The sequence below is a fragment of the Coregonus lavaretus genome (genome assembly GCF_964263955.1).
Source record: "Coregonus lavaretus genome assembly, chromosome: 27".
In the NCBI taxonomy this organism is placed as follows: Eukaryota; Metazoa; Chordata; class Actinopteri; order Salmoniformes; family Salmonidae; genus Coregonus; species Coregonus lavaretus.
Window position 1 is genome coordinate 25,590,182 of NC_140014.1, and position 143,574 is coordinate 25,733,755.

The following is a 143,574-nucleotide window of genomic DNA, read 5'->3' on the forward strand; positions in this document are numbered from 1 at the left end:
CTAGAGTGCGCCAGATAACAGGCCCCGCAGACACTCAATGACCCTGTCAACGTCCTGAGAGAGAGAGAGTGTGTGTGTGTGTGTGTGTGTGTGGGGGGGGGGGGGGGGGGGTTTAAGCTTGGTGTCGCTATGAGGATTGCATAATTATGTTGCACTAACGTGAAAACACGGCAAGCGTTTCGGTGCCTCACAACATGGATCACTGCTGCTACAGGTGAACACTGTGTGCAACCTATTAATGACAACGTTTACATAAGATGTTTACATCTTGGCCCTCACTACATATTCGTCGTCAAACCCACTGGCTCCAGGCCATCTATAAATCACTGCTAGGCAAATCCCCGCCTTATCTTAGCTCATTGGTCACCATAGCAACACCCACCCGTAGTATGCACTCCCGCAGGTATATGTCACTGGTCATCCCCAAAGCCAACACCTCCTTTTGGCGCCATTCCTTCCAGTTCTCTGCTGCCAATGACTGGAATGAACTGCAAAAATCTCTGAAGCTGGAGACTCTTATCTCCCTCACTAACTTCAAGCATCAGTTGTCAGAGCAGCTTACCGATCACTGCACCTGTACACAGCCCATCTGTAATTAGCCCACCCAACTACCTCATCCCCATATTGTTATTTATTTTTGCTCATTTGCACCCCAGTATCTCTATTTGCACATCATCTGCTAATCAAACAATAGTGCTAGGTGCCTGCACACTTGAATTAAAGGGTAACTACTCTAAAAAATCTAAATTTCTTAGATTTTTCCAAGAGCTCAAAAGTGGTCTCCTGGTGTGGTTTAAGCATTGTTATGGACTTAAAACATACAATGTTGTTGTTTTTCTGTAGAAAAAAGTGTGACTTTGAGACCAAAAACCTGAAAACATTTGAGGAAAATCTGAAACCTGTGTATTTCTGACTCATTTTATTTGTTTCAATAGTAGGCCTACTATTAGCCTACTGCACAGTACAGCTTGGGGCGGCCTGACTGTGAAAGACCAATATGGGATTTATCATTTTAGATCATTCAGAGTGTATGTCACTGTTTCTCATAAAACAATTCACACAGGGCACCTTTCCTTTGCTGGGCGGGCCGTTTGGAAGACATTTCTCCAGGCACCACTACACCACTGCCTGTACCATGAATAAACATAATATTCCTCATTTAAGTTCATATGGGTTAAATGGAATAGTAACTGAAATATGGAAACTGAGCCTGCGTAGACCGCAAAAACAACAGTAAATGGGATAAGATGTTTACATGCCACAGTATCCCGTCTCAGATCATCATATCCCAGGCATCTTATACGGGTTTCTCATAACCGGGATACAAGCTTTTCGGGTTATTGTAAACGGGATATGATGTTTATATGGGTCAACTCAAAAACAGAATACTTGAGTATCCCGATTAATAACATGATATTGGTGTGCATGTAAACGTGGCCAGTGATGAGGCTACTGACTCCACAGTCCAGGACACATGGGTTGACTGTCTGATTTAACCTATGTCCTAGCCTCAGCGCCCAAGGCAGCTATCTGCTTAGTCTAATCAATCCCTGTCTCCCTCCCTCTGCCCCATCCCTCCAACCCCTCCCCAGGGTCAATGCTCTCCTAGTGGTGGGCTCTTTGTAGGAAGGCCAGGTTACATACAATTCTTCCCTTCTGCACCATTACTCCTGCTTACATAGAGACCCTGCTGGATGACATAACCATCCACACATAAACAGATTGTCCTTCCCCCTTCATCACTGTTTGTCTCAGCTCTTCTTCTCTCCATCTTTTTCTATTCAACTTGGATGGATAGTGTAGTGTATGGGTGCTCTATGTTTACTTGCTCTCTGTGTTTATAAACAGATAGAGAAAGGCTATTGGCTAGCTATATAGATACAATGTATTATAGATACAGAGAGCCGGGGAGGTCCCAGGGTAACAAGGTTCCATGATCGTCCAGTGGATTCTCTTCATTGGCCCGGGTCCAAGCCGCATCTGTCTGTAAGTAGGTAATGGCGAGTTGAATTTGCATCCTAACCTCGCCAAATAAACACATACAGTGGGGAAAAAAGTATTTAGTCAGCCACCAATTGTGCAAGTTCTCCCACTTAAAAAGATGAGAGAGGCCTGTGATTTTCATCATAGGTACACGTCAACTATGACAGACAAATTGAGGAAAAAAAATCCTGAAAATCACATTGTAGGATTTTTTATGAATTTATTTACAAATTATGGTGGAAAATAAGTATTTGGTCACCTACAAACAAGCAAGATTTCTGGCTCTCACAGACCTGTAACTTCTTCTTTACGAGGCTCCTCTGTCCTCCACTCGTTACCTGTATTAATGACACCTGTTTGAACTTGTTATCAGTATAAAAGACACCTGTCCACAACCTCAAACAGTCACACTCCAAACTCCACTATGGCCAAGACCAAAGAGCTGTCAAAGGACACCAGAAACAAAATTGTAGACCTGCACCAGGCTGGGAAGACTGAATCTGCAATAGGTAAGCAGCTTGGTTTGAAGAAATCAACTGTGGGAGCAATGTATTAGGAAATGGAAGACATACAAGACCACTGATAATCTCCCTCGATCTGGGGCTCCACGCAAGATCTCACCCCGTGGGGTCAAAATGATCACAAGAACGGTGAGCAAAAATCCCAGAACCACACGGGGGGACCTAGTGAATGACCTGCAGAGAGCTGGGACCAAAGTAACAAAGCCTACCATCAGTAACACACTACGCCGCCAGGGACTCAAATCCTGCAGTGCCAGATGTGTCCCCCTGCTTAAGCCAGTACATGTCCAGGCCCGTCTGAAGTTTGCTAGAGTGCATTTGGATGATCCAGAAGAGCATTGGGAGAATGTCATATGGTCAGATGAAACCAAAATATAACTTTTTGGTAAAAACTCAACTCGTCGTGTTTGGAGGACAAAGAATGCTGAGTTGCATCCAAAGAACACCATACCTACTGTGAAGCATGGGGGTGGAAACATCATGCTTTGGGGCTGTTTTTCTGCAAAGGGACCAGGACGACTGATCCATGTAAAGGAAAGAATGAATGGGGCCATGTATCGTGAGATTTTGAGTGAAAACCTCCTTCCATCAGCAAGGGCATTGAAGATTAAACGTGGCTGGGTCTTTCAGCATGACAATGATCCCAAACACACCGCCCGGGCAACGAAGGAGTGGCTTCGTGAGAAGCATTTCAAGGTCCTGGAGTGGCCTAGCCAGTCTCCAGATCTCAACCCCATAGAAAATCTTTGGAGGGAGTTGAAAGTCTGTGTTGCCCAGCGACAGCCCCAAAACATCACTGCTCTAGAGGAGATCTGCATGGAGGAATGGGCCAAAATACCAGCAACAGTGTGTGAAAACCTTGTGAAGACTTACAGAAAACGTTTGACCTGTGTCATTGCCAACAAAGGGTATATAACAAAGTATTGAGAAACTTTTGTTATTGACCAAATACTTATTTTCCACCATAATTTGCAAATAAATTCATAAAAAATCCTACAATGTGATTTTCTGGATTTTTTTCTTCTCATTTTGTCTGTCATAGTTGACGTGTACCTATGATGAAAATTACAGGCCTCTCTCATCTTTTTAAGTGGGAGAACTTGCACAATTGGTGGCTGACTAAATAATTTTTTTCCCCACTGTAACTCAAGGACGACAGCTGTGAAATTCATTCACCCCCCACATGGTCCCTGTGAGAAATCCTGTGGGTTTCCAGAGATGATTACACCACCTGCGGTGAGGTCACAGCGAACAGACTGGAGGAGAGTGGGGGAGCTGGAGGGAGACAGTGGGAGGAGAGTCAGCCAGTCAAAGGGAAGAAATTCTGCTCTGATTTAAAATTAAATGTACATAACCCATCCAGCAGCAGGGCAGCCAGACACTATCTGGAGCAACTGGGACAGCTGATTTCTGTTGTATCCCGGTTCAATTCACTGATCGGAGTAATCTCCGGACAGAACTGCAAGTCCCTTAAATGATGGGAGTGCAGCAGTTGGCTGGTTGCCACAGCAACGAGAATTACTCACTCCTCCATGGAAGCTGGACCTTGTTTGCACTGTGGATGTGGTTCTGTTCTTCCACTCCCACAAATGTACTGCTGCCCATCCCTCGATCACCCCTACTTCAGGGAATCAAATTACACACATCATTACAAACATCATTAAATCCCCCTTCAAAACAGAGCAAGCATGAACTATGCATTCCATTTGACAAAAGAGCTTGGCATTATCTACTACAGCATAACGGTCTTCTAAGGTAATAGGGTAGTGAATGGACTAAACACTTATCTTCAGTGGCTCTACACAGCCTGTCTTTGTTTCTACTGCATGGTTTGCTGTGTTTACACTCTGGTGAGCATCAATCTATGTTTGAAACATTTGTAAATAGACCTTCCCCTGGTTTTAGCAGCAAGCCTAAAACCAAGTCCTTTAAAAGACATGCTCAAGGCTGAGAGCACATACAAGACATGTGACACCTATTTACACTAACTGGCATTTGGGCAGTGTCTTATCTTCATTCATGCTCTAGGTGGCAGTCAATCATCGTGGCATCCCTGTGACTGCCAGGCCAGGGCAACCCTTTCACCTTGGACAGAGAGTGCTTTGGAATGGAGAAAGCAACAGTGTCTTGATGTGTTAGCTACTGTATGTCAGGGGCCATTGTTCCCCCAACCTGAAATGTTCTCATTCGTCTCAAAAGATCTGGCCAGGTTTCAGATCCTCTTCCCTTTCTCTACTGTGTCCGCCTGCCCTCCGGCACATTCTGCTGGACACTGTCATAGCCTACTGTCTGTCTAGGAATACTAAGAGGAATGTGACACACCTTGCTCTCTGTTCAAATGGAGAAATGCCAAAATGGAGTAGAAAATAGAATCCTACAGCCCAACCCTCATGCTAGACAAATTGTGGTTCTATTCTTAGCAGGGGGTTAGCTTTCCAGTATGGAATCTGTCAGAGTTTGTCTCTGTGGTTCCCTTTTCTGAGAACAGAAAAGTGGCTGGTGCTCTAAGTTCCCCTTGACTCAGTGACTTACACATTCATTCCTACATAGCTGTCTCAGATGAGATATGTAAGGCTGGATGGACCACACTGATTACCTGACTTATTGTATAAAGCAGTTTTTAGAACAGTTACGTGTAGTTTGCTGATGCCCTTCAGACTTCACCTTGGTAGACTTTCTCATAAATACAGTAGCAAGGGAGGAGCTGCCTGGAGCGAATGCTATATTAAAACAGCAGGTTAAAGTCCACCAACCACTGCCTTATCATATCAACAGAACTTGTGACAGCCTGGAGTTGTAGGTAGGTGGGGACAAGGGTCATTGTATGGAGGACGACCCGGGCCGGCTCCAGGCATAAGCGACATAAGCGGTCGCTTAGGGCCCCTGGCCGTTAGGGGGCCCCCAACCAATTATATACTGAATATATTTATTTATTTATTTTGGGGGGGTTTGTGGGGACTCAGTAAAGTCTCAACTTACTGTTGAGAGGTATAATAGTAGAATACACAAGGTGCAATTTTTAGATTTGGTTGTGCATCAGCAGTTTTTGTCACTGAAAGTCACTCAATTAGCCATGTCAGCTAAACATTTTTAGATTGGTAAGTTAGTCTAGCCAGCTATCTAAACTTGTGGTAATCATGGCCAAATACCGACCGGGCATGCAGGGCATGTACCCAGGGGCCCTGACCTTCAGGGGGCCCCCATTGATTTTGTTAGTCACTCTCACTCAGATATCATTAACATGCCATAAATCTTGGCGAAATGTGTAGAATTGCAGGAAATGAGCTTTAAAACTGCAAAATAATTCTCTACAGCCAATGTAAAAATCGGTAGAATTTGAGGAAATTAGCTGTAAAACTGCAAATCTTTTCTCTCTGCCCCATGGCAAAATGAATAGAATTACATGAAATTTGTTATACAATTGCTCAACTTCTCTCCGCCCCATGGGAAAATGTGGAGAATTGCAGAAAGCTTGCTTTAAACTGCTCCCCAACCAAATCTAGCTTAGGGCCCCCAAAAGGCTAGGGCCGGCCTTGAGGACGACAAACAGGTCCCTGGGCAAAAATGCTACTTTGTAATCCACTAATATCCATATCACCTCACGAAACCTTATTCCCCAATGTAAGTATATGTATTTTCCTCAGGGGTTGGACACAGATGTTTGAGAGAGTATGAGACTCTGTCCAGCACTGAAACAGGCACACAGTAAACAGAGTGCACAACATCCATCAGAAAGGAATGGGCTTCCACAGCCACAGGCTAGCTGTAGGGATGCAGTACCAACGTCCTTGCATATGAATAATCATACACCTTACATGCAATGAGTCCCTTCTTTTCGTAAAACTAAAGCGCTAAACCCATCAGAAGTTATGAGGGCAAACGCAAATGCCCTTTTATAAGGACCAGTGGTGCCACAGTAGTGCTCACGAGGTTGGTCACATTCAAACAAAGCATTTAAAACCTGTTGATTAAGCTGATAGTGAGCAGGTGTGTGTGAAACAAGGCTCATGTTTGATATGAGCTTCATGACTTTTCCTCCTGAAGAGTATAACGTCCAACCATAATTCCTATGACATAATTGGCAAGCTATTTGCCTGGCATGAGGCCTTTATAACGTACCAGAAATGGTGTTGCATTTTTTGGGGCATTGTATTCATGTAAGGAATATGTGGCAAGACATCAGTAGATTTAGAATTGAATACATTTATATAATAATAATATAATATGCCATTTAGCAGACGCTTTTATCCAAAGCGACTTACATGTGTGCATACATTTTTACGTATGGGTGGTCCCGGGGATTTATGAAGATTTCACACTATTATGGAGAGATGTACAGCTTGGATTCTTAACCTACAATATAAATAAGTTGAAACAATTTTATGTAATGAATTTCATTATTCTTTTGGCCAAATTTCATATTCAGAAATGTAAATTTACAAACAAAACACCACATTTTCTTACCTTAAAATGTTTTATTGAACTATATTTTAAGACAATTAAATACTCTACCAACAAACAAGCTGTTAGAATACATGTGTGAATGTCCCTTAAGGTCCTTGGGTAATGTGATATTGTACCCCCTAGCCCAACTGTCCTTTGTATATTGTGACGAGTACTGATATACGAAGACGCAGACGCAGGAATTAACAAGGTCAAGGTTTACTTAATAATGAGAAAGAGAATAACAAAGAGAGAGTAAACGACACGATGCTCAACAATCACACACAACACAATACAGAACAGTCCAGGGCTAAAAAGGGGTGGTGATGAGATGATGAGGTGCAGGTGCGCTGGAGGTGATTAGGGTGCGTTGGGTTTCCATTCCGGTGTTGCCGAGGTGGTGCGCTCAGACCAGTGGCTCAGTAGATCGGTGAATCAGAGCGCCGGAGGGGAGCAACGGGAGGAGACGTGACATTTATATATACTTGTGTTCCCCCATGTACTTTTTGTATTAATTTGTTGTTAATATGTTTTTTTTTTTTTTTTAAGTTACAAAAAAAAAAGAGGCCTTTATAACAACAAATTTTTTCTGTTTATGTGTGATAGTCAAATCTGTCATGTAAAACACTGACCTAGGAACCAAAGGAAAAATACACTGGTAATATCTTATCTTTCCAAACTGTATGACAGGGTAGCCTGTACGTCCAGGCAGCCAGAGTACATATAGCAACAGATATGGTTGTCCAACACAGGGCACCATCATCTTTTATAGGCACATAAGCATTTTGCTGCACCTTTTATACCTACTGTAAACTGTGTATGTGACAAATACAATTTGAGATATGGCTGTCCAACACAGGGCACCATAATCTTTTATAGGCCTACTCAATTACAACATTACTCTCTACAACATTCGGAGAGTGCGACCCTGCCTTACACAGGAAGCGGCGCAGGTCCTGGTCCAGGCACTTGTCATCTCCCGTCTGGACTACTGCAACTCGCTGTTGGCTGGGCTCCCTGCCTGTGCCATTAAACCCCTACAACTCATCCAGAATGCCGCAGCCCGTCTGGTGTTCAATCTTCCCAAGTTCTCTCACGTCACCCCCCTCCTCCGCACACTCCACTGGCTTCCAATTGAAGCTCGCATCCGCTACAAGACCATGGTGCTTGCCTTTGGAGCAGTGAGGGGAACGGCACCCCTGTACCTTCAGGCTCTGATCAGTCCCTACACCCAAACGAGGACATTGCGTTCATCCACCTCTGGCCTGCTGGCTCCCCTTCCTCTGCGGAAGCACAGCTCCCCCTCAGCCCAGTCAAAACTGTTCGCTGCTCTGGCACCCCAATGGTGGAACAAGCTCCCTCACGACGCCAGGACAGCGGAGTCACTCACCACCTTCCGGAGACATTTGAAACCCCACCTCTTTAAGGAATACCTGGGATAGGCTAAAGTATTCCTTCTAACCCCCCCCCCCCCCCCCCCCCCAAATTGTAAAGTGGTTATCCCACTGGCTATAGGGTGAACGCACCAATTTGTGAGTCGCTCTGGCTAAGAGCGTCTGCTAAATGACGTTAATGTGCCCTTGAGCAAGGCACTTAACCCTAATTGCTCCTGTAAGTCGCTCTGGTTAAGAGCGTCTGCTAAATGACTAAAATGTAATGTAAATGTAATTAGCTATTTTCATTAGCACTCATTGAGATTATGACTGCCCACAAGTCCTCTGTAGAAGAGCTCCTCTGTGTCTTGTTTATACTTCAAATCTGTCACATTATTTCCAAAATGGTTGCGGACAAATGTTCCGTACGACCCATGGCTAATAAGTCATATGGCTTTCTATTCTTGTGGTGAGGAACAGGCAGCATGTGGACGTTTTGTGGAGTGCTCCTGGAAACAAAAGTAAAATGGTGGACCATGATGGTCAGTTCAGTTGTTTTCAGTTGTTACAGTAACATAGGGATCGTTTGAATAAAAATAAAATGTTTGGTGCTATTCTTGATCCGCAGTAAACATATACTGTATATTACACTGGGCACAGTTGGGTAACGTTCCAGTTGTGGAGAATAAAGTGACATTTCTAAAGTAGAAAACAGACTCAGCACCATCCTGCTCAGCTGACAGGCTAGCCATGACTTCTGTGCCGGAGAGAACAAAGCATCGACTCTGACCCCGAGAAAAACTGACAACCCTTGAGAAGTGACTACTGATAATACACACAGACAACCCAGTCGCCATTTCCCCTCTCAAATATGTGTGTGCATGTGTGAGCTCCCCATCATTATAGAGCAATAAGAATGTAGTGAAATCTAACTGCAGTTCTCTGCAGAATCAGGACCACCACCTTGCCAGTCCTCCCCTTCAGCTTTGTCACCAGGTAACTTTCACTGTCACTAGATCACAGGGATCAACCAGGCCAGGAGTCACAGATCACACCACCACCCCTGTCCCCCCTGCTGCAGAGCCACGATCTTATCACATTTCAGCCCAGCAGGTGCCCCTCCCTGATCACTGAGCTAATATAATGCAGCCCTGCATATTAACCCAGTGTATTATCACTGCCCTGCTTGGACCTGTGTCCTGGAGGCCTCAGAGCCCTCAGCTGGAAGAGGGCCCATAAGATCTGAGAGGACTATCAGCGTTCAGTTGCATGAGATCATACCATGGCATCTCTCTCGCTTTCGTTATATCAGCAGGTCACCAGCAGCACCTGACCCTGATGTCCTGCTGTGTGTGCAGCTGTGTTCTAAGTGGAGGAGCTGAGTTGTTTTACAATGGCTGTATAATGATGTTATTGAACTGATAATGTGTTAGGGAATCGGTACGGGACACTCGTTGTAGCTGCAAAAATCTATTTTCTATTACAGCTCTTATGCAGGCAGCCATAACTCAACATGGATGGAACTTCAGTCTGGGAAAGGGGTAGGAATACACTTTGTGTACACTTACTGGTAAGAGAAAAACAAAGATAATGGGGATTGAAAGAGAAATGGCAACAAGGTTGGCTGACAGCGGATGTTTTTACAACACAGATACAGCAATAGTTTCTACTGTACCTGTTTGGCTATCATCCTTGGTGAATGGTTAAGAATCATCTCATCACAGCCTGTGTGAAGTGTGTGCCCTAGCCTTTGGGCAGGGGCAAACAGTCATTGGCTTTTCATCACAAAACCAATCAATTCTAATTTACAGAGGGCTTGAAAATCTATCTCTTTCAGAACAAAAATTCCTAAAACCTTGCATACAAAATATGGATGTACGGAGGCCACACGTTTGCCTGTTGGGAGAACCAATCAGCAGGAAGAACACTGCAGCACTGTTGGAGTCAGGCTTATCTAATCACGTGACCACGTGTTTGACGTCCTCAACCAGAGAGACCACTCACAAATCACCTCTGATTTAGTTTAAAATATGCAATTGAGTGAGAAATTTAAGATAGGAATTAATAAATCAATCATACTTCACATTTATAAATAATGTGGCTAATGATCTGTAGATTAGACAGGCACTCACGGTAAGTAAGTAGTAGTAAGATGGTTTTATGACACTTACTAATTGCCTTGTGAGATGAGTGACCAAGCAGTTCCCTCTTTTATATTTTGTTTGGAACGTCCCTATGACCAATGATCCGATGTCTGTATCTACTATTTGGACCGTATTTATACCAATGTAAACGCAACATGTAAAGTGTTGGTCCCATGTTTCATGAGCAGAAATAAAAGATCCCCAACATTTTCCATACGCACAAAAAGCTTATTTCTCTCAAATGTTGTACATCCCTGTTAGTGATAATTTCTCCTTTGTCAAGACAATCCATCATGCACCTGAAAGGTGTGGCTTATCAAGAAGCTGATTAAAGGTGTGGCATATCAAGAAGCTGATCACTTGTGTCATATTGAAGTGCTTTGAGAGGCTAGTTAAGGATCATATCACCTCCACCTTACCTGACAGCCAAGAACCACTTCATTTGCATACCGCCCCAATAGATCAACAGATTATGCAATCGCCATCGCGCTGCACACTGCTCTGTCCCATCTGGACAAGAGGAATACCTATGTAAGAATGCTGTTCATTGACTACAGCTCAGCCTTCAAAACCCCAGTACCCTCCAAGACACAACAGTAGTAGACCTGATTACCAACAATGACGAGACAGCCTACAGGGAGGAGGTGAGGGCCCTGGCGGAGTGGTGCCAGGAAAATAACCTCTCCCTCACCGTCAACAAAACGAAGGAGCTGATCGTGGACTTCAGGAGACAGCAGAGGGAGCACGCCCCCATTGAGACCGCAGTGGAGAAGGTGAAAAGCTTCAAGTTCCTCTGCGTACACATCACTGACAGTCTGAAATGGTCCACCCACACAGACCGTGTGGTGAAGAAGGCACAACAGCACCTCTTCAAACTCAGGAGGCTGAAGAAATTTGGCTCCTAAAACCCTCACAAACTTTAACAGATGCACCATTGAGAGCATCCTGTCAGGCAGTATCACCACCTGGTACGGCAACTGCACTGCCCGAAAAGCAGGGCTCTCCAGAGGGTGGTGCGGTCAGCCCAATGCATCACCGGGGGCACACTGCCTGCCCTCCAGGACACCTACAGCACCCGATGTCACAAGAAGGCCAAAAAGGTCATCAAGGATATCAACCACCCGAGCCACGGCCTGTTCACCCCACTATCATCCAGAAGGCGAGGTCAGTACAGGCGCATCAAAGCTGGGACCGAGCCTGAACTTAGTTACTGTCACTAGCGGGCTACCACCCGATTACTCAACCCTGCACCTTAGAAATGGAATCACTGTTCACTTTAATAATGTTTACATACTGTTTTACTTATTTCATATGTATATAGTGTATTCTACTGTATACTAGTCAATGCCACTCCGACATTGCTCATCCTTATATTTAATTCCATTCTTTTACTTTGAGATTTGCGTGTATTGTTGTGAATTGTTAGATACTACTGCACTGTTGGAGCTAGGAACACCAGCATTTCACTACACCCGCAATAACATCTGCTAAATATGTGTATGTGACCAATACAATTTCATTTAATTTTATTTGAAACAACATGATCATTACACATGTGCACCTTGTGCTGAGGACAATAAAGCCACTCTAAAATGTGCAGTTTTGTCACACAACACAATGCCACAGATGTCTCAAGTTTTGAGGGAGTGTGCAATTGGCATACTGACTGCAAGAATGTCCACCAGAGCTGTTGCCAGATAATTCAATGTTCATTTCTCTACCATAAGCCGCCTCCAACGTCATTTTAGAGAATTTGCCAGTATGTCCAACCGGCCTCACAACCGCAGACCATGTGTAACCACGCCAGCCCAGGACCTCCACATCAGGCTTCTTCACCTGCGGGATGGTCTGAGACCAGCCACCCAGATAGCTGATGAAACTGTGGGTCTACACAACCCAAACATTTCTGAACAAACTGTCAGAAACTGTCTCAGGGAAGCTCATCTGCGTGCTCGTTGTCCTCACCAGGGTCTTGACCTGACTGCAGTTCGGCGTCGTAACCGACTTCAGTGGGAAAATGCTCATCTTCGATGGCCACTGGCACGCTGGAGAAGTGTTCTTTTCACAGATGAATCCCGGTATGACGTTGTGTGGGCGAGCAGTTTGCTGATGTCAACGTTGTGAACAGAGTGCCCCATGGTGGCGGTGGAGTTATGGTATGGGCAGGCATAACCTACGGACAACGAACACAATTGCATTTTATTGATGGCAATTTGAATGCACAGAGATACTGTGACGAGATCCCGAGGCCGATTTTCATGCCATTCATCCGCCGCCATCATCTCATGTTTCCGCATGATAATGCACATCCCCATGTCGCAAGGATCTGTACACAATTCCTGGAAGCTGAAAATGTCCCAGTTCTTCCATGGCCTGCATATTCACAAGACATGTCACCCATTGAGCATGTTTGAGATGCTCTGGATCGACATGTACGACATCGTGTTCCAGTTCCCGCCAATATCCAGCAACTTCGCACAGCCATTGAAGAGGAGTGGGACAACATTCCGCTGGCCACAATCAACTGCCTGATCAACTCTATGCAAAGGAGATGTGTTGCGCTGCATGAGGCAAATGGTAGTCACACCAGATACTGACTGGTTTTCTGAACCATGCCCCTACCTTTTTTTTAAGGTACTCTACATGGCCAAAAGTATGTGGACACCTGCTCTTCAAACATCTCGTTCCAGAATCATGGGCATTAATATGGAGTTGGTCCCCTTTTGCTGCTATAACAGCCTCCACTCTTCTAGGAAGGCTTTCCACTAGATGTTGGAGGTCAGGGCTCTGTGCAGGCCAGTCAAGTTCTTCCACACCGATCTCAACAAACTATTTCTGTATGGACCTCGCTTTGTGCACAGGGGCATTGTCATGCTGAAACAGGAAAGGGCCTTCCCCAAACTGTTGCCACAAAGTTGGAAGCACAGAATCGTCTAGAATGTCATGGTAAGATTTCCCTTCACTGGAACTAAGGGGCCTCACCCAAACCATGAAAAACAGCCGCAGACCATTATTCCTCCTCCACCAAATTTTACAGTTGGCACTTGCATTGGGGCAGGTAGCGTTGTCCTGGCATCCGCCAAACCCAGATTAGTCCGTCGGACTGCCAGATGGTGAAGTGTTACTCAACACTCCAGAGAACACGTTTCCACTGCTCCAGAGTCCAATGGCGGCGAGCTTTACACCACTCCAGCCGACGCTTGGCATTGCGCATGGTGATCTTAGGCTTGTGTGCAGCTGATCGGCCTTGGAAAACATTTCATGAAGCTCATGAGCTGTTGTTGTTCCTAGACGTTTCCACTTCACAATAACAGCACTTAACAGTTGACCGGGGCAGCTCTAGCAGGGCAGAAATTTGACAAACTGACTTGTTGGAAAGGTGGCATCCTATGACGGTGCCACGTTGAATATCACTGAGCTCTTCATTAAGGCCATTCTACTGCCAATGTTTGTCTATGGAGATTGCATGGCGGTGTGCTCGATTTTATACACCTGTCAACGGGTTAATTAATTAATTAATTGAATTCATTTGATTAATTTGAAGGGGTGCCCACATACTTTTGTATATATAGTGTATCTGTGATCAACAGATTTACAGTGCATTCAGAAAGTATTCAGACCAATTGACTTTTTCCACATTTTTGTTATGTTACAGCCTCATTCTAAAATGTATTACATTGTTTTCCCCCCTCATCAATCTACACACAATACCCCATAATGACAACGCAAAAACAGGTTTTTAGAGATTTTTGCAAATGTATTAAAAATAACAAACGGAAATATCACATTTACATAAGTATTCAGACCCTTTACTCAGTACTTTGTTGAAGCACCTTTGGCAGCAAATACAGCCTTGAGTCTTCTTGGGTATGACGCTATAAGCTTGGCACACCTGTATTTGGGGAGTTTCTCCCAAAATTCTCTGCAGATCCTCTCAAGCTCTGTCAGGTTGGATAGGGAGCGTCACTGCACAGCTATTTTCAGGTCGCTCCAGAGATGTTCGATCAGGTTCAAGTCTGAGCTCTGGCTAGGCCACTTAAGGAAATTCAGAGACTTGTCCCGAAGCCACTCCTGCATTGTCTTGGCTGTGTGCTTAGGATCGTTGTCCTGTTGGAAGGTGAACCGTCGCCCCAGTCTGAGGTCCTGAGCGCTCTGGAGCAGGTTTTCATCAAGGATCTCTCTGTACTTTGCTCCGTCATCTTTCAATCGATCCTGACTACTCTCCCAGTCCCTGCCACTGAAAAACATCCCCACAGCGTGATGCTGCCACCACCATGCTTCACCGTAGGGACGGTGCCAGGTTCCCTCCAGACGGGACGCTTTGCATTCAGGCCAAAGAGTTCAATCTTGGTTTCATCAGACCAGAGAATCTTGTTTCTCATAGTCTGAGAGTCTTCAGGTGCCTTTTGGCAAACTCCAAGAGGGCTGTCATGTGCCTTTTACCATAAAGGCCTGATTGGTGGAGTGCTGCAGAGAAGGTTATCCTTCTGGAACGTTCTCCCAGCTCCACAGAGGAACTCTGGATCTCTGTCAGAGTGACCATCAGGTTCTTGGTCACCTCCCTGACCAAGGTCCTTCTCCCCCGATTGCTCAGTTTGGCCGGGCGGCCAGCTCTAGGAAGAGTCTTGGTGGTTCCAAACGCCTTCCATTTAAGAATGATGGAGGCCACTGTGTTCTTGTGTACCTTCAATGCTGCAGACATTTTTTGGTACCCTTCCCCAGATCTGTGCCTCGACACAATCCTGAATTTGTTGGACTCCAATCAAGTTGTAGAAACATCTCAAGGATGATCAATGGAAACAGGATGCACCTGAGCTCAATTTCGAGTCTCATAGCAAAGTGTCTGAATACTTATGTAATAAGGTATTTCTGTTTTTAATTGTAATAGATTAGCAAAAATGTCTAAAAACCTGTTTTCGCTTCGTCATTATTGGGTATTGTGTGTAGATTGATGAGGGGAAAAAATTATGTAATCATTTTTAGAATAAGGCTGTGACGTAACAAAATGTGGAAAAAAAGGGAAGGGGTCTGAATACTTTCTGAATGCACTGTATATCTATATTCCCAGTTATGTGAAATCCATAGATTAGGGCCTAATGAATTTATTTCAATTGACTGATTTCCTTATATGAACTGTTAAATGTTGCGTTTATATTTTCGTTCAGTGTAATTTGCAGCTCAGTTCACAGGAGATTGATAACTATGTGTGACACAAAGAAACGTGACTGGACTCTACTGGCATTGTTTGAGTTGAAGATGCAAACGCTGTGACAGACAAAAAGTTACTTAGTGTCACTGATATGGGAGGGATATCCTAACCCGGAGCAGAGAGGCTTGTGCATATGCAACTTATTTCTATGTGAAAACTGAAATGGTCTATTCATTCCTTTTCAGTATACGCTCATCCAGAGCAACTTACAGTAGTGAGTGCTTACATTTTCATACTGGTCCCCCGTGGCAAATCGAACCCACAACCATAGCATTGTAAGCGCCATGCTCTACCAACTGTGCCACATCATCACATGCCACTTGATGTCTCAATGTACTCAATTACTATATTGTGCAGTGTTTTTCTTCACGGTGATGGAAAGTCTACAGGTACAAACCTAGATGACAAGCCTATGTACAATACAGTAATAAACATTTACATTAAGTGGTTTGTAAGAATGGCAAATTAATACTGCACAAAAAGTGGTTGTTTTCCATGTTATTTGATCAAGAAAAATATTTAATTTGATGTGGATGTTTTGTGTCTTTGCTCATAACTTTACACCTTTTGATGTAAATGTTTGAGGACCGGGTTTTGTTCTTTCTGGATTCCAATCTCAGAGAAAGGGACAGGGCATATTGATTCTTTGTATTAATATATATTCTTTATTCAGATTTTTCAGGGGGTGCCGCAGCACCCTCAGCACCCCTACTTCCCGCGGCTCTGGACGTGTGCATGGTTGGGTAGGTTACTTTCCAAATGTAATCCGTTAGTTACTAGTTACCTGTCCAAAATTGTCATCAATAATTTAACTTTTGGATTACCCAAACTCAGTAACATAATCTGATTATTTTTAACTATTAGAAGAAGAAAAAAAGGATCCATCAAACGCATTTGGTGTCATCATAGTGGTCTCTGACTTGTGGTCAGAGTTGCTAAGGTGGAACTAACTTAAACTTGCACCATTTTTCAAATGTCATTGAGAAAAGAGTAAGGAGTGATAATGTATTTTTTCGCAAACATCCTTTCTGAATTTAAAAGTAATCCAAGAAGTAATGTAGTTTTTCAAAAGTATCTGTAATCTGTAATTTAGCTGGTAACGTAACTGATTAGTTAGTACCACAGCTCAGCTCAGTAGGGCAAATTACAAGCTGATTAGGAGCGGGATTTCCAGGGGCTCAGAGCTGCTATTCCCAGCCTCTGTCCTCCAGATTAGACCCTCTCTAGCTGCGGACAGGCTGATGACACCGGACTACAGGGGAGACAACTCTCTTATTTGGATTGACAATGATTTATCGTTCACAGGGTTGGTTAACACAGGGTTGGTTAACTCCTTTGGTGTCACAAACCTTTAAGTGTTACATAGCCTCTAGGTTCTCCCATTATGAAAACATTGAAACAAACCTGTACAAACTCATTGGTCATGCGTGAGGACAATGTACTAAATCTACAGTCAAATAGTGAGAGGTTCACAGTCCCTCACAAAGAGAAAGAGAGCAGTGGAGAACATCTGCTCCTCCAAGCCTGGAACGGCTGCCATTCCTCTGCCTTTTTTGGTATGGAGCCACCGGCCATCCAGCAATGATGAGAATAGCGGACCATAGTTAAAGAAAATATCACAAGCAGAGGCAGTTGGAAGGATGGTAAGGTGTTTATTTAGCCTTGTTACAGCATCCACCTCAGCTGAGACAAAACACAATTTCTCCCACCATTCTATTAAATCCAAATCCAAAACAAATGTAAAAATTGCAACAAAAAAGATGTCCTCCAAAGAGAGAGAAACGGGGTAACAATGGGGGATAAGATACTATTATTTAAATCCTGAATGATGCAAGAACATATCAGTGGCATGATTAGAGCGATTGTACATGAGACTAAGAGCGAACCTCTCAGACAGCTCTTCACAGCCCTGTGTAGAGACCCTCAGCAATCAGCAGCCTATTTATAGAATGCCACTTAGCCCTCTCTTCCCTCCCTCTGTTAGTGTATTAGGGATGTGTGGGTGCGTGTGTATACATTCTTCAAAGTCTACGAAATACATTGGAAATAGCCTAAAACAGAAGCAATTTCTCAATCATGTCTCTCTCCAAGAGCATGTCAACTGTCAACTGAAATGTAGAGTTTTAGCTGATCAATGGAGAGGAACGGAAAGTAGAGTAAATCAGTCTGAGCAGGTTTTCCACCCGGGTCAGGTTAGGTCCCAAGTCATCAGCACTGCATTTAGACATTTTGGAGTTCCCCAGCCATAGCCTCCTAGAGAAGTCTCTGCCCACTCCAACCTCCAGCAGTCAGTCTACACAGAGGGTTTGGTGGCGAAGGTAAGGTAGCCAGTATGCCCTGCCATGTCCCTGGGCGGCGTGGTTGTCTTACAGAGAACAGAAGCATTGCTAGGGACTGGGGTGTCAGTCGGGGTCTCCAAGGGCCGGTCGGACCCAAAGTCCGGCAGGGGGAGTGTGATGGAGCGCACGTCATGCACCCTCAGCAGAACCTCCAGAGTGCTGATCTCCTCGAAACCCTCATCAGCCAGCGCCTCACATGTCTTCTGCACCTGCTCAATACACGGGGAGAAGGAGCACACACGTCCCCCTGCAGAGAGATAGAAAGGGATGGGGAGATAACAGGATGGAGACAGAGAGATAGAAAGGGGTGGGGACAGAAGGAGATGGGAAGATAACAGGATGGAGACAGAGAGAGAAAGGGGTGGGGACAGAAGGAGATGGGGAGATAACAGGATGGAGACAGAGAGAGAAAGGGGTGGGGACAGAAGGAGATGGGGAGATAACAGGATGGAGACAGAGAGAAAGGGGTGGGGACAGAAGGAGATGGGGAGATAACAGGATGGAGACAGAGAGAGGGAAAGGGGTGGGGACAGAAGGAGATGGGGAGATAACAGGATGGAGACAGAGAGAGGGAAAGGGGTGGGGACAGAAGGAGAGGGGGAGATAACAGGATGGAGACAGAGAGAGAGAAAGGGGTGGGGACAGAAGGAGATGGGGAGATAACAGGATGGAGACAGAGAGAGAGAAAGGGGTGGGGACAGAAGGAGATGGGGAGATAACAGGATGGAGACAGAGAGAGAAAGGGGTGGGGACAGAAGGAGATGATGAGATAACAGGATGGAGACAGAGAGAGAGAAAGGGGTGGGGACAGAAGGAGATGGGGAGATAACAGGATGGAGACAGAGAGAGAAAGGGGTGGGGACAGAAGGAGATGGGGAGATAACAGGATGGAGACAGAAGGAGATGGGGAGATAACAGGATGGACACAGAGAGAGGGAAAGGGGTGGGGACAGAAGGAGATGGGGAGATAACAGGATGGAGACAGAGAGAGGGAAAGGGGTGGGCACAGAAGGAGATGGGGAGATAACAGGATGGAGACAGAGAGAGGGAAAGGGGTGGGGACAGAAGGAGATGGGGAGATAACAGGATGGAGACAGAAGGAGATGGGGAGATAACAGGATGGACACAGAGAGAGGGAAAGGGGTGGGGACAGAAGGAGATGGGGAGATAACAGGATGGAGACAGAGAGAGGGAAAGGGGTGGGGACAGAAGGAGATGGGGAGATAACAGGATGGAGACAGAGAGAGGGAAAGGGGTGGGGACAGAAGGAGATGGGGAGATATCAGGATGGAGACAGAGAGAGAAAGGGGTGGGGACAGAAGGAGATGGGGAGATAACAGGATGGAGACAGAGAGAGAGAAAGGGGTGGGGACAGAAGGAGATGGGGAGATAACAGGATGGAGACAGAGAGAAGGAAAATAAGGGCAGAAAAGGACAGCAAACATGAGTCAGTTATTCTGTTTGAATCTCACACACTTTACTTTTGGCAGTTTCTATGTAAACTTCCAGAGTTTGGTTTATTCATCCCTAATGGAGATTTTGGAGACTCCTCTAGCCACCTTTAAGAGGCAGATTATGATTCAGAAGACAGGTTTAGACAGACTTGGCTGGTGAATTGGATTCCAATGCTGAGATCAAACACGTCATGAGATTTACAAAGCCAAAGATTTTTGGACATCCACAACAATGAGATATTGGCTTAATCATAAACATCTCATTGTTAGTGTGTTATGTTGAACACCGAAGAAGCAAGTCAACCATTTTAAAAGCAAGGAGTAAAATGCTATACACATGACCAGTGTTTAGTAAAAGAAGAACACATGGAAATGTTCCACTGGTTGCCAAGAGTCATTGTAGTTGCTATGGTGATGACCCTTGTTGACCAGTGGTTGATTGAGAGAAACAGAAGATGTGGAGCTAGTGGTGATCAGGTTGTCGACAACACGAATCCAGAGAGTGTGTGAGAGCTATTGTTCAAGGCATTCGACAACTAGCTAGTCAAAACATCTCTGGGGCCAGGCAGCCTTGCACACTGACCAAGGCAGAGGTCAGTAACACAAAAATAATTTCAAAGTGCATTAAATAATATATTCCATTTTATCTCATAAAAGCAACAAAGTCTTCAAGGAAGGGTAGGCCAGCCGATAGAGATGAGTTAAAGGTTGCTAAAATTCTAATAGTTTGCCTAATTTCAGTTTATGTGACAAAACAAGCACCCAGAGTGTAGAGAATCAGCGCACAAAGAACAGTCTGAGCAGCCCTGAGATTATCAGGAAGTCAATTGTCAAGTGTCCTCATCATAAAACAGGGACGTTGTGTGTTCTGCATGGCAAGGCCTAATCAGGTTAACAGAGGGTTGTGTAGGGACAGACGGAGTAAAGGGGTTGGAGCAGGACTAGAACGGGGTGCAGTGGGAGAGAGGGACAGCCCTGCCACTCATTAGTTTAGTTTACCAGGATCACAGCAGATCCACTTAACCCAGGATCGTCTCCTCCTCCTCTTCCTGCTCTCTAGTCTACCTCCTCCTCCTCCTGCTCTCTAGTCTACCTCCTCCTCCTCTCTAGTCTACCTCCTCCTCCTGCTCTCTAGTCTACCTCCTCCTCCTGCTCTCTAGTCTACCTCCTCCTCCTGCTCTCTAGTCTACCTCCTCCTCCTCCTGCTCTCTAGTCTACCTCCTCCTCCTCCTGCTCTCTAGTCTACCTCCTCCTCCCCTCTAGTCTACCTCCTCCTGCTCTCTAGTCTACCTCCTCCTGCTCTCTAGTCTACTACCTCCTCCTCCTCCTGCTCTCTAGTCTACCTCCTCCTCCTCTCTAGTCTACCTCCTCCTCTCTAGTCTACCTCCTTTTCCTCCTGCTCTCTAGTCTACCTCCTCCTCCTGTTGCTCTCTAGTCTACCTCCTCCTCCTCTCTAGTCTACCTCCTCCTCCTCCTCCTCTCTAGTCTACCTCCTCCTCCTCCTGCTCTCTAGTCTACCTCCTCCTCCCCTCTAGTCTACCTCCTCCTCCTCCTCTCTAGTCTACCTCCTCCTCCTCTCTAGTCTACCTCCTCCTCCTCTCTAGTCTACCTCCTCCTCCTCTCTAGTCTACCTCCTCCTACTGCTGCTCCCTAGTCTACCTCCTCCTCTGCTGCTCCCTAGTCTACCTCCTCCTCCTGCTGCTGCTCTCTAGTCTACCTCCTCCTGCTCTCTAGTCTACCTCCTCCTGCTCTCTAGTCTACCTCCTCCTCCTCTCTAGTCTACCTCCTCCTCCTCTCTAGTCTACCTCCTCCTCCTCTCTAGTCTACCTCCTCCTCCTCTCTAGTCTACCTCCTCCTCCTCTCTAGTCTACCTCCTCCTCCTGCTGCTCTCTAGTCTACCTCCTCCTCTGCTGCTCCCTAGTCTACCTCCTCCTCCTGCTGCTGCTCTCTAGTCTACCTCCTCCTCCTGCTGCTGCTCTCTAGTCTACCTCCTCCTCCTGCTGCTGCTCTCTAGTCTACCTCCTCCTCCTGCTGCTGCTCTCTAGTCTACCTCCTCCTCCTGCTGCTGCTCTCTAGTATACCTCCTCTTCCTGCTGCTCTCTAGTATACCTCCTCCTCCTGCTGCTCTCTAGTATACCTCCTCCTCCTGCTGCTCTCTAGTATACCTCCTCCTCCTCCTCCTGCTGCTGCTCTCTAGTCTACCTCCTCCTCCTCCTGCTGCTGCTCTCTAGTATACCTCCTCCTCCTCCTCCTCTGCTGCTCCCTAGTCTACCTCCTCCTCCTCCTGCTGCTGCTCTCTAGTCTACCTCCTCCTCCTGCTGCTGCTCTCTAGTCTACCTCCTCCTCCTGCTGCTGCTCTCTAGTATACCTCCTCCTCCTGCTGCTCTCTAGTATACCTCCTCCTCCTCCTCCTGCTCTCTAGTATACCTCCTCCTCCTCTCTAGTCTACCTCCTCCTGCTCTCTAGTCTACCTCCTCCTGCTCTCTAGTCTACCTCCTCCTGCTCTCTAGTCTACCTCCTCCTCCTCCTCCTCTCTAGTCTACCTCCTCCTGCTCTCTAGTCTACCTCCTCCTCCTCTCTAGTCTACCTCCTCCTCCTGCTGCTCTCTAGTCTACCTCCTCCTCCTCCCCTCTAGTCTACCTCCTCCTCCTCCTCCTCCTGCTGCTGCTCTCTAGTATACCTCCTCCTCCTGCTGCTCTCTAGTCTACCTCCTCCTCCTGCTGCTCTCTAGTATACCTCCTCCTCCTGCTGCTCTCTAGTCTACCTCCTCCTCCTCCTCCTCCCCTCTAGTCTACCTCCTCCTCCTCCTCCTCCTGCTGCTCTCTAGTATACCTCCTCCTCTTGCTGCTCTCTAGTCTACCTCCTCCTCCTGCTGCTCTCTAGTATACCTCCTCCTCCTGCTGCTCTCTAGTCTACCTCCTCCTGCTCTCTAGTCTACCTCCTCCTGCTCTCTAGTCTACCTCCTCCTGCTCTCTAGTCTACCTCCTCCTCCTCTCTAGTCTACCTCCTCCTCCTCTCTAGTCTACCTCCTCCTCCTCTCTAGTCTACCTCCTCCTCCTGCTGCTCTCTAGTCTACCTCCTCCTCTGCTGCTCTCTAGTCTACCTCCTCCTCCTGCTGCTGCTCTCTAGTCTACCTCCTCCTCCTGCTGCTGCTCTCTAGTCTACCTCCTCCTCCTGCTGCTGCTCTCTAGTCTACCTCCTCCTCCTGCTGCTGCTCTCTAGTCTACCTCCTCCTCCTGCTGCTGCTCTCTAGTATACCTCTTCCTCCTGCTGCTCTCTAGTATACCTCCTCCTCCTGCTGCTCTCTAGTATACCTCCTCCTGCTGCTGCTCTCTAGTCTACCTCCTCCTCCTCCTCCTGCTGCTGCTCTCTAGTCTACCTCCTCCTCGTCCTCCTGCTGCTGCTCTCTAGTATACCTCCTCCTCCTCCTCCTCTGCTGCTCCCTAGTCTACCTCCTCCTCCTCCTCCTGCTGCTGCTCTCTAGTCTACCTCCTCCTCCTGCTGCTGCTCTCTAGTCTACCTCCTCCTCCTGCTGCTGCTCTCTAGTCTACCTCCTCCTCCTGCTGCTGCTCTCTAGTCTACCTCCTCCTCCTGCTGCTGCTCTCTAGTATACCTCCTCCTCCTGCTGCTCTCTAGTATACCTCCTCCTCCTCCTGCTCTCTAGTATACCTCCTCCTCCTCTCTAGTCTACCTCCTCCTGCTCTCTAGTCTACCTCCTCCTGCTCTCTAGTCTACCTCCTCCTGCTCTCTAGTCTACCTCCTCCTGCTCTCTAGTCTACCTCCTCCTCCTCCTCCTCTCTAGTCTACCTCCTCCTGCTCTCTAGTCTACCTCCTCCTCCTCTCTAGTCTACCTCCTCCTGCTGCTGCTCTCTAGTCTACCTCCTCCTCCTCCTCCCCTCTAGTCTACCTCCTCCTCCTCCTCCTCCTGCTGCTGCTGCTCTCTAGTATACCTCCTCCTCCTGCTGCTCTCTAGTATACCTCCTCCTCCTGCTGCTCTCTAGTATACCTCCTCCTCCTCCTGCTCTCTAGTATACCTCCTCCTCCTCTCTAGTCTACCTCCTCCTGCTCTCTAGTCTACCTCCTCCTGCTCTCTAGTCTACCTCCTCCTGCTCTCTAGTCTACCTCCTCCTGCTCTCTAGTCTACCTCCTCCTCCTCCTCCTCTCTAGTCTACCTCCTCCTGCTCTCTAGTCTACCTCCTCCTCCTCTCTAGTCTACCTCCTCCTGCTGCTGCTCTCTAGTCTACCTCCTCCTCCTCCTCCCCTCTAGTCTACCTCCTCCTCCTCCTCCTCCTGCTGCTGCTCTCTAGTATACCTCCTCCTCCTGCTGCTCTCTAGTCTACCTCCTCCTCCTGCTGCTCTCTAGTATACCTCCTCCTCCTGCTGCTCTCTAGTCTACCTCCTCCTCCTCCCCTCTAGTCTACCTCCTCCTCCTCCTGCTGCTCTCTAGTATACCTCCTCCTCCTGCTGCTCTCTAGTCTACCTCCTCCTCCTGCTGCTCTCTAGTCTACCTCCTCCTCCTGCTGCTCTCTAGTATACCTCCTCCTCCTGCTGCTCTCTAGTCTACCTCCTCCTCCTCCCCTCTAGTCTACCTCCTCCTCCTCGTCCTCCTGCTGCTCTCTAGTATACCTCCTCCTCCTGCTGCTCTCTAGTCTACCTCCTCCTCCTGCTGCTCTCTAGTCTACCTCCTCCTCCTGCTGCTCTCTAGTATACCTCCTCCTCCTGCTGCTCTCTAGTCTACCTCCTCCTCCTCCCCTCTAGTCTACCTCCTCCTCCTCGTCCTCCTGCTGCTCTCTAGTATACCTCCTCCTCCTGCTGCTCTCTAGTATACCTCCTCCTCCTCTCTAGTATACCTCCTCCTCCTGCTGCTCTCTAGTCTACCTCCTCCTCCTCCCCTCTAGTCTACCTCCTCCTCCTGCTGCTGCTCTCTAGTCTACCTCCTCCTCCTCCTCCTCCCCTCTAGTCTACCTCCTCCTCCTCCTGCTGCTCTCTAGTCTACCTCCTCCTCCTCCTCCTCCTCCTGCTGCTGCTCTCTAGTCTACCTCCTCCTCCTCTGCTGCTCTCTAGTCTACCTCCTCCTCTGCTGCTCTCTAGTCTACCTCCTCCTCCTCCTGCTGCTCTCTAGTCTACCTCCTCCTCCTGCTGCTCTCTAGTCTACCTCCTCCTCCTCCTCCTCCCCTCTAGTCTACCTCCTCCTCCTCCTGCTGCTCTCTAGCCTACCTCCTCCTCTGCTGCTCTCTAGTCTTCCTCCTCCTCCTCCTCTCTAGTATACCTCCTCTCTAGTCTTCCTCCCCCTCCTCTCTAGTATACCTCCTCTCTAGTCTACCTCCTTCTCAGAATGCGTGTACGAGTGAGTAGAATCAAACACACAAGACTATGCATGTGTTTCCACTGGGCTAATGTATCCAGAGAAACAGCCTACACACATAATTAACTAACATCCAAAAATGTGTGCAAACTGCAAAGGATCTCCCTCTCTCTGCTAAATACAAGCTCCACAGAACCACAGCAGGGTATGAGAGCAGCTTACCAAAAGATCTTCATTAACCTGGACATACTGAGTAAACAATGTAGCCTAAATCATACACCTATTACAGAAGCAGAAATCTCACTGGGAGAATAATTGATTGTTAAATCTACAAAGTGAGGTGGCTTTTTAGCCTAACGAGTCCAGCAAGAAAACAAGCAACACAAGCAGACATTTACTAGTAAGTGCCAAGCACACACACTCCAAAGTAGAAGTAAAGTAAGATGTGCCTTATTAGACAAGCCATTACAAAAATCAGTGGCCGTGTCCGAATACCCTTACTTGCATCACAAATAGTAGGCATTTTGGATATCCGAAAAAATAAATGTTTATCGTATGTGAAATTCTGCTTTAGATGCCATACTCTTTTCGTCTTTTCATCTAGTAGAATTCGCTGCACACTATTGAGGAAGAGAATTGTCTTTCGAGACCCATGTATGCCTGACAACAGCTGAGGGGACACACTGTACCAAAATGAACGAATGGCGGGAATCAACGCAATTGTGCATTAGATGACGTACTCTCAGTAGGATGAGCCTAGTATGCTGATATTCCTTACTTACTGCATTCGATTTTACTAAACAGTATGTTCTAAATAGTATGTAGTACGATTAGTACGCAGTTTAAGTAAGTAGTAGGCAAGCCAGATTTCGGACACAGCCAATGTCTAGTGTTGGACACTTGGGATCTTTCAGATTACGGCGTTCCATTAACAAATAAGAGCAGCTCTTCTCTCTGGACAGCTCTAAACACAGCCCCAATCGGCCCATGTCTCCTGGCAACCAGAGGAGGAGGGGGCAGGAGGGTCTGCGCCAGGATCCACGGTCCTCTGAGCACAGCTTCTCTAAATAAAAGGTGCAGGCCACTGGCCAAAAAATGAAAATAATTACAGAGAGAAAGAAATAAAGAAAAAAGACTGCTCCATATTCTTTCCCTTACATTTTACATTTACATTTTAGTCATTTAGCAGACGCTCTTTTCCAGAGCGACTTACAGTTAGTGAGTGCATAAATTTTTTCATACTGGCCCCCCGTGGGAAACGAACCCACAACCCTGGCGTTGCAAGCGCCATGCTCTACCAACTGAGCTACACGGGGCCTACCCTAGTTCTCAGATACTATAGACCAAATCTAAAGCAGGGAAAGGAAAATGTACGGAATTCACCTTTATTAGTGGTTACACAAGGACTGTACAGGAGCATGTGAAGCTCACAGGGGCGGTATAATTGACTGGTCAAATGTCAACTGCTAGATGCCCTTGGCTGAAGCATTGAGAGAGACGGCTCCATAGTGTTCAGTCCTCTAGATGAGTGTGAGAGAGAGAGACGGACTCCAGTGTCTCAGCCCTGAACAGAGGAAATAAATTGTGCCTTGCCTAAAGGAGACTCAAGCTACCTCTCCCTGCAGCACATAACCATTTATGGTCATGAGACTGATTCTATATCCAGATATCTGTCTGTTTGCTTGTGGCTGTGTGTGTAAGGGGGAGTCAGATGGCTAGAGAGGAAAATGCAGATGCGAAACCATAAAAGGGAGTTCTGAAATGTCTAACACGGGAGAGAAGGTAGGAAAGGGTGCTGGAGTCTCTCTGCACCGTTACTAGTCCATGTCCCACATTCCATCTGTTTATGCACCTTGGGATTATAAAAATAAACTCAATCTTTTATAAAGCTGTTTATAAACCAGCGATCCCAAGTAAGTAACTGTACTAGGCTAGGGCACTATGTGAATACTTCATAACCCTGTGATGTATTCTACACATGTCCCACCTTTAGCCCATACACACAGTCACGCATGCACGCACACACACACACACACTGACCACCCCACTAAGCTGCCAACCTGCCCAGGCCTGTCCCCACTTCACATGGGTCCTGAACTCCATGGAGACCACTGCATGCTCTTTAATCAGGTCACGTTATTCTGCATCTGTGTGACAAGGAAGTAACAAACAGAGAGGAACACACGTGAGCCGAGCCAAGGGCACATTTAATGAGAGCTCTGCTGACCCGGATTAATATCCAATATGGCACTGAGTGTACTGCACTGCACAGCCAGAGAACAAAGGTTGGCTGGGACTCCTGAGTCGACAAGCCAAAGTGACGTTCTCTGGACCAAGTTCCTGGCTGATTCTACACATGCACACACATACCCCTTCTTACCCTGCCTCTTCATGCCGTTCTTGGCATGTCTGATGGCCTCCCAGGGGGAGGGGATGTCCAGGAAGACAGCGTCTGCCACCCCAGTCACTCCAAAGCCCTCCTTGCAGACGTCCTGGTTACGGACGGTGACCAGGTGGTCTACGCGGTGCTCCCTGAACTCCTCCGCCGCCTTCTCAGCACGCTGCTGGTGGAACTCCACAGTGTGTAGATGGCCCGTTGGCGCGATGGTGCGCAGGATGGCGTGGGACAGAGAGCCGCTGCCCGTACCTTCAAACAAAACATACAGGGAATGGGTTAAGAGACTAGTAGCAGTGGTGGTGTCAGATCAGGGTTTCCCAAAATCAGTCCTGGGGCCCCCCCTGGGTGCACGTTTTGGTTTTTGCCATAGCACTACACAGCTGATTCAAATAACCAACTCATCATCAAGCTTTGATTATTTGAATCAGCTGTGTAGTGCTAGGGCAAAAGGCCAGGACTGAGTTTGGGAAATCCTGTCATAGACGACGACTGGGGCTTTCACAACAACTGATATGTATTAAACATATCAATACAGAGTTGCTTCCATGCTCATGTCATTATAGTCAAATCAACGTGTCTGATGTACAGTAGTACAGTGTGTGTAGTTGTGCGAGCATCAAAAGAGTAATCAAATCTTGGAGTGTCATATGACCACAACAATAACCGCAGTTGTCTGATCGCATCTGAAGTGATCATGTGACAGGGCAGGGGGACATGGCGATGGGTTACATTGCCCCTTCCTCCTCCCCCTCCTGACATTGCGTCACTGCTACTTTTGTTCTCATGGCAACAATGGGGGCAATGTTTACCCCACAGCGGCACATTGACATGCTAAACGCCACGCCAGTCGACCAACCGGATGACTGACGTCAGAGCCAGGGGCACAGCAGAGGAGTTGAGAGCTGTACTACTACTAGACTCTCTCCTGGACCTTCAACTGGATGACAAGTGTCTGGTCTAAACAAAGACTGTATACGAAGGGTCTAAATGAAAGGATACTACTAATGTAGTATGATGTTGTGTGTGGGTAGAGATGCTGTGTGTGGGGTGTTACTGCATGGTAAGCCATTTCCAAGGCTTTGTATACTGAACAAACATTTAAAACGCAACATGCAACAATTTCAAAAGATTTTACTGAGTTACAGTTCATATAAGGGAATCAGTCAATTCAAATAAATGTATTAGGCCCTAATCTATGGATTTCACATGACTAGGAATAAAGATATGCATCTGTTGGTCACAGATTTTTTAAAGTAGGGGCGTGGATCAGAAAACCAGTCAGTGTCTGGTATGACCACCATTTGTCTCATGCAGCGCGACATCTCCCTCGCATAGAGTTGATCAGGCTGTTGATTGTGGCCTGTGGAATGTTGTCCCACTCCTCTTCAATGGCTGTGCGAAGTTGCTGGATATTGGCGGGAACTAGAACACGCTGTCGTACACGACGATCCAGATCATCCCAAACATGTTCAATGGGTGACATGTCTGGTGAGTATGCAGGCCATGGAAGAACTGGGACATTTTCAGCTTCCAGGAACTGTGTACAGATCATTGCCAGATGGGGCCGTGCATTATCATGCTGAAACATGAGGTGATGGCGGCGGATGAATGGCAGAAGAATGGGCCTCAGGATCTCGTCACGTATCTCAGGGCATTCAAATTGCCATCGATAAAATGCAATTGTGTTCATTTTTTCCCCTCATCAATCTACACACAATACCCCATAATGACAAAGTGAAAACAGGTTTTCAGAAATTTTTGCACATTTATACAAAAATCGAAACAGAAATACCTTATCCAAATCAAATCTTATTGGTCACATACGCGTGTTTAGCAGATATTGCGGGTGTAGCAAAATGCTTGTGTTTCTAGCTCCGACAGTGCAGTAATATCTAACAAGTAATATCTAACAATTTCACAACATACAGTGGGGAGAACAAGTATTTGATACACTGCCGATTTTACAGGTTTTCCTACTTACAAAGCATGTAGAGGTCTGTAATATTTATCATAGGTACACTTCAACTGTGAGAGACGGAATTTAAAACAAAAATCCAGAAAATCACATTGTATGATTTTTAAGTAATTAATTTTGCATTTTATTGCATGACATAAGTATTTGATCACCTACCAACCAGTAAGAATTCCGGCTCTCACAGACCTGTTAGTTTTTCTTTAAGAAGCCCTCCTGTTCTCCACTCATTACCTGTATTAACTGCACCTGTTTGAACTCGTTACCTGTATAAAAGACACCTGTCCAAATACTCAATCAAACAGACTCCAACCTCTCCACAATGGCCAAGACCAGAGAGCTGTGTAAGGACATCAGGGATAAAATTGTAGACCTGCACAAGGCTGGGATGGGCTACAGGACAATAGGCAAGCAGCTTGGTGAGAAGACAACATCTGTTGGCCCAATTATTAGAAAATAGAAGAAGTTCAAGATGATGGTCAATCAACCTCGGTCTGGGGCTCCATGCAAGATCTCACCTCGTGGGGCATCAATGATCATGAGGAAGGTGAAGGATCAGCCCAGAACTACATGGCAGGACCTGGTCAATGACCTGAAGAGAGCTGGGACCACAGTCTCAAAGAAAACCATTAGTAACACACTACGCCGTCATGGATTAAAATCCTGCAGCGCACGCAAGGTCCCCCTGCTCAAGCCAGCGCATGTCCAGGCCCGTCTGAAATTTACCAATGACCATCTGGATGATCCAGAGGAGGAATGGGAGATGGTCATGTGGTCTGATGAGACAAAAATATAGCTTTTTGGTCTAAACTCCACTCGCCGTGTTTGGAGGAAGAAGAATGATGAGTACAACCCCAAGAACACCATCCCAACCGTGAAGCATGGAGGTGGAAACATCATTCTTTGGGGATGCTTTTCTGCAAAGGGGACAGGAAGACTGCACCGTATTGAGGGGAGGATGGATGGGGCCATGTATCGCGAGATCTTGGCCAACAACCTCCTTCCCTCAGTAAGAGCATTGAAGATTGGTCGTGGCTGGGTCTTCCAGCATGACAACGACCTGAAACACACAGCCAGGGCAACTAAGGAGTGGCTCCGTAAGAAGCATCTCAAGGTCCTGGAGAGGCCTAGCCAGTCTCCAGACCTGAACCCAATAGAAAATCTTTGGAGGGAGCTGAAAGTCCGTATTGCCCAGCGACAGCCCCGAAACCTGAAGGATCTGGAGAAGGTCTGTATGGAGGAGTGGGCCAAAATCCCTGCTGCAGTGTGTGCAAACCTGGTCAAGACCTACAGGAAACGTATGATCTCTGTAATTGCAAACAAAGGTTTCTGTACCAAATATTAAGTTCTGTTTTTCTGACGTATCAAATACTTATGTCATGCAATAAAATGCAAATTAATTACTTAAAAATCATACAATGTGATTTTCTGGATTTTTGTTTTAGATTCCGTCTCTCACAGTTGAAGTGTACCTATGATAAAAATTACAGACCTCTACATGCTTTGTAAGTAGGAACACCTGCAAAATCGGCAGTGTATCAAATACTTGTTCTCCCCACTGTATATGCAATACACACAAATCTAAGTAAAGCAATGGAATTAAGAATATAAAAAAAATAGACAGAGAGGCTAGACTAAGATAAAGTAGAATAGTATAGAATACATATGAGATGAGTAATGCAAGATATGTAAACATTAAAGTGACTATTGTTCCATTTATTAAAGTGGCTAGTGATTTCTAATCTATGTATATAGGCAGCAGCCTCTAATGGGCTAGTGATGGCTATTTAACAGTCTGATGGCCTTGAGATAGAAGCTGTTTTTCAGTCTCTCGGTGCCAGCTTTGATGCATCTGTACTGACCTCGCCTTCTGGATGATAGCAGGGTGAACAGGCAGTGGCTCGGCTGGTTGTTGTTCTTGATCTTTTTGGCCTTCCTGTGACATCAGGTGATGTAGGTGTCCTGGTAGTTTGCCCCCGGTGATGTGTTGGGCAGACCGCACCACCCTTTGGAGGGCCCTGCGGTTGCGGGCAGTGCAGTTGCCGTACCAGGCGGTGATACAGCCCGACAAGATGCTCTCAATTGTACATCTGTAAAAGTTTGTGAGGGTTTTAGGTGCCAAGTCGAATTTCTTCAGCCTCCTGAGGTTGAAGAGGTGCTGTTGCGCCTTCTTCACCACACTGTCTGTGTGGGTGGACCATTTCAATTTGTCAGTGATGTGTACGCTGAGGAACTTGAAGCTTTCCACCTTCCCCACTGCGGTCCCGTCGATGTGGATAGGGGGGTGTTCCCTCTGCTGTTTCCTGAAGTCCACGATCATCTCTTTTGTTTTGTTGACGTTGAGTGAGAGGTTATTTTCCTGGCACCACACTCCCAGAGCCCTCACCTCCTCCCTGTAGGCTGTTTCATCATTGTTGGTAATCAAGCCTACTACTGTTGTGTCGTCTGCAAACTTGATGATTGAGTTGGAGGCATGCTTGGCCATGCAGTCATGGGTGAACAGGGAGTACAGGAGGAGGCTGAGCATGCACCCTTGTGGGGCCCAAGTGTTGAGGATCAGCCCGTCAGGAAGTCCAGGACCCAGTTGCACAGGGCGGGGTTCAGACCCAGGGCCTCAAGCTTAATGATGAGCTTGGAGGGTACTATGGTGTTGAATGCTGAGATATAGTCAATGAACAGCATTCTTACATAGGTATTCATCTTGTCCAGATGGGATAGGGCAGTGTGCAGTGTGATGGCGATTGCATCATCTGTGGATCTATTGGGGCAGTAAGAAAATTGAAGTGGGTCTAGGGTGGCAGGTAAGGTAGAGGTGATATGATCCTTGACTAGTCTCTCAAAGCACTTCATGATGACAGAGGTGAGTGCTACGGGCGATAGTCATTTAGTTCAGTTACCTTTGCTTTCTTGGGTACAGGGACAATGGTGGCCATCTTGAAGCATGTGGGGACAGCAGACTGGGATAGGGAGAGATTGAATATGTCCGTAAACACACCAGCCAGCTGGTCTGCGCATGCTCTGAGGACACGGCTAGGTATGCCATCTGGGCCAGCAGCCTTGCGAGGGTTAACACGCTTAAATGTCTTACTCACGTCGGCCATGGAGGAGGAGAGCCCAGAGTCTTTGGTAGCGGGCTGCATCGGTGGCACTGCATTATCCTCAAAGCGGGTGAAGGTGTTTAGCTTGTCCGGGAGCAAGACGTCGGTGTCCGCGGCGTGGCTGGTTTTCCTTTTGTAGTCCGTGATTGTCTGTAGACCCTGTCACATACGTCTCGTGTCTGAGCCATTTAATTGCGAGTCATTCAGACCCTTTGCTATGAGACTTGAAATTGAGCTCAGGTGCATCCTGTTTCCATTGATCATCCTTGAGATGTTTCTACAACTTGATTGGAGTCCACCTGTGGTAAATTCAATTGATTGGACATGATTTGGAAAGGCACACACCTGTCTATATAAGGTCCCACAGTTGACAGTGCACCTCAGAGAAAAAAACAAGCCATGAGGTCGAAGGAATTGTTCGTAGAGCTCCGAGACAGGATTGTGTCGAGGCACAGATCTGGGGAAGGGTACCAAAAAATGTCTGCAGAATTGAAGGTCCCCAAGAACACAGTGGCCTCCATCATTCTTCAATGGAAGAAGTTTGGAACCACTAAGACTCTTCTTAGAGCTGGCCGCCCGGCCAAACTGAGCAATCGGGGGAGAAGGGCCTTGGTCAGAGAGGTGACCAAGAACCTGATGGTCACTGACAGAGCTCCAGAGTTCCTTTGTGGAGATGGGAGAACCTTCCAGAAGGACAACCATCTCTGCAGCACTACACCAATCAGGCCTTTATGGTAGAGTGGCCAGACGGAAGCCACTCCTCAGTAAAAGGCACAAGACAGCCCGCTTGGAGTTTGCCAAAAGGCACCTAAAGGAATCTCAGACCATGAGAAACAAGATTCTCTGATGATACCAAGATCGAACTCTTTGGCCTGAATGCCAAGCATCACGTCTGGAAGAAACCTGGCACCATCCCTACGGTGAAGCGTGGTGGCAGCATCATGCTGTGTGGATGTTCTTTAGCGGCAGGGACTGGGAGACTAGTCAGGATTGAGGGAAAGATGAACGGAGCAAAGTACAGAGAGATGGTTGATGAAAACCTGCTCCAGAGCGCTCAGGACCTCAGACTGGAGCGAAGGTTCCCAATCCAACAGGACAACAACCTTAATAACACAGACAAGACAATTCAGGAGTGGCTTCGGGACAAGTCTCAATGTCCTTGAGTGGCCCAGCCAGAGCCCGGACTTGAACCCGATCGAACATCTCTGGAGAGACCTGGAAATAGTTGTGCAGCGACGCTCCCCATCCAACCTGACAGAGCTTGAGAGGATCTGCAGAGAATAATGGGAGAAACTCCCCAAATACAGGTGTGCCAAGCTTGTAGCATCATACCAAAGAAGACTCGAGGCTGTAATCGCTGCCAAAGGTGCTTCAACAAAGTACTTAGTAATGGGTCTGAATAATTAAGTAAATGTGATAGCTTTTATTTTATTTTATAATTTGCAAAAATTTCTTTAAAAAACTGTTTTTGCTTTGTCATTATGGGGTAGTGTGTAGATTGATGAGGGGGGAAAAACCAATTTCATCAATTTTAGAATAAGGCTGTAATATAACAAAATGTGGAAAAAGTCAAGGGGTCTGAATACTTTCCGAATGCACTGTATGCCTGCCCATACCATAACCCCACCATGGGGCACTCGGTTCAAATCGTTGACATCAGCAAACCGCTCGTCCACCTGACGCCATACACGTGGTCTGCGGTTGTGGGGCCAGTTGGACGTACTGCCAAATTACGAGGCGGCTTAGAGAAATTAACATTCAATTCTCTGGCAACTGCTCTGGTGGACATTCCTGCAATCAGCATGCCAATTGCACGCTCCCTGAAAACTTGAGACATCTGTGGCATTGTGTTGTGTGACAAAACTGCACATTTTAGAGTGGCCTTTTATTGTCCACAGCACAAGGTGCACCTGTGTAATGATCATGCTGTTTAATCAGCTTCTTGATATGCCACACCTGTCAGGTGGATGGATTATCTTGGCAAAGGAGAAATGCTCACTAACAGGGTTGTAAACAAATTTGTGCACAACATTTGAGAGAAATAAGCTTTTCGTGTGTATGGAACATTTTAGGGATATTTTATTTCAGCTCATGAAACATGGGACCAACACTTTACATGTTGTGTTTTTATTTTTGTTCAGTGTAGTTTACTGCCTAATTTCATTCACAACTCTGCTCAAATCCTATTCAAGTGTGTGATGTTGTACTACGACAATCCTTACGCACTAAGGTGACAGCTTCAAATCGCAAGTATCTAAAACATCCAGTCACCTTCCATTGTACTACCAAGCAGGAACATTCTTCACAAAGTACATGTGAAGGCCTATTTGTTCTGCAAATTTTAAGCATGGCGTGCACTGAGGACATGCCATTTTCATCTTCCAGTGGTTACGAGAGCGGCCTTGTTCATTTAATAAGCCTGCCATGTGAGAGCCAGAGACAAAGACTGAATGAGAGCGAAAGAGGACAAGACTGAGGGATAGAGCACCATCTGTGAGTATGGTTTGCTAATGTGTGAACTTGACTGTCCAGTTACTTGTCATCTCCCATCTCGACTACTGCAACTCGCTGTTGGCTGGGCTCCCCGCTTGTGCCATCAACCCCCTGCAACTTATCCAGAATGCTGCAGCCAGCCTGGTTTTCTACCTTCCCAAGTTCTCCCATGTCACCCCGCTCCTCTGCACACTTCACTGGCTTCCAGTTGAAGCTCGCATCCACTACAAGACCATTGTGCTTGCCTACGGAGCAGCAAGAGGAACTGTCCCTTCCTACCTTCAGGCTATGCTCAAACCCTACACCCCAGCCGAGCACACCATTCTGCCACCACTGGTCCTATGGGATGGCAGCTCCCGCACAGCCCAGACCAAGCTCTTCTCTGTCCTGGGACCCCAATGTGGACCCAGCTTCCCCCTGAAGCCAGGACAGCACAGTCCCTGACCATCTTCAGAAAGCACCTGAAACCCTACCTCTTCAAAGAGTTTCTTAAATAATCCCCCCAAAAAACGTTCCTGAACCAACACTTTAACTTGACCATGTCTTTGCTGATAGCTACTTTATTGAGGAAAAATGTACTTACTATGCCTGTGATGTGGGTGTCCCACCTAGCTATCTTAAGATGAATGCACTAACTAAGTCGCTCTGGATAAAGCATCTGCTAAATGACTAAAATGTAAATGTAAGAGACATTGCACATTTCTGCTGCCTGAGGAGGATGAGCGGCAGGACAAGAGCCCAAAGTCTCTCCCCATCTTACAAAATGGCCATAAGCACTGGCACTCAGCCCATGCCCACCACGAGGGTGCCACCTGATTGGGTAACAAGAAGGCTGCATTTGGCATCTTCTTCAGAGGCTCTGAGCAGTGAGCACCCATTAGCTTTCCCATAAGGCCAGCATTGATAAAAACACCCCAGACCTGGGACTCCTATCAAGAGTTCTAATCTATTCCTGGCAACAGGATGGAGCCTGGTCAGAGAAGAAAGAAGAAATTAAACAATGACATGAGAAGCAGCAGAACATGAGACCTTGTGCTAGGGCTGGGGCTAGAATGGCGACCTTCAGCGCAATCTAGATGACTCCTCTAAGTGACTGTGCATTCCCCCTATAACACATGGTGTGCTCAGAACAGCTAACTGATAATCACTGCCTGTTTACATAGCTCATTCCCAAAGTCACTCTCAGGACACAAAATATAAGTCACCCCTGAGATTATGGGGCAGTGGACGAGTAACTCTTAGATAGGCTTATTGTCGTTATCCAGTGTTCATGTATTAGCAGGTAATAAAGTAGATTCTACATATAATCAGTTGATAAGCTTTCATAGTCTTGTCAGTCAGTATGATCAACATTTAGGAATGACATCTGACCAGACATCCAATAAGTATTTATTTTCTACAGAGTGAAACATGGTTTTAATGCCAAAAACACATAATGAAATCTAATGAGAGGGAAGGTGGTCCACATGACAGGTTGGTACATTGGGGGTCTTTCATCACTCAATTAGGCTACATTATATTACACCAGTTCAAAACCAACCAACAAAAATGACTCCGCATGCAATGGTGCATTGTAGTAATGCCTCAGCTTTTTGCCCCCTGTGTGTATGTTTTGGAGCCAGACCTTTTTCAAAGCGGAGTAAACACCCACATGAAAAGGCTGAGAAACGTGACAACACTGCAGACATGTTGCAGCTCCCCATTATGCCAGGGGCTGACCAAGCAGTTTTGTTCATCGATACGCTGTCTGGGAGTTTTCACACATTTACTGGTGTTCCATCTATAACCCGTGGACTGGGAAGGAAGGAACAGCACAGCAGTTAAACATGATGAAGCACTGCGGCAAGAGCAGCCGTCTGCCCCCAGACCTTCCTAGCCAGACACGTACTCAGCCCAGACTGCGTCACCATCCATTAACCACCCACACAAAATCACTTTACTTCTGCATTGAATTCAACCAGTGGACACTCCTTACTGGGGGAAGATTTCTAGATGGTACTACTGTGGTGTTCCATTTCAAGTCTAGTTCAGGTCATTAACATAAATAACTGACTGCTTAACTGAATAGGTTAATAATGAATGTCGAAGTAGGATTTGATACCTGTAAGCAACCTAAGTCGAAGACATGGGATGTAAAACCCCAACAAGGTTTCTCTCTGCTTTAAAAGAAAGAGCGTAATTTCAACAGGCCTCAAGGTAAATATGTGACGTGTGACCCAATGAAAACAGACAATGTCTTTTTTCAACTATTGTAATCATGACAACTTGGCGTGCGTCACCAAAAGCTAAGTGTGATGTCCCCACCACTTCCCTCGGCTCTTGAGTGGGAGCTTTCGCTTACTGACCTCTCTGTTCGAAGAATAATTGGCGTCACATTTAGCTGTTTGTTTTTGAGTGGTTTACCACTACTCTATGACAAATTCCTCCTCCAGATCTTCTCTCATTATCTGTGTCCCTCTCCTACAGGGAACATGAAACAGGCAATCCTTTCTACTGTATGAGTTCGCTAATCAACTATTCAGTGCAATGGGTGAAGTTTGGGAAAGATTAAAATGACTCATGTCCTCAGATAAAGTAGCATACATATAGTTGGAAAACAGCAGGTTTTGTCCCTCTCACCTGATTCACAGACGACAGAGCCAGGCTTCAGCTCCAGCATCATGGTGATGTTGGCAATGTCTGTTGTGTAGAGGATCTGGGTGCGGTGGGGCAGGATGAGGGTCCACAACTCAGGGGTGGGGTGCAGCACATAGACCCAGCCACCTTTGCTACAGGTGACCTTTGTGCCAAAGCGCTGGCCTATCAGGTCTTTCGAGTGGCGGACGACTCCGTAGCGTGTTTGTGTTTGGGCACCCTGCTGCACCTTGACTGGCATCATTGAGTCATGCCCCAGGAAGATAATTGCAACATCACCCTCCTGGATAAACTCTGAATACTCCACAAAACTCATGGCAGGCCTTGATTGACTTCTATCACGGTGGTCTACAAGGGGGAACCAAAGTGAAGAGTTTGTCTTGATGTTTTCACTACAAAGACAATAAGTCAAAATGAGTGGAAACTAGTTAACTTGTCCCCCATGACAACCAGAACATCCTTTTCACAAATTAATACAAGTTCGATTAATGTATTGGGCGACATTAGCTCATCGTTTAGGTGAAATCACTCCTGCCTCTTCTATGCAAGTTGAAAATGTAATTTTAAATGGACAAATGTGGTCTGTCAAAGATGATCAAAATCCCTCCAAAATGGGATTGTTTACTTTCATACTCATTCGAACGCTCACACGTGCGTGCACTGTACTGGCGTTTGTTATTTTGTTTTGAAAACAAGCATGATTTAATTATTCTAAACTGTTTCAGTTGTTTATTTTCGAAGAACAGTGGAGAAACACTTCAGTGTGACTGGCGGACAATATGAAGAAACTGTAAGTGGAAAGTAGTTTGTGAATTTTAAAATACATAACGCTAGTTAAGATTACTTACTAGCGAGCTAGCTACGAAATTAACATATCAATTTAGGTAACTACTGTAGCTAGCTAACGTTAGATAAATTACATTTTAAACAGTTAGGTAGCGAGCTAACTTTAGTCAATTTAGTTAACGTTAACGTTAACGTTAACAAACTAAGTTAACGTTAACGATAGCTTGATTCGCCAACAACAAAAATAGCTAGCTAATCTTGCTTTTCCAAATCCACTATTCGGCAACTTCACCGTGCAAAACGTATCTCAATGGTTAGCTAGCTAGCTTTTTTTTTTTTTTTTTTTTTTACATCTGACGCCATTCGTTAGGCAATGAACATTAGCGAGCAAACTTTGACATACCTTATGAAATGTAGCTAGGTACTTGAAACTATAAAAGCAAAATGTAATTAATTGATCGAAGTGATTTCTAGCAATGTTGAGAGGTTGATGATCAATTGGGACTTGTTACTTGCTGTTCACATGCTGCAGAGCTCACGTGTGGATTTGTTAGAGCATCAGACTGACCAGACGAGGCTCCTGTTCACAAACATTTACACTATTCGCTTTCGCAGTAATCATGAATCGCGCAATGAATTAGGCAGTTCAGATTACCGTATATGTAAATCTGTAAAAACGCGCAAATGCGGCGCTTTACATGCTTTTCAACAGCTGAGATGTGCAGGCGCCAGTTGATGACGTATGGCATTTCTTAAAAAGGCAGAACAATAAATTAACTGGAAATCATAATCATAGTCCTACATTTGTTTATGAATCCCTAGGAATTGCAAACAGTTTTAGCAAAGAACAGTTATTTAGGCCCAGAGTCTATATATATGGCTCTGGTTAGGCCAATTTACATGAGCCAAAGAAGTTCATATAATTTAACATTGGGGTAAAAATCACCCATTTAAATTCAAGAGAAAATGTGTAATTACCAATTATTTATATATACACTAGATGACTAGACGCTCTGTTGAAGCCACCGCACCACCATCTTTGCACTCCTACCTACGCCTTGGTAAAAACATATTTAGGAAGCTATAGAAAGAAATGCATGTATTAATGTCTACATTCGGTTTTGCAACATGTATTCTATTACAGACACCTTAATGCATACTTTAAAATTATATTATGTGAGCTAAACATAAAACATATTTTCCTTAAAGTATATATATTTTCAATTACTATTGGGCAATTCCAGCGTTATGGATGTGACATTTGCACACAAAATGAGAAACAAAATGTCTCACAGAATTGGCATAAATGAAAATGTTAATGTGTATATTTGTAGAACCCTAGGGAAGTGTAGACACAAAATTACAAAATTCTAAGTAATACCACTTTGAAGTAACGGAACAACAAAACTTGCGTTATGGATGTGACGGAAATGGACAGGCATTTTTGGGAGATTGGACACATCAGCAAAAGTCTGTGAATCTCTTAGGGTACAAATATTAATAGCCACTTTGAAAGTAAAGCTTGGTTACACACAAAAACAACAATGATGAAAATATAAACATTGTCATATATATATACTTTAGAGAGGAATATTTATCATTATAGATGTGACATTCTCCGTTATGGATGTGACACTGTGCAAAATAAGTGTTTTTATATTAAAGATTTATTCACCGAACTTCATCATAATACTTTTGTTGTCATCTGAAAACGCAGTGTACCTCAAAAACCAGTTTTTTTTTTAAATAAACACATGCTTTGTATTAATCTCACACCCTTTAATCTGCCAGCACAGGCTCTATGGAATGGTACCTCCTACCCCTGTAGTCCACAAAAGGACACAGGGACTGGACAACTTGACCTGCAGCCACCCAAGCCTTGTCATCCTTGGCTGGCAAGATGTACACACATCCTGTGTGGTCAACAGCATCAGAGTCAGTCTATTTGTTAACAGCCCCACAAACTGCCTGTATATCCAATGAGTATACCAAACATTAGGAACACCTTCCTACTTAATTGTCTCAAGGCTCAATTGTCTCAAGGCTTAAAAATACTTATTTAACCTGTCTCCTCCCCTTCATCTACACTGATTTGAAGTGGATTTAACAAGTGACATCAATAAGGGATCATGGCTTTCACTTGGATTCACCTGGTCAGTGTATGCCATGAAAAGAAAAGGTGTTCTTAATGTTTTGTAGACTCAGTGTATAACTCTAACCCTAGACTCAGGGATTGATACACACATTTCATTCCCTTGTTTATTTGAGCTAGCTGGACTCATTCCTCACTCATCCCTTATCATCGCTACTATATATTGACATGTCATTATGTTGATGTCTTTCCTATAAGGGTTGAACTTCTTAATTTTCGTTACGTGAAATGGTAAAAAAAAGAAATAAGTGTTATTGAATTATAACCTACCAGTGGCACAGGGTTTGCGCTTTCGTAGACATTTATTGTCAGATCGTAAATTACCTCAGGCTTGACAGCTGCAGACTACACAGATACAGACCAATATTGTCACTGGAGGGTACCCTTACTTACTCATTGAAGTAAACAAACTCAGCGTTACCGGTGAAATTTTATTATGGATTTTAAAGACCCTAATTATGTTTATGAATTGAATACCTTTATTATGCCATTTGATCATATGCAATGCTCCAGTTAGTAGAACAATGCATGATTGCAGTTCAGATGAGAACTTGGAATTTGAGCACACCTGAAATAGATCACACACACACACACACACCAATAAAGATTGCCCGCTAGCTTCATTGCTAACATAAACACACTTCGGAAGCAATAGGAAGGGCATGGACATTTTATCATGATGGCGTTATGCAGTGATTCTGACTAGTGAGTCATTGATCATGTTATGAAGCGTCCATAACGGTCACATCCTTTACGCTTAGAAGGAGTACTGACAGAGAGAGAAAGGAAACCAATTATACATCACCTAAGCCCTTGATGAAAGTTAGCTTTGCACAGAAAGTTTGCATACAATCATAGTCAAACACAATAACAATATTTTCTTCAAAAACGTTACGAATGTGACACTGCCTGTAAAAATCAGCGTTCTATCTTCACTAGACTGTAGAATTATATGCTAGTACTCAATGGACAAAAATTCGTTTGATATTGTTTCATTAACCTTCCGACTTGGTCAGAAACACAGGGTGACAGATGTGAGTACCAAAACAAGTTCTGTGAGCCATTGCCAAAAGCTATGAAATCTGGTTGACTGAAAGTACTTATTTTGAGACTTTGTATCCTACGTTCTAGTAACAATAGCATTCAATTTGGCAAAAATAAAGGTCAAATGTAGTCTTTACTTCAAAATACACACATTCAAGGTAAATATGAAAGTAGTTTAATTAGGAAATAAGCTATTTCGTTTTTTCATGCTCAGGTTGGCCTTACCATGGAACTGCTCTATTGTTACTGTCCCCACTATAAAAAATACTTAAATACATGTAATTTTGTCCTTGAAACATTGAATTGAAATACTGTAGAATTCCATTAATTCCTATGGAGAACTGCGCCTACTGAGAAGTGCCAATATGGCCGACCCGTGGCTTCAAAGCCTCACAATGGCCAATGCATAGCATCAGCAGCAATCCAGGGTTTATATAGGCTACATCATTGGTAAAGAAAGACCAAGGGAACATGTGAAAACTGCAATCTCGTATAGCCTTATAGTCGACAAATAGAATGAATGGCCTACAAATACTGACCAATGGGAGCCGAGTTCGCCTACTATAAAGAACCATCTCCAAAGAACATTTTCTACGGGAGAGCCAAATAACGTTGGTGATTGCTCGCCACGGTCGGAAAAATAGGGATCTTTGTGTCTTCCCCCTAGTAGTGACCAGCCTCCGCAGCAGGTAGGACCACTATTTCTACTCGTTCGAGGATGACATTCATTGATCAGAATGGCATCAGTCGTTTTAACCCCAAATCAGCCCATTGTGACTGAGCAAATACTTGGTTTTTAGCAGAGGCCAAATTTGATTGGATATTTGTGGCCATCCATATATATTTTTCATATTCCGTGAACATTTCGATAACAATAGACAATGCAAACAATTTTATATTGCCCCTGATCGAGCGCGAGACCCCGTTATTTTGATAATCTTGCTTTAGCGTGTAACAATCTCGTATAGCCTAGTCTACCTATTATTCTTTCAGAGGCTGAGTGATTTGGATATGATTTCCAACATGATCACACGCAATTACCACTCCAGACTAGAGCTCTATAAAATAGTTATTTGGATTGGAATGACGCTACTGCGCATCACTGCACCCCTCTAGAGAAAAATGTTCCTTTTTCCTTTATCAACTGCCTGTCGACATCTGTAGCCTATATACTATATATTGTCGGCCAGTGCGGTGACTGTGGTCCAACATCCTTGGTGCGATCGCTACTTTGCACAGTGTGCATTTTCAGCCTTGCACTCGCACGCACCTCATAATAAAAACCAAGTATTTGACTGAATTATGTCGTAAGCCTACTTGTACTATTTTCAAGATCACATTCACCAGTTTTTGCTCCACTCCGTGTTGCGTCCAGGGATCAGCCATGCCGTTCGGAAACACCCACAACGCGCTAAAGATGAAGTACGCTTCTAGTGAAGAGTACCCAGATCTCAGCCAGCACAATAATCATATGGCCAAGATCTTGACTCCTGCCATCTACGAGCGTCTGAGGAGCAAACAAACGCCCAGTGGATTTACATTGGATGATGTCATTCAAACCGGGATTGATAACCCAGGTAAAGACCCAAGCGGCTTTCAACCATCAAGCCATCTGTTCTGCCTCTTAAAAGTGCGTTTAGTGAGGGCATCCAGTGCCACAGCTATGGAGGAGCTCATGCCATTTTGTTCTGCACGGTAACCTTGCCGATGGGTAATATAACCCTATGAACGTATGTTATCAAGTGGAAGGTTGCAAGTATTCCATTGGCCTGCATCTGTACCAAACTCTCAAAGCACAATGGTGCATCGATTTGTTTCAGATAACCTTTTATCCAGCAGGGGTCAAGCATCCCTTAGGAATAATGCTTGTTGGTCAAGCATACCATAATAATAACTTATCAATATGGAAATCATCATAGGTTGTCACTGCAATTAGTGATAATCTGGTGACTCCATATGAACTAAAATAGTATAGCCTAACCCTTTTTGAGGGGAATTGAGTAGTTGTGTCCATACGCATTTTTAAGCATAGCAGGTGGCTTCCCCTTACCCTGTAGAATGTGTGTGTTTGTTGTTATTGTTCAGCAATGATCAAATGGCCAAACTGACCATCAAGAGGCTGTCACCTGAGGAGGAGTTCCCTGACCTAAGCCAGCACAACAACCACATGGCCAAGGTCTTAACCCAGGACATGTTCACCAAACTCCGAGACCGTGCCACCCCCAACGGCTTCACCATAGATGGTGTTATTCAGACAGGGGTTGATAATCCTGGTAAAACGAACCCATCCTGAGTCTGTCGACTCCGCCTGTATAGATTTTGATGAAATGCTAAGCATTGATTATTGAGTGAGGTTGTCACTGTGTTTAATCTGTCATGCTCTACAATTATCATGCTCCTAATTGAATCCATCCCTGATTGATTTTTCTCCCCCCATTCCAGGCCATCCATTCATCATGACTGTGGGATGTGTGGCTGGAGACGAGGAGACATACGAGGTCTTCAAGGAGCTGCTGGACCCCATCATCGAGGACAGACATGGAGGATACAAGCCTACAGACAAGCACAAGACCGACCTCAACCCAGACAACCTGAAGGTACTGCCCTCTAAATGGCTCCCTGGTTGACAGTGGTCTGAGACTCATTTTCAACAGTGTACCCTGCAGGGAAGTAGACTCAGATTCAGATCAACTTCATTATCCCACCAGGGGGAAATTCATTTGATCATGTGCTTAAAAAGACGGTACATGAAAACATAGAAACTACACAATAGAATTCATTCAAAGTGCTATAGCTACACATTTAATGTTAAAGTGCAATATGCTGGGTACTAGAGGGACCAACAGACTATCTATTATATACAGCCTAATGGCTGTTGGAATAAAAGAGTCCCCATATCGATCTGTTTTAATTTTCTTTTGAAGAAGTCTCTTTCCCCTTGTGTGGCTGCTGCTGTGACTGAATTTTGAGTGAAGGGGATGAGTAATGTCATGTAAAATGCTTCCAAGTTTTAGGAGGATGAGTTTTGTGTACAGGTTGGTGGCTGATTCTTGATCTATACCAATTATCCTTCCCGCCGTCTTAATCAAGCGCTGAAGCTTGACTTGGTCTTGCACTTGCATGTTTCCAAACACACATATTAGACCAAAGGACAGCACTCTCTGCAGGACAGATTTATAGAACATTTGTAAGATATGGCGGTCGACATTAAAATGGTTCAGTTTGCGTAAAAAAAACCATTATATTTTGCAATTTCTTTATCTTTGCAAAGGCACAGTCATTGAATTTCAGTTTATTGTCTATTTCGATTCCCAGGTACTTATATATGGTCACTCTATCTACTGATTCCCCATTGATCTTCGTAGGGGGTAGTGGAGTTTTGTTCCTTCTGAAATCATAGACCGGTATTGACAAGTCACAGAGAACTCAGAACTCAACTTTGGTGTCTGTTTTCACAGGGTGGAGATGACCTGGACCCCAACTACGTCCTTAGCTCCCGTGTCCGAACAGGAAGGAGCATCCGCGGGTTCTGTCTGCCCCCACACTGCAGCCGTGGAGAGCGAAGGGGCGTTGAGAAAATGTCTGTCGAAGGTACTCACCTAATCCCACCTATAGGGGCCGGGGCTCTGAGTGGATGCCAGCCTAGAATGATGCCTGGTCCCCGTTGCAACATTACTGTGTAAAGAGTCCCCTCTAGTGGTGAACTACGTGACTGTATTTATACGTCTGTTACTGACAGGAAAGGATCACTTTAGACCAGAAGTGTCAGTCATTTTGCCCGGGGGCTGCATTTGGTTATATTTACTCGCCGTCAACATAAAAAAAAAATTGCTCCTCTATCCATCGTTTTTTGAATTTGATGCTCCCTGACTGTCTAGCTTTCATTTAGGTAATTATTAGCGAGCTGGACACAGTCAAGAAAGTGTATGAATGTAGGTCCATTATCATTTCTACACAGTTTCGAATTTGGTTCATCTTTTCCCCACCCGCAGGTGGTTTTATTCAAACCACCCATGGGCCGGATTGGACCCCATCGCGGGGGTCAAATGGTTGTAACGTGATCACCAGATTGGTGAAAGCCACGTAATGGAGACTCTTCCAGTATCCTCGGACACAGATAATGTATCTGAAACATCTCTGTTCCTCTGCAGCTCTGGACTCCCTGTCTGGTGACCTGAAGGGGAAGTACTACGCCCTTAAGAACATGACAGATGCCGAGCAGCAGCAGCTGATTGATGACCACTTCTTGTTTGACAAGCCTGTGTCTCCTCTGCTGCTGGCCTCTGGCATGGCCCGGGACTGGCCCGATGGCAGGGGAATCTGGTAAGAGGACAGGGATTTCCCATTCCCATACTTTATGTTCTTAAAGGCATTACAATTTGGTTTTGTTCTTACTCACTGAAGTCATTCTTACTTTCTACCCTCTACAACCTTACTCTATTCAAGTAAATGACTGCCAAAAGGGATAGGAAATTCTCAGTTACCCTCAAACTAGGTGTACCTCAATCTCTGCTAAGTCGAAGGGAAAGGTTCTCAATAGTTGATATGCTAGTGGTGACCTTGTCAGAGGACCATAGAACATTTATTTATTCTAATCTGTCAAGGCACAACGATACCAAGACCTTCCTGGTCTGGGTCAATGAGGAGGACCACCTGCGTGTCATCTCAATGCAGAAAGGTGGCAACATGAAGGAGGTGTTCAACCGTTTCTGTACTGGCCTCACAAAGGTGAGAGGGAATTTCTGAGAAATACATTCAGAAGGCTTTGAGAATGATATATGAATGAAAATATGGATCATAATTTGCCATTGCCATATTCATATGCTCTGTGTGAAAACATGCTGGCAATGATCAATCGATGTTTGTATTCCTTTTCTTGTAAAAATTTGACCCCCAATCTTTTCCTCCTCAGATTGAAACCTTGTTCAAAGATAAGGGCACTTCATTCATGTGGAACGAGCACTTAGGCTACGTGCTCACCTGCCCATCCAACCTGGGCACAGGGCTGCGTGCTGGAGTCCACGTCAAGATCCCAAACATGAGCAAGCACGCCAAATTCGAGGAGGTGCTCAAGAGGCTAAGGCTCCAGAAACGTGGAACAGGTACAGAAAATGTTCCAGCACTGAACCAGATACCTAATTTTGTGTTTGTTTGCTGTTCTGTTGCTCAGGGTAACTTACAAGCACATTAAGGCTGTAGAAAGACCAACCCTGGCAATAGTTCTAGCATTAAAGCTGGCATTCCTCTAAAAGGAGTATTGTAGCTATGTTAAAGGAAAGATTCACCCATTTAGAATGTTATACCCTCATATGATGCAAAACTCATTATACTGGTTGTATTTCTGCCTGCTTGCACAGTGATGGCTCAGATACACATGAAAACATGAAATGACCCCGGGAATCGATAGAACATCGCTCAGATGCACCAAAACGATATCATGTTCAAAATGGGTGAATCTTTTCTTTAAGTCCTTCTTCTGATGTCTCTATTTCAGGTGGAGTGGACACCGCAGCCGTGGGTGGCACCTTCGACATCTCCAATGCCGATCGCCTGGGCTTCTCCGAGGTGGAGCTGGTGCAGATGGTTGTGGACGGAGTCAAGCTGCTGGTTGAGATGGAGAAGAAGCTGGAGAAAGGCCAGTCTATCGATGACATCATGCCCGCCCAGAAGTGAAAACTCTTGTGATTGCCTCCCCCTCGTCATCTGAATGAATGTGAGACACTATCCTGGAATGCACTCTGTATTAAAGAGCTCTTACTCTCTCACACAAGGTCCTCTTTCATTGTGATAGTGGATCTGAAAACATGAAAATAAAAAAACTGTTTCAATCCATGTTTGTTTCTATTATGTCTTTCCCATCTTCGGTGAAGTTGTACATCCTCATTTAGAACTGAAATATGCCATGAGTCAAGTTTACATACATTTTTATTGAGACCGGTTATCTTACCATGTGAGCATTTACATGAATTCCATCTCTAATTTCAAAAAACATATACACTACCAGACAAAAGTTTTAGAACACCTACTCATTCAAGGGTTTTTCTTTATTTTTACTATTTTCTACATTGTAGAATAATAGTGAAGACATCAAAACTATTAAATAACACATATGGAATCATGTAGTAACCAAAAGTGTTAAACAAATCAAAATATATTTTATATTTGAGATTTTTCAAATAGACACCCTTTGCCTTGATGACAGCTTTTCACACTCTTGGCATTCTCAACCAGCTTCACCTGGAATGCTTTTCCAACAGTCTTGAAGGAGTTCCCACATATGCTGAGCACTTGTTGGCTGCTTTTCCTTCACTCTGCGGTCCGACTCATCCCAAACCATCTCAATTTGGTTGAGGTCAGGGGATTGTGGAAGCCAGGTCATCTGATGCAGCACTTCTTCACTCTCCTTCTTGGTAAAATAGCCCTTACACAGCCTGGAGGTGTGTTGGGTCATTGTCCTTTTGAAAAACAAATGATAGTCCCACTAAGCCCAAACCAGATGGGATGGCGTATCACTGCAGAATGCTGTGGTAGCCATGCTGGTTAAGTGTGCCTTGAATTCTAAATAAATCACAGACAGTGTCACCAGCACACCATAACGCCTTCTCCTCCTCCATGCTTTACAGTGGGAAATACAAATGCAGATATCATCCGTTCACCCACACCGCGTCTCACAAAGACACAGCGGTTGGAACCAAAAATCTCCAATTTGGACTCCAGACCAAAGGACACATTATTGGTGTCCTTTAGTAGTGGTTTCTTTGCAGCAATTCGACCATGAAGGCCTGATTCACACAGTGCCCTCTGAACAGTTGATGTTGAGATGTGTCTGTTACTTAAACTCTGAAGCATTTATTTGGGCTGCAATTTCTGAGGCTGGTAAATCTAATGAACTTATCCTCTGCAGCAGAGGTAACTCTGGGTCTCCATTCCTGTGGCAGTCCTCATGACAGCCAGTTTCATCATAGCGCTTTATGGTTTCCAGATGCATTCCAGGTGACTACCTCATGAAGCTGGTTGAGAGAATGCCAATAGTGTGCAAAGCTGTCATCAAGGCAAAGGGTGGCTACTATATAAAATATATTTTGATTTGTTTAACACTTTTTTGGTTACTTCATGATTCCATATGTGTTATTTCATAGTTGTGATGTCTTCACTATTATTCTACAATGTAGACCCTTGAATGAGTAGGTGTTCTAAAACTTTTGACTGGTAGTGTACATATATAAAAGAAAAATGGAGTATAACAATGTGTAGCTGTCTTGAAAGTAAGATACATTATTTACATTGAAAACACTAACTTTCATGAGATGAAATAAATAATATCAAAGACTAAAATGCTATTTTGGTCAATTTTCACAGCATGACAAACCATATACAACTCGTGATGACCAGATTATATACTGTAGTTATTAGTAATTCAGTGATTATTGCCAAACGCATTACTCTATACATCTATCATAATTCAATACATACTCTGTATTTTCTTAAAAAATGATTGTACAGCTTAAATACTTTCTAGATATTGTTTGACCCTTTTTGTTCATAGCTTTAACTCGTTGGCGACTTTGGAAGCAATGTTTTTAAAAGCGATGGATGAGCCTGATATCCTCTTGAATCTCACGCCATTGAGGGAGAGGCGGGGCAGTTTGCACACCTCCATCTCCCATTGGACAAGGTTCTCAGCATGTCCATCGCCATGGACACAGAGCAGCAGGAAACACTCTTGCTGTTCGTAGTCGCAGTTGTAGGCCTCGAGCACCTTGCTTATCTCCCGCATGATGTCACAAGGCTCCATGGAGCTGGTGGTCCTCATACTCCAAGTGAATCTGAGGGAGCGGGGTTTACTGTCTTTATTTTCCCCTTTCTGATCCCCAGGTACATGGCGACTGGTAGGAAGGAGATAAACAGAGAAAAAGTTTAATTCACTAAAGCTGTGCATTTTCCCAGAGATTTGGCATTGTCATATCTGTGTATGACGGAGTATTTACTTCAATCTGTTTTAAAGGGTCTTCCATTAATAGACAAAATAATGCAAGGTGTTGATCAAAGGGTCAATTAGCAAAGCATGCAATAAACAGATGGTCATGCAGGACACAAACGAAGCACCATGCACACTAGGAGAAGCACAACCACAGCAGGGCACAACACTCAATGAGGAAACCATAAGGATCTGAAATAACCACACCCTACGTCACATACAGAGACCACATCCATGGGGAAAAGGTGAGGCAAGGGTAAACCCTATGAATGGAGAACAGAGCTGCGACTGAAGTGATATCAAGCCTGTAGTCACAGGAATATCAGGCTGAGAAAGCAACAACCTACACCTCACCTTGAGCCCTCAAATCTCCCGTTTCTTTCAAACTCGGTTGAGACTCTGTGACAGTTGAGGGAGCAGAGCAAGATTAGAAGAAAAGAGAAAAAACACAAACTGTGGACTTCCGAAGAGAGTATTTTGCAATTTCAAGGACAACAGATAACACTGATATATACTGTGAATATATATTAACAGATATATAACATGTATATTATACTGAGTTATAAAAACAAGAAAGCCACCACCAAGTAACTATAACCTCATTATGGAAGTTTTGACATGAAACCTGCGCAGAAATCAGAGTATCAACGGAAAAAGAGAGCCTTTGCACTGGTCAAACTGATCAGTGTCGCTGGTGTTCACACTTTCTTGCTTCTTTAACACAAAATAAAAATGAGCGCAAAGGAACAAAAAAAGTGCTTCAACAGACGACAGAGCAAGGGGATACAGGAATGGAAATGTGTTGAATGACGGTATGACAGCTTGGGTATGCTTGGTGATGAGAAGAGATTCACCCAAATACGACAAAAACTAAATCATACAGTGGAACTACAGTCCACACACCCACACCCTTGCACGCACACGTTGTGTATTGAGCTGCGTTCGTAACCAAGTGGGAAGTGGGAATTTACCGCATACGACTGGAAAACATCCACTTCAATGGACCTTCAACTGGAGATTACTAGTGGGAAACTTGTCTACCATCCTGAGCTCACACTTCTCTCACATGCTGACCTATGACATCACCTTCTAAATAAATGACCTCGATAACAGCATTTTCGGCAATTAAATGCAACAAAACATTATTTATAAAAAGCAATCTATTAATATGTTTTTTTAACACTATCATTTGTTTACAAGCATGATAGCTGTACTTTTAGTTTATGGTTTACTCAGCTTGTTGGCCATTAGCCAATCAGCGTTTCTCAATTAGTTAAAATCATGTGAATGCATCAAACTGTCTACGACTTCACAACTGGTAAATTCCCACCTCCCACTTGATTACGAACGCAGCATTAGGGTCAGTGCATGCAGACTGGGGATATTGTGGGAGGACTCATGCGGTCTACTCTAGAGGTTGACAGACAGCAGGACAGCGGTACTCTAGTCCTATGTTTCTTCCCTCGACGTGACACTGGATATGTTTAAAGAAGAGGGGGTTTGGTTTAAAAGACAATCAGGCAACCAGGCAACCAGTCATAGGGCCATAGTAGACAGGGACTGCATACCAGGTCCATAGACCCTAATGAGTTTTGGGCTCCACACATGCAGACTAGCCTTGAAATGATTCTACAGGAGGGTAGAGGAAGGATATCAGCCTCTAGCCAGGGGGATGAGGGACACAAAAAGGTCTGAGACTGTATCTGGGACAGGGAGAGGTGCTGGGAGTGTGTCTGTCACATACACATATTGGAGAGAAGGGGAATGTTTCCTGTGTTGGGGTGTGTATAAGTTAGTTCTCTACACACAGAACTCTGACACACTAACTCTTGTGGGGTCATAAGGGTTGAAATGATCCCTTACTCTAGATCTCCATCTGCGACTTCCTACAATTCTCTATATCTTCCGCTGCTGAATCTGGAAGAAAAGATGGATTCTGAAAAAAAGTGTATTTTTTACGGATACATGAAAAGAGAGAAAGAAAGAAACTTGATGTACGACATGATCACAGGCCGATAATGCCAGGATGACAAGGAGGTAGAGGGAGGGGGAGAAGAGAAGAGGAGAGATGGGTGAACAGAAGACTTACTAAGAGTCTTTGCTCCCTGGGCAGAAGGGATGGCAGGCCCTGATTTGGCCGTCTGCCGTTTGGCCGGGTCAATACTGACCCTGAAGGGAGGAAGAGCAGTGAAAGGTCCAAGGTTAAAGGGCACAGAAAGGTCAGGGAGACATTGGCACACAGCAGTACAATAACGAGGAGAAGAGTGAAGGGAAGGCACAGAGAGACCAAAGCGCATTGCCTACTACTGAGACAAGAGACTTCCTGCTAAGACTTACTTCCCTATACTTAAACCAATCGTTTCCAAGATGTTGTTACTCTGTGCAGAAATAAGAATCAACAGTGAAAAGAAATGAGTGACAAGGACATGGTGAATGAAAAAATATGGAAGGGTTGCAAAAGGTGACAACTTCCTGAGATGTAGAACTCCTGGTAGCCACAAGATGTCAGTGTGTCACTACATCAGACTGAAGAACAAAAGGTTATGTCTGAAGAGGAGGTATGATGGGAGAGCTTTGCCTTTTGTCCCAGCTTTGTAAACAACATATCCTGAACTGCCAGACCATCTGCTTGTAAATGTTTACAAATTGATGTATCAAGACATAAATCCCTCTGATCTTGCTCATCAGAACGCCTGGTTCACGAAAAGCATTTCACAACACTCTCGGTTCACAACAAGTGCACACGACTCCACAAACCAATATTGCACAAACTGAAGTTCCCAAAGCCTTATGAACAATAACTCTTATCAGAATACTCTATATCCTGCGTCGCCACATCACAAAGCCGATCACATTCCTACAAGCCAGCACAGTTATTATAGGGAGCATTGGTCACAACTAATAACATACAGCAAAATCCAATGATGGACAGAGATCCAGACAAGTTAGAATAGACTAATAGAATTTGTCTACCTTTCAAGCACAGACCTGTCTACATAAAACACACAAACTTACCTGGAACAACAGTTCAATACTGATCAAGCTTTACTTTGTGAAAAACAAATCAGAGTCAATAGCAACTATGTAAGCAGTCCCGTCCCCACCGCATGCAATGGAGATTGATTAGTGTTAAGCTTTCTGTTGGCTGTTGATGGATGTTTTAACTAACTGACAAATCGAGAGGGCAACACTGCCCTTACAATCTACCCCATCGTTAACTCTAGAAGCCTAAGACCAATCACAGTCACAAAGCATAGAGGTTCTAAGCAGTATGTTAGTTTGTCAGTTCCAGCTTGTCCTATTATTGGTTTTAGTTGATTAATTGCAAGTTTTAGTTGATTAATTGCAAGTTTTAGTTGATTAATTGAAGGTAAAAGGGGGTCCTACCTTTTGGTAAACCTAAATGACATGTTTCTACAACAGAATCAGGAAACACAAAGAAAGTGAAATGAGGCAAGAAACTGAAAGAAGATGATTGGTTGCAACTTGAAATAAGTGAACAGAAACAGGGTGGTTGGAATTGTGAGGAGGAGAAGGTTCAAATGACAGATGTTGATTTCTATTCCTATTGTCAGGTTAGTCTTGGGAGATCCACGAATTGTTGACAGCAGCCTGGCTGCCCGTCTGAGATGTGTGTTCACTCTACTCAGTCTGGACAAAAACTCAAATTGGGTTTTCCCTGCTGGTTTACACTTGAGGTATGATTAATTTGATGTCTTTCTCAGGCTGGCACCCAGGCTACGTTATCAGTGCTTTTGGAACAATCTATTGTTAGTAGGACTGTGAATGTTCCACACAATGTGATTCATGATGCTAAAAAGCATGGCGTTCAAAGCCCACTCAGAAGGATAAAAAAAAAAACATATAGCTAGATATAGTCATAGTATATTTTAGGGGCTTGGACTCATAGTTGACTTGAGTGGCATGGAGCTGTAGTTCCTGACACCTACCTGCGTGTGAGTTTGGAGGTGAGTTTAGAGAAGAGGTTGCTGGAGCCGCGGCTGCGGGTCTGGGAAAGGGGCGCTGCGTCGTGGGACAGGGTGGGTGAGGCTGGGGGCCCGTTGTAGGTGGCCGTGCGGCGCTCCCTCAGCTGGCCACTGTGGAAGGTGCTGCGGCTCGCCGTGCCTCGTGGGAAATGTAGTCTGTCCGGCGTGGTGGCGCTGGTGATGCTGTGGGTGGACGCCACGGGATTCCGCTGGCCAGGAGACACGGCCACACTGCAGGGAGAACGGAGGGAGGAGATCAGACGGAGAAGACAGACAAACACCTGGCTGTACATACCAGTTCTATACATAGTATCACCAGCTGGGCCATTATCATACCACCAGAACCTTACCTTCAAGTCCTAAACTCCAAAATTACATCTAATCCGTGTCAATGTTCATTTAGAGTCATTCTAGTAGTTCACTATAGTGTGATATTGTTAAAGTGAGTTGGAGTCCTAATATCCAGATAGAACTAAACAAAGAGAGGAAAACTTGTTTGGTGAAACATGGAGTGACTGACACAGGTTTGGATAGTCGAGCCAGAGGTGTTTGGTGGAGCTGCCAGTGCCAGACCAGGATCAGGGCCAGACCATGGCCGGACCAGGGCCGGACCAGGGCTCCCAGGTCCAAGCAGAGGATGAAGGAGAGATTAGGGAACAGAGGTGTGTGTGTAATAAAGGGTGGGTCTGTCTCCTACAAGAGGTTAGAGAGAGGGAGAGATGTCGTCATCACAACGGTTAGAGATGGAGTCCATGAAAGGGATGGATGTGGATGTGGGAGCCTTTTCGTGGGTTAGAGAGGGCCTGAGACAGTGAGACGGGTCTACACGTGGGAGGTGAGAGGTCAGACAGACAGTTGGAGGCCCTGCCTGCTGTCTTACTTGGGCCTGTAGAAGTCCAGAGTGCAGTGGGAGTGGGGCAGCGTGGCCCAGCCTAAGTCTGAGTCTGAGGGGCAGGGAGACAGAGGGTCAGAGGCCTGGTACCTCAGCTGGACCGAGGTGGATGAGCCAGTCAACACGGGGGCAAAGTCAGAGGACGGGATAATCATCACACAGGCATACATTTCGGTCATACTGGGACACGACCAGACCACGAAGAAACCAGAAAGATAAAAGAGGGGAAAAAAGGGGCCAAAAAAGTGATGGGGGGAAAGTAGATAGGAGCACAAAATGGAGGATATTTCTCCCCTGGAGGCCTGGGCTTGTTTTTCTTCAATAACTTATCTCAATAATAACAGTATTACTACACATAGTTCTCTCCTCTATGCCCTTGGGGGGAGGAACAGAGAAGGTGCCGTGTTGAATGCTGATGCCATGTGGAGGGTTCCTTTGAAAGGGGCCACTAGGGGTTTAGTTCAGGCAGCCAGGGAACACAGTAAAATTCTAGCCTGTTCCTTACCTGTTCTCCTTCCCATTGGGAATGACAGAGAGACAGTCCGTAACGTTCCTGTCGCTGCACACGTACGTGTTTCTCCTCGTCATCCCGTCAGAGCCAGTGTTATTCTGCAGGGTGGAACAGAAACGCTGATTCAGCACAAATCATCAAATCGGAATGGAGGTTTCATCCCCACTTCAAGTGTAAGAATATGTTATACAATTGATAATGGGATGGAATAGCAGACACTCACATTGGGAACGGTGGTAGCACCCTTCTTGCCATTGGGAATATCAGCCTTGTTGGGATTGTTGGCATTCCCCAGCAAGGGGCTGGAGGGGGGGACACTGCGCCCCCCGGGGGTGTAGGGTTTGCGGAGCTGCACCCCTCCCTCCTCTTTGATGTTGTTTTCGGCCGTGCTGGTCTGGCTCCTCTTAGGGTGTCCTGAACCTGGGGGAACGTTCTGACCCACTGGTGAAGAGAGAGAAGATGAGGAATAGAGGAAATGGTAGAAGAGATAGAAATAAACATTATTGACCTGCATAGAACTGAATATCTTTGGCTTCACGTTGGAGTTGAAAAGCATTTGTCAAAGATGAGAATTCCCTCTAAATGGTTGTTAATGACTGACTGATAGAGTGTCTCACCCTGGTCACTGTATCGTCTCTGTTTCTGGCTGGAGGAGATGCTCCGCTGGACTTTGAGGTGGGAGGGGGACTGGCCATTGAGGTCGCTGGTGGGCCGTGGCTTAGCCAGGGACAGGTTGCTGCTGGAGGTTGAAACACTGGGCTCCAGCTAGGGGTCAAAGGTCACAAACACACACATTAAAAATATTAGATACTAATGGATATACTAAGCACTAGACCAAAGACATCAACACCTATCCATAATGTTGCTCTGACCTCAGAAGACTTCCTCCCCAGCAGCAGGTAGGTGGCGGTGATCTCATCATACTTCATCTTGGCCAGAGACTCCTGGATCTCCTCTAGAGAGAAGCCCATCCCCACCATCACATCTGGTACAGCACAGAGACATGGGTTCAAATACACAGCCCTGGCCTCTACAACCACTGTCAACAACTTTCTTATTTTAAGGGACTTTTCATTTAATGGAATTGACCCCAATCCTGCAACCCAAAATAGCTGCCATAATACCAGAAAGGTCTTTATTCGCCAGTATCAGCAACCAATAGCAGCCCACATCCTTAGTGTGTTCTACATAGATATAAACAATTCATAAGCAAGTATGCACACTTGCTCCTCTGACTCATTTAAAGCAAACATGTATTACATCTTCCTATTCCACCATAACGACAAGAGCTTTTTCACCACTTATTAAATGTAGCAGCAACCTCATCATGCGAGTGAGTCAGCAATGCATTCTAGCTCAGGTGTTATCACCCGGCCCCCTCCTGCCTCTCGCCCCATCCTTCAGCAGAGGAGGACAGGTGATGCAAGCAGCACAGCGGGGGTGGAAGTGATCGGTTGGGAGGCAGTGGAAGATGGGGTGATTCCACCCCCACTGTGCTACTTGCATCACATTGAGAGGAGCATGCCAGGTGGGGAAGCTCCCAGAGCTGCAGTTCCATCATACATCAGCTCCCTCGATCTCCCCACTAGGCTATACAGTGCTCCCCAATCAATGTGTTTTGGCAGATCAGGCTTCACTAAACCCACTGAGGAATCAGTGCTTCTCCACTGGGTGAACGGGATGAGGAACACCCTGAAACGTGATCTCTCTCCACTAGACCACAGAGCCCTCAGTGAAACATGTGCTCCATTTCATCTCTCCCTCCCGCCCGCTCTCTTTCTCTCTCTGCGCTAGGTGACTGGCAGCTCCCTCTAACCAACGTGCTCTGACAGAGATCCCAGCTGCTGTTATGCAATACCCCCACACTACAGAGGACATCTTTCAGCATGTACACCCTCTCTCCCCCTCCCTCTCCCCCTTAGTGCTTTTATCCAGGGCAAGATGTGGAGGCTCTCTCTGTCTCATGTGTCTCTCCCTCTCTCAGAGGCTCCTGCAGAAGCAGCGTTTATGCTGCGTTTCAACTTTTTATTTTCAAAACTGTAAAGTGCTTAAATACTGAGAGCGATTATGCTGCAGTGCTGCTGCCTACACACTTTAGAGTTTGTGAAGCTCAATAACAAGAGCAGTTTTCTCCTCTTAGTACCTATTCTCTTCTGATCTGTGATGTCCTGTTCTGGTTCTATGAAAGGCTTGAGCTCGTCCTCCTCCGATCCTGCGTTGATCCAGCGGTCTTTCATGATTTCCTGAAAAAAAAAAAAAAAAATGTATTTATAATACAGGCCTGGGGCCTCTTAATACAGGGTATAAAGGGGGGGGGGGACTTAGTTGTGCTTTCTTAAATCCACTTAAAGCTTCACTTATTTCACCTCATTGAACTCAAATAACAAATGTAATTGTGGTTTCCTTGAAAAATATAGATTTTGATTCGAATCGACGCTTCACTGTTTGAAAGCTGAATCGCCATAAAGTCAGTCTAATCTAATTCACAAACAAACTCACCAATCAATCGGAACATCTTGTACAATGGGTTTAATAAGATAATGATAATAGGAAATGTACAACCACGAGCCCGATATCTGTTCTAAATGACATCTTTCAATGCAGGGCTGTATCTAATCTGAACTTCTAATGTCAAGAGAGATGAGGATGGATGTGAGCACACATTATGTGATCACATAGAAACCAAGACATCTCTGTGCTGTGCCTGCATTTCTCTCTGCCTAAAACTCAGAAAACAAGAAAGATAAAAACAAGAGTGATCATGAATTATGGATTGTGCCAACAGAGAAGAGAGAAGGGAGAATATGTAATCAGCACAAAAAGAGAGTGGTGGCCGGGCCAAGCAGATGCCGGGCCAAGGAACGGAGAGGTGGATGGACGGAGAGATGGCAGGTGGATGGATATATAGCAGGCGGATGGAGAGAATGCTCTGGAGTGCCGTCATGCCATGGCAGAGAGAATAAAGTGTTGAATATTTACGTTTTCGCTGTCCTCCCTCACCTCGAGAGTCCCCCGCTTGGCCGGGTTGAGCACCAGGAAGCGCTTGAGGAGGTTCTCACAGTCTGTGGACATGTAGAAGGGGATACGATATTTTCCCCTCAGAACCCTCTCCCTAAGCTCCTACAGAGAGACGGACAGGGAGAAAGAGTGAGTAAGACAGGGAGTGAGGACATCTTATCTCAAGTTTTACCCATATGTTTCACTGACTATGAATCTCCCACAGACAAAGGAACTGAGTATGGAAGTATTTTTATGAGTCTTTCTACATACCTTGAGGTTCTGCCCGTCGAAGGGCAGCGAGCCGCTGACCAGTGTGTAGAGGATGACCCCCAGGCTCCAGACGTCCACCTCGGGCCCATCGTACTTCTTCCCCTGGAACAGCTCTGGGGCGGCGTAGGGTGGGGAGCCACAGAACGTGTCCAGCTTGTTCCCCATGGTGAACTCATTACTGAAGCCAAAGTCTGCTATCTTAATGTTCATGTCTGCATCCAGCAGCAGGTTCTCTGCCTAGAGACACAGGAGGGGAAGGGAGAGAAGAATGGAGGGATGAGGTGAGAGATAGCTGGGACGTCAGATTGAGAGATAGAGGTAACAGACCACCTGGGTCACAGGTAAAAGCATGACAAATTTGAATAACCCACAAAGATCCATGATGACAGTCGAGTTCCAATTAGAGGTAGTGATGTCAAAGGCAAAAAAATATCTACTGATCCCTCTACAGAAAACCCCCTCACAAAACAAAGTGCTCTACAAGTCAAAGTTAGTGTCATGTTTAAAGTTTAACTGTGTTTCCCTCTTTCTCCAGTGGCACAAACACACAGGGTGATGGCTGCTCTCTGCTCTTACATCTCTGTCCTCATGGATCATTCATGAAGCTCTAGAAAGGAAACGCAGTATGGACACGCTGCTGCCGGAAAGGAGATGGGAGCTCTGAACAGAGCAACTCCCACTGAGGTCGACCCCCTCACGCTATCCGAGATAAAAATACAGGAGCATCAATATTTATTCTACATGTGGCAGCATAACGGAGGCTGGCTAAATGGAATGGCATTTTAAGTGAGTATGTGGTGCAATAGAAAACATGTGAGCAGGTAAAAGCCCCGCCTCTGGCCACCTGAGTTCATCCTCCCCCCCACACACACCCCTCCCCCACCCTCACTGGGTCCTTACCTTCAGGTCTCTATGAACAATGTGCTTCTGGTGGCAGTACTGCACAGCAGAAACGATCTACAGAGAAACACACATACAGAGTGATACAGTTACAGTCTTCCACCTGGCACAGTTTTCACAACCCCCCTGGGTGAAGGATGTGGAGAGGACATGTGGTGTACAACCCCCCCTAGGTGAAGGATGTGGTGAGGACATGTGGTGTACAACCCCCCCTAGGTGAAGGATGTGGTGAGGACATGTGGTGTACAACCCCCCCTAGGTGAAGGATGTGGTGAGGACATGTGGTGTACAACCCCCCTGGGTGAAGGATGTGGAGAGGACATGTGGTGTACAACCCCCCCTAGGTGAAGGATGTGGTGAGGGCATGTGGTGTACAACCCACCCTAGGTGAAGGATGTGGTGAGGACATGTGGTGTACAACCCCCCCTAGGTGAAGGATGTGGTGAGGACATGTGGTGTCGAGTGAGAGGACAGACACAGCTAGAGAGAGACAGTGTCTCAGAAACAGAGTGTAGACATGAAGCTTAGAGAAAACTGGGTCTCCTCTTCCTGTGTGAGCATCTGCTCTAAGTTTATCCGTGTATTAGAGCTCCCAATGAAACTCTGCAGTAAGATGAACCTGCAGTCAGACCAGGGAAGTAGTTAGCTATAGCCTCGACATTGCTGAGTGTGCCTGACTATCCTCCTACTGCAGAGAGCTGTGCGTAGGCAGCACATCCCCAGTGTGTCACCGTCAGTGGGAGAGAGATAAGAAATGAGGGGAGCTCTGTGTTTTGTCACTTCTCATAACTTAACAGTGACAGCAGTCAATCCTGGGTGGGTCAGGACACTGACTAGTGACGAATCGCCAGGCAGACAGGCAGGCAGGCAGGGTGAGAATCCAGCACACTGCGGGTAAAGTCCTGTACCTACCTGTCTAAATTTAGCCCTGGCCTCTTTTTCCTTCATCCTTCCGTGTGCAACAAGGTAGTCGAAGACCTCTCCTGCAAGAGAAAGAAGACAACAGTAAGAGGCTGAAATTAAAGGCTGTGTATTTCAAAGGGAAAACGGTATGAAAACATCAACACTTTGTACATCGAATAAGGTCAAGGTTTAGAGCAGGGCTGTTCAATTCCGGTTCTGGAGGGCCGAAATACTTCAGTTTCTTGTTTCTACCTGGTAGTTAATTACACACACCTGGTGTCCCAAGTCTGAATTAGACCCTTATTAGAAGGAGAGGATGAAAACCAGAAGTGTTACGGCCCTCCAGGACCGACATTGAACAGCCCTGGTTTAGAGAATAATCAAAACCAAATCAATAACTATTTGAAACACAGTATGAGGAGCATGTGAACCTAACTGTTCCTCACGCCTACAGAGAGACACAGAACTCTAATTCCTTTACTGTAGCTCTGTCCTGAAGGCACAAGCTTCCGAGTATGGCTGCAACATCAGATGGTTTCTTCAGCCCACGCATCTGTGTGTTGTGTTCCCTCATACCCGTCCATGCTAAAATGTGACACAGCTCTCTCGTGTGCTAACAGCAGCTAACAGCAGCTGAGAGGTTAGGGGGTGAGAAGGGGGGGTCCAGCATTAACACAACTTGCCCCATAAACCTTTTGTTCTGCATCCTCGAAACCCTCCCACACACACTCAGTGTTGATCTTCGGTGGCAACAAGTGAGTGTGTGAGTGTGTGCGAGCGAGCTTGTAGGCCTATGTGCGCAAAAGAGAGTCACCAGTGACCTCCAACTCTGCTCTAAATGCAGGATGTGTCAACACACATTTTAGATTTCCTAAAAGTAGGTTGGCAATGGCCACTGTTGCAATGTTCTGAATATGATATGTTTCCTGTAGGGCTGACCCCATTTAGTCGACTGGTCGATTGTTTGGTCAATAGGCTGTTGGTTGACTGAGATTTCATTAGTCGAGCAGTAGCAAAAAATATAAATAAATTCATGGTGTACAAGACACTTGTTTGATTGGTGCCTGTCTGAGTGGACTAATCCATTGTGGAGGCCGTGGGGATGGCAATTGTATATGGTTATATTATGTAGGAACAATGGTGCAACAATATATTATTTTATAACAGATGAGCTTTCTCCCGCGTTGGATAGCGGTCACTGTGCGCGGTTCTGAAACACATCAGTGCGCTGTTGAATTGGTGCCTTTTCCTAGACCATGTTGCTATGTGCATAATAGCAAAGTTAACCAGCATATTGCTGTTGAGAACAATGCTGTGGAGGCAGCTTCGGAGTTAGGAGATGAGAAAACAGCCTTTTCCTTAATTGTCTAAGAAAAGTGAGGAGAGAGGAAACCCCAACTTAATTAGGTCTATAATCAATAGCCTAACTGTTAAATGTGTCTGGCTTTCTAAATCATCCATATATATCTACAGAAATAAGACAGATCCTGCTTGAGTGTTTGTTTATCCGACATGTTGTGGTTGGTGCTCACGAAGGCTTGGTGCTCATGGAATCAGTAGGCTATTAAACAATTTCACAAATTTGGCTGTTTGCTATGCTGTAATAAAGGCTTTACACAGTTTTTCGTTAGAATAGCCTCTCTGGTATTATTTATAAATGTATTTAGTGTTGTTTACACTGTTCCAAATTGTCAGAAAATGTGTATTTATAATAACCCTCCTTTTTCTTGATCTCCTTATTGTTATTACTGTTATATTATCATTATTATAATTATAAGTAATGTAATTATCATTAGTAGGCTTAGTATAGCAGCCTTGTATAACCACCATCGAGCTGTAGGCCTAAGAGCTTATCCTGTTTATTCTTAATACCGTAACTTACTTAGGCCTATATTTCAATACATATATAAGCTACAGTACTGCATCAATCAATCATTCATTCATGTCATCACATAGCATACGAGTCACTCATGATTTGAAATGCAATCAAGCATTTTAGTTTTAAAAATAACAAAGTGATCCTTGAATAATTAGCGTAAACAATAAATAAACCGTTCAATTTTGGAAATTGCATTAATGAATGAATGCGACTGGTTTTAGTCTTTGCTGTTATAAAGGCTTTACAACAAAAAAAAACATACAGACTCTCTGGTATGCTCATCATTTATTTAGTTTTGTTTACATTGTTCCAAACGGTGAGAGAAATTATACTGTAATCTAACAGCACCTGTTTGGCACACATAATATGCACGCAGCGCTTGCTCCTTACCTTATTTTTCTTGATTTCCAGTATTTTCCACAACTAGTCAAATTTATTCCCCACATCTGACTTCCGCTTTACCTCCTGAGCAACCTGTAAACATTCCCCGTTTCTAGTTTATTTGTCATGTCCTTTGCATCCATTTTGCTGTCACATGTGTTACGGTGTTTGGAATTTGTTATAATTAATTTATTGATGTGATTATGATATGCTATAGATCAGGCCCTATTGGTCATGTGCATGCGATGCATACATGTGTCACGTAAAGAGAGCAAGGGTTGAGGGAATAGAGAGTTTTTCCTAAACAAATGAGGGATTTCAGTAACAGAACTTTTCAGTCAGAAATGGCTGTAATTACGTTGCAGCTTCAGCAACACGGACAGCGCGATAAACGCTTTGGTGGTCGATGCAGCAGGGAGGCGAGAGAGACAACGAGTGCTAGTCACACAGTCACTCGCTGTCATTTTTTAAAACTCAAGTCTGAGCCCGGCCCTGCACAATCAAATCAATTGCGGTCGGACTCCCACCAGTCATTAGTGTGTCTTAATTATTTAATCAAACAGTGCGCTTAAAGCATCAGACAAGCTCACTGCATATAGTTGATTTGATTAAAACACATAGGATGTGTCTATATATGGAAAAATACACGTTTTATCAATTGGTCGAAAGAACAGATGACTCTCGGTCGACCAATATCTTTTTTTAGTCGGGGACAGCCCTAGTTTCCCGTATGGCTCTTCACCAAGCCCTATGCCATCACAGCAGTTATGAGGGCTGAGAAGCCAAGGCATAACATACTACTCACCTCCACTGGCATACTCCATCACCAGGTACAGCGTCCTCTCTGTCTCGATCACTTCAAACAGCTTGACTGAGGGGAAAAGAGAAAGATTTGTCTTTGAATTCAGGCCCACACTCAATATCAATTATGAATTGCATCTTTCTGGCTCAACTTTGTAAAAATGCTTGTCCTGGATAGCTGGGCAAGATGTTTCTAGGGAGTTTCTGTTCCTCAGTATCAAGAGCAAGCTGTCGTAGCTTAGAGCAAGGAATCCAGTTCACAAGAATTCAGATTTTCTACTGCTAAAAGCCTTGAGGAGCCTGAGGAAACTGAAGAAATGTATTTCTCATTTCCTTTGATCACTCCTCCAACTAATCTCCCCACTTCCTCATCTTAGAACGGTGTGTGTGTGTGTGTGTGTGTGTTGGTGCATGCGTGCCTGTGTGTGTAACCCAGTCGTACACTCTCACACCTACCATATCTCACATGTGGACATATTATACAGGGCACTCATGCTTATTTGGTATACAGTGTAAAATCAGCGTCCCTGCAGTGTTTTCAGTGAGCTGTTCTAACAGTCTCTGGATGATGAGTGGCTGAGAGCTCTATGGCTATATATAGTGGAGGTGGGATGAAGAAGAGGCTTGCTCTCTCTCTCTCGCTCTTTTAAATGGTTATCATTGTGCATTTAATTATAATCACATTTGAGCAGAGGAAATCATGACATGCGTGGGGTACAAAATGAAACGCAATTAATAGAGAATCCTGTCTCCTTCACCAGCTGTAACTCAAGTGTGTGGTGTATGGTGGTGTGTGGTGTATGGAGGTGTGTGTGTGTTCTGCTTACCTATATTTGGGTGGTTTAAAATCTTCATTATTCTTACTTCTCTGAAGAGCTGCAGGGAGAGAAAATAAATTAATAAATATTTCAGTGTTGGACTGGATGTGTCAGAGAAGAGAGACAGTAGGGAACTGTTAGAAGTGGAATTGTATAATATATACAGTGCATTTGGAAAGTTCAGACCCCTTGACTTTTCCCACATTTTGTACATTACAGCCTTATTCTAAAATTGATTAAATAAATAAAAATCCTCTTCAATCTACACACAACACCTCATAAGGCCAAAGTGAAAACAGGTTTTTAGAAATGGTTGCAAATTTATAAAAAATAGAAAACAGATATACCTTATTTACATAAGTATTCAGACCCCTTGCAATGAAACTCGAAATTGAGCTCAGGTGCATCCTGTTTCCATTGATCATCCTTGAGATGTTTCTACAACTTCATTGGAATCCACCTGTGGTAAATTCAATTAACTGGACATGATTTGAAAAGGCACACACCTGTCTATATAAGGTCCCACAGTTGACATTGCATGTCAGAGCAAAAATCAAGCCATTAAGGAATTGTCCGTAGAGCTCCGAGACAGGATTGTGTCGAGGCACAGATCCGGGGAAGGGTAGCAAAAAAAATTGTCGAATTGCTGCAAAGAAACCACTACTAAAGGACACCAATAATAAGAAGAGACCTGCTTGGGCCTAGAAACACAAGCAATGGACATTAGACCGGTGGAAATGTGTCCTTTGGTCTGGAGTCCAAATTTGAGATTTTTGGTTCAAACCGCCGTGCCTTTGTGAGACGCGTGTGGGTTAACGGATGATATCCGCATGTGTAGTTCCCACCGTAAAGCATGGAGGAGGTGGTGTTATGGTGTGGGGGTGCTTTGCTGGTGACACGGTCTGTGATTTATTTAGAATTCAAGGCACACTTAACCAGCATGGCTACCACAGCAATCTGCAGTGATACACCATCCCATCTGATTTGGGCTTAGTGGGACTATCATTTGTTTTTCAACAGGACAATGACCCAACACACCTCCAGGCTGTGTAAGGGCTATTTTACCAAGAAGGAGAGTGATGGAGTGCTGCATCAGATGACCTGGCCTCCACAATCCCCCAACATCAACCCAATTGAGATGAGGGATGAGTCGGACCGCAGAGTGCAGGAAAAGCAGCCAACAAGTGCTCAGCATATGTGGGAACTCCTTCAAGACTGTTGGAAAAGCATTCCAGGTGAAGCTGGTTGAGAGAATGCCAAGAGTGTGCAAAGCTGTCATCAAGGCAAAGGGTGGCTATTTGAAGAATCTCAAATATAACATATTTTGATTTGTTTAACACTTTTTAGGTTACTACATGATTCCATATGTGTTATTTCATAGATTTGATGTCTTCGTTATTATTCTACAATGTAAAAAATAAAGGAAAACGCTTGAATGAGTAGGTGTGTCCAAACTTTTGACTGGTAGTGTATGTAAAGACAAGATTAAATCAAGAATAGTCTGAAGGGTGACAATATTAGCCTATCACTTGTGAATGATATATTATCGCTTGTGAATGATGCCCAGCATAAGAAACAATGCCTTTTTTTGCGACTTTTTCTAATCATAGTCGCACACCTCATGTAGCCTAGCCCATAGGCCTATATGTTTTGATACGTTTTGTATCACTACTAAAGTGGCCAAATAACTTCTTAGAATTAAGCATATTAATCCGCTTTACAAGGGGTGTAGAGCCTAACTGGCATACATATGCAGCGCGTGAGTTTCAAGTTTGGGGAAGATCATTTACACCATAAAAAGGCACCTTTATAATAAAAGCATTACATGCATAATTGCATTTGCAGTCGATTTTGATAATGGTGTTTTCCGCTAGTGGAACATTCGCGCATATAGCCTACTACCATGTGCACATTGCTGCGCTTATAACGTGAAGAAATAGCCTAAGAGTTCATCAACATTTTAAAGCTAAACATTCTGATCACATTGCATAAGAAAACGTTTTTTTGATGCTAGTGGTTGTATTAATTTGGGATCTATCGCATCCCACAACTACCCCAGACTATGTTTGGAATATTTATTTCTCGCACAGAATAGGTCGGCTTTTGTACTATGGGGGATAGTAGATTGACATAGGCTAGTGCTTTTGCTGTTCGTTAGGCCTACTCATCTTGTGGGCTGACGAAAAGTAAATGTGGACAGTTCTTCCAATATCTTCAATATGCACCTCGGAATTGGATAAGGACGCGCACAGTTGCGTCCCCGATGTGTCTGTCTTCACTTGTAGCCTGTGAGAAAGACCCGATCACGTGATGGAGAGCCATGTGAGTGAGAGGTGATTCGGAGTGCTCAGCACTCAGGGAGAAGGGCACAACGGCCACTGGCAGCAAAAGGCATAGATTTTTTTTAGGGTGCACTACAGCCACACAAAAGGGTTGCCGCCGTGAAATTCAAGACATTATCAAGTGCTTGTCAAATTGTGAATGAGTGACTGATGTAGTGTGTACAGCCTGCAGAAAACACTAAGCAGAGCTCATGCCTTTCAAGTTACTTTTTTCAAATCATCATTAGTCGTATCATGCAGCCTTACAATGTATTAAAAATCAATACATATAGCCCAACGTTTGTAGAACAACTAAAGTTAAATGAATAACTCTAAATGAAGCATATAGGAGTAACTATTTCTTTGTTAACCTCTCAACACAGAATAGCTGCATGTGCGCACTCCCTCAAATCGTTTGGAGAAAATATCCTTTCTATTTTATTCAGCTTTGTTCAATTGTATTCTTCATACTATTAAATAATGCCATGGAATTCTAAGCAAATATTGTCTGCTAAATGAACTAGTGTAGCCCACAGCTATTTGGCATAGCCAGATCAGGACCTAACATAAGGACAACTCAGAGTATGCTATTCTGTTCTTCTGAAATAGACTACATTTTCTTCATATCATGCTTCTTTAGACCTGTCTAAAATAAATAATGGATTTATTGTGAAGGTGTAGAAACCAGGAGATGGTAAATGTGTTTATGTTAATTAACGGTAAATTACCGTGAGACCGACAGTTATTTGCTTGACAATCATCAGCTGACGAAATGTCATGACCGCCACAGCCCTTCCCAGGGCCGATCAGGCATTACATAAACAGCATGATACTAACACTTACAGTAGTAATAGTAGTAAGAAAGGCAAAATGTAGGAAAGACAGTTGGCTGACTTAGACAGAAAAGATCACGGACACGTGATGACAGACACTGATACAGTTTTCGCTTACAGAGCAGTTCTCTGAGAAAATGTATCTCTGCCCAAATATTTCCCAAGCACTATAGTCTGGTTTTCACAAACATCTAGAATATATCGTTGTTCGTTATCAGGCACCTGTGGCCTGCTTTTGTCTTATTCGCCAAATCCCATGGTTTAGTCTGCCTATTATCAGACAGCTGCAAGATTGCTTTGTTTCTACGATACATTTTCCAGACATAATTAATTTTCTCCTATCTATGTACAAATGTCATTTATATTTTGCATACAGCCTACCCACCGTTCTATATTAACCAATCAAGGAGAAATCTTGTGTGTCAATCAAAGTAGGCACTCTCTAGGACCTCCTCATAAATCTATGGGTTTATAATACTCTGTCATTTTCATCCCTGTGTGTATTTTCCTGCGTACATCGTGGAATTAAAGAATATGAAGTGAAGTTCCGATTATTGTCCTCGCCGTTCTTTCAGAACCTTAGACTTTACCGGATTCAACGTTATTTGAGCAAGACACATACAGACACAGACACAGACACAGACACAGACACACACACTAGACAAATGCTCCATAACCATTAGAGAGTGACCAGAGTTGTGTCAGAGCCTAAAATACTCTTTAGGGTTCAATCTCAGTGGGAATAAAATAACTCAGTGCTATTTATTATTGATCCCCCTTTTACTACAGCTCGCTGTGCTCCCATCCATCCATAAAATAATAAAAGTCATCCATATTTAATAGAGCAGGACCCGTGCCTGATGCTGTGCCATGCGCTGGCCTGTCTGGCTCCTACTGTGCAGCTGGCATTACCCAATACATGGTGCTGCAACAGTCAATGCATAGGAGGAAATATATCACCATGTCTGGAACATACAGCTTAATGACATCCTAACTGTTCACCTATCAAGAAACACAGACAGACAGACATGACATGCTCTGTACTGGGGAAGTCAGCCTGTGTTGAGGACAACGAAGACCAGGGTGGTATTCACATTGAAACAAAACTTGAGCGTGCATAACTATTCACCCCTCCCAAAGTCAATACTTTGTAGAGCCACCTTTTGCAGCAATTACAGCTGCAAGTCTCTTAGGGTATGTCTCTATAAGCTTGGCACACCTAGCCACTGGGATTTTTGCCCATTCTTCAAAGCAAAACTGCTCCAGCTCCTTCAAGTTGGATGGGTTCCGCTGGTGTACAGCAATCTTTAAGTCATACCACAGATTCTCAATTGGAATGAGGTCTGGGCTTTGACTAGGCCATTCCAAGACATTTAAATGTTTCTCCTTAAACCACTCGAGTGTTGCTTTAGCAGTATGCTTAGGGTCATTGTCCTGCTGGAAGGTGAACCTCCGTCCCAGTCTCAAATCTCTGGAAGAAAAACAGGTTTCCTTCAAGAATTTCCCTGTATTTAGCGCCATCCATCATTCCTTCAATTCTGACCAGTTTCCCAGTCTCTGCCGACGAAAAACATCCCCACAGCATGATGCTGCCACCACCATGCTTCACTGTGGGGATGGTGTTCTCGGGGTGATGGGTTTGTGCCAGACATAGCGTTTTCCTTGATGGCCAAAAAGCTCAATTTTAGTCTCATCTGACCAGAGTACCTTCTTCCATATGTTGGGGAGTCTCCCACATGCCTTTTGGCGAACACCAAACGTGTTTGCTTATTATTTTCTTTAAGCAATGGCTTTTTTCTGGCCACTCTTCCGTAAAGCCTAGCTCTGTGGAGTGTACAGCTTAAAGTTGTCCTATGGACAGATACTCCAATCTCCGCTGTGGAGCTTTGCAGCTCCTTCAGGGTTATCTTTGGTCTCTTTGTTGCCTCTCTGATTAATGCCCTCCTTTCCTGGTCCGTGAGTTTTGGTGGGTGGCCCTCTCTTGGCAGGTTTGTTGTGGTGCCATATTATTTCAATTTTTTAAATAATGGATTTAATGGTGCTCCGTGCGATGTTCAAAGTTTCGGATATTTTTTTTATAACCCAACCCTGATCTGTACTTCTCCACAACTTTGTCCCTGACCTGTTTGGAGAGCCCCTTGTTCTTCATGGTGCCACTTGCTTGGTGGTTCCCCTTGCTTAGTGGTGTTGCAGACTCTAGGGCCTTTCAGAACAGGTGTATATATACTGAGATCATGTGACAGATCATGTGACACTTAGATTGCACACATGTGGACATTATTTAACTAATTATGTGACTTCTGAAGGTAATTGGTTGCACCAGATCTGATTTAGGGGCTTCAAAGCAAAGGGGGTGAATACATATGCACCAGTTTTCCGTTATTTCTTTTGTATAATTTTTTGAAACAAGTTATTTTTTTTCATTTCACTTCACCAATTTGGACTATTTTGTGTATGTCCATTACATGAAATCCAAATAAAAATCAATTTAAATTACAGGTTGTAATGCAACAAAATAGGAAAAACGCCAAGGGGGATGAATACTTTTGCAAGGCACTGTATTTGTATTTATTAGGGATCCCCATTAGCGCTACTCTTCCTGGGGTACAAACACATTAAGGCACTTACATCACACAAAACAAAAGATAAAACAGTACATTATATAACTTATTACACCACTACGTATCTACAATACAAAATAATAATATTACAATGTACGTGTATGTAGAGTGCGTGTGCTAGCGTGTGCTAGCGTGCGTGTGTCTGTGCGTCTCTTCACAGTACCCGCTGTCCATAAATCTGATTCTACTGCTTGCATCAGTTACCTGATGTGGAATAGAGTTCCATGTAGTCATGGCTCTATGCAGTACTGTGCACCTCCCATAGTCTGTTCTGGACCATTTTCCATGTCATGGATAGGCAGGCAGGCTTATCATTGTTTTGTAAAAAACAGAGTTCCCCTATCTGTGGTTGCTGGTTGAGTTTCATGGTTTTGTCTAGAGAATACCATAGGGAACAGATAACACTCTCTTACAGCAGTATTGACAGGCTTATGTAGTGATAAAGAGCGGAACCGGTCAGTTCTTGCACACACACAAACAGACCACATGGGAACCACCAGGCTAGGGCCCCATAACAAAACTGCCAAAAGATCAAAAGAGACACAACAGTTCTATGTAGATTTTGTTGCCAACAATCCAGCCTTACCAGTAGGGCTGGGAATTGTCAGGGACCTCACTACATGATATTATCACAATACTTAGGTGCCGATACGATATGTATTGCAATTCGAAATTGTGATTTTATTGCGTTTTCGATGTTCCAAACATATTGCTCACCGTATGTCTTCTGCAGAGGGACAAGAGAAAAAATCTAAAAAGAAGATGGTGTACAAGCTATAAAGGACAAATACTGGAGTTTTGGTGCAGGTACAGCCAACTAGCTCAAAAATAATATTGCAATATTGTCAAAAATACTATCCAAAAATGTAACTATCAAATTTTTTCCCCCGATCACTACTTACCAGTGCACTAATATATGGATAAATAATCTTTACTTATGCTACAAGCTAACTGTCACAGCAGGTCACATTTTAACAGTCAGTTCGACGTTTATTAGTGAGCACTGCTTCTGCTCTCATTACCCTATACTGAACTTAAACACAGCTTTAGTTCTGCTCTGTGGTGACTTGAGGAGAAGGGAGTAGGAGAGCAATAGAAGCAGAGGCCACACCACACCAGACTCCAAACAACATCTGAGAACAAACTGTTTACATTTAATCAAAGGGCTTTGCCATTTCCCTAACCTTTGCCCTATAAACTGGGCAACAACAGCCTAGTCTGGTCATGTGACCTTCAGTGAAGGAGGGAGGGAGCTAGGGAGGAATGGAGGTGAATAGATTACAATGAGCTTGTCACAGATGTGAGCTATTAAAAACAGAGGATGAAAACAAAGATTTCAGCTTAAGAGGCCTTCTTACACAGACCATGTTCTGATTTACTGTCCCAATAACAGAACCACCTGCATTTTGTAGGCTCCTCTTCTCAGTGTACCCTGACCCCTTGACCTTTTTGTTATGTACTTAGATGTGTTGATGATTGAGAGATAGAGTTCCTATTGTTCATACATCATCGCCTATGTCAGACAAGGGGATTTCAATTGGCAAAGGGGACATTTAGGGAAGATATTTGTAGCTTTGTATTGCTATAAATGAGTTAAATCAAGTACCCAACACAACATGACTATTCCTAGGGGTTATTACTAAATTGTCAACAGAAGCTGAGGAGAATTTCTGTCTGTAATAAAGCCCTTTGTGGGGAAAAACTAATTCTGATTGGCTGGACCTGGCTCCACAGTGGGTGGGCCTATGCCCTCCCAGGCCCTCCCATGGCTGCACCCCTGCCCAGTCATGTGAAATCCATAGATTAGGGCCTAATTAATTTCTTTCAATTAACTGATTTCCTTATATGAACTGTAACTCAGGAAAATCTTTGAAATTGTTGAATGTTGCGTTAATATTTTTGTTCAGTAGTTGATTTCCTACTGAAGTTCAATACATTTTTTAATATTGTTGAATTCCATTTTAATGTCTGTATTCCGTGATTCCATCCGCAACGCTGATTTTATAGGGCCCTACTCAGAGTTTTTCTGTTGACTTAGCACAGCCTATGTCAAAGGGCCAGGCCTTAAATACAAAGCACCGAATCAATGGTGCTTTGGAAAAACAGATGGAAACTGCAGCTAAGCAGCGAGTGAGAGAGATACTTACTCTGAGTCTCAGTAGGGCGGGCAGAATACCAACGGCCACAGCAGCACCCTGGGTATGCCCTGGTCATGCTCTCTCTCTGTCTGTCTGTCTGTCTGTCTAAACCTGCCTGCTACCGCACATCAGTCATATCAATAATGCCCTCTGACCGGCCACAACCACAACCAGGGCACAGGCACAGGGCCAAAACTACACAGGTCAGTGGTTACACAACCACAACCAGGGCACAGGCACAGGGCCAAAACTACACAGGTCAGTGGTTACACAGCCACAACCAGGGCACAGGCACAGGGCCAAAACTACACAGGTCAGTGGTTACACAGCCACAACCAGGGCACAGGCACAGGGCCAAAACTACACAGGTCAGTGGTTACACAGCCACAATCACAAATTATCTATTTCGCCACACAACCTCAATAAGTGTACTGGGAATCACAGCCACACAGGGAGGATCCTTACCTTTTGAAGGCTGTTTGGGTTCAGTTGTGTCTTGTCAATAATCTTTATCGCCACCTGAACAGAGAGCAAAATCAAAGTGTGTAAAAGATGAACTATCAGTATAAACAATTATCCTCTGAGGACCCTTCACTGGGATCAACACAGCACACACATACATACATTACATTACTTATCTTGTTTTTTTAGATGTCCCCTACTTATGAACAAGACACAATTAATATTTGCACAACGCTATTGAGAGGGGAATGAATCGACTAGTGAAGCTAGGTAAACCAGAAAGGGGCAACAGCAGGCTGTCCTGCTCCAGGCCTAGTCTCTCCTCTCACCTCTCTGCCAGTGAGGATGTGACGGGCCAGCTTGACCTTGGCGAAGTTGCCCTTCCCAATGGTCTTCAGGAGTCGGTAGTTCCCCACATGAGGCTGCTCGTCGGCACCAGAGTTCCGGGTTCGGACTCCTGAGCGGACGGAGCGCGTGGTGACCTCCTGGCGCCCATTGCTGTGAGACGTATGCTGTGGACAGACAGACGGACATACATGAGTGGAACAGTGTGCTGTGGATGGTCTGACGGACGGACAGACAGACAGAGGAGTGGAACATCTCTGCACTAGCATTCCATCCACTGTCAGGATCCAAAACAACTCTCCTTTTTATTACATCTTTACTGAACAGATTATGGTCAAGCAAACCAAGCAGGTAAAGAAAGGTTAGTGTAGGTGACTGACTGTACAGCATATTGATCCTCTGACCCTGGTTAAAAGCCCACAACACCCCATCCCAAAATCAGATAGATACTTTTCTATGGGTCAGTATTGACTCCACCCCTGGTCATCTCCATCAACAGGGCCTACTCTGTTCTCTCACTCCGCCCAGCTCTGCCCAGCTCCGCCCAGCTCCGCCCTACTCCGCCCTAACAACCCCACCCCTATCCTGAGCATCAGTGGTTCCCTGGCCCCACAGCTACACCACAGACAGCTTCAGTTGGTGGAAAAGATGTACAGCGCTAAACTGGATGAAAAGGAAAAGCATAGATTAAAACGATTCTGATGTTTGCATTGATCAGGATGTTACCAGTAAGAATGCACTTGATTCAGTCTCATAAACCAGACAGAACGCTGTGCTGGTCAGTCTGTTGGACCAGACTAGACTTCCAGTAAAGCCATCTATAACACTGGGTTACAGTGCTGTTATCACTTGCAGGGAATGCCAGGGATGCTTTATTTTCTGTTGTGATCCACTACCAGCCTGATAACAACCTAAACAACATTTCTAAATGTGAGAACAATTCACCTCTCTTATAAACTACCTTAAGTAGGTCACACTTAAAACATTATATACCCTGGGAATATGTTCCTTCACCATAATATTCCTTCCTGATGAACCAGAATGGATGACAGGATACACAGTATGAGGGCATCTTTACACAGCTGCATGAAATCAAAATCGAATTTACAAAAACAGACATTCCAAGAGAGGCATCATCCTCATTTGGCTAAATGAAAATTCCAGGTAGCCTACAGTTAGAGATTTCTATTAATAAGTCGTTACTTACTACACTGATGGGGTGTCTCTTCATCGCTTGCCGGATACTCTCAGCGAGAATGAAAACTGTCAGACGATTGTCATTGAACTAGAAGGGGTGGGAACTGTCAGTGTAAGCCCATATCATTTGAGAGCAAACAATTTACACTTTTGAAAAGCAGTCAGGTAAGGTTTGGCTGGAGATACAAATGAGATGGCTATTTACCACTGTCCACAGACCAAACAGAGCATCTGGCGTGATATCAGGCAACATAGGCGATTACAGCCAGGGCTTGCACAGAAGAGGACTTTATTTTTTTTATCTGCCTAACACATGCCTGCCTCCCGCCTGGCACAATGTATCGAACACTCAGATACAATGTAACCAGTATGCAAAACCATATGATACATCGTAACAAAAATAGTGAAGTGGTTAGGCCTACTTTGTATTGTCAGAGACAACACACCTCTAACTGGCTAATAATAACAGTTTACTTACGCTCTCTGTCTCTTTCTCATTGACTGTAGGTAGTGGAGTTTTTGATGACATTTTATTCAAGATGAATGTTGCCTATTTCCCTATAATCTGCACCTCCTTTGGCAATACGAGGGGAGGCGATTGTATTCTTGTCTTTGGACAAAAACCATGAATTCGGGAAAATGTCTCAACATTGGTTCATCCAATCCAAATTTGTCTCAAGATGTCCCGAGGACGCAGACAGAATTGAACAATGGCATCTATTTCCCTATTACGCTCCTCGGCAGCAGGGCATTCGCCCTATAGTCCTTTATGTTGAGAATGAAGTATGTTAACTATATTTTACATTGCAACAAATCCCATACATTGCCTGTTAAATTGAACTAAGCAGAGGCTGATCGACTCCAATCTAGGCTACTCATAGGGGATGGCGGAAGGTTCAGATGTCACCGCTCCCAAAATCGCTATTTTCTGTGACGTTTTCCGTGTGTGCCTTGATATCCGTCTGTGTTCCCGGGTTTCAAAGGCGTTGAGCTTTCGGACTTGCTGTCGGCTCTATTTCTTCCATCTCCGATTCCGAATGAAGCTAGTGTTTTAGGTGGAAGCAAAATGGCTACCACTCACGGGCTCTGTTGGATCGGCCCAAGTCCTGACTGATAGTGATGGGTCGTTCACGAACGAATGGCTCTTTTTGGTGAACGTTGGGAACCGAATCGCATCGGCGAAAGAGCCTTTTCATTTGGCTCCCTGATTTGCATAGTGCTACTGCTTTTTGAGCTTCAAACAACGATTATCTGCAAATAAATTACAAAATCATTATCTGAAGGTGGAATCATTATCTGAACAATAAATAGCGGAGAGCACGTCATTCTGGTCCACTATTTTTTTTTTATGCAGGCGATCTAATCATTTGGCTAGGTATAACTGTATTTGAACGTGCATATCACGATCTGACATAATGGTAGACGCCTTTTTTGGTTTTACATTAGAGATGTGCACGTCTGTCCTGGTTCTAGGGCGATTTTCAAGCATTTTAAATGAAGAGCCGTTTGGGAGCCAAATGATGCAGCTCACCGAAAATAACTCTGCTCGGAATGCCATCACTACTGTCTGAAAGGAAACAAGCGGCCCCTTAGCGCTCATTGGAGTGCAGTACAGGCAGTGGTAGTAGCACTGTCACTGCTCAGTGATTCACAATGACCGATTGGAAATAAAGTTAATGCCTTACCTACAGAAACCATGAGTCAGCGCTTCTGTTTCCAATAGTAGCTTTGTTATGACTGGATAGGCTGTCGCAATATACTGAAAATAAGGGGGGATAAGGAGTCACCGTGATGAGCGTCATAATTCCACTGTTTTATGTGCTCTAATTTTTTCAAAATAGTTTTGTATTCAATGTCTGCCGACTTGTCAAAGAGGGAATACATTTACATTTTAGTCATTTAGCAGACGCTCTTATCGAGAGCGACTTACAGTTAGTGAGTGCATCCATTATAATTTTTTTCATACTGGCCCCCCGTGGGAATCAAACCCACCAACTGAGCTACATCCCTGCCGGCCATTCCCTCCCCTACCCTGGGCCAATTGTGCGCCGCCCCATGGGTCTCCCGGTCGCGGCCTGCTACGACAAAGCCTGGATTCGAACCAGGATCTCTAGTGGCACAGCTAGCACTGTGATGTAGTGCCATAGACCACTGCGCCACTCGGGAGGTTGTATCTAAATTGTGCTGTTTTAACAGATTTTCAATAGTCCTCTTGCTGAAATCTCCAGATAGAGTGCCAATTTCATGCAGATCATCAACTATTTCCTGAATGGCAGACTTTGAGACATGCAAGACTGTTTGCATTCGTAAGAATAAGGAGGCCAGTCTATGCTTTATAGACTCTCCATAATCTTCATTGTCTTCTAAAAACCCACAATCTGAAATGACATCACTATCTAAAAGAACTGCATCTTCAGTATTGGCTGCAGCTGGTAAACTACGAACACAAATTAACTCTGCTCTCAAATCATTTAATCTTGAAGAATTGTGATATCTACTTTTATGTGCTCTAAAGGTAGTATTCACACTCGACTTGAATGTACATTGTTGAAAGGGGCACCTCAGCTTTTCCTTATTTTTTAAATGACCTCCCAAATGAACAAAGTATTGTTTAAGGCGGCAAGGCTCTGAAAAATCACAAAGTTTAATTTAATTTTAATTTTAAATAATAATAATTTAATAATAATAAACAAAGTTCACACTGCAATCGATAAGTCACTGCATCTTGAGATCCATGTGTCAATGTTTCATGTTTCAACAAATGAGTCTTTAGAGCTGATTGTGTCTTGAAAGAACAGACACAGTCAGTATATATGCAAGGTAAGAGGCAAGATCTACTATAATGACCATGTTTCAACTTGTAGTGTCGTATTATAGTGCGCTGGTTAGCTGATGAAAATGTGCAAAACTTGCAAATCCACTTCATATGAAAGGGTGCCTTATGAAATGGATGCCTCGACACACAAATTCAGACCACTGTCCTTACACAATAGACTACAATGCAGAGTGCTGAGTGACATCCCTAGAGGGCATGTACAGTTCACACATACAGTGCCTTCGGAAAGTATTCAGACACCTTGACTTTTTCCACATTTTGTTAAGTTACTTATTCTAAAATGGATTAAATTTATTTTTGTTCAACAATCTACACACAATACCCCGTAATGACAAAGCAAAAACTGTTTTAGAAATGTTTCCAAAATTATTACAAAAAACAGAAATACCTTATTTACATGTCTTCAGACCCTTTGTTATGAGACTCGAAATTGAGCAATCTGGGGAGAAGGGCCTCAGTCAGGGAGGTGACCAAGAACCCGATGTTCACTCTGACAGCGCTCCAGAGTTCCTCTGTGGAGATGGGAGAACCTTCAAGAAGGACAACCATCTCTGCAGCACTCCACCAATCAGGCCTTTATGGTAGTGGCCAGACGGAAGCCACTCCTCAGTAAAAGGCACATGACAGCCTGCTTGGAGTTTGCCAAAAGGCACCTACAGACTGAGAACCAAGATTCTCTGGTCTGATGAAACCAAGATGAAACTCTTTGGCCTGAATGCCAAGCGTCACATCTGGAGGAAACCTGGCACCATCACTACAGTGAAGCAGCACCATGCTGTGGGGATGTTTTTCAGCGGTAGGGACTGGGAGACTAGTCAGGATCGAGGCAAAGATGAAGGGAGCAAAGTACAGAGAGATCCTTGATAAACCTCAGACTGGGGTGAAGGTTTACCTTCCAACAGGACAATGTCCTTGAGTGACCCAGCCAGAGCCCAGACTTGAACCCAATCTAACGTCTCTGTTGACCTGAAAATAGCTTAGCAACGCTCCCCATCCAACCTGACAGAGCTTGAGAGGATCTGCAGAGGAATGGGAGGAACTCCCCAAATACAGGTGGGCCAACCTTGTAGCGTCATACCCAAGAAGACTTGCAGCTTTAATAGCTGCAAAAGGTGCTCCAACAAAGTACTGAGTAAAGGGTCTGAATACTTATTTAAATGTGATCAGGTTTTTATTTTTGTATAACATTTTCTAAAATGTCTGTCATTGAGGTATTGTGTGCAGATTGAGGGGAAAAGGCAATTTAATCAATTTTAGAGTAAGGCTGTAACGTAACAAAATGTGGACAAAGTCAAGGGTCTGAATACTTTCCGAATGCACTGTTCATCACTTCTCAGACAAGTCCCATCTAACAATTAACCGAAGGGTCTTGTTTATCTGTGATTAAATTGAACAATAATCGAGAATTTCAACAAGCATTTTGCTACGGCTACCACTACCCCGGCCACCAGCTCTGCACCCTCCGCTGCAACTTGCCCATGCCCCCCCGCTTCTCCTTCAAACAAATCCAGACAGCTGATGTTCTGAAAGAGCTGCAAAATCTGGACCCCTACAAATCATCTGGGCTAGACAATCTGGACCCTTTCTTTCTAAAACTAGCCGCCGAAATTGTCGCAACCCCTATTACTAGCCTGTTCAATCTCTCTTTCGTAACGTCTGAGATCCCCAGAGATTGGAAAGCTGCCGCGGTCATCCCCCTCTTCAAAGGGGGTGACACTCTAGATCCAAACTGTTACAGACCCATATCCATCCTGCCCTGCCTTTCGAAAGTTTTTGAAAGCCAAGTCAACAAACAGATCACCGACCATTTCGAATCCCACCGTACCTTCTCCGCTATGCAATCCGGTTTCCGAGCTGGTCATGGGTGCACTTCAGCCACGCTCAAGGTCCTAAACGATATTATAACCGCGATCGATAATAGACAGTACTGTGCAGCCGTTTTCATTGACCTGGCCAAGGCTTTCGACTCTGTCAACCACCGCATTCTTATTGGCAGACTAAATAGCCTTGGTTTCTCAAATGACTGCCTCGCCTGGTTCACCAACTACTTCTCAGATAGAGTTCAATGTGTCAAATCGGAGGGCCTGTTGTCTGGACCTATGGCAGTCTCTATGGGGGTGCCACAGGGTTCAATTCTTGGGCCGACTCTTTTCTCTGTGTATATCAATGACGTCGCTCTTGCTGCTGGTGACTCTCAGATCCACCTCTACGCAGACGACACCATTTTGTATACATCTGGCCCTTCATTGGACACTGTGTTAACAAACCTCCAAACGAGCTTCAATGCCATACAACACTCCTTCAGTAGCCTCCAACTGCTCTTAAACACTAGTAAAACTAAATGCATGCTCTTCAACCAAACGCTGCTTGCACCCGCCCAGAATCACTATTCTCGACGGGTCTGACCTAGAGTATGTGGACAACTACAAATATCTAGGTGTCTGGTTAGACTGTAAACTCTCCTTCCAGACTCACATTAAGAATCTCAAAACCAAAGTTAAATCTAGAATCAGTTTCCTATTTCGCAACAAAGCCTCCTTCACTCATGCTGCCAAACATGCCCTCGTAAAACTGACTATCCTACCGATCCTTGACTTCGGCGATGTCATTTACAAAATAGCCTCCAACACTCTACTCAGCAAATTGGATGTAGTCTATCACAGTGCCATCCGTTTTGTCTCCAAAGCCCCATATACTACCCACCACTGTGACCTGTACGCTCTTGTTGGCTGGTCCTCACTACATATTCGTCGCCAAACCCACTGGCTCCAGGCCATCTATAAATCACTGCTAGGCAAATCCCCGCCTTATCTTAGCTCATTGGTCACCATAGCAACACCCACCCATAGTATGCGCTCCAGCAGGTATATCTCACTGGTCATCCCCAAAGCCAACACCTCCTTTGGCCGCCATTCCTTCCAGTTCTCTGCTGCCAATGACTGGAACAAATTGCAAAAATCTCTGAAGCTGGAGACAATTATCTCCCTCACTAACTTTAAGCATCAGTTGTCAGAGCACCTTACCGATCACTGCACCGGTACACAGCCCATCTGAAATTAGCCCGCCCAACTACCTCATCCCTATATTGTTATTTATTTTGCTCATTTGTACCCCAGTATCTCTATTTGCACATCATCTCTTGCACATCTATCATTCCAGTGTTAATACTAATTGTAATTATTTTGCACTATAGCCTATTTATTGCCTTACCTCCATAACTTGCTACATTTGCACACACTGTATATATATGTATTTATGTTGTATTTTTGACTTTGTTTTGTTTTACCCCATATGTAACTCTGTGTTGTTGTTTTTATCGCACTGCTTTGCTTTATCTTGGCCAGGTCGCAGTTGTAAATGAGAACTTGTTCTCAACTGGTTTACCTGGTTAAATAAAAGGTAAAATAAATAAAAAACAAACATACAACAGCTGTGGATAGCAAAACATTCTTTAATGACTGGAAAAATACATTTTAATAATTAATGTGCAGTCAAGTAAATCCCACAAAACCAAGATTAAAATCCCCAAAATACACCCATATCACATAGATCAAATATGTTTAAATTACAGAGTTAATGTGCAGTGAGTAATAGCGCTATGTTAACAAAAGCAGTGATGTTGTGGGAAAAGGGTGAGTAGGGCTGGCGATTTGGCAGGATGAGAAAATGTGATTCAAAGCTACTTCTCAAAATGGTCTCGTTTAAATTGCATCAATATCAAAGTCATCCTCTTCCTCGTCAGGCTTGTCCGGTTTTACGGTCTCCACTTTCAGTTCCCGAGCAGAAGAATCATATACAACCTGAGAGCAGGAGGGGAAATAAAGAGTGTTTAGTTGTGCATATACTGGCGTCAAAACAAAAACTTTCAGATTTCTTTCAATTTCAAAATTGATTCAATTCTATTCATATTTATTAAGGATCCCCTTACTCTTCCTGGGGTCCTACAACATTAAGGCAGTTATATACAATTTAAAATATTACATGACATTTCATAACACTTTACCCAATAAATGTAGTGTGTTCCCTCAGGCCACTACTCCACCATCACATATTTACAATACAACATCCATGTGTACGTGTGTAGAGTGCGTGTCTTATGCGTATGTGTCCGTGCCTGTGTGTGTGTGTGTGTGTGTGTGTCTCTTCACAGTCCCCGCTGTTCCATAAGGTGTATATTTTTTTTTTTTTTTTTATCTGGTCAGCTATTTGAGCCAGTAAAGGGGGCTTTACTATTCTTGGGTAGCGGAATTACTTTTAGTAGGTCTTGCATTAGTTGCAATTTTCACTAAGCATATCCTAGTAGCCCAACTCAAACCACAGTGTATAAACTGTGCAAGCTATGAAAATATATCAGTGGACAGTCTGATCAGTACCTCCACATTTTCATCATCCTCCTCTGCCTCACTGCCCTCACTCTCTTCCTCCGCCTCCTTCAGCCACTTGATGAAAGGAGCTGCCTTCGCATGGATCTCTTTGGCAAGTTCCTTAGAGACATACTTCTTGGACACCTGAAAGTTATAAAGTCATGAGCAATAACACTCACAGAGAAGGAGCAAACACTGATACATTTTAATGAGGACAAAATGCTTTATTTTACAAGAAACTAGGTATTAAGGTAATCAGTCTGACATACAGCTGTATTGAACCTTGTGTGAGAGCGTGTACAAGTTTAACCACACACCTTCTCTGCCCAGGACAGTATGACATCCTCCTCCACTAGATCCGCATCATACAGGTCTTTGAATACGACAGGCACACGGGGCAGCAGCTGGGCTTGGTGCAGCTTTACCAGGCACTCAAAGCCTCCCAGGAGGTATTTCTGGGCCTTCTTGTTATTCACACAGAACTGAAGACAAGAGGAGAAGTAACAAAACCACAATCAATTTGGGAAGGTTTTGGTCAACTTTGTCCCCTCTTGAACACATTACCACAGTGGTAAGAGGTTATGACAGAGGTCAAATGTAACAATAGGGGATTGAAGACTCACGCGAAGAAAATGGCGTTTGTATTTCTTTATCTGGTCACGGATGTTTTCGTCAAACAGTAGTTCGCTCAGGATCAGAGGCCCCATGGCTGTCACATCCAGACGCTCTGCCTCCGCCAAGATCTCCTTATCTGCTGCATCAATAGCGCCATCATCCCTTTTTTGCTGGAGATGGGGAAAGTAACCACAGCAAGAAAGCTTTTAACACCATGATCTTCAAAATAGCCCCTAAGAAGCCAAGCAACACAAAGATAGCTCTGTTTGTGGAACAGAAACAATTACTTATGGCTAGTCAAAACTTCTAGGTCCCCATCATAAAATGTTCACTCTTTCATTGTTCCCCTATATCAATGAGAAAATGTCACAATGGATCACCGACTTTCATTGTCCTTGTAACTGGTTTCAGGCACAACTTGATGATCTAGGCCCAGTGTAGCTCAGTTGGTAGAGCATGGCATTTGCAACGCCAGGGTTGTGGGTTCGATTCCCACAGGGGGCCAGTATGAAAATGTATGCACTAACTGTAAGTCGCTCTGGATAAGACCGTCTGCTAAATGACTAAAATGTAAAATCTAGTAAAGTTAGTGGAGTTTAAACACTTGATCGATGTAAATATCATAGAAGAGTGTAATTGTCTTTAGGACAGCGGTTACGTAATATGTAATTGTTGTACTGTATGTGTGTCTATAGTTTTGTTCAATGTCGTGTTAGTGTATGTAAGTAGTTTTGTCTGAAACTTTGTTCCCCCTGCTGCTGTTGGACCAGGTCTCTCTTGAAAAATAGATTTTCTCTCAATGAGAAAAACCTGTATAAATAAAGGCTAAATAAAAAATTAAAATTACTTTGACAAAGTTATAGAATATGTTGACCCTCTCCTCCAGGGTCTTCTCCAGGTCCTCACTGAGGGTCAGGTTCTTGGCATGGGCGCTGATCTCCTCCATTCTTCGTCTCTGTGCCTCCTCCGTGGTCTCCTCTGCCCAATCCTCGTCATCATCATCACCGTCCTGATACACAACACGTTCTCACAGGATCAATAGCTGCTAGACAGACAGGCTTGAGTTACTGACAGACTAGTCCTTCAGAACAATAATAGCTTGAAGGGGGGTGAGGGAGGTTGGTTCCCCCTATTCAACCACTAGCATTAAGAACTTAAGGGAACTGACATGGCTTGCATACATTATTGAGGATACTCACCACGGCATCAGGGGCATCTATGTCGTTATGGTTCCCAGCCTCTCCGCTGCCAGAGCCATTCTCCTTGTCCTTCTTACGGTTCTTCTTCTCTTTTTTCTCCTTCACAGATCCAGGTTCATTTTCTGTTGAAAAAGCCACCGGTGCTTTGTCACGCAACAGGCCACATATCAGACATGACTTTTCGATCAGTAAGAAAAACAAACTGGTCCTGGGCAAATTCTTATTATGTGCTTACCTGGTGGGTTTTTGAGGATAAACGTGCAGAGCTTGTGTCGAGTGTCTAGCATGCCACGGTACCCACAGGCCTTACAGGAGTTACCAATGGTTTGTTTCTTAGGATTGATATGCTGCAATGAAAGGTCAACCAAATTATTAGCATAATCACTCTTTATACCACCCATGATAGACAAGCAATCATGTCCCCAAAACAGACCATAACTGCATTGCTGGAGAAAAAGCCACTTGATCTCTCACTGCAGTGTATGATGTAGCAGATGAGATCCCGAATGGCTGGGGCATTCACAAGTAGGACCCAAAATGGCAGATATGGCACAAATCAAGGTTGGCAGGATGTCAAATAAATCTATATATTTATTTAACCAGGTAAGCCAGTTGAGAACAAGTTATATATAAAAACATGACCAGGTCTTTATTATATCTACACGCCTCAGGAAGGACATCAAACAGAACTTGATAAATCACTAAACACGGAGTGAATTAAAAGACATGATAAAAAAAAGGAAGAAACACTACCAGGAAAATAATTGACCAACATCTGTGGCTTTGGTATAAAACGGTCAAATTCCATTCAACAAATTTCATTCCTGTCCCGCTCTTGACAACACTACCCAAACGCCCACCACAAAGGACAAATATGTTCATCAAATATTTACCAAATCGGTTTCAGGGTTATCACACTCAGGACACAGCACAAATTTACGGATAAATACATCAAGCATCTCCTGCAACTTGTTCGCCTCATGGGATCCGTTGACGATGAAGCGGTCATTCTTTGCATCAAACTGGGTCTGCGCACCAAGCTCACAACCAAAAAACTTGGTCGGATCTGCAAAGAGCATATGAGTCGCAATCAACATCCACTAAGCTAATGGATGGTTATGCACACAACAGCTACCTAACATTTAGTCAAGTGAAGGTAACATTATCAATGTATGGTGCAAGTCAACGTAACCATTTTAGAATCAACAACATTATGGTAGTGGGGAGGTCAACTTACATGTTGGAGGCCTACTCAGTGCCTTTGCAACATCAGTCATGTTGACAATGACTGTCTTGATTCCATTTCCTTTGCCCTCAACCTGGACACAAATCAGACCACAAAAACCATAAATAACTTAGCAGAATCATTTTGCATATGGATCACCATTGAGGCCTGCACATTTCATTGGAAAACATACAACTGACCAAGGACGCAAATATCAAGAATGTTGAATGACGATGCCATTTTCCTGACAGGATCATGACAATATTATACCAGATAATCACCTTAGCAATCAGACGGGGCATCTTGTAGCGATAGAACTGGTCTGCCACACTGCGGTTGACGTTGACAGACATTTTGACTGGCCACTAGCACTATCAGTAAGATAAAAAGATCTTGAATGGGGATTTTTTGGGATCTTCTGTCTGGAAAAGAGGGGATGACATAAACGACTACAAGCGTGCTCAGCCTCTGACATGAAAAATATTTTGCCACTGTGGCCGCAAGCTCCTTGATCGTAGACTAGGTTTCCTCCACACAGGTTCCAACAGCTGCGCAACAGCTCTGAAAAGAGGGGAGAAAGGCATGGACATCAACTCTAGTTCCACAGATATTGATAACTTCCTAGATGGCAATGGCTGTAGCTCAGTTGGTAGAGCATGGCGCTTGCAACGCCAGGGTTGTGGGTTCGATTCCCACGGGGGGCCAGTATGAAAAATGTATGCACTCACTAACTGTAAGTTGCTCTGGATAAGAGCGTCTGCTAAATGAGTAAAATGTAAATGAATACCTAAGTAGCCTATATAATTATCTGACTTGAACTTTTAGTTACAACCTGTATGTATAGTTGTTGGGTATGTTGCTAGTTAGCTACCCAATGTGTCCAAAGTTTGTGTTGCTCTCGTGAAATGTCGCCACTGACATTGTCAAACTCAATTACGACACAAGACCCCGTGTGGCTCAGTTGGTGGCGCTTGCAAGTATGCACTAACTAACGTTAGATAGCCAACTTATCTTGCTTTACCGTGAGCTAAAACGCAGCAAATGTGTCTAACGTTCATACATCTAGGTACACGCATTCTTTCACTTCGATATACAAACCACTTACAAACGAGGTCGGGTTGATTAGCAACCGGGAAGCCTGACTGATGAAGCTAGCTAGCGCTGCAGAGTGCGTCATGATTTATCAGATGGCACGAGTGATGGGAGACGCCATTTTGATATTCTTACTTAGCAAAGACATAACTACGCCACGAATTTGATTATAAAAGTATCTACAGCAAAATATACATACGACAAAACAAAGCGTATATATTTACGACAGCACCTTCATATTTCTATAGCTGGTCATTATGATGCACTCACCGTTTTCGTAAAACAAAGACATAAACAACGATGGTTGTCCAAGAGGCACAGTGAAGTGTTGCCTAGTTCTACTGCTACCAATAGCTGGTGTGTTGCTGAAATTGTAATTCAAGGATGCAAGGTGGCAGAATTTCGGAGGTGATAAATGATCTAGCAGATTCTTGCCCCTATTGTGAAAACATTCGGGACGCCGTCAGAGTTGGGGTGTCTAAGGAAAAACAAAAATAAATAAGACTCTTATTATAAGAGTTAGTCAGTAGAAACTAGCTAAACATATTATATTATTTATAAAGCGACTAGCTAGCTAAGCACGTTTTGATACACTCGCGCTAACCTTAGCTAGCTAGCTTTTTGTATGTTGCTAACTAGGCTAAATACAACATGGACTCAATCCAGAAATAGACATATCGATTACATATCATACCACACAACAACAATTATTAGTTAGCTATCAGATGGACGACTGTAAAATTGCTTCGCTACCTCTCGAACGGTCTCTCAGACAATATTATTTTTCTGTAGCCAAAACTTGAACCAGTTTCTAAACCTCTTTTTGCGTGAACTGTCTACACGACTTTTTGGTTATCCCCGCCCTCCCCTGTCACCCATTGGACAAATCCACCTTCTCTGATTAATTTTAGTATTTGTACACACTGGCAATCATAATGACGACGAAACTGTTGATTTCACCACATTTGAAGGCCCTTCCCTCATATAACTCAATGCAGTCCTCCAACCCAAATATGTATAGCTCAGTGCCCCCAACAGCATGCTCCCTTGTGATAAGTACTGACGGATAGACGTAACATAGTAAACATCAGTGGCGATTTTAGCATCTAAATCTTGGTGGGGCAAAAATAAAAAATTAATGCGGGATGCATGCCAGCAAAGCCACTACACAACACAACAATAATTGCACTATAACGGTGACCACAAACTGTTAGGGCCTCCATAAAGTTGTCGCAACAGCAGAGTCCCAACAGCCTTGTCTGGCAGCAAAACAGTTAATTCAGCCTAATTTACTACCTTTAAAAAAACATAGCTGATATGGCTGACTTGCTTAAACAGATGTGATTTCTACTGACAATTGAAATGTACAAACTATGGCATAAGGGGACGACAAGCGGATGAGAGGCAATCCGTAATTTCGATTAAGACATTAATGAGCGAGCTAGGACTGAGGTAGTCAATATAACGATTTGTTCATCACTTTTGAAATGTACACTCAGAATTCAGAATATGGGCCGTTCTTACAGTGTGCTCCCTGTACACCAAGTCAGAACCGTAGGATAAATAAAGGGGGCATATAAGCAGACAATGAAAGCTCTTACAATATTAAATTATTATATTTCTCTAAAACAGATTATAGGCTCCATGTGCACCACCAAGTCAGAACAGTAGGCGAAATTAAGACGGGAAAATAGACCAAATTATTAGGGTGAGGCACATGGGCTACTAACAGCGTACTACACAACATACACTTAGTATTACTTTCTTAGCTACAGTATACATATCTCCCTGGCATATTACATCATTTATGTAGCAGCATACAATATGTTTTTGGACTCACCTTGTTGTGCTGTGCTCACTTGAACAGGAAGGTGGCGCGGCGGTCCTTCATGGGCAAAAGTTGTCATCAAAGTCTGGCATTCTCTGGATTTATGGTGCTTTCAAGACAACTGGGAACTCGGAAACAAAACAAGGTCGAATCATGATGACATCAGTGATCTTCAGGTCGTAGCTCTAGAAAGAGGCCCCAGTTCTGGATTTAAAATTCAGAGTTGGATGGCCATTCAAAACGTATTTTCCCAGTCGGACCTTGTTTTTCCGCCTGAGTTCCCAGTTGTCTTGAACTCAAGTCAGATTTCGCAGTTCCAAGTTAACAGTTGTTTTGAGCGCGGCACAAATCCTGCTTCATTGACAGCATGGCCAATGTTTAATGTTTATCATTTTAAACTTGGAAAAGAGACCCTTAATCCCAGTTTTGGGACCACACAGCCACTCCACTGAATATCAGGCTAGTGATTGCTTTGCAATGATTGCAGTTAGCCACTGATTCCTTCCAAACCACTCATTGTGAATTTGCGATTTCCAACTTGATGTGTAATGTTTATGTCCAATGGCCGATGAGCACCGATACGTGTTATGTATAATTTATTATTTATCTTCATATGACAAGGATTAAAGAGGATTTGCCAGTAGATTGTCGACTTCATTCATGATGGTGACTGCTAGCTAAGATTTTGAAAGTATGATGTTGACATGATCAGTCCAATCAAAGCTAGTGTAGATATAACGTGATTTGACGTCATTTTATCTGTGGCCAATGACCTTGAGCCTTCTTGGATGGGCACTTCTAATGTAAGTCTATGGCAGCACTCAATGGGCTTGAATTTTCGAGATCTACACTTAGACTTGGCGGTGACGTAGTGTCCCCATGAGTGACAGAACACTGAGCCAATCACGGCGCAACTAGAGAACATTACCAACAACTAGGCTCCGTATTTTCCGCTGGCTGCCCCACCACCACAGAAAGCACTGAGCTAGGCTGAAACACCTGCATTTTGGAGCTGCCTTACTCAATAAAGCAAAAACGAGACCATGTTTGTATGCAGCTTTATTAACTCAATGTATTTTTTTGTTTTTGTTTACATTGTTTGCAAACTGATATGTGACATGTATTAATGCCAAAATAACATGCAAAACAGGCATCCAGTGTGGATGTCGGATCACCACCTCAAGCTGAACCTCGGCAAGACGAAGCTGCTCTTCCTCCCGGGGAAGAACTGCCCGCTCCATGATCTCGCCATCACGGTTGACAACTCTATTGTGTCCTCCTCCCAGAGTGCAAAGAACCTTGGCGTGACCCTGGACAACACCCTGTCGTTCTCCGCTAACATCAAAGTGGTGACCCGATCCTGCAGGTTCATGCTCTACAACATTTGCAGAGTACGAGCCTACCTTACACAGAAAGCGGCACAGGTCCTAATCCAGGCACTTGTCATCTCCCGTCTGGATTACTGCAACTCAATGTTGGCTGGGCTCCCTGCCTGTGCCATTAAACCCCTACAACTTATCCAGAACGCTGCAGCCTGTCTGGTATTCAACCTTCCCATGTTCTCTCATGTCACCCCGCTCCTCCGCACACTCCACTGGCTTCCAGTTGAAGCTCGCATCTACTCCAAAACCATGGTGTTTTTTCCAGACTGGGAAAGTTTTGGAGAATTCGAAAGGGTAGACGATGTTCACCCAGAAAGGAAAGTTCTGCACCATAACCTCCAGCATGTTTACCTTTCAAAAACATTTGAAATATGTTGTGTCCTATCATCAGTTAGTCCTATTAACTATTAACAGGACTATCATCAAAAAACTGTCCTCACAATGAGTCTATTGTTACAAAATGTAATAGTATATACAGTGCCTTCGGAAAGTATTTAGACCCCGTGACTTTTTCCACATTTTGTTACATTACAGCCTTATTCTAAAATGGATTAAATAAGTCCCTCGACTTCTTGGCGCTGACAGAAACATGGATTACCACAGAAAACACTGCTACTCCTACTGCTCTCTCCTCGTCTGACCATGTGTTCTCGCATACCCCGAGAGCATCTGGTCAGCGGGGTGGTGGCACAGGAATCCTCATCTCTCCCAAGTGGACATTCTCTTTTCTCTCCTGACCCATCTGTCTATCTCCTCATTTGAATTCCATGCTGTCACAGTCACTAGCCCATTCAAGCTTAACATCCTTATCATTTATCGCCCTCCAGGTTCCCATGGAGAGTTCATCAATGAGCTTGACAACTTGATAAGTTCCTTTCCTGAGGATGGCTCACCCCTCACAGTTCTGGGTGACTTTAACCTCCCTACGTCTACCTTTGACTCATTTCTCTCTGCCTCCTTCTTTCCACTCCTCTCCTCTTTTGACCTCACCCTCTCACCGTCCCCCCCTACTCAAAAGGCAGGCAATACGCTTGACCTCATCTTTACTAGATGCTGTTCTTCTACTAATCTCACTGCAACTCCCCTCCAAGTCTCCGACCACTACTTTGTATCCATTTCTCTCTCGCTCTCCTCCAACACTACTCACTCTGCCCCTACTCAGATGGTAATGCACCGTCGTAACCTTCGCTCTCTCTCTCCCGCTACTCTCTCCTCTTCCATCCTATCATCTCTTCCCTCTGCTCAATCCTTCTCCCCCTCCAATCTCCTGATTCTGCCTCCTCAACCCTCCTCTCCTCCCTTTCTGCATCCTTTGACTCTCTATGTCCCCTATCCTCCCGGCCGGCTCGGTCCTCCCCTCCTGCTCCGTGGCTTGACGACTCATTGCGAGCTCACAGAACAGGGCTCCAGGCAGCCGAGCAGAAATGGAGGAACACTAGACTCCCTGCGGACCTGGCATCTTTTCACTCCCTCCTCTCTACATTTTCTTCCTCTGTTTCTGCTGCTAAAGCCACTTTCTACCACTCTAAATTCCAAGCATCTTCCTCTAACCCTAGGAATCTCTTTGCCACCTTCTCCTCCCTGCTGAACTGGATCTGACAGGTCGCTCCTACCAGGTGGCGTGGCGAGAATCTTTCTCCGCACCACGTGCTCTCACCACTGGTGTCCCCCAGGGCTCAGTTCTAGGCCCTCTCCTATTCTCGCTATACACCAAGTCACTTGGCTCTGTCATATCCTCACATGGCCTCTCCTATCATTGCTACGCAGACGACACACAATTCATCTTCTCCTTTCCCCCTTCTGATAACCAGGTGGCGAATCGCATCTCTGCATGTCTGGCAGACATATCAGTGTGGATGACGGATCATCACCTCAAGCTGAACCTCGGCAAGACGGAGCTGCTCTTCCTCCTGGGGAAGGACTGCCCGTTCCATGATCTCGCCATCATGGTTGACAACTCCATTGTGTCCTCCTCCCAGAGTGCGAAGAGCCTTGGCGTGATCCTGGACAACACCCTGTCATTCTCCGCTAACATCAAGGCGGTGACCCGATCCTGTAGGTTCATGCTCTACAACATTCGGAGAGTACGACCCTGCCTTACACAGGAAGCGGCACAGGTCCTAATCCAGGCACTTTTCATCTCTCGTCTGGATTACTGCAACTCGCTGTTGGCTGGGCTCCCTGCCTGTGCCATTAAACCCCTACAACTCATCCAGAACGCCGCAGCCCGTCTGGTGTTCAACCTTCCCAAGTTCTCTCACGTCACCCCACTCCTCCGCACACTCCACTGGCTTCCAGTTGAAGCTCGCATCTGCTACAAGACCATGGTGCTTGCCTACGGAGCTGTGAGGGGAACGGCACCTCTGTACCTTCAGGCTCTGATCAGTCCCTACACCCAAACGAGGGCATTGCGTTCATCCATCTCTGGCCTGCTGGCCCCGCTACCTCTGCGGAAGCACAGTTCCCGCTCAGCCCAGTTCCCGCTCAGCCCCTGCTCTGGCACCCCAATTGTGGAACAAGCTCCCTCATGACGCCAGGACAGCGGAGTCACTCACCACCTTCCGGAGACACTTGAAACCCCACCTCTTTAAGGAATAGCTGGGATAGGATAAAATAATCATTCTACCCCCCTTTACCGCACCAATTTGTAAGTCGCACTGGATAAGAGCGTCTGCTAAATGACGAAAATGTAAAATGTAAATGTAAATAAAAAATCCTCATCAATCTACACACAATACCCCATAATGACAAAGCAGAAAACTGGTTTTTAGAAATGTTTGCGCATTTATTACAAATAAAAAACAGAAATACCTTATTTACATAAGTCTTCAGACCCTTTGCTATGAGGCTCGAAATTGAGCTCAGATGCATCCTGTTTCCATTGAGCATCCTTGAGATGTTTCTACAACTTGATTGGAGTCCACCTGTGGTAAATTCAATTGATTGGACATGATTTGGAAAGGCACACACCTGTCTATATAAGGTCCCACAGTTGACAGTGCATGTCAGAGCAAAGACCAAGCCATGAGGTCGAAGGAATTGTCTGCAGCATTGAATGTCCCCAATTACACAGTGGACTCTATCATTCTTAAATGGAAGAAGTTTGGAACCACCACGACTCTTCCTAGAGCTGGCCGCCCGGCCAAACTGAGCAATCGGGGGAGAAGGGCCTTGGTCAGGGAGGTGACCAAGAACCCGATGGTCACTCTGACAGAGCTCTATAGTTCCTCTGTAGAGATGGGAGAACCTTTCAGAAGGACAACCATCTCTGCAACACTCCACCAATCAGTCCTTTTCCTGAGGAGTGGCTTCCGTCTGGCCACTCTACCATAAAGGCACATGACAGCCCGCTTGCAGTTTGCCAAAAGTCACTTAAAGACTCTCAGAACATGAGACACAAGATTCTCTGGTCTGATGAAACCAAGATTGAACTCTTTGGCCTGAATGCCAAGGGTCACGTATGGAGGAAACCTGGCACCATCCCTACGGTGAAGCATGGTGGTGGCATCATCATGCTGTGGGGATGTTTTTCAGCGGCAGGGACTGGGAGACTAGTCAGGATCGAGGGAAAGATTAACGGAGCAAAGTACAGAGATCCTTGATGAAAACCTGCTCCAGAGCGCTCAGGTCCTCAGACTGGGGGTGAAGGTTCACCTTCCAACAGGACAACGACCCTAAGCACACAGCCAAAACAACTCAGGAGTGGCTTCAGGACAAGTCTCTGAATTTCCTTGAGTGGCCCAGCCAGAGCTCGGACATGAACCCGGTCGAACATCTCTGGAGAGACCTGAAAATAGCTGGGTAGCAACGCTCCCCATCCAACCTGACAGAGCTTGAGAGGATCTGCAGATAAGAATGGGAGAAACTCCCCAAATACAGGTGTGCCAAGCTTGCAGTGTCATACCTAAGAATAATCTATGCTGTAATTGCTGCTTCAACAAATTACTGAGTAAAGGGTCTGAATACTTAAGTGATATGAGGTTTTTATAGTGTTGTGGGAAACCAAGGTAGAGTTAGTAGATAAGTGACTTGGTGCCACAGAGTCTGCATTCTTTACATATACATTTTTGTCATTTAGCAGACGCACTTATCCAGAGCGACTTACAGTTAGTGAGTGCATACATTTTCGTACTGGTCCCCTGTGGGAATCGAACCCACAACCCTGGTGTTGCAAGCGCCATGCTCTACCAACTGAGCTACACTGGACTCCTTATGTCAAAGGAGATTACTGAGGTTGATCTTATAATAATTGATGGACAGGATATATGGCTTGGTGTGAAAAAAAGTAGTGCCCATGGAGGGTTATCAGATGTGCTTGAAGAAACTTGTAACAGAGGGTATATAAGGGAGAGTAACTATTTGTTCAAATCAGTTCGAAATAGCAAGAGGCAAAGCTCTGTCCTTGTTGTATCGAACCCTGTACCGACTAATAAAAGTTTTGCATTAACTTTCTACAAAGTGTCTAAGTATATCCTTACATTCTTAATTACTTGATACCCGAGAAACTCATCATAACAGATTGGCGTCTTTACGAACAGGGTACAGTCTACAGCCGAACTAACAGGTAAGCAGACTTTCATTCTATTATTATGTTAAAATCCGCTTATCTGTGGTAAAGCTGAGCTGTAATGAACATTTAAAATTCTAAATTTTAAAGGGGGACGATGAGTGGTATTGAATTATGTAAAGGGATGTAAGGAGAATATCAAATTAGAAGAAAGAAAATGGTGCTATGATTCAAAATAAATGAGTAGAAGAAGGATATAGGATGTGGATTGAGGCCAATAATGTTTAAGAGATATGGTTTGAGGCCATGAATGTTTAAAAATATTATAAAGGATATGGTTTGAGGCCATTAATGTTTAAGAACATTATAAAGAATATGGTTTGAGGCCATTCATGTTTAAGAGATATGGTTTGAGGCCATGAATGTTTAAAAACATTATAAAGGATATGGTTTGAGGCCATGAATGTTTAAGAGTTTGATAAAGGGTATGGTTTGAGGCCATTAATGTTTAAAGGCATTATAAATAATTGGGTTTGAGGTCCTTTTGATGTGTACAAATTAAGGAGGTTCAATCCTCTGAGTGTACTGTGGTGAAAAGAGAATTAGAATTTGGTGAATTACTCAAAACGGCCAGGAGAGGGAGCCAATGACATGTAACCTTTGAATCATGACACCAAATACGAAATAAGGAAACGTAATTTTGATAAGATCAAGGTGGAAATTTGATGAAACATTTAATTACAAATATTGTATAAACTAATATACACGAGGATGGGGAGTCAATTCAGTATACCGAATACGGGCAAGACAGTGACAATAAAGAATAAATCAGAGCTAGATTTGCCTAGAAGAGAAAGAAAGGATATGATGAAATTGTTACAGACAAATCCGCATCTTAACATATATCTTTTAAAAGTATTGAGAATCAAACACCACGTGACGATGTTAATTAAATTAGGGTTTTTCTATGTGGAACCATATCTTAGTGAGTTATCAGCATGAACAGATAATGACTATCCTCTTGATGGTAGTTTTAAAAGGGATAAATTACAAGTAGCACGAAAGTATATAATCGATAATACAGCAATAAGCAACCCGAAATGGGATTTAGATTACATGAAAGAAGTGTACACAGCATGGGATTTAATGAGTGCACAATGGCCGGTAAATATAATGAGGATGGAGGAAAAATCTGTTAGGAAGTTACGTAATTTGGCAATGGAGCAACATAAGTTACCTTATGAAAAGGGTCTATTAAAGGGTCTGAAAGTATTAAAGGCATTTATCCACAATTAGCGACCTCTATTCATCCTCCAGCTTATAGTATTGATGTAGAAGAGGATAGCGATATATATGAGTGGTTATTTATAGAATCTTACGGAAGTAAGGCAAAAAAAAATGTATTCCTAAAATCAGGTCAATCTACATGTTTCCTATAGTCAAAGTAGATAATTTTGAAATCAAACGGTGGCGAGAGGAATGCAGGGATTTGTGGTTAAAACGATTTGGTAAAGCTTGCGAAACAGCAGAAAGAAGGTTTAAAGGTCAAACAGGACGAATAAACATTGAAAAAATGAGATATACTAGAGAGTGTGTAGAAAGTGAATATAAGATTATATTTACAATACTCAAACAAAACCGTAAGGTTGATTTCAGCGATAGATTAGCAAATAAAATTATGGAATTCTTCCTTGAAGCAGTGGAAAGGTACCAAATAGAGAAAAAGATTAGACTTGACCTACAGTTGAAGTCAGAAGTTAACATACACCTTAGCCAACTACATTTAAACTCAGTTTTTCACAATTCCTGACATTTAATCCCAGTAAAAATTCCCTGTCTTAGGTCAGTTAGGATCACCACTTTATTTTAAGAATGTGAGATGTCAGAATAATAGTAGAGAGAATGATTTATTTCAGCTTTTATTTCTTTCATCACATTCCCAGTGGGCCAGAAGTTTACATACACTCAATTAGTATTTGGTAGCATTGCCTTTAAATTGTTTAACTTGGGTCAAACATTTCGGATAGCCTTCCACAAGCTTTCCACAATAAGTTGGGTGAATTTTGGCCCATTCCTCCTGACAGAGCTGGTGTAACTGAGTCAGGTTTGTAGGCCTCCTTGCGCGCACTCGCTTTTTCAGTTCTGCCCACAAATGTTCTATAGGATTGAGGTCAGGGCTTTGTGATGGTGATAGAATAATTTGGTAATGACTAATTATTACACTCCACTTTACTATTTAGCAATTTGAATAGGAGTTAGATCAGACAACAAAGGACAAGGAGAACTGTCTACAGACAACTGAGAAACCAAGATAAAGAGGCCACCCAATTTAGGGAGGAGAGAAACCGTTAGGCTTGGAAGAGTGCATGTGTGTGTATGTGTATGTGTATGTGTGAGTGTGTGTGTGACCTGATGGTCAGGAGAGCAGTTTTCCAGTGGAAAACTACAGCCCGCCTAAAGAGGGGTGGGATCTTTCCTCTGACGTGTGCGTATAAAAATATTGTACGACCATTTTGTTTCAGAGCGCTCTCATGAATAAATATGCTGACCATTGCAGGATTGAGTCTTTGTTTAATTTATTTAAACTAAGAGATTTACAACCTTTTGGGAATTATTCAGAGATTTAAGAAGTAGTTGACATCAACCATTGAGATAACAAAATTCTCATGACAGATGGCCACTCCAATACCTTGACTTTGTTGTCCTTAGGCCATTTTGCCACAACTTTGGAAGTATGCTTGGGGTCATTGTCCATTTGGAAGACCCATTTGCGACCAAGCTTTAACTTCCTGACTGATGTCTTGAGATGTTGCTTCAATATATCCACATCATTTTCCTTCCTCATGATGCCATCTATTTTGTGAAGTGCACCAGTCCCTCCTGCAGCAAAGCACCCCCACAGCATGATGCTGCCACCCCCGTGCTTCACGGTTGGGATGGTGTTATTCGGCTTGCAAGCAACCCCCTTTTAAACTCCAAACATAACGATGGTCATTATGGCCAAACAGTTCTATTTTTGTTTCATCAGACCAGAGGACATTTCTCCAAAAAGTACGATCTTTGTCCCCATGTGCAGTTGCAAACCGTAGTGTGGCTTTTTTATGGCGGTTTTGGAGCAGTGGCTTCTTCCTTGCTGAGAGGCCTTTCAGGTTATGTCGATATAGGACTCGTTTTACTGTGGATATAGATACTTTTGTACCTGTTTCCTCCAGCATCTTCACAAGGTAATTTGCTGTTGTTCTGGGATTGATTTGCACTTTTCGCACCAAAGTACGTTCATCTCTAGGAGACAGAACGCGTCTCCTTCCTGAGCGGTATGATGGCTGCGTGGTCCCATGGTGTTTATACTTGTGTACTATTGTTTGTACAGAGGAACGTGGTACCTTCAGGCATTTGGAAATTGCTCCCAAGGATGAACCAGACTTGTGGAGGTCTACACATTTTTTTCTGAGGTCTTGGCTGATTTCTTTTGATTTTCCCATGATGTAAAGAAAAGAGGCACTGAGTTTGAAGGTAGGCCTTGAAATACAGTGGGGAGAACAAGTATTTTATACACTGCTGATTTTGCAGGTTTTCCTACTTACAAAGCATGTAGAGGTCTGTAATTTTTATCATAGGTACACTTCAACTGTGAGAGACGGAATCTAAAACAAAAATCCAGAAAATCACATTGTATGATTTTTAAGTAATTAATTTGCATTTTATTGCATGACATAAGTATTTGATCACCTACCAACCAGTAAGAATTCCGGCTCTCACAGACCTGTTAGTTTTTTCCTTTAAGAAGCCCTCCTGTTCTCCACTCATTACCTGTATTAACTGCACCTGTTTGAACTCGTTACCTGTATAAAAGACACCTGTCAACACACTCAATCAAACAGACTCCAACCTCTCCACAATGGCCAAGACCAGAGAGCTGTGTAAGGACATCAGGGATAAAATTGTAGACCTGCACAAGGCTGGGATGGGCTACAGGACAATAGGCAAGCAGCTTGTTGAGAAGGCAACAACTGTTGGCGCAATTATTAGAAAATGGACGAAGTTCAAGATGACGGTCAATCACCCTCGGTCTGGGGCTCCATGCAAGATCTCACCTCGTGGGGCATCAATGATCATGAGGAAGGCGAGGGATCAGCCCAGAACTACACGGCAGGACCTGGTCAATGACCTGAAGAGAGGTGGGACCACAGTCTCAAAGAAAACCATTAATAACACACTACGCCGTCATGGATTAAAATCCTGCAGCACACGCAGGGTCCCCCTGCTCAAGCCAGCGCATGTCCAGGCCCATCTGAAGTTTGCCAATGACCATCTGGATGATCCAGAGGAGGAATGGGAGAAGGTCATGTGGTCTGATGAGACAAAAATAGAGCTTTTTGGTCTAAACTCCACTTGCCGTGTTTGGAGGAAGAAGAAGGATGAGTACAACCCCAAGAACACCATCCCAACCGTGAAGCATGGAGGTGGAAACATCATTCTTTGGGGATGCTTTTCTGCAAAGGGGACAGGACGACTGCACCGTATGGGGCCATGTATCGCGAGATCTTGGCCAACAACCTCCTTCCCTCAGTAAGAGCATTGAAGATGGGTCATGGCTGGGTCTTCCAGCATGACAACGACCCGAAACACACAGCCAGGGCCACTAAGGAGTGGCTCCGTAAGAAGCATCTCAAGGTCCTGGAGTGGCCTAGCCAGTCTTCAGACCTGAACCCAATAGAAAATCTTTGGAGGGAGCTGAAAGTCCGTATTGCCCAGCGACAGCCCCAAAACCTGAAGGATCTGGAGAAGGTCTGTATGGAGGAGTGGGACAAAATCCCTGCTGCAGTGTGTGCAAACCTGGTCAAGACCTACAGGAAACGTATGATCTCTATAATTGCAAACAAAGGTTTCTGTACCAAATATTAAGTTCTGCTTTTCTGATGTATCAAATACTTATGTCATGCAATAAAATGCAAATTAATTACTTAAAAATCATACAATGTGATTTTCTGGATTTTTGTTTTAGATTCCGTCTCTCACAGTTGAAGTGTACCTATGATAGAAATTACAGACCTCTACATGCTTTGTAAGTAGGAAAAGCTGCAAAATCGGCAGTGTATCAAATACTTGTTCTCCCCACTGTACATAGAGGTGACAGCATTGGAAATGCTTTTGGCGGTTAATCTGCTTCTGTTTTGTGGGTGGCACTGTGTGCTGTTTTCGATGGATGGGTCCTGGCCTCTCGGGGCAATCATTACGGTATTTTTTATTGGTAAATTTACAAACATATATAATAATAAATAGACTTGAAACTTGTATCTCATTATGGTGTATGGTGAAATAAGTATAGCCAGTTATAATTGTAATGGCTTAGCTGATAATAACAAAAGAAGAACAATATTTACATGGCTCAAAGAGAAGGAATATAATATCTACTGTATACAGGAAACTCATTAAACAATTCGAGATGAAGTTGCCTGGAAAAAGGAATGGGGGGGGGGTCCAAATAGATATGCAAGGTAGATGGATTATTTTAAATATGTTATTGGACCATAAACAGATATGGCTCATTAACCTTTACGGACCAAATATGATGATCCACACTTCTTTGACACATGCTCTTAAGGAAATTGTGAATGTCATGGATACATTAGAACTAGTAGATATATGGAGTGAATTACAAGGGAAATAATCTGTCTTTAAACAATTGTTGGAAAATTTACTTGTGTCATGCACAAAGTAGATGTCCTAACCGACTTGCCAAAACTATAGTTTGTTAACAAGACATTTGTGGAGTGGTTGAAAATCGCGTTTTAATGACTCCAACCTAAGTGTATGTAAACTTCCAACTTCAACTGTAAACTCAGCCGTCCAAACAAAATATATAAAATGAGTTGTTTCTTGTATTTTATAAAGTTAGATGGAAAATATTTGTCAAAGAGTTGAATTGATGGTGGATGATTTGACAAGTAGAGATAGAAATAGACAGGATGAAGAGGATAATATTCAGGATGAAGTGATGGCACCACTTTTAGTAATGGAGGATAGGATTTTGGATAAACCACTTACATTAGCTGAAACTTCTCAAATTATAAAAGATGAGAATCCATTAGGATTTATGAATTGGTGGCGCATAGCTTTAATGCATGGGTCGATGAGTGGTAAAGACATAAGATACATTTTAAATACTCTAATGCCAAATGTTAACATGGAAACATTGATAACTTCATGTCAGACTTTATCATATGATAATGATGGACTGGGAGATGGCACTACCCCAGAAGATAGGTTTCTGTGGTTAAGTAGGGATCATATAAAGTAACACACATTGAGGAACTTACAGTATTCTTAAAAGAACATGCTAGTCAGGGAAGAGATGTTTCCCAATTGTTAAATTGTAAACGTAAACCAACTGAAACAATGTCTGATTATGTAACACGTTTTTAAAAAACATGGAGAGAGGACGCTAAATTGGAAATAAATGATGCGGAGGACACTTTTTCGTAAGCATGTTTTTGAATGGCTTGGACCAAGTGTCTGCATATACCCTAAAATTGGCTACACCTGAAATATATACAATAAGACCACTACAGTTATTAAAAAAGATGAGGGAATTAGAGGCAGTAGGATTATTCAATGAGCATAAACCTACAATTCAGGCAATGCAATTTCCCCAATACAAACCGCAGGATAAACAGTTACCATATCAGCAGCAGGCGAATGGACAATTTGTGCCCTATAATACTAATCGAGGTAGAGGCAGGTCTAATGATAATTCCAGAGGAGGAAGACGGAAGTTTAACAGAGACATGAATACTTGCAATTATTGTCAACAATGGGGGCATTGGGTTCGAGATTGTAATGTGAGATTACAGGATGAGGAGAGACGGAGATACGGAGATAGAGAGAGGGGGAATTGGACTCTATTATGGGGGCAATGACATACAAAACCGATAGACAGGAAGGAAATTAAATACATGATAAATGCACCACAATTGCATATTTCGGACAACCCATTAGAAATACCGCAGTTAAGTTTATGTGTATCTGGTAAAATAATCCCATTTCTAATTGATACAGGGGCCACTATGTCATGTTTACGGCAACAAGATTTAAAGTGTCCTTTAAGTACTCAGAAGGTCCAGTCTATCGGAATTAGTGGAACTACGCAAATTTATCCTATATCTTTACCATTACAAATTGATTTGGATGATAGTAATTTTCAACATTCATTTATAGTCAGCGCTACAACTCCGATGGCGTTAATGGGAAGAGACCTTCTAAGTAAACAATTTTTTGCTCACCAGAGGGCATTGAGGTAAACATTCCGCCGAGTTGTGCATATAAATTATTTTCTAATAGCACTCAACGTACATACTGGGCGAAAACTACACTGATTAAGGCAGTGTTAGTGTCAAAATGATTTACTGTGGAAGGGATGTGGTCCTCTGTAGCTCAGCTGGTAGAGCACGGCACTTGTAACGCCAGGGTAGTGGGTTCGATCCCCGGTACCACCCATACACAAGAAAAAAAAATATGCACGCATGACTGTAAGTCGCTTTGGATAAACGCGTCTGCTAAATGGCATATTATAAGGGATAAAAAGATTAGCTTGCTGCAATGATAATTTCAATGAAGATTGTAAATATGCCTTTTTCGGATAAAGTAATTGAAGTGGATGCAACGCAGGAAATTCCACAAAATCTTTTCATATCACCACACGGGCTATTATTATGGAAAGATACTTCTAATAGTATTGTTACTTTTGTATGTGCAGTAAGGAATGATTTTAGCGATGTTGGTGCTTTGGTTAATTATTTTAATAAATATATAATTGTAACACCGACAGGGGAGGAGCGAAACAAGAGCTGGATTATCTGGTCTCATGGTTTGGAGCCAAAGCATTTTTTTGTAAAGGATTTACAGATTCACATTAAACCATTGATTAGTATAGATAAGGACAATGTCATAACTTTATGTCCTCCATGTATGTTAAGTGGGGTACCATCTTCGTTATGGGCCTTACATGCTAATCATATGGGGTTAATTGATTTTCCACCTTATGAGGCACAGATTGATCCAAATAAGTATCCAGTCTTTATTAAACAATATCCTTTATCTAAGGAAAAAGAGGAGGGTATTAGTCCAATCATTGACAGTTTGTTACAACAGGGGGTGGTTTACAAAGGCATGTCACCGAATAATACGCCTATAAACCCAATTTTAAAACCAGGCAGTAAGAAATATCGATTTACACAGGATTTCAGGAAAATTAACGAGGCCATAATACCGATATCTCCGATTGTGCCAGATGTTAATTCAATATTAACGGCATTGCCTGCTAATTCTAAATGGTATACTGTTGTTGATTTATGCTCGGCCTACTTCTCCATTCCTGTACATGAAAACACACAGCCTTTGTTTGCTTTTACATTTGTAGTGTATTAAGGATTATGACTTTGCTAATGTTTTCAAGTGGAACCTGAGAGGATGTTTATTCAGTTTCAGAGGGAGTTGTTTTAGAGTGACGCCCCATAGAACAGAGGGAGTGTGTGTTGTAGACAGGGGATTGGACAGTAGAGGGAGCCACCCATATTTTGGGGAATATTATAAGTACTGGGTTTGAACAAAGAACATTAGAGCAGACATATTCTTTTGGGACTCTGCTCTCCGGGTGATCATGACATCTGTAAACTTATGCTGAAATCTTGTGATATGAATAAAACTTATGATCAAAGTTCAGTATAAGCGGACTCCTTTGTTTAACAGCATAATTAGCAACATTGACTCGACACTACACATTCAAAGGGGAACAATATATTTGGCGTCGGCTACCAATGGGATTTATTGATTCAGCAGCAGTCTATAGTTCAGCTGTAAATAGGCACTTGGCTCAATTGTCTCTTCCATGCAATTCGATGCTTTTACAGTACGTTGATGACATATTGGTTGCTTCTTCATGCGAGGAAGAGTGTGTAAAGGATTCAATTGCACTACTAACGCATCTGGCTAATGGGGGTCACAGAGCGTCACTCGCCAAGCTACAGTTTTGTAAGGAGGCTGTCAATTATCTGGGATACATACTACGCAATGGATGTAGATTTTTGTCACCAGAGAGGGTGCAAGCGATCAAAGACATTGACAGGCCAAGGAATAAGACTGGAATGTTGTCTTTTTTGGGACTTGTGAATTATTGCAGACCTTGGTTGGCTGAATACGCAGTGTATGATTCGATACGAAGAAGGATGCTCCTGAGGATATTGTGTGGACTGATGAAATGAAACACTATTTTCGTCACATCAAGTATCTTTTATGCAATTCTCCAGCACTGGGGTTACCGGACTACAATCTGACCTACCATCTATATGTGTCAGAGGATGGCTGTGTTGTGTCAGCTGTTTTAGCTCAAATGCATGGAGAGGGTATGCGACCTGTTGCTTATTATAGTAAGATGTTACCAATGATTGTTAAAGGTATGGCGCCTTGTTTGAGAGCAGTGGCGACTGCTGCATTAATAGTAGAAAAATCCCAAACTATTGTTAGCACATCCATGTTAATATCATTTTGCTAAATATAACCACACAACACATGACAAGCCAGAGGCGTAGCAATTACGAACATATTTTGACGGGAACTCAAAATTTGACTATTTCTACTGCAACACATACGAACCCAGTTTTAAATCTAAAGGCATTATTAGTATAGATAACGACGATCTCATACATGATTGTATGGAACTCATTAATTCAACATCTAGCGTGAGGGCTGATTTACAATAGACTGCATTGGATAATAATGATATGGTTTTGTATTGTGCTGGTTCAGCAATGAGACCAGATGATAAAACGGTATTATCAGTATTTTCTGTTGTGGATAATGAAGGAAAGTGCATTGAAGCATATAAAATACCAGTTTCATCAGCTCAGGCTGCGGAATTAATTGCGTTAACAAGAGCATGTATTTATGCTGCGGATAAAACTGTCACCATATACACTGATTCAAAATATGCTTTTTCAGTGGCACATAATTTTAGTAAAATATGGGAAAATAGGGGTTTTGTGACTAATGCAGGGAAACATATTCAGCATGCCGATTTAGTTAAAAGTTTAATTAAGGCTATGATGTTACCTGCTAACATTGCTATTGTCAAATGTAAAGGTAATTCTAAGGAAGATTCGGAGATAGCAAGAGGGAATAATTTAGCAAATAAATATGCTCATGATGCAGCTTTGTTTGGTTCTTTTCCACCATGGATGGAAAAGGAACTAATAGCTGTACAACTAATTAGTCAAGAGGATCCTCCGTTCACATGTGATGATTTAAGCTATTTCAGAACCAAGCGACTGATTATGAATTACGATTATGGGAAATGAAGGGTTGTAAAACGGATGAAAAAGGTTTGTGGAAATGTATTGATGATAGAATTGCGTTACCAAAATTGGCTTATGATTCTGTTATTTCCTATGTTCATGGAGTAACACATGTAGCGTACAAGGGCGTGACAGCTTAACAAGGGCGTGACAGTTTTTTTACGATAGGTTTGGAGAAACAAGTTAGACAATTTATACAAAGATGTTTAATTTGTGCTATCCAGCTAAAAGGGAACATTTACCAAAACCTGAGGGTCCATTTCAGCAATTACAAATTGATTTTACGCATATGCCGAAATATAAGGGATATTAATATATTTTGGTAATTGTCGATACATTTTCTAAATGGACAGATGCTTTTGCGACAAGAAAATAGAATACTGTTGTCAATTTCTGCTCAATCTGCATGCTTTCTCAATCAGCTGTAACTGTATGTGCACTCGTAAATCAGGTCCTTTCTTGAGCTGGGCTCAGGGATATAACAGCCATGGGGTATCTGATTTTATGATGGATTATGGAGGAGGGGGGTTGAGTACATTGTATGATTTTTAAGTAATTAATTTGCATTTTATTGCATGACATAATTATTTGATACATCAGAAAAGCAGAACTTAATATTTGGTACAGAAACCTTTGTTTGCAATTACAGAGATCATACGTTTCCTGTAGGTCTTGACCAGGTTTGCACACACTGCAGCAGGGATTTTGGCCCACTCCTCCATACAGACCTTCTCCAGATCCTTCAGGTTTCGGGGCTGTCGCTGGGCAATACGTACTTTCAGCTCCATCCAAAGATTTTCTATTGGGTTCAGGTCTGGAGACTGGCTAGGCCACTCCAGGACCTTGAGATGCTTCTTACGGAGCCACTCCTTAGTTGCCCTGGCTGTGTGTTTCAGGTCGTTGTCATGCTGGAAGACCCAGCCACGACCCATCTTCAATGCTCTTACTGAGGGAAGGAGGTTGTTGGCCAAGATCTCGCGATACATGGCCCCATCCATCCTCCCCTCAATACGGTGCAGTCGTCCTGTCCCCTTTGCAGAAAAGCCTCCCCAAAGAATGATGTTTCCACCTCCATGCTTCACGGTTGGGATGGTGTTCTTGGGGTTGTACTCATCCTTCTTCTTCCTCCAAACACGGCAAGTGGAGTTTAGACCAAAAAGCTCTATTTTTGTCTCATCAGACCACATGACCTTCTCCCATTCCTCCTCTGGATCATCCAGATGGTCATTGGCAAACTTCAGATGGGCCTGGACATGCGCTGGCTTGAGCAGGGGGACCTTGAGTGCGCTGCAGGATTTTAATCCATGACGGCGTAGTGTGTTACTAATGGTTTTCTTTGAGACTGTGGTCCCAGCTCTCTTCAGGTCATTGACCAGGTCCTGCCGTGTAGTTCTAGGCTGATCCCTCACCTTCCTCATGATCATTGATGCCCCACAAGGTGAGATCTTGCATGGAGCCCCAGACCGAGGCTGATTGACCGTCATCTTGAACTTCTTCCATTTTCTAATAATTGCGCCAACAGTTGTTGCCTTCTCACCAAGCTGCTTGCCTATTGTCCTGTAGCCCATCCCAGCCTTGTGCAGGTCTATCATTTTATCCCTGATGTCCTTACACAGCTCTCTGGTCTTGGCCATTGTGGAGAGGTTGGAGTCTGTTTGATTGAGTGTGTGGACAGGTGTCTTTTATACAGGTAACGAGTTCAAACAGGTGCAGTTAATACAGGTAATGAGTGGAGAACAGGAGGGCTTCTTAAAGAAAAACTAACAGGTCTGTGAGAGCCGGAATTCTTACTGGTTGGTAGGTGATCAAATACTTTTGTCATGCAATAAAATGCAAATTAATTACTTAAAAATCATACAATGTGATTTTCTGGATTTTTGTTTTAGATTCCGTCACTCACAGTTGAAGTGTACCTATGATAAAAATTACAGACCTCTACATGCTTTGTAAGTAGGAAAACCTGCAAAATCGGCAGTGTATCAAATACTTGTTCTCCCCACTGTAGTTCGGCAGACAGTCTATTGTATGGACATTGGTGGTTGGTTGACAAACTGTGATTTACAGTATCCTCATCTGTACTACTGTACATACACCTGCTCCATCCCCTCAAGAAATTACATTATAATATCCACCTACTTGGATTCTGACTGAGGACCAGTTGAGTTCAGCACTGGTACCTTTTGTGGCAAACGGTGTGTCAGGCAATCAACCCAAAAGAGAACCATTCATCTTGATGACCAGAAAAAGTAATTGGGGAGGGAGAACGAGAGTCCTCTGATGAGGAACAGTACACTACCTGCAGATGGTGAGATTGTGGTGAATTATTATTAATGAACTGTAGAGTTTAATGGACTATGAGGTAGAACTGGGTTAATCAAGAGCATAAAGGTAGAATTCTTTGTTACTGGGCCAGGAATTGTATTGGGTCATTTAATTTCACTGTGTGGGTGAGTAGAGAGGGAATCTGCCCTAGGGTCAAATTGCTTGCTCTTACTTAAATCCATGGCTGTCTTATGTGATGAGAGACTGAAACTAGCTTGTGGCCTTTTGTCTCTCTCTTCAAACACAGTGAAGGGAGCGGCACCAGGGTTGAATGGAGTTTGAGCTAGACCTTTGTCTCCTTGGTATCTTCTTGATTGATTACAGCATGATGGGGTGAGGTTTGTGTATGTTAGGTTTAGCCGCCCTCAGAGACAAAGGAAGTGGGCGTGGAGTGATAAAGAGCGGGAAACTGAAGAGGGAGGGATTTAGAGCTAGAAGAGTTGGGGATGATGGTATATAATGTGACGTGAGGGAGAGGGAACGGGGTGCCACTCTGCAGACTGGTATCGGCTTTGTTGAAACTTTAATAAAGTCATTTCTTGATGCAACAAAAACTCTGTAAGACCTTATTTGTAATAAAGTATAGTGGTTATTTTCCACAACAAGATCCAGATTATTATTATTGCCTATCTATTGTTTGTCATTCATCATGTTTGTTCCAAAAGCAAGAAGATATGTCTACATTTCTTGGGATCAATTAGATATTTTAATGTAATGTAGCATGACCAAAACAAACAGTATTCAATTTATATAGAATAAACATAGAATACATGTATGGTATAGTAATGATAATTCTTTTTTGTTTGAGAGCTGTTAAAAATGTGAGTTCTGTATTAATTCAATGCATTACATTATTGGTTTTGTTCACAGAAGAAGACCAAACAGGTAATGTGGGATATGGGAATCCCTCCATGGAGAATGCCTTTAACAACCATCAGGAGTTGGGCGATCAGGGGGGTCAGGAGAAGGGACAGTTGTTGCTCAGTGTCCTTGCAGAAGCTTTGAGGGTTAGTCATGATGTTCCTCAAGAGAGACATGAAGCTACTGTGGAGGTGCCACAGGGAGATACAGTGCATTCAGAATGTATTCAGACCCCACTTTTTCCACATTTTGTTACGTTACAGCCTTATTCTAAAATGGATTAAATAAATAAAAAATCCTCATCAATCTACACACAAAACCCCATGACGACAAAGCGAAAACAGGTTTGTAGAAATTTTAGCAAATGTATTACAAATAAAAAACAGAAATACCTTATTTACATAAGTATTCAGACCCTTTGCTATGAGACTCAAAATTGAGCTCAGATGCATCCTGTTTCCATTGATCATCCTTGAGATGTTTCTACAACTTGGAGTCCACCTGTGGTAAATTCAATTGATTGGACATGATTTGGAAAGGCACACACCTGTTGGCAGTGCATGTTGGCAGTGGGGCGGCAGGTAGCTTAGTGGTTAAGAGCGTTGTGCCAGTAACCGAAAGGTCGCTGGTTCTAATCCCCGAGCCGACTAGGTGAAAAATCTGTCGATGTGCCCTTGAGCAAGGTACTTAACCCTAATTGCTCCTGTAAGTCGCTCTGGATAAGAGCGTCTGCTAAATGACTAAAATGTAAATGTATGTCAGAGCAAAAACCAAGCCTGCGGGACATGTCTCTGAATGTCCTTGAGTGGCCCAGCCAGAGCTGAATGGGAGAAAATCCCCAAATACGGGTGAGTGTAGCACCATAATGCCCTGTAGATGGAGATAGGCAGTAAGGCTATTGGTCATTGCTTTTCCCCTGAGAAGAAGAAGCCCAAAACAGTCTGCTTGGCTTGTGGGAGTAGTACTCTAATATTGTAAATTCCAAAACGTATAGTAATTCACAACACATACAGTAATCAGTAACTCAATTTGAATGCGTTTTGGATGGCCCCATTAGAGACGTAGGATGGTATTTCACTTATATTTTTCAATGGATAGTCCACCAACTACATGCTTCCTCAATAGAATCCCAGGGGATATTATCATTAAGATACGGTGTTTCCCCTTAAATCCTTATCACAACCTATTATCAAAACACTGACAGTCTTCCAGGGGAGCTAGAGACATTAACCTGGAAGAACTGGCAGCCTGACTCACTTGAAAAACAATTATCCTGTTAACAATGCTGTTAATTCTGTACATGCTTCCTCAATAATATCCCAGAGGAGAATATCATCAAGGTCTGGTGTTTCCCCTTAAATCCTTATCACAACATATTATCAAAACACTGACAGTCTTCCAGGGGAGTTAGAGACATTAACCTGGAAGAACTGGCAGCCTGTCCTGTTAATGCTGTTTCCTTCCTCTTTCCAATGTAATAGACAGCTTACTGGTAAAGTCAGCATTTACCTAGAACTGATACACAAAACAAATCACGATCGGATAGACAGGTACTTAGTGTGTATACTTCCCCTTGTCGTTGACAAAATTGTAACAATGACTTAGAATCGTTGACTAACCAATTTGAGGGAAATCCTTGAGTAAGGCCGGAAACACTCAATAAACTCGTACTTCTCGAATCCATGAAGAAGAAATGACGGACAACTACACAGAGGTGCCTTACAGACATGATGCATAGTCCTTTTTGTAACATAAATAATTCAACATGCAAAATACAACATACAAATCTATAAGAAGCTATAAGAACACATTATTCTCATGGAGGAAAAAACTGCAATAACCTAAAATAACTGTATTATACAATATAACAAATGTCTACTTTTCACAGCACCCTCAAAAGCTCATAAGGTACAGCAATGTGAAATAAGTCCCTTTAAGAATGCCCATATACAACAAAAGACAGGCTATTTTGCAACAATCTCATACATTACAGTAGAATGGCTTATCATTGGATGGTTAACACTGCAGACTTGACTCATTAAGAGTGTTCAACAATCATTTGGCCTGTACTTTGGTCATCACTTGTTATCACAGACACAAAGTCACCTACAATTTATCTTCTTAAAATATGATTTTAAACCTCTAACCTTAACCTTAACCACACTGCTAACCTTATGCCTAACCCTAACCTTAAATTAAGACCAAAAAGCTAGTGGTAACTAGTGGAAACCCTATACCTTGGAGAAAAAGGATGGGCCACCCTGGGAGCTGGTGGTGTCCTGGATGTCCAGGAGGGTCTTCTTCACCCTCTTCACAGCCGAGGCAGAAAGGTTGGACTTGAGGCTAAGCAGGGCGGTCACCTGGACGTCACTGTGGGTCAAAGGGGAAAAGGTTGAGCTCATCGGTTGTTCAATGCAAACACAGAATCATCTGCAGTGTGTTATTGGCCTTGTGCAATGAACTTCAACTGAATTTAGCATTATAACCTGAATTATTTCTGAATCAATATAAGCCATCACTACATAGTATGCAAAGGAGATACAAAATCACATAGCTACAGTATTATGTAATAACAGTTATGTGAGTAAGAAGTATGAAAGTTCAACCTGAGGTCAGGGTAAGCTTGACTCAGAGTCACTATCTCCAGCTGTATGGAGGAAATGTCTTGGAGTTTCAGCACTTCAGCAATCCTGGGCAGAATGTCACTCAGCCACTCCTCCTTGGAACCCTGTGAAAACAGTCACAATGTTATCTCCAGTGTGTGAGTGTGTGTGTGGACGTGTTTAACTATTCTTGAGGGGACCACAAGTCCCCACAAGAATTGTAAACAAACAAACATTTGACCAACTGGGGACATTTTGTTAGTCCCCACGAGGTCAAATGCTATTTCTAGGGGGTTTAGGGTTAAGGTTAGAATGAATGTTAGGGTTAGAATTACGTTAAGGGTTAGGGTTAGGAGCTAGGGTTAGTTTTAGGGTTAGGAGCTAGGGTTAGGGTTAAGGCTAGGTTTTTGGGTTAAGGTTAGGGTTAGGGTTAGGGTTATGGTTTGGGTTAGGGTAAGAGTACGGGTTAGTTTTAGGGTTAGGGGTTAGGGAAAATAGGATTTTGAATGGGACTGAATTGTGTGTCCCCACAAGGTTAGCTGTACAAGACTGTGTGTATGTGTGTGTGTATTCTCACCGCTTCAGTGAACAGTTTGTTTAGTCTCTGGCCATCCTCACACACAGACCTGGCCGCCTGCTCCTGTATCTCTTTGTCTCTCAGCTTGATCTTCCTCTTCAGTAGCCTCCTCACGTACTCCACTGTCACCTCCAAGTGCAGCTGGCCCAGCAGCTCCTGCATAACCATCCAACCATTCAATCAATCAATCAATCAACTTCTCAATCTATCAATCAATCAATCAGCCATTCCATCTCTCAATCGATCTGTCAATCAATTTACCTGATGGCAGGAGTCATTCAAGCCCCTAAGGTCCTGGGTGTGTTTGTTAATTCCTTCAAACAGCTTCTCACACACCTGTGTCTTCTTCTCCAACCATATGGGCGTTCCCAGACTGCTGTACTGAGACTGTGTGTGTGTTTGTGTGTTTGAGTGTGTGTTTGTTTATGTGTGTGTGTGTAGAGAGGAGGAGGCAGATAGACAACAGATCAATATCAAGACCAATGACAGGCTAGTAGGTACATTCCACTTTATATTACTTCCTTTGCTCAGATGCAAAGTCAAACTTTTCACAAAGTTTGGATATGAGTTGTGTAAGTCAGCAATACCTTGAGGTCCTTGTGTATGGGGCTTTTTAAAGATGTGTAGCCACAGTTTTTCATATCAGCTACTATGGACAGACAGCATTCCTTTACATCCACTGGGAAGATATCTGTTTTCTTCACAATATAGTCCCTGTGTGGAATCATACCCATCAAATTAGATGACTAGATTATGTCATGGTGGTCCTATCAATTTGGACATCACATCACATCAAGAGAAAATAAAACATACCTAAATTGTTCAACACAGGAAAGATTGGCCATTATCACAGTTCTGCTGTTTCTGTTGTTGCTTCCTTTGAGAACTTTCTCCTGGAATTTCTTGTAGCTGCAAGTGTGTAATTTGGTACATTAGTAATAGATCATCTTGATTTTATAGTATTTGGAGTAGAATACAACACAATGCATTGTTCCTTCATGATTCATAACATGCAATTCTGTCCTGCAAAAAGTTTATATTACCTATTCAAGAAGTCCTTCAACAGGCACGCAATCATCTGGACTTTGGACGTGTCTCCCAAAACTGTCTCTACTGATTCGAATGCAGCATTAATAAACTAAAGGGACAGAGAAATAGAAAATTAGGTGGTTAAAGATGGACAGTTAGTGACCTTTCCATTTGAAATTAATCTCTGTTGAAATAAACAACGTAATTTGTGACTAACTGAATAGTAAGAGCGATAAAGGCATGAGGGTGCCAAATATTTCCTATATGATGTCTACCTGAATGACATCGATGGCCAAGGGGCTAAAGTAACAGTTGTCTCTGAGCTCAGGCACAGATCCCTCCCTCCAGGCTTGCTCCTCCACATTCAGCACTTTGTTGATCAATGTCTGCACCTCTGTCTGAAAATAGGGCATAAACGAAACAATGCATCATCTAACAAGGGATATATTTATCTTTGGGCTAATTACTGTAAACCTAACTTTTTTATGATCCACAATCAATCATTCACATCTAGGCGGGTAAATCTAATATTTTTCTGGGTCAGAAAGCTGTGGTCCAATTTGCAGGACACATTTTTATTTAAATCATATTTACCTCTTGAAGAGTAAGATATTGATTCTCCAGTGGTGTTGTTAACTCTTCAGTCAACAGCTTTCCCAAAGCTTCAGGGTTAATCGCCTTGGTCAGTTCCAGATTTTGTAGAATCCTAAGACAAAAACCAGGAGTCACTATGTTAGTCAGTCACATCTCCTAACATCCTTATATAGTATTTGAATAACCAAACACAAACAAGACATCACTCACCCTGGGTAGGCAACATTCACCCAATGCAGGAGGTAAGAGCAGTCAACCATGCCCAGCCCATACTCCGCAATCTTTCTCATCCCTGCACTGAAGGCTTGGTGGTAAATCTTTCCATAGAGGTTGCAGATATCCATGTCCTCTGGGTAACAGCCCTTCACATCCTTCACCACCCTCAGCAGGTCCTCCTGCAGGCATCTGCCCTTCCCACAGATGTCCCTCTGCAGGGAGGAGCGTAGCTTGCTGCTCTCTTCAGGGGGCAATTTGGCATGGTCCATACGCTCCTCCACCAGCCTCTGGAGGACAGTGTCATGGTGATGTCTACACTCACTGGGTCTCCAGGTAGGCTGTTTACCATCCTGCTTCAGCCATCGCCTATCCTGCTCCTCCTCCTGTAGGATAGCCTTCACTGCAGACTTCAGAGCCTCCAGACTGTCTTCGTCCGGACTGAGAGAACTCTTCACAGCTAGGTCTATGTGGCTGAGGAGGGCTTTGCGATCTCTGGTGAGCTGCTCTTTCTCCTCATTCTCCCTCTCTGTGGTCGGCTGAACTACTTCTTCTGAGATCCGTCCATATAGACGCTCCTCTCTGTCAATCAGCTGTTGGCCAGCAGCAGACAGGCGATTTCTCTTAAGGTTCTGCTCAAAAGTCAACACCTCTGAGGGAAAAGACAACAAAAACAGTGTAGTGTTTACAGTGTCTAAACTATCTGCCATAAAACATGTACATACGAATGTATGATGTGTGTTAGAACCAACTACAGATGTGATATAAACAAATAAACAGTCATGAGAAAAAATTTTAAATTCCATATCAGGGATTTTTATGATAACCTTTGACAAGAAAATAATGATTTTAAAAAAAGAGATGCAATGGCAGATAGAGAAGGTGAGAACTCATTGCAAGTTTTACTCACCCTCGAGGGGGGCGGCCATAAGACTGGATGTGTTGGGTACATCTGGAGCAGAGATGTTGGTGTTACTCTTGGAGTTCCGTTTTAGGATGGAGGGCAGTGTAAAATGTTTAAACTTTCTTCCAGTTGATGTTGTCTTTCCACTGTGTTCCACTGGAGATTCTGGCTTAGTGGATCCTGTTCCTGCAGGTTTCCTGGTTTGCAGGGTCCTCATTGCTACAGAGAGACAGTCAGAGACAGATGGACATTACTTCATTTGCATCAGAGATGGCATGCCAATAGGGGTGTTTAACAGATATGCTACACGCGAGTCAGATACAATGTGTTATAAACTGATGGCGTTCAATCTGCTACATTATTAAATATTGTAGCGACATTCACCCAACACCTAGCGACCTCAGCAAGAGGTTTGGGCATTTTAGCATAACGGTTAATGTATTGGCTTGACTATCGCTGGACCAGGGTTCGAATCTCAGTCTGAGCCACCCCCCGGATTCGCTACAATATTTAACAATTTAAAGGCGTTTTTATCTCGCATTATCTCTGTCTACCCTAAACAAACATTGGGTAAAAGGTTAGACATACAGTCTGCATATATATAATTGCTAAGTATATTTTGTTAATGAAAACATTTGACATCATAAGTAAACTTTCAGTATGTAGAGGCAAAAGAAAACATGCAGTATAGACCTACCTGCTAAAGCCAGAAATAAAAATAAGTGTGAACAGAAAGGAATAGATCTACTCTCCCGACAGGACTGGTCATTTTTGAATAGAGTAAAAGCACTTCCATTTATAGGCTACAGCAGGCTAGGATGGGCTCGCATGGCAGGTCTCATAGACTAGACGTAACATAGTAAACGTAAATCCGGGTCTCATAGACTAGACGTAACATAGTAAACGTAAATCCGGGATACTCAAATTAGTATGATATGTTATGTTTGGTATGGTTACATAAAACCACGGCCGGCCCGCTCATTAGGCAGGATTAGGAGGCCGCCTATGGTTGCAGATTGACGAGGGCAGCATTTTCTGAGTTAAACTGACCAAGACAGGTGTGGTCCTCTGTAGCTCAGCTGGTAGAGCACGGCGCTTGTAACACCAGGGTAGTGGGTTCGATCCCCGGGACCACCCATACACAAAAATGTATGCACGCATCACTGTAAGTCGCTTTGGATAAAAGCGTCTGCTAAATGGCTTATTATTATTAAGACGCAACAGCAACACATAAAACCTCACATAATTCTGCCCAAAAACAATGATAGTTTCTCTCAACCAGTGGCATATGGGTTTTTTAGGTGAGTGCTGATGCCTCCCTGTGATAAGTGGCCACTTTGTCAGGGCAGGGGGGAAACATATTTTGCTTGTCCATTCCCAGCGTGCCTCTCCAGGGTGCTGTTGGAGAGTGTGAAAGCTAAAATACCACCTCTGCAAGATTAACAACTCAACTTGACCCTGCCTACCCAATAGCGGTCAGTTATTCCCTGCCATTAATCCCCCAGGTCTGATAGATGCCGCTCTGCTTTACCACTGAGCTAGTTTACAGCTAGGAACTGTTCCTCAAACTCAACAGTAAGGGCCTTATAGTAAAGTGGGCTATCCTCAGAGCCTAGTGCCTATGCTGCCTTGCTATCGTTCCACCTGGTGCCTTCTCAGGATGGTTAGGAACACAGATAGGTTATTATAGTGTGCTACTTCCACCGTAGCACACTATTTCCTGGATTGATTTAGCTCAGAATCCCGCCTCTTACGACGCTGACCAATGCACTCAGTACCTATAGTTCGGTCTCAGGTTATTTTATCCCAGCAACTCGGGTTCACAATGGACAAATTAACCAGATGCTAAAAATCCTCAATCAATCAAGTCTATCTCAGAAACCTAGAGTAAAACGACATGCCCTTGTATGGCTCTTTGACAGGGTTTCAGAACAATAAAGCAAGTTTATTCAAAATTCCAGAAACAGGCATAAAAAGTCCCTGTTCAATCAATCAATCAGTCATTATCACAAATCAATAATCACACAAGCAATTGTGATAAGCAAAAATTAACCATGGATTAGATACCTTCATCACCTTTATATAAACCCCTATTAGGCTGCCAATGCAATTTTTTGTATCTATTACAATTTTATGAGAAGCACAGCATTTAATAACAAGAAAAACATTTTCTTACCTTCTACAACTATAAAGAGTTTTTGTCGCCCCCCTCAGGATGATCAGTCCCTCAGTCGGTGTCTAAAAACTCTAACAGCTCCTTTAAAACTTATATCAATAAGGTAAGCTTAAGGATTTATTGTAGAACTTTACTTTAACACTTTAAGAATAAAAACGAAACATATCTTAAGCTAAAAAGTTACAGCAAAATCTTTCTTCAGCAGACAACAGGTTCTTCTAGCAAGCCCAAAGAGACTCTTCTCCACTAAAAATTCCTGCCTTTTTAAATATCTTAATCCTTATTCTAATGACGCATGTATTAGTTAACACCTGCTATCCTAATAACCTATCTGTGTTCCTAACCCCGCCCCTAACAACACTTATATTCTCGCTGACTCTTCTGCAAATCTTACACCTGCATCTGCAAACTCTCAAAGGGGCTTTTTTCAGCAACCCACTAACCCCCACTTTTTCCTCATCCTTTCTAAAACCACAGGCTCCTCCCCTCCCCAGGCTCAATCAAGCCATGATTTAATTAACTTATTTTCACCTAAGTTGGATGCTGCCCCCAATACCAAATGATACGAGCCTCACATCCACATGATTGGGTGACATGTCTGGTGAGTATGCAGGCCATGGATGAACTGGGACATTTTCAGCTTGCAGGAATTGTGTACAGATCCTTGCGACATGGGGCCATGCATGATCATGCTGAAACATGAGTTGATGGCGGCAGATGAAGGACACGACAATGGGCCTCAGGATCTCATCATGGTATCTCTATTCATTCAAATTGCCATTGATAAAATGCAATTGTGTTCGATGTCCGTAGCTTATGCCTGCCCATACCATAAACCCGCTGCCACCATGGGGCACTCTGTTCACAATGTTTACATCAGCAAACCGCTTGCCCACACAACGCCATACACGCTGTCTGCCATCTGCCCAGTACAGTTGAAACCGGGATTCATCCGTGAAGAGCACACTTCTCCAGTGTGCCAGTGGCCATCGAAGGTGAGCATTTGCCCACTGACGTCAGTTACGACGCCGAACTGCAGTCAGGTCAAGAGCCTGGTGAGGACGACGAGCACGCAGATGAGCTTTCCTGAGACAGTTTCTGACAGTTTGTGCAGAAATTCTTTGGTTGTGCAAACCCACAGTTTCATCAGCTGTCCAGGTGTCTGGTCTTAGACGATCCCGCAGGTGAAGATGCCAGATGTGGAGGTCCTGGGCTGGTGTGGTTACACGTGGTTTGCGGTTGTGAGGCCGGTTGGACATACTGCCAAATTCTCTAACACGACATTGGTAGAGAAATGAACATTAAATTATCTGGCAACAGCCCTGGTGGACATTCCTGCAGTAGCATGCCAATAGTACGCTCCCTTAAAACTTGAGACATCCGTGGCATTGTGTTGTGTGACAAAACTGCACATTGTAGAGAGGCCTTTTATTGTCCCCAGCACAAGGTGCACCTGTGTGATGATCACGCTGTTTAATCAGCTTCTTGATATGCTACATCTGTCAGGTGGATGGATTATTTTGGCAAAGGAGAAATGCTCACTAACAGGGATGTAAACAAATTTGTGCACAGAATTTGAGAGAAATAAGGTCTTTGTGCGTAAGGAACATTTCTGCCATCTTTTATTCAGCTCATGAAAAATGGAACCCACACTTTAAATGTTGGGTTTATATTTTTGTTCAGTGTAGTTTGGGTAAAATGGTTTCAAGATGTTTGGCTAGAACCTTGGCATACAATTTCATGTCACCGGGTGATGCTTTCTTTATTAATTTGAGATTTAATTCATTAAAATAAGTATTTCTAACTAATATTTTTATTTGTTATCAACAAATATGTTTGAGGTGACGCTCATATAGAAATTATGAATGGGTATTTTCCAAATGCTGCTAAATGTACATTTGTTACTTTTTACAAATTCGTAAAATATTGTAGGAATTGTAATTCATAACATAGCATACGAAATGGATGATGGACATCCGCAAATTAATACATACTATACAAAACCTAACATAACATGTCATACTACTGTACTCCTGAGTGGCGCAGTGGTCTAAGGCACTGCATCGCAGTGCTAACTGTGCCACTAGAGATCCTGGTTTGAATCCAGGCTCTGTCGCAGCCGGCCGCGACCGGGAGACTCATGGGCGGTGCACAATTGGCCCAGGGTAGGGGAGGGAATGGCCGGCAGGGATGTAGCTCAGTTGATAGAGCATGGTGTTTGCAATGCCAGGGTTGTGGGTTTGATTCCCACGGGGGGCCAGTATAAAAAACAAAACAAAGAAATGTATTCACTAACTGTAAGTTGCTCTGGATAAGAGCGTCTGCTAAATATGTGTAAATGTAAAAAATACTAAATGGAGTGTCTCAGATTTACATACAGAATACGAAAATGCTCTGAAGAAACACATCATATGTTTAGCAAATTCGTAACATATTGTACGAATTGTAATTTGTTACATATTATACAAAATGGATGATGGACATCCACAAATATAATACGAAACATAACATATCATACTAAAAGAAGTGTTTCAGATTTACGTACAGAATAATACCAAATGCTCTGAGACCACGTTGCAACCGTCAGTGAAATGGCGTCCTATGAGGTCTAGCGCGAGAACGCGCTCTTTGAAAGCTTAGTTGTTTGATTTATTTTCTGTTATGTAATGTCATTGAGTTCTAGACTTGAGAAAATTAAGAAATTATCATGACCTGCTTCGTCCCTCAACCTCTTTAATAACTTCATTCTGCATGAGCGCGCGTTTCTATGAATCAAGGGGTTCTCTGCAATAGCAATAGACAGGTCAGGAGGATACCAGGAAGTCATTTTATAACGAGGTTGAGCTGCTCTTTGGCAACCTGGTTTCTTCATATGAAGTTAATGGCTTTCATGTAGGCGTGGCTTTGCTTCTGTGGTCTGATGATGCTGTGGAGTCTGTCATTTTCAGGGAGCTCAACATCCTCATAACTATTTTCCCGATCATATTATGTGCTGGTTTGGCCGCTGGCAGCTCACATGATAAACAGGCACATCATGTGTATAATGCCTTGATTTCAACTAAAACTTTATTTACAAGATAATGATAGCCTTTACGATACATTTGCTTATCATTATAGCTACAGTATGAGCTTTCATGAGCTTTCACAAATGATCAGTGAACTATGAGAACAGTAGATCTATACAGTAAATGGATGGATTTATTGTGATGGACTCATAGTTAAGAGCAGACACATGAGTACAAACCTTGGTGTTGCATGTTGCCCTGTAAAAGTGAAAAAGAAAAGGAGAGCAACACACTGTAGGAGCTCAGATGCAATAATTTAATAACCTAATAACCAACGTTTTGACAGACAGCTAAAATGATTGCATCTGAGCTCCTAGAGTGTGCTGCTCTCCTTTTCTTTTTCAAGTGTTCTACTCCGCTAGCCAGCACCTCGCCTAAACAGATGTGCGTTACTTTCGCCTCCAGATTGCCCTGTAAAAGTGGCCAACAAATTGTCAGAGGGGGAACAAAAACTCTCACTTCCCTAACAAAGGGAGAAGATTGTATTCGCTTGTGGTTTAATGACATTATCAGATGTGATAATGATTGTAAAACCTTGCTCTAACCACAAAAAAACAGAACTGTGGACTGTGGGGCTTTCTAAGGGAATCTTTTCTATGTTGAGAAGTAATATGTGCACTGCAGCGACACACATTTGAATTGCTTGAAAATAGGTAAATCAATGATAAAGTTCATTCAACACTGAACATACAGTTTGAGCCCCACCATGGAGTTAATTTAGCATCAGGCCCATCATTAAGTATGTCCTCAGCTTTCTTTTGCAACAACAGTAGGCTAAAGTGACATTATATATATAAAAAAGAGGGCTTAATCAATGAGGTGTCTTAAATAACCTCTGACTGCATGAACAAGATTTACCTGTAAATGTCCATTCACATTTAAATAATCATTAGCCTATGTATGGTTTTTGCGAGGTGATCATACTGGTAATCCTACAGTATGTTCTTTACAAGCCTCCTCAGGCCTTCTCAGACAGCTTGGTCAGGTTACCATCTCTGTGGTAGGTTCCTGTATCTAGGCCTGTAGATTAGCTGTCTCGGAGGAGGAAGGAGAGGCAGGAGAAAGGCATGTCAGCCAGACAGTTTGTATTGGTGATGGTGACCTGCATGTCACTGAAAAGAACTCTTCTATTATCTCCAGTGTTCCCTGCGGTTCCCAGTTTCCTCTTCAGCTCAGTGAGACGCTGCAGGATCACCCGCTTCTCCCTGCCCCGCACCAAGCCCCTGAAGTACAGCACAGCCGATAGGTGCTTCTTACTGCAGACAGAGAGAGGTTACAGAATATCACTCTTGGAGAATCAGCAGGAGAAATGGAACCGTAAACTGTTTTGTGAAATGAATTGGTGTCACGACTTCCTCCGAAGCTGCCTCCTCTCCTGATTCGGGCAGGCTTCGGCGTTCGTCGTCACCGCCCTTCTAGCCACTGCCGCTCCATATCTCATCATTCCATTTGTTTTGTCTTGTTTATTACACACACCTGGTTCATATCCCCTCATTAGTACTTGTATAAGTGTTCCCTCTGCCCCCTTGTCCCCCTTGTTTATTGTGAGGAGAGTGTAGCTCGTTTGAGCTCCGTGTATTTTGTATTGCCAGGGTATTTTTCTCTGTGTGCCTGTTGGGTTCCAGTGCGCCTGTTTTGCGCACTAGACTGTTTGACGCATTTCTGCTTAACACTGTATTCCGGAATAAATTCTGTATTCTGTGATTTACCCTCCTGCGCCTGACTCCTTCAAATCACCAATCACAATTGGTCTAAAATTCCGTAGTCTCAGCACCCAGAACCAAATCAGCTAGCTACTCGATTTTGTTAAGGGGGCTATCATGAGAGATAAAAAAAAAAATCTGTCAGTCTTGATTTGGAGAAGTTTACTAGAGTTCAGATAAAAAATCTAATCAACTGAGAGGTTCACAAAAACCCAGACCAGGGCAATTACCTCGGAAAGTACAGCACTTAACGCCCTATTCCGAGAAAACCAGGCGCCAGTGTTCACGCCTCATCAGGGTACTCCCTCCGCTATTCCCACACTGTCACCTCTGCCTTGTAGTAACTCACTCTCGCTGTCATCCTCCCTCGAGGCTCAGGCTGGTCCTGCCCATCCTACATCCTGCTGTCTGGGAATCAACACAGCTCTCTATCACATTTGGAACAGCACTATCTGCCTCTCAATCTGTTACCGTCTAGTCAACACGCTTCCCCTGTCTGATGAACACTGCTGACCATTGACCCACTTCGTCTTCCACTGCTGTTCTTCTCAGGGCCATAACAGAGTCAGAGTAGAATTCATATGAGGTGTTTTTACTCAGATTATATTTTGTAATTGATACTGTGCATATTACACTGGTATACTCTGTTGATCACCAACATCAACAGATACAATATGTGGCCACAGGAAGATGCAGGATTACCTGATGTCTGGGTAGTCCGCTACTAAACGTGTCAGGTGGTTCTTTATTTCCCTCTTGTTCTTTTCCCCAATGATGTTACTCAGGTGGTCTCCTACTGGGTGGAGCCAGTCATGGGTTGTCTTCTACAAGAGGAAATTATTATGAGTGTGTCTACTAGTCATGAATGGTGATAACACAAGTCATTTGTTTATGACAGCACTGAATTTTCAAAGTAGCATTCCTCAAAGCACAAAGACATAACACTGAGACAAATGTATGTACTGTAGTATTTACAATTTTAGACAATGTTGAATGAACATGAAAAGTAAAATTTGTGTGGATGTAAATTGGCCCAAATTCAGTTTGTAGTTCAGGGTTAAGAAGTGTTACCATTTCCTCAAACAGATCCTTGAGTTTATCCCACTCTACCCTCATCTTGGTGGCTGCTTTGTCATGCTTCCTGTTCTTACAGGAGTAGTTGTTTTTCATCAGCTGGGATACATACTCTTTCACCACGTAGTAGTGCAAGCTGCTCACAAACATCTGATGCAGAGGAACACAGGGCAGGCACAGTGGAGGCAAGAGAAAGGGATTACAAATAGACATGAAAGTCTGCTGTTTATTCTTTCGCTTTCACATGACTGCCATGACTGATCACCTGAGTGACACCCATCCTCCTCCCATCCTCTTTTCCTGCCATTTACCCCTATTGCCACATCAACTCAACTCATTTTCCATTCTATGCACGGTCACGTTCCAGTATGGTAAGGGGAGGAAATTCTCAAGTCTTTTCCAGTAACTCCAACTTCCTATGGATCATCATGGGCATGACTTTGCTTAATTGAGTGTATATCCTGCATTTAAAACAATATGAACAGCACTTCCCCATTCCTTACCTGTACATATGGAGGTCTCATTTGTGAACAGCGCTGGGACAGCTTCTCTGTCCTGCTATACAGCTGTTGGAAGTCCTCATCTGTGGAGAGCCACTTCCTCGTCATCATTCTCCTGAGGTATGGCTGGAAAAAGCAACAGACACCTATTCACTCACTAATTTGTTCATTCATTCATTTATTTGTTTGTTCACCCATCCATAACATTGACAGCAGGAGCGATTGAGAGAAAGCCTTTACAGAAACGTGTGCAAGGAAATCAGTAGGCTACCAAACTAAGTAACTTCCAGGTCACCCGAGACAAGTAGGAAAGATGTCAATCACCTCAACACACTCTGACCAACTTAGGCTATCAGGGCATTTGTAGAACGAGGACCAGGTCAAAGGTCAATCAAACATCCCTCCCTAACCTACCCTGACATCATTCTTAAACTGGTCCTCCAGGCCCTGGACCAGTCTATGGACCAAGCCTTCCACCTCTCTGCTGAGATGTTCCACCTGGGTCGGGCAGCTCTCCCTGTAACCCTCCATGTGCTCCCTGTAGGAAGAGAAAGAGGGAAATGAAACAGGTCTGAGGTCAGAGGTTAGGTCAGGTTATCATGCATACACACCAGCGCGACAGAGTTTCTAAACCCAGAGGCGCCACATTGCGAGACTTCCGGGAATGCTTGCGAAACAGACCAAGGGAAGGGTTTCAACAATGGTTGTAAGCAATGTTCACTCACGTTTTGGGGGGCACTGAGCAAATTTCAGCTCTGTTGAGTGCAAACTTGAACGTTGTGAAACTTCTCTGCAACGTCCAGCGTGCGGAGGCTGTACCCGCTTTAAGTTACAGTTTCAGACAGTAGTCAAATAGGCTACTGTGGATGATCATAATGTCGCCTACAAGAGTGGCCTACCATAAAAAACAATGGAGAAAGTGCATCCCATAACATGGAAATAGCTGTTCTATCATTCAGCCTACGGTAGCAACCAATGTGTGGTGTTCAATGTAGGCCTACATTCCATGAGACTTTTTAAATAAACATGCAGTGCTTGACATTAACTTGTTTATCCACTTGTCCTTCAGACAAGGAGGTGACTGAAAATGTTGTTGTGTTGTTTGATGCAAGAAACCACTTTACAAAATAAAATGCATTATTATTCCCATACCATTATTACAGAGAATCAGACAAATTATGCAACCCTCTGCCTAATGGCTATTTAGCTTATTCAACCTGTCTCAAAATACAACACTTCCCCTTTAAGACAAAAAAAAAGCTATTTACCTGACTCGCTTTTCAAAGATGTCTAGAAATGTACACGTTTTGTGCTCTTGTAAGAAGCAATCACTTCCCCATTGCTGACTACAAATTATATAATAATAATATGCCATTTAGCAGACACTTTTATCCAAAGCAACTTACAGTCGTGTGCATAAATATTTACGTATGGGTGGTCCTGGGGATCAAACCCACTACCCTGGCGTTAAAAGCGCCATGCTCTACCAATTGAGCTACAGAGATGATCTACAGTACCAGTCAAAAGTTTGGACATATATATATTCAAGGGTTTTTCTTTATTTTTACTATTTTCTACATTGTAGAATAATAGTGAAGACATCAAAACTATGAAATAACACATATGGAATCATGTAGTAACCAAAAAAGTGTTAAACAAATCTAAATATATTTTATATTTGAGATTCTTCAAAGTAGCCACCCTTTGCCTTGATGACAGCATTCTCTCAACCAGCTTCATGAGAAATGCTTTTCCAATAGTCTTGAAGGAGTTCCCACATATGCTGAGCACTTGTTGGCTGCGTTTCCTTCACTCTGAGGTCCAACTCATCCCAAACCATCTCAATTGGGTTGAGGACGGGTGATTGCGGAGGCCAGGTCATCTGATGCAGCACTCCATCACTTTCCTTCTTGGTCAAATAGTCCTTACACAGCCTGGATGTGTGTTGGGTCAATGTCCTGTTGAAAAACAAATGATAGTCCCACTAAGCCCAAACCAGATGGGATGGCGTATCGCTGCATTATATTGTGGTAGCCATGCTGGTTAAGTGTGACTTGAATTCTAAATAAATCACTGACAGTGTCATCAGCAAAGCACCCCCACACCATCACACCTCCTCCTCCATGCTTCATGGTGGCAACCACACATGCGGAGATCATCCGTTCACCTACTCTGCGGTTGGAACCAAAAATCTCACATTTGGACTCCAGACCAAAGGACAGATTTCCACCGGTCTAATGTCCATTGCTCGTGTTTCTTGGCCCAAGCAAGTCTCTTCTTATTATTGGTGTCCTTTAGTAGCGGTTTCTTTGCATCAATTCGACCATGAAAATGTAAAAATGTAAAGATGTATGCACACATGACTGTAAGTCGCTTTGGATAAAAGCGTCTGCTAAATGGCATACTATTATATTATTATGAAGGCCTGATTCACACAGTCTCCTCTGAACAGTTGATTTGGGCTACAATCTGAGGTGCAGTTAACAGTTAATTTATCCTCTGCAGCAGAGGTAACTCTGGGTCTTCCTTTCCTGTGGCGGTCCTCATGAGAGCCAGTTTCATCATAGTGCTTGATGGTTTTTACGACTGCACTTGAAGAAACTTTAAAAGTTCTTGAAATTTTCCAGATTGACTGACCTTTATGTCTTAAAGTAATGATGGACTGTCGTTTCTCTTTGCTTGTTTGAGCTGTTCTTGCCATAATATGGACTTAGTCTTTTACCAAATAGGGCTATCTTCTGTATACCACCCCTACCTTGTCACAACACAACTGATTGGCTCAAACGCATTAAGAAGGAAAGAAATTCCATAAATTAACTTTTAACAAGGCACACCTGTTCATTGAAATGCATTCCAGGTGACTACCTCATGAAGCTGGTTGAGAGAATGCCAAGAGTGTGCAAAGCTGTCATCAAGGCAAAGGGTGGCTATTTTGTAGAATCTCAAATATAAAATATATTTTGATTTGTTTAACACTTTTTTGGTTCCTACATGATTCCATATGTGTTATTTCATAGTTTTGATGTCTTCACTATTGTTCTACAATGTAGAAAATAGTAAAAATAAAGAAAAACCCTTGAATGAGTAGGTGTGTCCAAACTTTTGACTGGTACTGTATAACTGGGCTAATACCTCACCAACTAGCAAAGGATATGTACAAATGTGCACGCGTGGCTACATGCAGCTCTCGCTTTGATCTCAAAACAAGCGCATCTACTCACAACCGCCCATGCTGTAAACACAGTCCAGTTCAAAGTGAATGGCACAGATGCATTATGGCAATGGTCTATTTGCATATAGGCCTACTGCAGCTCTGATTGGTTATAGCAGACCGGTCTGTGTAGAGTACGGCCTGAGTCGTGCCTGTCCATGCAATAGAATCCTACTCCGATGCTTTCTGCCTACAACAAAATCTCCTGCATAGTTAGTTTTGCATACTAAGTCTAGCATAGTTCGTTTTGTTTTGGTATGTTGCATTGAAAGTGGCTAATATTGCGTTGATTCAATCACAATTCCCACAGTAAAGGGAAACGTTGATAGTGTTAACTAAAGGGGAAAACTCTAGAAAGTTGAGTGAAGTTCAATCTCAAGCTTCTCTGCACAGGCTGATATTTCTTCTGCGAGGCAGTCCCGGGGGAGCTGCGCGCCTGCGCGCAGTTTAGAGGGAACATTGGTTGTAAGAATGTTTACAATTTCTGATGTTTTGCTTGTGTACCTACAGTGAGGGAAAAAAGTATTTGATCCCCTGCTGATTTTGTACGTTTGCCCACTGACAAAGAAATGATCAGTCTATAATTTTAATCGTAGGTTTAATTGAACAGTGAGAGACAGAATAACAACAACAAAAAATCCAGAAAAACGCATGTCAAAAATGTTATAAATTGATTTGCATTTTAATGAGGGAAATAAGTATTTGACCCCCTCTCAATCAGAAAGATTTCTGGCTCCCAGGAGTCTTTTATACAGGTAACGAGCTGAGATTAGGAGCACACTCTTAAAGGGAGTGCTCCTAATCTCAGTTTGTTACCTGTATAAAAGACACCTGTCCACAGAAGCAATCAATCAATCAGATTCCAAAGTCTCCACCATGGCCAAGACCAAAGAGCTCTCCAAGGATGTCAGGGACAAGATTGTAGACCTACACAAGGCTGGAATGGGCTACAAGACCATCGCCAAGCAGCTTGGTGAGAAGGTGACAACAGTAGGTGTGATTATTCGCAAATGGAAGAAACACAAAAGAACTGTCAATCTCCCTTGGCCTGGGGCTCCATGCAAGATCTCACCTCGTGGAGTTGCAATGATCATGAGAACGGTGAGGAATCAGCCCAGAACTACACGGAAGGATCTTGTCAATGATCTCAAGGCAGCTGGGACCATAGTCACCAAGAAAACAATTGGTAACACACTACGCCGTGAAGGACTGAAATCCTGTAGCGCCCGCAAGGTCCCCCTGCTCAAGAAAGCACATATACAGGCCTGTCTGAAGTTTGCCAATGAACATCTGAATGATTCAGAGGAGAACTGGGTGAAAGTGTTGTGGTCAGATGAGACCAAAATGGAGCTCTTTGGCATCAACTCAACTCGCCGTGTTTGGAGGAGGAGGAATGCTGCCTATGACCCCAAGAACACCATCCCCACCGTCAAACATGGAGGTGGAAACATTATGCTTTGGGGGTGTTTTTCTGCTAAGGGGACAGGACAACTTCACCGCATCAAAGGGACGATGGACGGGACCATGTACCGTCAAATCTTGGGTGAGAACCTCCTTCCCTCAGCCAGGGCATTGGAAATGGGTCGTGGATGGGTATTCCATCATGACAATGACCCAAAACACACGGTCAAGGCAACAAAGGAGTGGCTCAAGAAGAAGCACATTAAGGTCCTGGAGTGGCCTAGCCAGTCTCCAGACCTTAATCCCATAGAAAATCTGTGGAGGGAGCTGAAGGTTCGACTTGCCAAACGTCAGCCTCGAAACCTTAATGACTTGGAGAAGATCTGCAAAGAGGAGTGGGACAAAATCCCTCCTGAGATGTGTGCAAACCTGGTGGCCAACTACAAGAAACGTCTGACCTCTGTGATTGCCAACAAGGGTTCTGCCACCAAGTACTAAATCATGTTTTGCAGAGGGGTCAAATACTTATTTCCCTCATTAAAATGCAAATCAATTTATAACATTTTTGACATGCATTTTTCTGGATTTTTGTTATTGTTATTCTGTCTCTCACTGTTCAAATAAACCTACCATTAAAATTATAGACTGATCATGTCTTTGTCAGTGGCAAATTTACAAAATTAGCAGGGGATCAAATACTTTTCCCCCTCACTGTATGTGATTTTTTTAATGGTGTAACTATGTGATGTTTCTTGTGAAACTGTGAGGGTTTTCTGAGTCTGTTTGGAAACTTTTGTGACAGATGGATTTGGTCATTTGGGGAAGAATGGCTATGTTGTTTGGATAGAGCTGATTGATGAGATTACCCAAACAAACATTATGCCAATAGTAGGCAATAAGTATAAAGTAATATGTGACCATTATCATTATGTTGAGTGTCTTGTCTCTTTGAACATGAATAACTAAATCTGCAGGAGAGAATTTTGACTGTTTCTGCCCATCTCTAATATTGTGTTCCTAATTTTTAACTGACAGAGACATGCTGTGGCTTGTTTCAGTGGCATTACCAGCTCTTTGAATGTGGAGAAAGGGGGACTTTCTATTTCTAGAGCTCGAACCACTCAGGCAATTCTCTTACACTAGCTCTGTTTCCCGGAAACCATGTGGTGTTTCTCTCTTTAGACAGGCAGTGCTATCTATACTCCAGAGATGCCTGTTGGCTGGAAACAGCTTCCCAGCTAGCACATTTGGTTCCTTTGAAGTTGTGGGAGCGTACGTTTTTGGTTTCCCATTGGTTCTGGCAACGAAGTCATACATTTCCTGACCGGTAAAACTGAAAAAATATATATGTTTTGAGAACGGAATTTACATTTTTTATTGCAGGTAGGTTCTGAGAACGTTTTACTATGGTTCCCTGAATGTTTTCCTGGGAAGTTTTATTAACGTTCTGAGAACAGAAATTCTAAGTTATTTAAAGTTTTTTTAAATTAATTTCCTTAAAACTTTTATTGAATGTTTCAATAAGACTTTTAATAACACAGCTAGCTTAGTTTAAATGTTTTGAACTCCAAGCACAGATAGGACCCATGGAAATTAATCTGTTTAGGCATTAATCATGCAAACACATTTTTTTTATTGTGGAACGGCGTCAGTGGTCTTCGGTTCTCTATCCATTGAATTAGTCCACTGCGCCACCAGGATGGAACTAGCATCCTATGTTCTTTTTAACTCATACAATCTGTTAATTTTAATCTATTCAAACAGGCCCCATTTAAAAGGAAACAAGTACTTATTAAGATCAGATGTGGCCAATTAGTGGGCGTGGCCAAGACACCTGAACACACTTAACAAGATAGAGGATAGATATTTTTGTTGATGTTGAGAACGGAATGTATATGTTTTTCAATTGTTTTATAATAACATTGTTAGAACATTCTTTGGAAACGTTATGCTGAAGTATTGAAATTCCCACAGGAGAATGTTGTTTCTTAATTTTATTTTTTATTTTGTAAATATATTTTCCGTTATTATTTTCCGCTAACCCTACCACACCTCCCCTAATTGAGGTAAAGTAATGAACAACAACACTTAGGCTTCTACTTCCAGCATATACATACTATATACATTTTACGGACACAATCTATTTTACAATAGTTATATTTAGTTTGTTTTTAGTCCTGTCCTTCCTCTACCCTCAACCTCTCCCATCTATTTCTGATGTCCATCCAGTTTGATTTCTATTTGTCATATATTTTGTACTGTGCTGTTTCACAAAAGTTCTGAACCTACAGTACCAGTCAAAAGTTTGGACACACCTACTCATTCAAGGGTTTTTCTTTATTTTTACTATTTTCTACATTGTAGAATAGTAGTGAAGACATCAAAACTATGAAATAACACATATGGAATCATGTAGTAACCACAAAAGTGTTAAACAAATCAACATATATTTTATATTTGAGATTCTTCAAATAGCCACCCTTTGCCTTGATGACAGCTTTGTACACTCTTGGCATTCTCTCAACCAGCTTCATGAGGTAGTCACCTGGAATTCATTTCAATTAACGGGGGTGCCTTCTTGAAAGTTAATTTATGGAATTTCTTTCCTTCTTAATGCATTTGAGCCAATCAGTTGTGTTGTGACAAGGTAGGGGGGATATACAGAAGATAGCCCTATTAGGTAAAATACCAAGTCTATATTATGGCAAGAACAGCTCAAATAAGCAAAGAGAAACGACAGTCCATAATTACCTTAAGACATGAAGGTCAGTCAATATGGAATATTTCAAGAACTTTGAAAGTTTCTTCAAGTGCAGTCTCAAAAACCATCAAGCGCTATGATGAAACTGGCTCTCATGAGGACCACCACAGGAATGGAAGACCCAGAGTTACCTCTGCTGCAGAGGATAAGTTCATTAGAGTTACCAGCCTCAGAAACTGCAGCCCAAATAAATGCTTCACAGAGTTCAAGTAACAGATACATCTCAACATCAACTGTTCAGAGGGATCTGTGTGAATCAGGCCTTCATGGTCGAATTGCTGCAAAGAAACCACTACTAAAGGACACCAATAAGAAGAAGAGACCTGCTTGGGCCAAGAAACACGAGCAACGGACATTAGACCGGTGGAAATGTGTCCTTTTGTCTGGAGTCCAAATTGGAGATTTTTGGTTCCAACCGTCGTGTCTTTGTGAGACGCGGTGTCGGTGAGCGGATGATATCCGCATGTCTATTTCCCACCGTAAAGCATGGAGGAGGAGGTGTTATGGTGTGGGGGTGCTTTGCTGGTGACACTGTCTGTGATTTATTTAGTATTCAAGGCATACTTAACCAGCATGGCTACCACAGATGACCTGGCCTCCACAATCCCCCGATCTCAACCCAATTGAGATCGTTTGGGATGAGTTGGACCACAGAGTGAAGGAAAAGCAGCCAACAAGTACTCAGCATATGTGGGAACTCCTTCAAGACTGTTGGAAGAGCATTCCAGGTGAAGCTGGTTGAGAGAATGCCAAGAGTGTGCAAAGCTGTCATCAAGGCAAAGGGTGGCAATTTGAAGATTCTCAAATATAAAATATATTTTGATTTGTTGAACACTTTTCTTTTACTACATGATTCCATATGTGTTATTTCATAGTTTTGATGTCTTCACTCAAATTCTACAACGTAAAAAATAGTACAAATAAAGAAAAATCCTTGAATGAGTAGGTGTGTCCAAACTTTTGACTGGTACTGTATAACTGGGCTAATACCTCACCAACAAGCAAAGGATATGTACAAATATGCACACGTGGCTACATGCAGCTCTCGCTTTGATCTCAAAACAAGCACATCTACTCACAACCGCTCATGTTGTAAACACAGTCCAGTTCAAAGTGAATGGCACAGATGCATTATTGAAATGGTCTATTTGCATATAGGCCTACTGCAGCTTTGATTGGTTATAGCAGACCGGTCTGTGTAGAGTACGGCCTGAGTCGTGCCTGTCCATGCAATAGAATCCTACTCCGATGCTTCCTGCCTACAACAAAATCTCTTGTATAGTTAGTTTTGCATACTAAGTCTAGCATAGTTCGTTTTGTTATTGCGTTGATTCAATCACAATTCCCACAGCAAAGGGAAACGTTGATAGTGTTAACTAAAGGGGAAAACTCTAGAAAGTTGAGTGACGTTCAATCTCAAGCTTGTACCGTCAAATGTACCGTCAAATCTTGGGTGAGAACCTCCTTCCCTCAGCCAGGGCATTGGAAATGGGTCGTGGATGGGTATTCCAACATGACAATGACCCAAAACACAAGGCCAAGGCAACAAAGGAGTGGCTCAAGAAGAAGCACATTAAGGTCCTGGAGTGGCCTAGCCAGTCTCCAGACCTTAATCCCATAGAAAATCTGTGGAGGGAGCTGAAGGTTCGAATTGCCAAACGTCAGCCTCAAAACCTTAATGACTTGGAGAAGATCTGCAAAGAGGAGTGGGACAAAATCCCTCCTGAGATGTGTGCAAACCTGGTGGCCAACTACAAGAAACGTCTGACCTCTGTGATTGCCAACAAGGGTTTTGCCACCAAGTACTAAGTCATGTTTTGCAGAGGGGTCAAATACTTATTTCCCTCATTAAAATGCAAATCAATTTATAATATTTTTGACATGCGTTTTTCTGGATTTTTGTTGTTGTTATTCTGTCTCTCACTGTTCAAATAAACCTACCATTAAAATTATAGACTGATCATGTCTTTGTCAGTGGGCAAACTTACAAAATTAGCAGGGGATCAAATACTTTTTTCCCTCACTGTATGTGATTTTTTTAATGGTGTAACTATGTGATGTTTCTTGTGAAACTGTGAGGGTTTTTCTGAGTCTGTTTGGAAACTGTTGTGACAGATGGATTTGGTCATTTGGGGAAGAAGGGCTATGTTGTTTGGATAGAGCTGATTGATGAGATTAACCAAACAAACATTATGCCCATTATGCCCAGTGGCTTGCGAAATTATTCACCCCCCTTGGCATTTTTCCTATTTTTTTGCCTTACAACCTGGAATGAAAATATATTTTGGGGGGGTTTGTATCATTTGATTTACACAACATGCCTACCACTTTGAAGATGCAAAATATGTTTTTGTGTGAAACATACAAGAAATAAGACAAAGAAACTGAAAACTGATAACTATTCACCCCCCAAAGTCAATACTTTGTAGAGACACCTTTTGCAGCTGCAAGTCTCTTGGGGTATGTCTCTATAAGGTTGGCACATCTAGCCACTGGGATTTTTGCCCATTCTTCAAGGCAAAACTGCTCCAGCTCCTTCAAGTTGGATGGGTTCCGCTGGTGTACAGCAATCTTTAAGTCATACCACAGATTCTCAAATTGGATTGAGGTCTGGGGTTTTACTAGGCCTTTCCAAGACATTAAAATGTTTCCCCTTAAACCACTCGAGTGTTGCTTTAGCAGTATGCTTAGGGTCATTGTCCTGCTGGAAGGTGAACCTCCGTCCCAGTCTCAAATCTCTGGAAGAGTGAAACAGGTTTCCCTCAAGATTTTCCCTCTATTTAGCGCCATCCATCATTCCTTCAATTCTGACCAGTTTCCCAGTCTCTGCAGATGAAAAACATCCCCACAGCATGATGCTGCCACCACCATGCTTCACTGTGGCGATGGTGTTCTCTGGGTGTTGGGTTTGCGCCAGACATAGCGTTTTCCTTGATGGCCAAAACGCTCAATTTTAGTCTCATCTGACCAGAGTACCTTCTTCCATATGTTTGGGGAGTCTCCCACATGCCTTTTGGCGAACACCAAACGTGTTTGCTTATTTTTTTCTTTAAGCAATGTCTTTTTTTCTGGCCACTCTTCCGTAAAGCCCAGTTCTGTGGAGTGTACGGCTTAAAGTGGTCCTATGGACAGATACTCCAATCTCCGCTGTGGAGCTTTGCAGCTCCTTCAGGGTTATCTTTGGTCTCTTTGTTGCCTCTGATTAATACCCTCCTTGCCTGGTCCGTGAGTTTTGGTGGGCGGCCCTCTCTTGGCACCTTTGTTGTGATGCCATATTCTTTCAATTTTTTAATAATGGATTTAATGGTGCTCCGTGGGATGTTACATTTCAGATTTTTTTTTATAACCCAACCCTGATCTGTACTTCTCCACAACTTTGTCCCTGACCTGTTTGGAGAGCTCCTTGGTCTTCATGGTGCCGCTTGCTTGGTGGTGCCTCTTGCTTAGTGGTGTTGCAGACTCTGGGGCCTTTCAGAACAGGTGTATATATACTGAGATCATGTGACAGATCATGCGACTCTTAGATTGCACACAGGTGGACTTTATTTAACTAATTATGTGACTTCTGAAGGTAATTGGTTGCACCAGATCTTATTTAGGGGCTTCATAGCAAAAGGGGTGAATACATATGCACGCACCACTTTTCCGTTATTTTTGTAAAAAAAAAATTGGACTATTTTGTGTATGTCCATTGCATGAAATCCATATACAAATCCATTGAAATTACAGGTTGTAATGCAACAAAATAGGAAAAACGCCAAGGGGATGAATAATTTTGCAAGGCACTGTACATTTTACAGACACAGTATATTTTACATTTGTTATCTTCTTGTTATTAGTCCCACCCTTCAGCTCCATTCAACCCCTCCCATCTATCTCTTAACACCATCCATATTGGATTTCTATTTGCCATATATTTTTCAACTCTGCTGTGATCCTTCACAAAAGTTCTGAACCATTCTATTCTCATAGTTTTTACAGATTGTAAATTAAAGATAAAATGTTTTGCTAAAAGTATTATTATATTATTGATCGATTGACTATGACTTTTCAAATCACCCAGTATTGCTATCTGCAGCGTTAGCTCCTAGTAAATGTTGCAATTCTTCAGCCATTCCTGGACCTGTGACCAAAAACAAGCTACATATGGACAGTACCAAAATAAATGATCTAATGACTCTCTCTTCGCAGCAAAATCTGCAGAGCTGGGAAGGTTGTATCCCCCATATATATAACATTCTATTGGTTGCAAGAATTTTGTATAAGTTATGAATCCGGCGTCGTTTTGCGTGTCAGTTCATAAACCATGTGCCATGGAATCGGTACATAATCTCTTCCGAACTATTTTGCAATCTATATGGCACAGCTGTCAATTTTTTGGTCCTTAAATTAAACTGGTATATATTTTTATTCATCACCATTTTCTTTAACCAATTTTGGTCTTTAATGCAGGGCCAACAGACAAGTTCCTTACTTTTTCACCTTCCACTTACCTCTTCCATTTTTGCGGTAATGCTGCAATTTGTTGGTTGTATTTTTGGGTAGGGCAGACGTTTCCATATATTTTTGTTAGCTGCATGTGTGACATAACTCCACCAGTCCTATTTATGATATAATTTAGAAATATATATATTTTTTTAATTAGCGAAGAATAATGTTTTTTTTAATCAATTAGTATATTTGAGTTAACCACAATATTTGTTGTATTATTTGTTCTGTCTTTTCTGGTGGATTAAACTGAAATTGCAACCAAATTTCTATGGCTTGTTTTAAAAATAGCGATATTTTGGAGAGGGTTGTAATCTGAATAAAATCACATTCTTACTAATTTTCTAGAGAACCAGTTCGGATTTAAGTATAACTTTTATATCACCTGACGCCTTTAGTGAGAGGTCTAATGCTTTAATATTTAATAATTTCTGCCTTCCGAATTCATATTCATTATATAAATAGTCCCTTTTCATTTTGTCTGGCTTGCCATTCAAAATAAAATGGAATCCTTTTTGCTCATATAATTTTAAAAAACAGGTCGCTAGGCGTAGGCAAGACTATAAGCAAATAGGTAAACTGGGATATAACTAAGGAGTTCATCAGAGTGATTTTTCCACAAATAGACATTGTTTCTTAACGTTCTTTGAACTATTTGAGAACATTACTTTAAACAGAACCCAGAGGTAACCTGGTGGAAATGTTATGTTGAAGTATTTAAATTCCCACAAGACAACATTGTTTCTTAACATTCTCTGAACCATTTGAGAACATTCCCAATGCCAAACCAGTTGGAGAACGTTCCTAGAACATTCCCAAACATTTTATTAAATGAAACCATGTTTGAACTTTTAGGAAACATTCTGTAAAGTAATGAAATACCAGGAAAATAATGTTATTTTGTCAAGTTTCTTAAATGTGCTGAGAATGTTCCAAAGCCAAGCAACTATACTGCACCATTCCCAGAACATTGTGGGAAGTTGTATGCAAAATAATCATAGGACAACCACGTTCTCACCAATCTGTAAGAAACATATGGTTCTCAGAACTTTATGTGCTAGCTGGGTTTGCTCTTCAATAGTTTCACTTTCATTTATACAGTAATATGATATAGTGTGCCATTGTGCCTGCATGTTAGTGTGTTTGAGTATGTTTCAGTATTTTTGTAAGATAGATAACATACATATTTAACCATAATTCAACATTAATTGGTGTGTACTTTTTTATGTTTATCTTGAACAGCAACTTGCAGGCAGGCTAAATGACCTAGTATGGGTTCCAGGAAATGCCTGTGAAATAAATACTCTCTTATAGTCGTTTCATAGTCCCAGTTTTCCATCACACTTCTGTTAGATAAGTGGCTACTTCAAATCAGACAGAGTGAAGTTCAACTTTGACCTAAATGCTTGACATTATGCCACTAAAAGGTTGCTCAAGTCCAAACAAAAAAGTGCATCAAATTACTGAGATAGCATTAAACTAATTATTACTGAGACTTTGTCTTCTGAGCCAAGACTTCTGTTCTCAGGTCAATATTTTAGACTGCAGTCTTATTTTTTTATTGTATTCACACCTTCCTTTGGTGAATGTACCCCAAAGTGTCTGGAAAGCTGAACTGGCTGTCTAGCAACTGTTGTCCAGGACATTCCCGTCTACAGTGTGTTGGGGGCAGAGAAAAGGGGAGGGTTGTTGACCAGATGTAGTGAAGAGAGGAATCTGACTTACTTAAGAGCTGTAAAGCTGTTGATGTAGGTTATCTGATAGTCAGCCCAAAGTGAAGGGTTTTCCACACTGTTACAGCAGTACCTAAATTCGGTCTCAAATCTATGTAGATGTAGAGAGAGTGAAGGAGAGATAATGCCATGGAGTTATTAACAAGCAAAGGACAAGGTCTAGTTTTATGTTTCCAGTGAATAATGGTTAGGATAGAGATAGAAAGAGCAGACTCTGGACTGTTGCAGAGCATACCGCTTGGGAAACAGCTGTAACTCTTCTAGGCAGGAACAGACTACTCTCATCTCCAGGTTTGCATCAATCCTCTTGGAGTTTACAGCATTGCTCTTAACTTTCTACACAGAAAACAACAACAGTTTCAAGTCTTACATAGTAATAGTAGCCTTAGTAGCCTGTCACTACAATGAAAATGTAACTAAGTAGGCAATGTTGCTCTCTAATGGAGATATGATGCTATTGCATTATATGAAATCATGACAAAACAATACCGTCCAGATATCCATGTGTATGTCAGAGTTAAAGAAGTGTTCATCATCAGTCTCTGGTGTCTGTTTCTTTATCCACATGTCCTCGTTTTCAAGCTCTAATATTTTCTCCAGCGAAGCTTTCATGTCCTCCTGGAAAAGGCATGGAAAGCAAAAGAATAAAGGCTAAAGGACTCTGATGAGCAAAATATAACATTAAAAAAAGAAAAACTCTTCAAGTGTGGTACCTGCTTTCAACCTGAATTCTTCCAAAACATCTATCCATCTGTCTCTTAGTGGAGTGTTCAATCCCTCACCTTTGCCTGCATGCAGAATTTCCCCTTGAGCTGGTCCAGGAAGCCCTCTTCCAGGGAGAGGCCTTTGTTCTCAGCCTCCATCTCTGGTCTCAATGAAGGACTGCTCATTATCTTCTCACTGTTCAACAGGGATGGTGTCTCTCAGATACAATACTACTCATCATCTTGAGTCATATTTTTAAAAAAAATACTTATTATTCAAGACAATGACTTTAAGTCTTCCTCACCTCTCATAGTGATTGATGATCCAGTCCAGCAGGGCGTAGTAGTCCTTCAGATCTGTCACCTGCTGCTGAAGCGTCTTCAGGTGCTGGCTGACAGCACCATGGTAACAGCTCACATAGGTGCTGAACACATTGAAGCTGGGTGGGTAAGAGCCTTGCAGCTCTCCCTTCACCTTCTCCAAGTCCTCTACGATGGCCTTGCCCAGCAGACCCAGGTGGATAGCCAGCCAGGAGGCATTCTGCTCGGGCCTGTCCAAGTGAACACTCTTCAGCGTAGCCTGTACACCCTCGCTCACAGCCTCTCTCCAGGCCCCCCGCCAACCCCCAGGCCCAACCACGCCCCCGGCCCCAGGCTCTGCCTCCCTCTTCTCCTCCTCCTGGATGACGCGGGCCACATGCACCAGGAGCTCCTTGTTGCGAGAGGTAAAGGAGTTGGAGTCCCGCACTATTTCCTTCACCTTGTCCCGCAGGGCACTGTAAAGGAGCTTCAGGTCCTTCTCCTTCTTGGCCAGCTCCATAGAGGAGGCCTCCTCCGTGCACTCCTCCCTCTCCCGCTGGAACTCCTGGCACAGGGAGAGGAGGTTCAGATAGGCCTCCTCCAGCACCTCCATCCCAATCAGCTTATTGATCTGCATCACTGGAGGGTAAGAGCAAACAGAGTAAAGGCCTTAATGCATAGAAGCTTATGCTGTTATACCTAATACACACATACAGCACAGACACAGACACAACCATAGTGATTTACATCACAAATAATATCTCTTGTGATCTCTGTTGCTAAAACAAAGAAAAATTGAGGATGAGGATGAGGGAGAGAGAGAGACAGAGACAAAGACAGAGAGAGAGAGCGAACCTCACCTGAGAGGGGTGTGAGGGGTATTTCTGGGAGTATGTATGACTCTTTTATCTCTACCCTCTCCTTCTCCCTCTCTCTCTTCTCCTCCAGAGTGATCTCAGTGACAGGCTGGAGCTGCTCCTGTTTGAGGGTCTTGTCCTTCTTAAGTCGCAAACTCCGTCGGATGGAAGCCCCCTTCTTTAGAAGAGAGTCCCCAATGCCCGATGAGTCTATAGATGGACAATACAGATAACAGATTACGAAGACCTTACAAAGACTCAGAATATCCCAATGAGCTTTCTAGAATTCTCTCAGCAAAATATATGTATTTGTGCTTGTCTTTGAACAGTGTTTATGCCTACTGCAAACTGCCTCTAAGAACAACCATTGACTGAACAAGCTCTGGTTGGTTGGGTAAACAGTGGTGTACCTGAGCGTGTTCTGGAGTGCTTTTTCTGGAGTGAATCATCTTCTGCACTCTCTCCTCCCTCCTCCCTCTGGAAGGACCCACCTAGACCCTTCAGGGGAGAGGCCGTAGCAGACCCAGCACTCAAACCTGAGCAAGAGAGAGAGAAAGTTGCTGATCTCTTTGACATTGAATACTGGTAGTAATTAAACTACTTTGCAGTGTAATAGTAGGTGTGCTGACCGAACACACACAAACAAACACACGGACAGTCGCACAGTCACACAGACAAACACAAACACACATACGCATACGTACACACAGAAGAAGTCACACAACCTTGACAACTGGTTAAGCAGCTTCTGTCAGATTTGTTATTGTACAAAGGTTAATTATGTTAGTGTATAGCCTGCATGGTTGGGAGCTGTTTCCGAGTTTAGTATAAACTTCATTAAGATAGGAATGTCAGTAATTGAGTAATGATGAAAGCCTCCTGCTCAGACTGGCTCATGTCCAGCTGAAAATAAATGCAAGTCCCCAATACAGTGCATAAGAGAGTCCTTCCTGCCATTTCTACTGTTATTCTGTGTCTCCTGAGACATCCTCTTCCCATGACCTTGGGAAGCCATTTCCTGACTCAAGAGCATATTTAGATAACTCACTTCATTTGTCAGAGGGACAAACCTGAGGAGAACTTACATGGTGAGGGAGGGGGTGGCAGCTGATGGGTTGGAGAGGTCACTTCAGGGTCAATACCGTGTCCCCCCTGGTCTGAATTGGATCTGTCCTTTGACCCTTTGCTGTTTGAGGCTAGAGGACTCCTCTCTCCAACCCGCTTGATACTCTCCCTGAATTGCTTAATCATCCCCAGTTTCTTCTCCTTCACCAGGCCGTCGGGTTGTGTCTTCCCATTCCTCTCCATGGTGGATTTGAGGGAGGATCCGTCCCCCTCTAGACCCTGAGCTTCATTCACCTCCTCCATGTCCCCAGGTTCCCCAATCTCTGCCATCTGATTTCTGCTTGGCATCGAATGTCCCTGGTTACTCAGATAAAATAAAATTGGAGGGGAAAGATAAAAAATGTTCCTAGAAAATCAACTGCTTGTGTCAGGAAAGGAGGTGTCTGTGGAATGTGTTGTTAAAAGTGCCTTTAACTTTTGGTGCCGGTCACAGCAGTCAGCAGGAACAGGAGTAAAGCTTATGTTTACAGCCAACATGACATTTTCTCTGCAAGGTAAGGGGGAAAGGGTGTGCCATCATGGTAACCAACCCAACCTGGCAAAGTACCTCAAGTTGAAAATAAGGGTAGCATTCCTATATGCATACGAATCATACTATGGATACATTGCGTATAACCTGTTATTACCATGAGTCACTGATAAGAATGGATTTTCCACTTCTGACGTGAATTTGTAAGAGAGGTACAGATGTAGGATCTTAATTTGATCACCCTGTTGCAGGAGAACTTTCCTGCAATGCAGGAAATGTAAAATGTGTAGTGTATTTTAGTTTTAAAAGGCTTCTGAAGTTTGTAATTTCCATTTTGACATTTCAGACTTAATTTTCCCTTACGGGAATTATAATTTAATTATAATCCACATAATAATTCACATTTCCTGTACCTGCAGGATTATTTTCCTGCTGTAGCAAACTGGTTCAAATTAAGTTTCTACATCTGTAACCTGAGAATCAAAACCTAAAAAACTACCTGTTAACCTGTGAGAGGGACCTAGCTTTTGGGTCCAGTGGCTGTTTGGCTTTGAAGGACTGAGTACAGATAACCAGGGTTGGATTCCAGTTTGTTTACAGTAAAATAACATTGTTATTGGTATGCACTGGTCCAAGGACCTGTAACAGAAACAGGAAGGTGCTGTCCAGAGGAGGAAGTATGTGACAGATAGTGTGACAGGGCCAAAGAACAATCAAATGAGGCGGCAGGCATTGGTTCATTAGAAAATCACAGGAAGGCCTACTCCCTCTCTATTATGATTTATTTGTCTGTAAACAGTAGACACATGTAAATGTATGTATAAAATGATGCTGTAATGGTAATCATTGAATATTTTCAGTACCACCTAATTGATTTGGCTTTTGAATATTCATAACAAACTAATTAATAAACATCCTTACATTTCCAGGCGAGAGAGCCTATTTGTTGATATTTGCAGTAACATGCTCAAATTGCCTGTATTTTTTTTTTAAAGAGCAGTTAACTTTATTTTTCAACTATGTCTCTGCATAGCCCTATATATCACAATTTTCAGAGCAATACTTAGCATGCAGAGGCTAAACAGTTCAATTGCATGACAAATGCACGATGACGCATGAAGCTTGTCTGTAACAACAATCTGCCATAGCATAATCCTCTGGTCTTATTTTAGACATATAGACAAACACATTTTGCTCACAAGAATATACCCTTTCAAGATTTCAAAAGACACCACAAGATTTCAGGTAATACAGCCTCACTCACCTGAGCAACTCTACTGTCTGGAGCAGTGAGTAGCCTACCAGTCCAGGGGTTTTCTCATGGGTTTACAACTGTTTTCACTTTCATGTTCACCTCGCCAGGTATCTAGAAAGCAATCATGTGGTCGTGAGACAACCTGCGCGGGGTTGGAACTGAGACGAGTGCAAGAAACATGAAAAATGAAACCCATTTTAGGCAGCGTGCCAAGCAGCATGACAGAAGCAAAAATCACCTTGTGAGTCAGACACTTGAGCGGTTTATTGTTGGAAAATAAGTTAATCATTACACTGTATTTGTTGGAGTAAATTCAATATTTGTTGTAGGCCTATGTCCATTGCAAATAAAATGACACCGATGCTTATAAACCGGACTGCACTACTTTCAGTCATAGTTTTGAGACATTCCAACGTCTACACCACGCAAAATAGGCTACAGGTCTATCTCTAAATAGAAAATTGCAATTGGCTCAGAACAGGGCAGCACGGCTGGCCCTTGGATGTACACAGAGAGCTAACATTAATAATATGCATGTCAATCTCTCCTGGCTTAAAGTGGAGGAGAGATTGACTTCATCACTACTTGTATTTGTGAGAGGTATTGACATGTTGAAGGAACACCCATGCATACCCCACAAGACATGCCACGAGAGGTCTCTTCACAGTCCCAAAGTCCAGAACAGACTATGGGAGGCGCACAGTACTACATAGAGCCATGACTACATGGAACTGTATTCCACGTCAAGTAACTCATGCCAGCAGTAAAGTTAGATTTAAAAAACAGATAAAAATACACCTTATGGAACAGCGGGGACTGTGAAGCAACACATGCATACAAACACACGATAACATACGCACTATACACACATGTACACATGGATTTTGTTTTATAGATATGTGGTAGTAGAGTAGAGGCCTGAGGGCACACACTTAATATGTTGTGAAATCTGTTATGAATGTATTGTAATGTTTTTAAAATGTATAACTGCCTTAATTTTGCTGGACCCAAGGAAGAGTAACTGCTGCCTTGGCAGCAGCTAATGGGGATCCATAAAAAATACAAATACAAGTAAATAGCAAAACAATGCTCAGAAAAGAGAACTAGTCAAGGAAAATGCGGCTGTCATTCCTGTTGCTTGTCACTGGAGGGCGACTGTAGACAATATTTAGACGTTCCCCAATGACCACCTGTCAATTAGGCCTACTTGTTTGTTGATCTCATCAAGGCTGGAAATGACAGTATATATGGTATCATTTGTTGCTGACCTTAACGCTCAGGGGTGACAACTATTTAGCTTACTTTAGGTGGAATTCTCCTAATAACTGTTTGACAGCTTTCTATAGTTGGCCCTATAGCAGGGATCATCAACTAGATTTTCTTGAGTGGATTGTCAGGGGGCCGGACCATAATTACAAATAATTTGTAGACTGCAAATTGATGCGTTCAATTTGCAGTCTACAAATTATTTGTAATTAAAAGGGCAAAGGGGGGACCAACTACATATTAATGCCCATGATTTTGGAATGTGATGTTTGACAAGCAGGTGTCCACATACTTTTGGCCATGTAGTGTATATTTTCATATCATATGTTATCATAAGCTATATGATAGTCACTCTCCCATATGGATACATAATGGGAAAAATCCTTGATTGTGGGCAAAAGTTTTTCTCCTACAGCCAAGGACATGTCAGGATATAAGAACTCCTCTATACATTACATTTCCGGCCAAGATGTGGAGTCAACAACTGTGTGTTCGTGGACATACAATGTTGTCACTCAACTGTGTGTGTGTGTGTGAGAGAGAGAGAGAGAGAGAGAGAGAGAGAGAGAGTGAGGATTACACTGATCCGAAGCACTGTTCTTGAGGTTGGATTCAGCGTCAACAGCTTAACATAACTCATGGAATCACAGACTAACACTCTCCCATCTTCTCACTCATGCCTAAAACTTCCATAAGCTTTTTATTACAGTTAGCTGGGCTGGAGCACAGAATGCCCCTTGGTAGGAACCATTTTGGTGTGTTTCCCTTTCTCTATAGATGGCTATAACAGTAATATAAGGAGATTATACTACATCATATGCATTTTCACTTAGTAATTTTTAGGTCTCATATGTTTTGTTAAGGGGATATCATTTACTGATTTCAGGCAGATGTGCTATTATTAGACTTACAAATGACCAAACCCGGTCTCAGGCTTGGATAACACTGGAGGCCCCTTCGGTCTCTACAGAGTTGGGTAAAGCTGCTGTAAGTTCTTTTGCGCCCTTCATGTGGAACAACTTATAGAGCTCTCTAAAATGAGATGTTCTGGTCCCTCTTGGTCAGTTCATAGTAACAATCGGAGACCTTTATGTTGATAAATGTGTCTGTTTTTCTTAATATGCTTTGTAATTTTGTATATACAGTGCCTTCGGGAAAGTATTCAGACCCTTTTACTTTTTCCACATTTTGTTACGTTACAGCCTTATTCTAAAATGGATTAAAGAAATACAAAATCTCAGCAATCTAAACACAATAACCCATAATGACAACGAAAAACAGGGTTTTTGACATTTTTGCTAATTTATTAAAAATAAAACACAGAAATATTCAGACCCTTTGCTATGAGACTCGAAATTGATCTCAGGTGCATCCTGTTTCCATTAATCATCCTTGAGATGTTTCTACAACTTGATTGGAGTCCACTTGTGGTCAATTGAATTGATTGGACATGATTTGGAAAGGCACACACCTGTCTATGTAGGGTCCCACAGTTGACACTGCATGTCAGAGCAAAAACCAAGCCATGAGGTCGAAGGAATTGTCTGTAGTGCTCCGAGACAGGATTGTGCCGAGGCACAGATCTGGGGGAAGGGTACCAAAACATTTCTGCAGCATTGAAGGTCCCCAAGACCACAGTGGCCTCCATCATCCTTAAATGGAAGAAGTTTGGAACCACCAAGACTCTTCCTAGAGCTGGCCACTCGGCCAAACTGAGCAATCGGGGGAGAAGGGCCTTGGTCAGGGAGGTGACCAAGAACCCGATGGTCACATCTCTGCAACACTCCACCAATCAGGCCTTTATGGTAGAGTGGCCAGACTGAAGCCACTTCTCAGTAAAAGGCACATGACAGCCCGCTTGGAGTTTGCCAAAAGGCACCTAAAGAAACAAGATTCTCTGGTCCGATGAAACCAAGATTGAACTCTTTGGCCTGAATGCTACGCGTCACGTCTGGAAGAAACCTGGCACCATCCCTACGGTGAAGCATGGTGATGGCAGCATCATGCTGTGGGGATGTTTTTCAGCGGCAGGCACTGGGAGACTAGTCAGGATCAAGGCAAAGATGAACGGAACAAAGTACAGAGATATCCTTGAGGAAAACCTGCTCCAGAGCGCTCAGGGCCTCAGACTGGGGCGAAGTTTCACCTTCCAACAGGACAGTGACCCTAAGCACACAGCCAAGACAACGCAGGAGTGGCTTTGGGACAAGTTTCTGAAGGTCCTTGAGTGGCCCAGCCAGAGCCGGACTTGAACGCGATCGAACATCTCTGGAGAGACCGGAAAATAGCTGGGCAGCGACTCTCCCCATCCAACCTGACAGAGCTTGAGAGGATCTGCAGAGAAGAATGTGAGAAACTCCCCAAATTGTATTTTTATTTTTATTTCACCTTTATTTAACCAGGTAAGCCAGTTGAGAACAAGTTCTCATTTACAACTGCGACCTGGCCAAGATAAAGCAAAGCAGTGCGATAAAAACAACAACACAGAGTTACATATGGGGTAAACAAAACATAAAGGCAAAAATACAACAGAAAAATATATATACAGTGTGTGCGAATGTAGTAAGTTATGGAGGTAAGGCAATAAATACGCCATAGTGCAAAATAGTTACAATTTCGTATTAACACTGGAAAAGATGATGTGCAAATATAGATACTGGGGTGCAAATTAGCAAAAATAAATAACAATATGGGGATGAGGTAGTTTGGTGGGCTAATTTCAGAATGGCTGTGTAAAGGTGCAGTGATCAGTAAGCTGCTCTGACAACTGACGCTTAAAGATAGTGAGGGAGATAAGAGTCTCCAGCTTCAGAGATTTTTGCAGTTCATTCCAGTCATTGGCAGCAGAGAACTGGAAGGAATGGCGGCCAAAGGAGGTGTTGGCTTTGGGGATGACTAGTGAGATATACCTGCTGGAGCGCAGACTACGGGTGGGTGTTGCTATGGTGACCAGTGAGCTAAGATAAGACAGGGATTTGCCTAGCAGTGATTTATAGATGACCTGGAGCTAGTGGGTTTGGCGACGAATATGTAGTGAGGGCCAGCCAACAAGAGCGTACAGGTCACAGTGGTGGGTAGTATATGGGGCTTTGGTGACAAAACGGATGACACTGTGATAGACTACATCCAATTTGCTGAGTAGAGTGTTGGAGGCTATTTTGTAAATGACATCGCCGAAGTCAAGGATCGGTAGGATAGTCAGTTTTACGAGGGCATGTTTGGCAGCATGAGTGAAGGAGGCTTTATTGCGAAATAGTCTCCTGAGTGGCGCAGTGGTCTAAGGCACTGCATCGCAGTGCTAGCTGTGCCACTAGAGATCCTGGTTCGAATCCAGGCTCTGTCGCAGCCGGCCGCGACCGGGAGACTCATGGGCGGCGCACAATTGGCCTAGTGTTGTCCAGG

At 43.3% G+C, this 143,574-nt stretch overlaps 6 protein-coding genes across 21 annotated transcripts; 1 reads left to right on the plus strand and 5 right to left on the minus strand.

The window, feature by feature from the left end:
• Positions 1-17,305: 17,305 nt before the first annotated feature.
• On the minus strand, positions 17,306-38,873 carry LOC311102294 (tRNA (adenine(58)-N(1))-methyltransferase catalytic subunit TRMT61A-like). Of its 2 annotated transcripts, none has more exons than XM_084143592.1 (4): positions 38,556-38,873; positions 37,352-37,758; positions 27,152-27,418; positions 17,306-18,259 (listed from the first exon to the last, which is right to left on the minus strand). In XM_084143592.1, exons 2-4 carry the CDS (start codon positions 37,680-37,682, stop codon positions 17,967-17,969), a joined length of 891 nt encoding a protein of 296 aa, XP_083999718.1. In that variant the 5' UTR covers positions 37,683-37,758; positions 38,556-38,873; the 3' UTR covers positions 17,306-17,966. The 2 variants fall into 2 exon arrangements, with proteins under 2 accessions (XP_083999718.1, XP_083999719.1); XM_084143593.1 differs by having other exon boundaries at positions 37,352-37,714; positions 38,556-38,865.
• LOC311102293 (creatine kinase, testis isozyme) lies at positions 38,031-47,180 on the plus strand. 2 transcript variants are annotated; one of them, XM_084143590.1, is made up of 8 exons: positions 38,031-38,156; positions 43,434-43,621; positions 43,791-43,945; positions 44,807-44,939; positions 45,500-45,671; positions 45,953-46,076; positions 46,261-46,450; positions 46,843-47,180. In XM_084143590.1, the coding sequence occupies exons 1-8, from the start codon at positions 38,146-38,148 to the stop codon at positions 47,019-47,021; spliced, it is 1,152 nt and encodes a 383-aa protein (XP_083999716.1). In that variant the 5' UTR covers positions 38,031-38,145; the 3' UTR covers positions 47,022-47,180. The 2 variants fall into 2 exon arrangements, with proteins under 2 accessions (XP_083999716.1, XP_083999717.1); XM_084143591.1 differs by lacking the exons at positions 38,031-38,156; positions 43,434-43,621 and adding exons at positions 41,942-42,037; positions 42,724-42,925.
• Positions 47,181-47,255: 75 nt separating this feature from the next.
• On the minus strand, positions 47,256-74,803 carry LOC311102680 (MAP/microtubule affinity-regulating kinase 3-like). 9 transcript variants are annotated; one of them, XM_084144044.1, is made up of 19 exons: positions 74,063-74,803; positions 73,595-73,672; positions 72,372-72,554; positions 72,046-72,099; positions 63,677-63,725; positions 62,854-62,919; positions 59,798-59,868; positions 58,886-58,942; positions 57,986-58,222; positions 57,716-57,835; positions 56,859-56,958; positions 55,588-55,700; positions 55,333-55,480; positions 54,939-55,156; positions 54,710-54,813; positions 53,277-53,543; positions 52,714-52,740; positions 49,681-49,725; positions 47,256-49,234 (listed from the first exon to the last, which is right to left on the minus strand). In XM_084144044.1, the coding sequence occupies exons 1-19, from the start codon at positions 74,111-74,113 to the stop codon at positions 48,889-48,891; spliced, it is 2,334 nt and encodes a 777-aa protein (XP_084000170.1). In that variant the 5' UTR covers positions 74,114-74,803; the 3' UTR covers positions 47,256-48,888. The 9 variants fall into 9 exon arrangements, with proteins under 9 accessions (XP_084000170.1, XP_084000169.1, XP_084000175.1 ...); XM_084144043.1 differs by having other exon boundaries at positions 57,695-57,835; positions 74,063-74,801; XM_084144049.1 differs by lacking the exon at positions 73,595-73,672 and having other exon boundaries at positions 74,063-74,801.
• A 5,048-nt stretch (positions 74,804-79,851) lies between these two features.
• Positions 79,852-85,814, minus strand: LOC311102905 (eukaryotic translation initiation factor 5-like). Of its 5 annotated transcripts, none has more exons than XM_084144382.1 (12): positions 85,610-85,814; positions 85,186-85,393; positions 84,105-84,384; positions 83,836-83,917; positions 83,492-83,664; positions 82,834-82,945; positions 82,599-82,720; positions 82,247-82,408; positions 81,408-81,569; positions 81,102-81,266; positions 80,794-80,928; positions 79,852-80,220 (listed from the first exon to the last, which is right to left on the minus strand). In XM_084144382.1, exons 3-12 carry the CDS (start codon positions 84,174-84,176, stop codon positions 80,122-80,124), a joined length of 1,284 nt encoding a protein of 427 aa, XP_084000508.1. In that variant the 5' UTR covers positions 84,177-84,384; positions 85,186-85,393; positions 85,610-85,814; the 3' UTR covers positions 79,852-80,121. The 5 variants fall into 5 exon arrangements, with proteins under 5 accessions (XP_084000508.1, XP_084000507.1, XP_084000505.1 ...); XM_084144381.1 differs by having other exon boundaries at positions 85,669-85,788; XM_084144379.1 differs by having other exon boundaries at positions 82,599-82,741; positions 85,669-85,788.
• A 22,321-nt stretch (positions 85,815-108,135) lies between these two features.
• LOC311103105 (tumor necrosis factor alpha-induced protein 2-like) lies at positions 108,136-112,814 on the minus strand. Its single transcript, XM_084144642.1, has 12 exons — positions 112,782-112,814; positions 112,091-112,303; positions 111,178-111,832; positions 110,968-111,079; positions 110,649-110,771; positions 110,388-110,482; positions 110,158-110,253; positions 109,932-110,058; positions 109,606-109,731; positions 109,345-109,500; positions 108,771-108,892; positions 108,136-108,534 (listed from the first exon to the last, which is right to left on the minus strand). The coding sequence occupies exons 2-12, from the start codon at positions 112,299-112,301 to the stop codon at positions 108,396-108,398; spliced, it is 1,962 nt and encodes a 653-aa protein (XP_084000768.1). The 5' UTR covers positions 112,302-112,303; positions 112,782-112,814; the 3' UTR covers positions 108,136-108,395.
• A 4,490-nt stretch (positions 112,815-117,304) lies between these two features.
• On the minus strand, positions 117,305-139,145 carry LOC311102773 (exocyst complex component 3-like protein 4). 2 transcript variants are annotated; one of them, XM_084144176.1, is made up of 14 exons: positions 138,916-139,145; positions 137,143-137,459; positions 136,468-136,593; positions 136,061-136,267; positions 135,206-135,839; positions 134,979-135,096; positions 134,686-134,814; positions 134,432-134,532; positions 134,189-134,287; positions 121,017-121,140; positions 120,606-120,728; positions 120,100-120,252; positions 119,731-119,852; positions 117,305-118,581 (listed from the first exon to the last, which is right to left on the minus strand). In XM_084144176.1, the coding sequence occupies exons 2-14, from the start codon at positions 137,450-137,452 to the stop codon at positions 118,353-118,355; spliced, it is 2,475 nt and encodes an 824-aa protein (XP_084000302.1). In that variant the 5' UTR covers positions 137,453-137,459; positions 138,916-139,145; the 3' UTR covers positions 117,305-118,352. The 2 variants fall into 2 exon arrangements, with proteins under 2 accessions (XP_084000302.1, XP_084000301.1); XM_084144175.1 differs by having other exon boundaries at positions 137,143-137,479.
• Positions 139,146-143,574: the final 4,429 nt, after the last annotated feature.

What these genes read in the sequence shown, in the direction of transcription:
- LOC311103105 (XM_084144642.1), bottom strand. Translation starts at nt 112,301, where the DNA reads ATGAGGACCCTGCAAACCAGGAAACCTGCAGGAACAGGATCCACTAAG. An exon ending in TATGGCCGCCCCCCTCGAGG is followed by an intron (nt 111,833 to 112,090) that starts GTGAGTAAAACT and finishes CTTTTCCCTCAG; the next exon opens with AGGTGTTGACTTTTGAGCAG. An exon ending in AATATCTTACTCTTCAAGAG is followed by an intron (nt 110,772 to 110,967) that starts GTAAATATGATT and finishes CCCTATTTTCAG; the next exon opens with ACAGAGGTGCAGACATTGAT.
- LOC311102293 (XM_084143590.1), top strand. An exon ending in TGAGAAAATGTCTGTCGAAG is followed by an intron (nt 44,940 to 45,499) that starts GTACTCACCTAA and finishes GTTCCTCTGCAG; the next exon opens with CTCTGGACTCCCTGTCTGGT. An exon ending in GCTCCAGAAACGTGGAACAG is followed by an intron (nt 46,451 to 46,842) that starts GTACAGAAAATG and finishes TCTCTATTTCAG; the next exon opens with GTGGAGTGGACACCGCAGCC.
- LOC311102294 (XM_084143592.1), bottom strand. Translation starts at nt 37,682, where the DNA reads ATGAGTTTTGTGGAGTATTCAGAGTTTATCCAGGAGGGTGATGTTGCA. An exon ending in CTCTGTCGTCTGTGAATCAG is followed by an intron (nt 27,419 to 37,351) that starts GTGAGAGGGACA and finishes TTTTGTTTGAAG; the next exon opens with GTACGGGCAGCGGCTCTCTG. An exon ending in GAACGGCATGAAGAGGCAGG is followed by an intron (nt 18,260 to 27,151) that starts GTAAGAAGGGGT and finishes ATCTCTCTGCAG; the next exon opens with GGGGACGTGTGTGCTCCTTC.
- LOC311102773 (XM_084144175.1), bottom strand. Translation starts at nt 137,470, where the DNA reads ATGCCAAGCAGAAATCAGATGGCAGAGATTGGGGAACCTGGGGACATG. An exon ending in ACCCCTCACACCCCTCTCAG is followed by an intron (nt 135,840 to 136,060) that starts GTGAGGTTCGCT and finishes CTTACCCTCCAG; the next exon opens with TGATGCAGATCAATAAGCTG. An exon ending in ATCATCAATCACTATGAGAG is followed by an intron (nt 135,097 to 135,205) that starts GTGAGGAAGACT and finishes CCTGTTGAACAG; the next exon opens with TGAGAAGATAATGAGCAGTC.
- LOC311102680 (XM_084144043.1), bottom strand. Translation starts at nt 74,113, where the DNA reads ATGTCATCAAAAACTCCACTACCTACAGTCAATGAGAAAGAGACAGAG. An exon ending in TTTAAACCACCCAAATATAG is followed by an intron (nt 62,920 to 63,676) that starts GTAAGCAGAACA and finishes TTTTCCCCTCAG; the next exon opens with TCAAGCTGTTTGAAGTGATC. An exon ending in TGAGGGAGGACAGCGAAAAC is followed by an intron (nt 56,959 to 57,694) that starts GTAAATATTCAA and finishes TTTTTTTTTCAG; the next exon opens with GAAATCATGAAAGACCGCTG.
- LOC311102905 (XM_084144379.1), bottom strand. Translation starts at nt 84,176, where the DNA reads ATGTCTGTCAACGTCAACCGCAGTGTGGCAGACCAGTTCTATCGCTAC. An exon ending in ATAACCCTGAAACCGATTTG is followed by an intron (nt 82,946 to 83,491) that starts GTAAATATTTGA and finishes CTTTCATTGCAG; the next exon opens with CATATCAATCCTAAGAAACA. An exon ending in TAGATGCCCCTGATGCCGTG is followed by an intron (nt 82,409 to 82,598) that starts GTGAGTATCCTC and finishes GTTGTGTATCAG; the next exon opens with GACGGTGATGATGATGACGA.